A 130,152-nucleotide genomic window follows, 5' to 3' on the forward strand; every position below is an offset into this window, starting at 1 on the left:
CATTTCAGCTTCTCATACTCTCTCAGTGAACAGACATTGTGTGTTCTTCAAGGTGATAGTTATTAACCAGTTGCCTGTTGAATCCCACCAGGATTGGCATATTTTTTCGCTTTCTGAAGGACTGTGAGATAGAAGTACCAATATTTTCTAGTAGTCCCAGAGCAATCTTGAACCTTTGTTGCCTTAAAGTGAGTGCTTCTTTCTTTCTCAAAAGAAATAAGGCTAAACCATAATACGAATCTCTTTGCAGTCTCTTACCAATCTTTTGGTCGGGTTGCCCATATCAAAATATTAGCCTACATATAGGTAAAAATTCCATTTGCTGGAAGCTGGCTATCTACTCCTGCAGCAGTATGGAGATCACTGGATGCTCAGAGCAAGCACCTCATGATGTACATGACCGCTCTGTGTAGACAAAAAGGCAAATTAGCTTGGCCCAAGCTATCATGGCTATGAACCTAGTGTACCCTAGGAGAAGTATCACAGGGAGTGCCATCCCCCCTGAAAAATCCTTGCAGGGCTACAAGAATGATGTGCTAGTGGTCCTGGGGAATACTTCACCCTTGAGTCACAAGAGAAGGAGGACAAGAAAAGTGGGATGCATCAGTATCATAATGATAACCACCCTTGCTTTGACCTATTGGCACAAGATCAGAGGCGCAAATGGTGGAAGACGAGGGATTTCTATTTTCAGTCCAACAGAGTGAGTCTGTTTTCTGATGTCCAAAGTGGTTGGTTTGATGTTTTTTAAAAAAAACAGTTTCAACATCACAAGGCATTTTCTCTGGCTTGTAGATTCAAAGGAAAAATGTGACTGGTCATGATCAAAAGCCTTATTCAGTCATGGCTGATAAGCATGTGCTTTATGGCACCTGTCCTGTAAATAAGGTCCTTCGCCTTCCAGAGCACATTGTATCTGTGGGACCACCTACAACAGAGAGACATGGGACAGGCCACTTCCCTGTTTACTATGGAAAAAAAAGAATAACGGGCATCTGTAACTGCAGGTACCTAAAATTGTATTTTAGCCCAAACTTTGTGTTCTTTCAATAGGCCAAGGAAGCCTTGTCAGGTTAGTTGTATCAAGTTTACAAACCCCTTAGAATGGGCTAGTTATTATAGCAATAGAAATAACAGTTATTTTACTTTTTTACTGATATTTCCTTCTTCCCTTCCCTTAACGTTTCATTTTCTGGTCCTTCTTTCCCCCATTACATCAAATTATGGTTTAGTAAAACATTTAAAGTTATTTACATTTCAAAAAAAAAATGCAGATTGTTATATTCTTTTTTCAGCTAAATTAGAGTTTAAATGCTTCTCACACAATACTTGACCTCCTCATTCCCAAGAAAAGAAAATCCTTCCAGTTTTAATGAAGAAGAACCATTGTGCACAAAGCAGATGACTAGTACTGAGAATACTTGATTGTTTTCCAGCTTCTGCCATGTGCTTCTTGGGTGTTTTCCAGGAATTCGTTTCACTTCCCTGTGCCTCAGTTCCCCACGTATGAAATGGAAATGGCATTATCCAACAGCATGATATAGGAACCAGATATTGTCATTATTGCTAAACCAAAGAAAACATTCACAATTTGGTTTTGTGGTTCTAACACACTAAAAATAAACAAGGAATATATACCTCTTCCGTCAGAAAATAAAACATGTAAATGCACTTCATCCACTGCACCATTTTTACCCGTGGCAGTAAGAGCTGCATTTATAAACTGAAAGGAGCGAGACACGTTATTTATCACAATGTAAGAAATGCCAGCGGAGATGGCTTGATCACAGCGATCCTTAGCACCGTGAGCAATCTTTACATACACAAATGAAGTCTGTAAGTAATCGCTGTGCTTTGTTACATGAATAGCGGCTCGGGGAATCTGCTTCCCCGGGCAACTCTAGAGAAAGAAAGCATCAGCAGTAGCTAAGAGAAAATAATTGTTTCGCAGTGACACAAACTGAAGTCACTAACAAAAAAATCCAGTGATGGAAACAACAGATAAGTCACTTAACTAATCTGGCAATTAAAAACCAGAGAAATAGGAAGACACTTCCTGAAGAATTTGAGCCTCCTCAGAGCCAGAAAAAAGCTGGATGCCATATACAGTTTTATAGACCATATCTACCATTGTTTACTATCCTCTTGCCCCAGGGCAGCTAAAAGATTTGTGTTAGGAGCAACATTCAATAAATATTTAGCTTTTTTTAGAATGGACGTTCAGTGATCAAGAATTTCCTTTATATGGGATACTTCTCTTGTCACATTGGCTAATACTTCACATACTCAGAGAAGAGCCATAAGTTTCAAGTTACTTTGAATTCATAGGAAAAATATCAGCATATGGGAAAAAAAGTAATGTTTCCATGAGAAAGCATAATGTGCCACTTCCTGTAATAGACTGCTCTTTGAAATGCGGCAGAAGATAGTGGCTCTCTCCAGCATTCACTAGGCTGCTAGAAATGTAAAGATGAAGTGTGCAGAAGCACAAAATTAATCACTGTATTATTACATACTTCCTATAGAGAACTGGGCATAAGCAATACTTGTGCCACCTGAGGCAACCGAACCAATCCCCTGACTTTTCCTTTTTTGCGGTGCGTGTGCGCTCCGCACACTCCAGGCCTTCTAGGGAACCTGAGGCACTCAACCGCTGTGCCTGCACCGGTCCCGTCATCTTCTGGCAGAGGCATAACTCTGCAAAAACGGACTGTGGGGACTGTTCAGCACATTAACTGCTCAGAGCCCAGTCCAGAGCTTGCGAGCTCCCTCCCCTCCTCCAACAGGTTAAAGTGCGCGAGGGATGCCAAAGGAAAACAGAATTTCTCATTTAAGAAAAAGAAAGGGGTGAGGCGTGCAAGGCATCCGTCCAGGGCTGCGTTTGCCTGCTCTTCAGCTGCAGGGAGCCCCTTAGAGCACTGTTAGCATTCTCAAACTTCAAGTGTTTTCTCAGCGCTGAAGGTGCCCGCCGGGCGGCGGCGGGTTGCGGGCCAGCGCTGCCCCCCAGCGCTGGGCGCCCGCCTGTGCACGGCCCCCCGCCCGGCCGGCAGCCCCCGTCTGCCTGCCTGCCTCCTCTCAGCTAAAGGCAGCTCTGAAATCGTACCACGTCTTTCTCGGGATCACCTCTCTCTCTATATGTATGTCTATATGCTCATACGTATCTATATTTATTCTATGAATGTATCTATAGAAATACGTATTTTATTTCTATTTTTATAGATGTGTGCATGTATATATAAAAAGACTCAGCTGCTCAAGTGAATATCTACAGTTGTCCCGTAGAAAAGCACCTTTTCACACACACGGTCCATTGGTACTTGATTCTTGTTTGTATTGATACCAGCACAGGGGACAGACAATACAACAGTAAATATGAGGGCAAAGTGTCAGACTTGATGAAGAAACACTAATAACGCAAACAATTCTTGTAGATATGACAAACGAAGCTCCCTAAGCAATGAAGATGGTGCTTTATATCCTCATTTCACTTTCACAGCTGAATTCCAGATCAACGGGGAACATCCTGCTCTGTAAATGCATGCGCTCTCTCCCTCTCTTCTCCCCATCCCCTGGTGCTCTTCCCCTAAGGTTTTATGAATATTTTTATTCCCAACTTTCCATAACATAGGAATTGACCTTTTACGCACAACAAGAAAGCCATAATTAAAGCTTGACATTCCCTTCAGCTAGGGATTTGTGTTCCTGAGTCATATTTTCCTCTATAAAATGTTTGGAAGACTTCTGAAATGGTCCTGCAATGCTTCCCAAATAATTGTGCAACTTCTGCTGGGAGCAGCAAAAGTGCACTGCTAGGAAGTGCCTCATGCCTTCCGGGTCTATAGCCACCCTCCAGAAAAATCCCACTGATGATCACAACTGCATGTCATGCTGCTGGAAACACAGTCACTTTGGAGTATATGGATGAAGTTTTCACTTGCAGGTTAACACCAGTTTAACACTTTATTCCATATCAACCCTACCAAAATTTACAGAGACTGCCACCTTGTTAAGGCCACAGAAGAAAATGTGTGAGTGACTACTACTGTTTTCCAAAGATACGGCCTAAAGTTGGGACTTAACTTCATTAGTTTAAAAATAATCATCTTACGCTCTCCCCAGACAGGATTAACCTGAGATTTGCCATGCCTTGACTGGGCTCCAGTGCCTCCAACACAATACTACACCCCTGCCAGCTCTGCAGAAAACTTAGTCTGCCAAAGTTTTCCCTGGGCTTTCAGAAAGCTCTCACACCAGATTTTAACGATGATTCAGCGAACAATCCTTACCTCTCCTACACCCCCCCACGAAAAGGAAACTGATCCTGAATTAAAAAGACAAAAACCCCAGAAACTATGCAGCAATATGGCATCACAGAAAACACAGACACTTCAAAAAAATAGGAGCTGGAAGAGAAGGAGTAGCACAAGGAGTTACTCAAGGCATAATGTGGAAAAGCTAAGCTGCTTCAGAAAGGACAGCGTTCTCTGAACAGGCAGAGCAAGTGGTACTTTCTTTTTGATTTAATTAAGGCAAAGAACACAACTTCAGGGGTATCTCAGACTTTTTTTAACTAGGAGATGAAATGACAACATATATGGATAACTGCTTTGATTTCATATGGTAATTTGTACATTCCTACATTATGAACTGCATTAAACCAAGGATATGTAACCTTTATGTTGTGCTACATATTTTAAAATAAACATATCAGAGTTAGACAGCTGTTACTGTTTATGCACTTCCTAGCATATTTATTATTTTTTACTGTGTTCCAATATCTGTACCAGAACATTTGATGTTTTGAGCTCATCCAGATAAGTATAAAAACGCCCTGGTGTATGTGTTGCCCAAATACAGCAAAAGAATTTTCCTAGTCATGCTAAGCATGCTGGCACACACTGTACTCTCACAAGAAGCGTGGATCAACAGAAAGACTGGCTATACTGCTTTCTTTCCTAAATAAAATTATTTCCTAATATTTTCTTAGCTGCTTAAGCATATTGGGTATTGCAATACAAAGCAAAAGCATTTTGAACTTTGAATAGTGCCTCTTTATTGCAGTAACAAACCGAAAACAACTTATCTAAAGCAGGATTTGGGATTTTGCTGTTAAAGAGCTGCAGCGGAGTCACCCTAGAGACAGTAATGGTGTGCCACAGTTTGGTAAGACAATACCCTAATCTCTTGGACTTTAAGCTAATTTTGGAAATTGCCCTGCCATTCATAATGCAGCACTTTGTCTTTGCATATCCATTTTCTGCTGCAGCTAGCAGTAAATATTTTTTAACACTCCATCACCCTAGCAGTTGCTTTATTTTGGTTTTGATACTGCCTGTGGAAAATGTGACATTTTAGAGTAAAAAGAAAGAAGAAAAAAGAGAAGAACCAAGTACTGAAAATAAGAGACTTTGCCCTCATGTGAAGACGGCTCAGCCGGCATGGAAAAAGATGGACTAGCAGATGTGAAATCAAGGGAGGCTTTCCAGTGATTGCTGAATCATTTCGTCCTTTGTTATCGCTGCAGGGCTTCCTGTCAGCAAGTCAACAGTGCATTCAGGACACCACTAAAAGGCCAGATCCTATTCACTGAGGAACCCCAATTAGCCATGTGATGTCAGGGGACCTTTTCACATCTAACACAGTAACATTGTACCAGAATAAAGGTTATCCACTTCTAAAGGTGAAGGAGTGAAAGCAAACTGGAGCACACCCATGTACCACTTTTCAGGGTTATGATACATTTTTACAGAGTGCATATCAAGATTTGTTCTGTTCTTCCCTTTTCCTCCATCAGATAAGCATTATTCAACAGGATTTTCTTGTTTTTATTTTGAAGGAGCAGAACATGAATTACATCCAGGCCCTCTAAGGGAATGAATGCACAAGTTTTACTGAGAGCAAAACGGACTGAATTCAGAAGCCACCCTGGTTTTGGGGTTATTGGATGAGGAGCTGAAAACCCATTCTGACCTATTCTCTGTAAGCTGCCTGAATTCGCCCCCAGCTGCACAGGCAGAGGAGGAGATGGGTAGGCGCTCTGGGTTTAGGGCTACAGAGAAATTTAGGCAGGCATTACATGCAGTTCTCACTGGTAGCTGGACTTGGGCAGAAAGACTCAGTTACACAGGGCTTACTAAACAGAGGAGCCACCTCTGCCTCTTACCTGAGCACAGGCCCCTGCCCCAGGGCAGCCTGAAACCTATGGCAGCAGAGGTCTGACACCTGCACCCCACGCTGTCCTTGGGGGCAGCCTGGTCCCCATCAGAGACAGCCACACACCAAAGGAAAAGTGCAGATTTGTAGCTAAACGTCCAACTCTTACTGTTCCTACAATGACTCTTGGTGACAGCTTACTCATTTTTTTTTTCTATGAGAAAAAGAAACCAGCTCCAAGACGACAAACCTCCAGCATAACTGTGTGTTAAAAATGTAGAATGAAGACAGCAAAAGCACTTACCATCCTTAAAACAAGGGCCTCAAGCAAAAGATATCCATCCACACCACACCCAGTAGTCCCAGAGAAATACTGGAAAGCAAGAGAGAGTTGGGGTTTTTTAAGGGAAAAAGAATTAAAGGAAGATACACATGGGATTTGTTCTGCAGGGAACCCTTTCAACTTCAGAGAAGACATCATAACATGACAGGTTAAGGCTCTGACAGGTTTTTACTGCAGATTACTACTTGCAAGGTGACCTATTATTTTATTGGGAGGTTGCATAGCTATTGCCTATAATACTCCAATTTCTTCATTGTGCTGGGCTACATACTCTTCTGTACAAACTATGTACCACCCAGCAATAAACCCTGCCAGGCTGTAATAAATCTCCAGGGCTTACTTACTCTGCTACATTAGAAGACCAGATGATAGCAAATAGAATACACATTTTATTAATCTCTCTCTGCCTGTTCCAAAGCATGCATTTTATTTCAAATGATGCATCCAGGAACAGAGGACTTCCATTCTCAGTTAATAACAACACAGAAAACCAACCTGTGCTGGCAAAAATCTTTCAGTGATTTTATGAACTACTGAGTCTGCATAAACTAGAACTGAACAATAAAATGCACAAAAGAAAATATTAGCAATATTTTAGATAAAGCTGTATATATAAAATTTGCAGTGAAAAGGGAGTAACACTGCTTTTGCAAATGCCTGTTCCAAAGCTCAAACTCTATATTACAGTTGTAGTTGTATTCTAAAAGGAGGTAACTGAAATAAGGATTATATAGCTTCATTTTTTTATTACTAAGATTACATTTGTTATCTGTTTAAATACAGTTCTAGTTCAGTTATCAGGTTTTGCTTGAATTAAGCTATTTTCTCTAAACTTCTCCTGTGATCTAATGAGCTAAATATCTTTGTGGGAGTATTAATTATGTCCTACATCACACTTCCAGTATTTTCATTGAAATTTGGACGAAAAAGGGAAAAAACAACCCAAGACTCCCAGCAAGTATAATCTCCCAGGTAATGGAGTTCAGGAGTATGCAATTAGGTTAAAGATAGTACTGCCTTCAAAGTAAGTCAATACTTTCATGTGAAATACTGTATTTTACATCAGGGAGGGATAGGTTTTTTGAGTTAATCTGTATTCCTCTTAACACATAGGTTACCATAAACTTCAAGGTTTAAACTTTCATTACTTGCAACTTCAGACAGTCCTATCTCAGCTTATAGAGATGATGGAACATGGCAAGTACACAGTGTGCACAGACAGCTTGAACAAAGCAAAGTAATAAGAAACCCTGAATGTTACAATAAAGGTCTGCTATGCCATATCAAATCACTATAGGGATCTAAACTGATATTATTAACTAATTTTTTTTTACTTACTACACAAGCCACAGACTGATTAAACTACACAATAAAAAAGTCAGCTAACTAAATAGCACAAGTTTTTATCTTTTTATACCTTCATATCAACTCTTTCCCCAGATAATCTTAGTACTTCCCTTTCTTTGCTCATTTTTCTAGCATAGCTCTATTTTCATAAGGCATTAAGACACTTTCTTAATTTATGTGAGTCTTTGAGACAGGGCATTCATCTTGATCAGTAATAAACACAAAAGCTACCTAGCAGCACAGTATGGAAGACTACCAATAATGCATTAGCTGCAAGCATTACTGTCTGTTTTTCTACACAAGACTTGCAGGCTAACATATTCTTAAGTACAACCACAGCATAATTTCCTCTGTCCTCAGAGCTAACTACACCTTTCAGGTAGAAGTAGACAAGCTATCTTTTATTAACAGGAGCACACATATCAGAATCCCTCAGCTGCAAAACTTCAGAATCAGGCTTTTGATTTTCAGCATCCAAGAGAAAAGAGCAAGTATACAAACAAACAAACAAACCAACCCCCTGTACTGAAATAAACAAAACCCTCTAGCCTCCTTACATTAAGTAACAATACCTTTTTCTAATAGCTTGCCCTTTGAAATCAGTAACAACCTTCTCTTAATAAACCATCCCACCCCTAAGTAGGCACAGCAGAAATTCAGGCCCTTGGCTTCTGTCACCTGTCTGTTTTATTCTCATCAAGCAGATTAAGTTATCTATTTAAGGTAGGTTTTTTCACAATGCTACTTAGAAGATAAGAGAAGCAACCAAACAAGGTAGCTGTTGTATTTACCTGCTGTTCAGCTATCTCTATACTAAATGGGAAATGTAGATTAGAATATACCTATAAAACATATGGTATGTGTTTTGGTTGTGATGAAAAAAGAGTTTCTATTTTCATTGCTGTAATATTGCTGCATAGGTATGTTAATGGTATAAAGTACTTCAATTTTAAAGAACTTTTAAAACCCTGATATTTTTATTATGAGCTTTATTGCTATTACAGAATTCATATTGCACTTTGCTAGTTTACTGCCCAATGGTGCTCAAGAATGCAAGTAGAAATGAAATGGAAGAACAATCTAATTCTGCTCTTTGTCCTCTCCGAGTGGTTGCTACCCCATAGCAAGGAAAACTGTGTAAAGCCAATCTACAAGAGCTGTAGCCTACAGCCTGCCATACTAAGGTCAACCAGCACTTAATATACAGTGTTACAAACTGTATTAAGCCAGAAGATGCTTATTTGTGGCTCAGTAATACATCCCCAAGGCTGGGACAAATAATCAGGGTGGAATTACTTTTGCTGAATGAGGTCTACCCATGGTCATGAGTCAATGAGGTGGTTGATTGACATCACTGAAGTGATTAAAGTATCTCAGGTGCTTTCAGTGAAGCAGGTGCTGTTAATAATCCATGTGCCTGAGGTGAGGAAAGTGCTTCATCTGCTCTGGGTGTCAAGGTGGTGACCCAGGCATTTTTTTAGTTCTCTTCTGAAAAATAACAGGATACAAACTTTTGTATTCCATAGACACTGTTGTGTACATAAATTATGTAGAGTGAAAGAAGAAAGGATTTTTTCTCATGGGAACTCAGAGTGCAAGCTCCCCTTTTGTTCCTTGTAGATAAGGGGGCTGTGATTCACTACTTTTCCCTATTCTATCTTCTACTAAGGAAGCTATTTTACCACTGTGATAGTCTGGGAGGAGAAAGTTGTATGTGAAACTGTACTCAAAAGGGCAGGAAAAGAAAAAGGCCCTTATTACAGGTATCAAAATGAAAGCATTTGAATAGAAAAATAGTTCTGGGACAGTTTTTTACATGTTATTTTTCTTTTTAATGTAAGCTGTATTTATGGTTATGTGGCTATGTTGCAATTTTTCTGCTGTCTACCTTTCTAGCACCAGGGTGCTACAGTTCATCTACTCTGGATCAACCAGAGCACCCTCCCCTGGTTTCACCTACTTCATGGTAAAGACTGCTGTGTTTATGGCAGAGCAAAATGCTGTGTGAGAGGATAAATACCACTCCTTGTAGAGTGGCATTCATCTGCTAGTATTGGGTATTAATTGCCTTACCTATTCTAGGAGAGACTTTTCTTTCAGGTAAGTGCCCAGACTTTTCAGGGTACTGCTAGAAAATAGAATAGGAAAAAGGATAAATACCTTGCAGGAACACAATGATCATCCTGTAGTGTGTTCTTAACATCTTAGGTGTAGCTTTCAATTAAGGCTTTTGTTAAAACAACAATACTTTATTTAAAAACAATATGTACTGTATACCTCAATTTTAAGTCAGGCTTCATGCTCAGGAGGAAGAAATCTTTATTATGTTCCTTGCATATTAACATATTAAATCCATCTCTTTTTTTAATTACCATATGTACCTCCATGGAAAAACTGATGTTGTATTTCTCTTCTCCTCAAAACTACATTCAAAACCTAGCATTAACAGTATAGTTTGAAGTGCAGTTAAGGGTTTTACTAGCCTGGAAATGTAAGGTTTTACATTGTGGTTTTGGGAGAGGAACTGTAATAGCTAGTAATGAGGCTTAAAACAGATGTGCAGACTCTTTTAAGATTATGCAATTTAGCCATGTTAATAATAATTGTAAAACAAATGCAAGCCATCTTTATTCCCTTACTTGGTGCAGTTTAGATAGAAGGGGTCTTTGGAGGGAAACAATGCAGAATTAGTGATCTGAATACTATGATTTTTGTATAGGTTTGGCTTGTTTATTTTTAAGTATAGTCTAATTAGTATTGACCTGCTTTCTGAAGTTCTACTGTAGCATTTTCTTCTTTCCACTCTTCTCCAGGTCTCCCTCAAATCTGAAAGTCCACATCTAGTTCAGGTATTACAGAAAGAACAGTATGTAATAAGTCACAGCAGATGAAAACTCAGTCCTAATTTCTTGGTAGGTAAACTCTTTGTGAAGGATTGCGCTGGCAACTTGCCAAAATTTTAAGGCCTACATCTAACTTGTGATAAAGAAACTGTGTACAATAGCACTTATTGTACCTTGCTTATTAGAGGAACAGTCATTACTTGTTTTAGTCTTGCTAGCAACAGAAGCATGAAATTAGCTTTGCCTGTGACTGATTCCTTGTGTTCCAAGTCCAGTCAATCTTTTCTCAAACAGATTTGAAGAGAAGTCCTGGGGAACTGCCAATACCAGTTACAGTCATGTGGAGTGTGATCCTATAATTGGATGCCACTTCGTTCCTTTATGTAAAACTTCAGAGAATTGCTCAGGTCCATGAACTCAAGCAGACAATTTGATGTTAGATTTGAGAAGAATTACTGCACTGACTTATTAGAACCAAATTTTGTATTAAATGCTTTTAAAAATTCTTTTCTTTATCCAGAGAGCATTCTGGGAAATGGGAAGCATGTTGAATTAGAGACATACTGTACTTCCTTTTCTCTTTCAGAAGTTTATGCAACTAAAGATTCAGAAATGAGCTTGACAGTAATTATGACTTACAGGTAATACAGCATGCCTAGCAGATCTGATTGCCATATATTACCTCTTTACTAGCTGATAAATATGCAACTGTGAATTTAATTATTTTGAGAGGATTTTTGGACAGTAGCATAGGCTTGTTTCCTTTTTATGGTTGCCTACCATAGCATTTGTTATTAATGATTCTCCTTTTGTTATTTCTATTACTGTTGGTAGTTTTCCAGCACCAACTAAAACTTGTTGGGTTTTTAACATACACAGAACTTGGGTTTTTCTTTTTTGTTGTACTCAGATCATCATTTGCCACACTGCCATGAGATACCATCAGGCAGAAATAACTAGTGCCTGGGTTCCCTTTATTAGAATTAGTGCTTTAATTACAGGATTGTCAGACCTTATTAAGCAAATACAGGTGCTACAGCTGACAGACCTTATGCCTGTGGTTATCATGCACTTTATCCATGTATAGACTCAGCTTGGTTATATTACAGGTTCAGCCCTACCTGTTGCTAAATCAAGGGGTTCAGAGTTCTATAAAGAAACCTGAAAATTCACCAGTGGTAAGGACTAGGAGCTTTGAGAGGCCAAAATTAAGACTGGAGTCCTGTCTCTCTATGCTGAGAGAGAAGCAGTCATTACCCTAGTCCTTAGGTAGCCTGTGACTGAACCAGAGAGCTCAGAATGTGAGAAAAATTAAAGAGGAGGAAACCAAGGCATTAAAATTAAGAGCGAGAATGGGTTTATAAAGGCACTAATAGACTGTTAGGTTCCCATTTTGTATCTACTTATACTTTGTATCATTTCTCCATAAACGACTAGGAGAAGATAATGCAGGATATCCCTAGCAGAGGTGATTCACTACTTGCATTTATTTCAGCAGAGCTCTGTTTAAACAGTGATTGATGGACAAAAGCTGAGTTCACAAGTTCTGGTTCTTCACATGCAAAGAACACCAGGTGTAATCTTGTTATTAAACCAAAGCAAATGCATGTAGACTTCAGCTGAGTTAGGATACATAAACTGAATAAAAATAAGTAAAAACTGCAGCTGGAGTGCAAATCTCTTGCTAATAATCTGGCTTGTGTTTTGATATGGCATACACAATTAGCACAGCAGAGCAGTATACAATTAAAGGCAATCCTTTATTAGCCTAATAGATCTCTAGAAGAATAGTGATTTTTTTTTTTTCTTCTTTTAAATCACTGCCATCTGTGGGGAATAGAAGGGGGAGATAGGAGGGCTTTCTGAAAAATAAATGTGCTTAGCTGGCCTGCTAATGTTGAACTACCTCTTTTCAGCTGCATTGTTGAAGCCATGCTATTGGAGAGGATGTACTGGTTTGGGGAGAGTCGAGGTGAAGGGTGGTCGACACCTGTGGACGAGCAGGTAGGTACAGTCTCCCAGGGTTTTTTTTGCAAAGTACTTCGGGCAAGCATGGCAAGAAGCTACTGGTTCCTGATTGCAGTGCCCTTAGGGTGGTACAGGGAGAGGTATTTGTCCGGGATTTATTTGGACGGGGGAGCGAAGGAGCACCAGGGACAGGTAGGCGGAGAGGCAGGGAACCTCATTTCTCTCCAGAAAAAAGAAGTGTGAAGACACTGGCTGCCCGGGGGAAGGCCCTTTCCCTTTTCCTCCCCCCGCGCCAGAGGCGGCGCTTCCCCAGGAAAAGCTTCGATCCTCGGGGCCGGAGCGCTCCTGGCCTGCCAGCCGCCCGCAGGGCCTGCTCCCCCGCGCGGCCGCCAGGTGGCGCCATTGCGCCGCGCCAGAGCCGGTCCGGGAGCGGCGCGTCCGGGCCGGGGCCCCCCGCAGGGGCGAAGCGCAGCCGGCACCTCTGGGGTTGGAGGCGGGGACAGTCCCCTGATGAAGGTGTGGAAAAATGCTGTGTCTCCGTGGGAAAGGGACGGGGTTAAGCAGCCCATTGCAAGCACCGTCTTGAACGATGAGCAACGGGACGGCCTGGCGTTTGCTGCTTTTGGGGACGCGAAGTGCTGAGCTTTCTCTTGGGGGCCATAGGGCTGCCTCCACGGACAACCGGGGCTGACTCCTAGCCTCAGAAAAAAAAAAGCCTGCAGGGCTCTAAATGCAGGCTAAGCCCAGAGCTAAAACACAACAATGCCTTCTACCAGCAGCTTTTCCACTTTCAAAACTGTCATCAGTGTTACTCAGCTCTGGGTTTGTGGCTGGACGTCCAAGGCTGGGTGCGGGCTGAGTTATCTGCTACGCTGGCTTACAGGTAGCTCACAACGGCTTGATCAAGCTCTGCAGAACTCTATCTCCTTCATGAGGCTTTTGGAAAACAGTTTTGATGGCAAAAAAACATGACACAAATTTGAGAACAGACTATGGGCTGTGGCCCAAAAAAGTCAGGAGCCAGGAGTGTAGGGTTTTGTAAGCCATTTAACCTGTGAGGTGGCAACTGCTGGTGCGAATTTTCCTTCGGGGATGCTGTTGTAACGCGTTTTGTAAACATTGTCAGCATGCAGGAAAACTGAGGCTCAGGAAAGCTTTTCTCAAACAACTCTCAGTATCTCTTATCTGAAGGATGTAAGGATAAATCTCATACTTCTCTGAATATGGATTTTAATACAACAAAACCAAGGCAAGATTGCATTTGGAAACTTGAGCATTTAAACTGGGGCAGGAGTTATTAATACATGATGCTTTTTAAATTCTTTATGCTGTTTGTCAACTTTTTTGCACTTTACTTATCTCTGTACCATCACCAGAGTGGTTTTAGATCAGACATTCAAGAGATTGATATTTTTGCAGATTGTAGGTTAGCTTCTTGTCAGTTTAATTTATACCTGAATAGATGCATATGAAGCTGCAGTGCTGAATTTGGTCATGATTGGATGCAGTTTTTTGGCCAGTAGGGTACATATCATATTTCTGGTTGTGTCATAGTTTTAAAAATTATATAATATTATTTTTTGTGAATTTTGCAAGGTAAGCATAAGACTGAGAAGGATCACCTGCTCATAACAGTTCATTCCACCAGTGGCTGGGGTCTTGTCTGAAGAGTAAGCTTTATTTTTCCTTTTTACATCTTGTTCCAGGGGGAATGGGGAGAGGTGTGTCTCTAAAGCATTATTGTAACATTGCTTTGCCATTAAGCTGAAAAGCTCCGTGAGCATATCCAAACCTTGCCACTGCTGTGCCCTACTGTGCTGCTGAATGTATCAGGTTTAGCAACTTCTGAGTGATTTGGGCTTGCTCTGTTACTGCTTAATGACAGCAACTCTGACTAATGCATTCATATCAAGAACAGATCTGATGACGCAAAATGTTCTTGAATGTTCACGTTCTTGTAGTAGTACTATTACCTAGGCAAAAATAATCTTTCAGTTAAGACACGAAGAGTATATTAGTGCGAGTTCCTCAAGGCTTGCCCTTAAAGAGAGTGACCACTATAAAATACATGAAGCTTGACAAGATGATTTCTGCTGTGTTGCTTTTCAAAAACCTTTGAGTGTCAACAGTCCAGGTCTTACAGCTACAAAGGCTTAAAGCTGACAAAGAGCTTTTGAATACCTTATTCCATAAGTTCTGACCAATGTAAGATCTACTTGTTATTACTTAGTAAGAAAAAACACAATTATTTGATTACACCAAGAACAAGTCTTATAATAAGTGAGTATAAAGTTTCTCAATGTTTACATCCTTGTAGCAGTAATATTTTTCACCTGTGCATCTGTAGGTTTATATGGAATTGAAAGGCTATATAGGCCCTGGACCTCTCATTATCTTACATTAAGGCTATAAATACCCTTCAGAAGTCTAAGTTTTAAGAGCCTGAGAGTTGAAGGTAGAGCATACTTAGGGATATCAAGCATGGCAAAGCACACCTTGTTAGAAAAAGGTATTTACTTAAAAAGGCTAGGTGGATTACAAGTTGTGCTGTATCAAAGCTAAAGCAAACAGAGGTTCGGACTGTATTGTGAAGCAGATATCAGTGTTCCTACAAAGGCAGTATGAACTTTTGCTTTCTATCCCCAGCAATGTACTTGATTCCACTACTTCAGGTACCAGCTGGCAATGTGCTGTTCCTAATATTTTATGCAGTCCTAGGTTTAATGCTTGCAAGAGGATGGTTGCCAGGGTTAACCTGAAGGGTTGTTTCTGGGCAAGCACAGCCTCGGACTGGGAAACTGTAGCAACTGCAAAAGGCTTTTTGTTTGTTTTTTGGTTTTTTGAAGTGAGTTGTTTTCAAAATGAGTTACATATTTAATACATTGGAGGGTTTTTTCTCCAAGTGATAGATAGATTATCATGGGAAAATGCAACTTTGTACCCGTTCAATGTATCAACAAAAAAAGGTTGCTCCTGTATTTTGGCTTTAAAACTAAAGAATAAAAGCTTCCTTGAACTTCACAGAATACTTTACACATATTTTCTGGTAACAGCCTCTTTCCTGGTCTGAGATCAGAGCTTCAAGTGAGCCAGAGAAGGAAATGAACTGAAGTATCATGCTGGTTTAACTAGAGTGTTTCGGGGACCACTCAGATCTAGAAGGTATCTTCTTGCTTTTGTGCTTGACAAACTTAAAGACACACCTGGGAATGTTACTGCTAAGCTCTGCTGGACCTAGGCCAGCCAGGTCCCAAATCTGTCATCCTCCTGAGCTGAATTCTGAATGCAGAGATCTGCATCTGGAAATTTGAGTAGTTTGGATCCATGGGAGGAGCTAATTTCCCCCTGGAAGCTGCAAGAGTTTGGGAAGTGTGGTGCTGGCACACCTGTATAACTGCCTGTGTGTCAGCTCAACCCAGCTGAGTTTAGTAGCTCTGACTGAGTGCTGCCTGTTTAGACACTGTTTTGCAGAGCCACACAGTAATTGTACTTTGCCCAGTTTCTCATTATCCTTCCTAATGAAAAGCTATAACTATATTGACATATATGTAGTTAATGACAGTCAAATAAGCATCAAGTTCAGTGTTAAAAGTAACTATATTCAAGTGGCAAGCATTTCCTTCCCTGGATGGAGTTTACAAATAACTAGTTATTGACCAAGAGATAACAAAGATCTGTAAGGTGTGTGTCTGTGGACTCTTGAATCTTTTGGATACATGAAGGATTAAGGGGTATTTCTAGACATTATTAACCACTTGACTTTAGTGGACAAAGGATTCTGCACACACTGGAGGTGTCTGTACTTCTTTCTGTCAAGCTCCATGTGTGCCACATTATCATCTCCTGCTACTTCAGGGGTTCTGCTTACTCTCTTCTGCATACGCTTTCAGAAGACGAGGGAGGATACCTGGTTGACCTACATACCCTGTGATTTTTTTTTTAAATATCTGCTATGCAATTTTCTTTATTAAATGTTTGTATTGTCTTTGTGAGCTTGGATAGGTAAGTCTTATCCTTGGAGGAAGAAAGGGATTTGACAACATTCCTTTGGTTTAGTTCTGATCTACCAGTCTAACAGATGGTCTAACTAATGGCGAAAACTAGTATGCATGTGCTCATGCCTTGCTTGAAGCATACTGATAGTGTTGTCGAAAAACATTCAAGAATGATGGTTTCCTCATGCAGAACTTGAGCATTACACTCAAGGGGTGACATCTTTTTTCCTTGTTTTCTCCCAATCATATATGCTTTAATTGAATTAAGTAATTTTTATTAGGGCATCTGGAGAGAAATCTGAATGACACAAAAGACTAACTGCCATGCCAGGAGCATATACTATTTCAAAACAGTGTTAATAGTGTAAACAGCAAATATTGTCATTCTAGTATGTGTTTTCAGTAAGCAGATTGGCATGGGAATATAAAAGGATAAAGAAAGCATAGCTATGTAAGCTGCTTCTGCAGAAGTTGTAAGTACCAAGTGATTTTTTTTTTCCCCCAGGATTTTCCTTATCACCCCAGGTAAGGCAGTGGCTATTTAAAATTCCTTGGACTTTTATGCTGGCCAACACCTTGCGTGTATATATGTAATCATCTCTGTTCTGCTTGTTTCCATTTAACTTTTTCAGTGCAAAGTTTTCATTCAGACTAACCTGTTCTTTTGTAAAGCACACATGTTTTTGGGAAGAAAACAGATTTTCTGTATAATCTGTGCCACTATGGACTTCTGGTGTCTCTCCTACTGCTGTGTGAATTGCTAATGAGCTGACCCTTGCTGTCTGAGATCTAACAAAGGAAGTAAGTGAAAGGAAATAATTTACTTTGCTAACTGGAATTACTGTTGACTGAAAGGTAATGAAAGAGAAGAATTCCATCTTTTTAGATGAAAAAGTGCAATTGATATGACTGTAATGAGTTCATAACTTGCCAGAAAAAGTTCTGAAACTGGAGAAAATCATGCTTAACAGCTGAACATGATGAGAAAACTGTCACTGTGATAAGAAGGCACATTTCATATCTGGGGACTTTCTTCCTCAAATGTGTTTTGTCAGCAGTCGGTTAGGCATTGCAGACAGTCAGGTTTAATCAGTATGAAATAAACCTTGGCTATTCCTTCATTTCTGGTCTTCTACAGATTGTGACTTTGGTACGTATCAGAATACAGATGCATGTGGTGAGCCTGGACCAACCACTGCATAAGAACTTGTCCACTTCCATACATACCTGTGGCAAAGACCTATGCCTAGATCTGCCTACTGAGTTTATTCTCTTCATTGTGGTATTTAGCATTCTTACTTTTGATAGAAAAAGTAATCTTAAATGTTGGCTAAAATTTTTATTTCATGTCTATGTAGAATTTTTTTAAAATAATGAATATGATTGTCTGGGTCGCATTTGTTAAGCTTGAAGCAAATAAGAAAAAGCTTGAACCAAAATTTATAGTTTTCCTACATTATTTGCTTGAGATAGTAAAGAGAGAAAGGATGGAAATGACTCTTAGTGTATTGTGCTCACTTTTGTTATCCTCTGTAATGAGAGTGTTTTAGCAGACTGGGAGAAAGAACTCTGGTTTTGCAGCCTTATCGTTGCAAGTTGGAGATTGGGTATATTTGGGCAGGATAGAAAGTAAGAGAGTGTGAAGGAGTGATCCAAATTGCTGGTCAAGGTCTGCTCTCCTTGCTGTCAGCCTGTATGTCAAAAGGAACATAAGTCAGCTAGTAAACACTTTTTTCCTTTTTTTATTAAAAAGTATTCTCAGTCCATCATCTAATGTTCTCACTTCAGGCTTTTTGACCCTAGGTTTGCACGTTGCTCTACAAACAGCACCACCCCAAATAGGCAATCTTTTGCTGTTTATAATGTCTGAATTTATAATGTCTGAAATTTATCTGTGAATCCTCCTTGAATTTTCCTTGAAATACTTAAGTATATTTTTGAAAGTTTTATTTTTAGTTCTGGAATTGGATTCTTCAAGAAGATTTCAGTGCATATATTTTTTACATATATCTACTGTAAAACTATTTATAATTTTGTTTTAGTTTGAGCTTCCCTCAAACAAAAAATGGATACGCATGTAGTTGGAATTGGCTATAAAACATTAGTTATGTCTTTTACGGTATTTGCAAGCTGAGATCATAAGGATGTTCTATCCTTGTAGTTTTGCTGTTACATTAAAATGAGATAAGCATGCTATAATTGCTGCTGCAAAACCACTGTCTGACCTTTACTTTAAAAGAACTGTCTTGTTAGGATCAGAACTAAATGGTGACTATGCAGCTATAGGAAACAATGATCACTACCTTGTAATTGTACACTATAATCAGAAACAGGACAGCACAAAGTTCAAACTTCAAGACTAGAACCCTGTACAGAATAAGTAAGCATTAGGAAATGCTTCCTGTCTGAGCTTATTTTAGCAATGTTGGAAATGCCACAGTAGGTGTGACTTGTATTGCCAGCACACTTGCAACAGGTTATCCAAACCTCCTACAAGCAAGTCTGAGAAATGTTACTTGAAGGTAATTTCTAAGTCTGTCTTCTGCTTTTCTGATAAAAGCAGTCCCCCTTGAAATCAACACAGACCGAGTATGCATCTGAGAGCAGAAGCTGGCCTGTAAATTAAAGCTTCAATTGCCTTTGAATGTTTTTTCAAATAAGTAGTCTTTAGGTGATTTCTGTGGTGGTGTGCTGAGAGAGTCTGACACCATCATGCTAGACAAGCACAAGATATTCACAGTAAGTCAAGCTTGACCAGAGGAAACTGCATAGTAAACTAACTAGTGTTGCCAATTATCAGGCTACCATGAGCAACACATGGTTACTAATATAATGGTTCAAAATTTCTCTTACAATCTCTGAAATTCATAAGTACTTGTAAAAAAGAGCTCCTTCTGTGAACATATGTCTGTAACAAATTCAGGAAAAGTTCAATAGAAAATTTATTTCTATACTTCTAGTTACAGTTTAAAGAGCTTTTATAATTATTATAGTGAAGGAGGAATGGCAACTGAAAATGCAAATGAGAGAGGAAGATGAGGTAGATTTAGTGAAGAAGGACAGAGGAGAGATGTGCTAAAGTTCAGCCAAAAATCTAAGCAACTCTTTGAAAACGCACTAAAAAATTAGGTAGAGACTGGCAGTGGGCATGGAGGATGACTTGTAACTGTGCATTCAAAAAAAAGCGTGGAGAGTTATTGTGAAGAAAACTTAGTGACATCCTCTTACCTGAAGCTACAAGTGGCTAATAACATATCTAGTTTTTTCTGTTCTCTGTGCCTACTGGAACACCAGCTCTGCCTCCTGACACTTGCGTGTGGTTTCTTCAGCTGAGAGGAAACAGGGAATTCCTCACTTAGGTGGAGGATTTCTTAAGGGCATTTGCCATTATGACACTTGTTTGATCTACTGAGTCTATATTTGGACTTGTCAGAAGTAGGAAAAAGGCAGGCAATACCTATTTTACCTTCTCTTACGGAAAAGCCTCACTAAATAGCAGATTAAAGATCTATTCAGCCTTCCTGTTCTCCCAGAATACCAAAGCTAGATGTTTGCATCTACACAGGAAATGTGCCCCATCATTGCAAATCCCACATATAATTCATTGACGTGTTGGAAAGCAAGTGGGATCTTATTTGCAAAACTGAAGTTTCTGGTATGAGTTTCAGCAGTTGTGCAGAGCATTGGAATCATAGAAAGCTTGTGTGGCAGCAAGCTGTCACTCATTCTACTCCACAACACAATGAGAAATCTCCCAGCTTTGGAATGTTATGAATAATAGTGCAAGTCATTGAATTAGACAGTCTTGTGGGGCAAGGTGGCCTTGCCCCAGAATAAGCCAGTGTTTCTGCACTAATACTGTTTTGATATTTCTTCATTTGTATGCTTGCTTAATTTAGAACATTTAGTTATAATCAGAGATGTATTACCGTATTTATTCTGAGCCTATTTCTTATTCTTGGATGATAGATAGCTCCTTATAAGATAAGAGATGTACTCTGCTCCTATGCTTTTTTCTACTGCTGGAATTAAATAGGGTTGTTAAAAGGCTTTGTTACCTAAGCTCTTTAAGTGGTAAACATATTTATTTAAATGTTTATTACAGACCTACCAGGCTAAATATGGGGGGAGTAGAACCACTTAATTTCAAATTCAGGCTCTGCACTTTTGAGGTCAAGGCTTTGTGCCTGTATCGCTAAGCATAAATCCTATTCCTCCTTCTCTGGTTTCTCCTTTATTCACTCTTCCCCTTTCTTCACTGGAATAACTTATACTTCTGGAATAAATATTCTGGAAAAGCAACTGTGTGGGAGTTTTTGGTCACTTCAAGGCCAATTTCAAAACGGTTTTTGCAAGGTTTTTTCTTGTGCAGTGTGGTATTCCATCCATTTTAATAAGGACTACTAGACTTGCTTCTATTTAGCCTAAAAGGAAAGCTACTAGATCCTGGATGATTGTTTGTAACTAGTATTTCAGTAAGTTTTTCAAAGGAGTACCAAGCCAATAGTTTTACCAGTTACTCTTGTAATACCATGAATCCCATGTAAACACTCCATGATAATTTGAACAGAGTTGTCTATTCACATTTTATTTACACTTAATTCCCATAGGAAAAGAAGGAACAAAAGAGGAACAGAGACCTTATCCCTCCTGGTAAGCATAGTGTGCTTCTCTTAAATCATCTGTGATGGGGACTGGTTCTAGTAGAAGACTACCAGAAGGTTGCACTGAGCTATGCAGTTCATGCAGTAACAGTGTTACTGAGCTTGGAAGGGATCTCAGGAGCTCTCTAGCCCAACCTCAGTCTCAAATCAGGGTCAGCTGTGAGCTCTGAGTGGGTTACTAAGGTCTTTATCCCGTGGGACCTTGGAAAAGGGTGGAGACTGCACAGCTTCTCTCGGGAACCTGCTACACTGCTTGGCCATCTTCATGACGGAAAAGGTTTTCCTTTGGTTGTGTCTGAACCTCCCTTGCTTTAATATAAGACCCTTGCCTCTTGACTTCCTGCTGTGTACCTCTGTTAAAGTGCTTTATTCAATTGTTTCAGAATGATCAAAAATGTTAAGAAGCCATTTTACTTCGCAGATATTGGCTACTACTGTGTGCTCTCCCTACCCCATGGCCATCTTTTTTTTCAGTCTGAACAGACCCCATCCTCTCACCCTCTCCTAACAGGGCATTTGCTTTAGCCTCCTGAAGCTCTTGGTGGCCTGATACCGCAACAACAGTGATTGCTAGAGATGGGCTTTTTCTCTAAGTAAGCCTGTTGGGGGGGATGGGGACGGACTTCCAATTCCATTTGTAACAAGACTTGATAATCTCTCTTGTGTTTCTGTAAGAATGGAGCTGTAGGATTCCAGGTCTTCCTCAAATGCTGGGCTTCTCTTAAATTATGAGTTACCTTGTTTGTCAAGTAAAGCATGCTTCAGTTTGAGAGTCCCTGGTTCTGGCCTGTAGTAGGAGACTGTCCATAAGGAGCCCTCGTGGGTCAGGCCTGAGGGGTGCTTGTGAGAGCAGGAGGATACAGTCTATCCAGAGCATGGCCTAGAGTCTTGGCTGGAAAATAATGAAACGCAATCCAGGTCAGAGCCTAATTCACATGGTCATATCTCTGCTGTGTTGGTAGAGTCCAAAGAACATGACTGAGCTCTGGAAAAACAGCAGCTGAAGACAAATCTAAGGTTTCATCCTCAGTGCTCTGAGCTTGTTGAGGCTCTCCTTGATGAAGGTGAGTCATGTGGAGCCTTTGTGTTTGAGGGAACAAAAATCTATGCCCTGGAAGCAAATCCTCCTGTTGGATACAGCTGCTGCTGCTGGGATTTCTCAGCTGAGTGAGTTGTTCGTGCTTCAGGGAGAGGCAGGTGCTCTGCCAGGCTGGCATGGCGGTGGGGAATATGGGTAGCACTGCTCTTCACAGGGAAGCACACCCTGTCAGAAACTTAACTGGGAATATGCCCTGGGTAATGAAACAGTAATGCCTTAATGCCTGGTGCTGGATTTGGAGCCGTCTTCTCATCAGACTGTCGAGTTACAATATTCACGTAGTAAGTGCACTGGGACTTGTGATTGATTAGCACTACAGTTTTGCTGGTATTCCTCTTGATAAACAATACTCCCTAATTGCTTGTGATTTTTTTTATTATGATTTTTGCCTTTCTATGTCTTGCTGATTCTTCTTCCTGTTGTTGTTCTTCAAATCTGCATGCTGTTCCCGGTTTCCCAGGCGGGCCTTGCTGGGAGGTGAGGCTCTGTGGGAAAGGTGTGAGGAGACAAACGGTCGCCTCCTTCCGGGGATCAGGCCTTCAGCTGGGAACAGCGAAAACGGTGTCCCCAGAACGCCTAGATTGGCCCCGCTGGCGAAACAGCGCGGCGTTTAACACCTTGTTCACGCAACCCTTGACTTTACGCCTGCTCGCCGGCCCGGGGCCGCTGCGCCGGGGCGGGCGCGGCGGAAGGCGGGCGGGGCGGGCCGCCATCCCGGCAGCACCTCTGTGGCGTGGCGCGGCGGGCGGGCGGGCTCTGTCCGGCAGGCGGCGCTGTAGCCGCCTGCGCCGCTCTCCGCTCCTTTCGGAGCTGCGCTGCGAGGAGCCCCCGTGTGTCCGCCATATTGGAGCCCGCGCCGCAGCCGCTGCGCGTTGTTCCTCCATCTCCTGCCGGCGCGGCTGAGCGGGGGAGGGGACGTCGGCGCCGCCGGGCGGGAAGCGGGGCGAGGAGGCCGCGCGCTGCCGGGAGGAGACGGAAACGAGCGGGCACCGCGTCCCTCCGCGCCCGCCCCCTGCGCCACCCGCCATGGCGAGGAGGCCCGGCGGCCTCTGAGCGAGGCGCACACGCACACACAGAGCGAGACTACCCCCCTCCTGGCCGCGGCCCGGCCCAGCCCGGCCGCCATCAGTGGAGAGAAGCCGCCCGGCTCCCGCCTCCGCCGCGACATGGAGGCCGTGAAAGCCTTTAACAGCGAGGTGTGTAACCCCCTCCCCGCTCCTTCCCCTCGGGGTCGGGGAGCGGGCGGGGCCCCGGGGCCCGGTGCCTTCACTGCCCCCTCCCGCTGCGCGCGCCTCGCTGCGGGGAGGGGGCGGGAACCGGGGGGGGGGAAGCACTCCCCCAGGCAGCCCCGGGGCCCGGGGCTTCCCCGCCGTGTCGGGCGGGAGCGGGCCGTTGTCACCGTCCCTGGGAAGCGGGAGGGGGAGAGAGTAATGGAGACACCCCCCGCTCCTCCTTCCGCCGTGAGGCTAGGGGAGACTGAACGGAGACTAGATCTGGCGGTGGGCTGAGAGGAGAGGAGGGAGCGGGAGGAGCCCGAGGCGGAGGAGGCCTCTTCTGCGCCTGGCGTGCGGTGGGGCGGGTGATGCCCGGCCAACTTCACGCCGCGGCCGGAGGAGGCTGCGCGGGGCGGCAGCGGGGTCCCTGGGATCGCCAGGCGCGGGGTCTGTGCTCTTCCCCGCGTTCCTCACCTCTTCTGCCACCCTCTTCCTCCTCACTTGTTAAATGTGTGCCCGCACACCGCCAATGCGCACTTTAACACTTCGTGGAGGTATTTTTTAAATCTGGGGATGGCAATACAAAGGCCTGGAAGCTTGTGTCCGTGTTTGAGACTAGTATGTTCGCTGTGGTCAGGATGGAAGCAGACATTCCCTACGTGCTGCACAGAGCTCAGGTACTGCACCCAAAGCACTGTGCTGAGAGTGGGCTATGGCACCCACAAACACACGCTTACAGGCTCTGGTATTGGTATGGTATCTGTTTTGTCTTTTGTGCCAGTTGTTAATCTTTAGTTTATTGCAAGATAGTTCTTGTGGCAACTCTGCTTTTTTCCTCTTCATTGAAAGAGTTTGTATCATTTGTATTTTGAAGTTCATGTGAGAGCAAGGGAAATAAATGTGTTTTCTTTATAGGAAATCTTAAAAATGGATTATTTACTTATGTTAACCATGGAAAGTATCAGTTCTGGTTACAATGTATACTTCTATAGACTGCTCACATATTGGTGCTCCAGGTTGCCCTCTCGCTACCTCCCATGGGGAGGTAGTATGGTTTTCATCATTTTCAGTAATACCGTGCTGGTTTGGGTATTTAAAATGTTAATTTGATTTGTAGTGGAACAATGTGCCAACCATGTTGTTTCTACACTGGAAGATAGGTTTCTAAAATGAGCAGGTACTTACTAGAAACTTAGGAGCAGTTGAACAGCTGTAACTGATGTGCAATTCTAGGTGTTGCACTTTATGCAGTTTGAATTCTTAAGTGGAAGAGATCCCATTGTGGCCACTAGAAGAAAAGTAAATACTAGAAACCTTTTTTTTCCCCCTATTTTATTTTTTGGTTGGCTTATGTGCTATTATTGTTAAATGGGAAAAAGTCTAGTCACAAGAACAGAAAAGCGTAAGTAGATTAGAACTTCTTTCTCGTCTATATCTACTAGTGTGAGCAAAGATATCTTCACTTTCATATTGAAAAACAACTTCTGGCTGAGTTGCTGAGCACTCAAGTACTGTAAAAGTAATTAACTGAAGACCGAAGGCGAGAACTGTACTGAAGAGGAGAGCTTTAGAATATGCCTTAAATCTTCTAAATGCTTGAAAAACAGTAAACTTTGGGTTGTCGGAAAAGCAAATGCAGAATATCAGGCAATGACATTTTAATGAACTTATCTCCTATGGTATAAATAGACAGCACCTATGAATAGACTTGTTTTTATGACTTCTCTTTCAGTTTTGTTTTAACCTATGTCTCTGTATTTGAATGCTGGACTACACTGATAGGAAGGTTTTAAAGATGCTACGACTAAACCCCTGATCCTGGAGGTAAATGGTACAAAACTGGCTACATTTGGGGAACCCTGAATGTCATTGCTAGCCACTCTTAACACCTCTGTACCCAGTGCAGAACTTGACTTTAAGTTAACTTTCCATCATTGTCTCTGGTCTAACTGACCTACACGCATTTTGCGTTTTAGAACTGTGAAATGATTAATAAGTATTTAAAGTAGCTGAGGTGTGTGAATCTGTAGATTGTAGTTTGTGCTGTATCTAAATGCTTTTGATTAACTTACAAAGTATTTGTACTTCACTTCTAAAAATCCTTTTCTTTGTTTATATTATGTTTTAAGGTCATGTTATACTCCAGAACTGATGTCAGAGTTCTGTTCTAGAGATTTTTGGCTTAAAATAGATGTAAATTAAATTTAGCAGCAGATGGGATAGACTAAATTGTAGAAACACTTTTACCATACTTTCTCTTACACAGTTTGCGCTCAGGTAATAATTTTACAACATTTTATGTAATTTACTGGTGAAATCCAGGATGACATTTTAGAAAGAACATTCCAAATACATTTAAACACTTAAATCTGCAGTTGGGTACTTCTGGGGTTGGGGTCGGTTTTTTTGTTTGTTTGTTTTTTAAAGGAAGCAGTTGTGTTTGGATTCTGCAGTGAAGTTAAAATAAAGGCAGCTGTCCGTCTAGGTAGTATAGCTTACTCCAAATGTGTGTGTGAACTGAGCAATATCCTGTATTATAGCTATCCTATATGACAGTCAGAATTGAAGTGATTAACATAGGCTTGTCATTAATTTGATTAGAAAGAAATAACTCAAGTTTATTTGATTCTGACTACTGGAAATAATGCCGGCTATTGCAGAAAGCTGTTCCATGTCTAGCAATGATATGTGGCATTGTCAGTGCTGTACCTAATTGTATGTATAAAATTAGCCCTAACATTTAAAGTCTTGGGAAAGATAAATTTAAAGATGAGAAATAATCACGCTCCTGAATAAAACATGCTCAGTATTGTTTCCTGTAATAGTTGATGCTTTACTACTTAATTAAAACTGCTTGGCAACTGAAAAATACGGTATCATACAACTGACTTAGTATACCATTGAGGTAATTGGCAATGTTTTATACCACACAGTTTATCATTTGCTACATTGACATCATGAAGGCTAACCATTGCAGAATAATTTTCCTCCAGGTCTCAGTTCAGGCCCTGAGTTTTTTTCTGGAAAGCACAAGATCAAAGTCAAGAACAGGTCTTGACAGAAGCAAATGACTGAAATGTTTCAAATTCTTTATATGTTCTGTAAAATGTATTTTGTTAAAAAGGAATTGAAATGAACTGGAGGCAAGCATGCGTACCGTCACAGTTTCCAGCTCTCAGATGGTAATGTTTTAATTGCAGACTTATATAAGTAAAACTCAGTATTTGTTATATAGTCAGTTCAGTATCTTGCTGTCAGCTTCAAATCTAGTCATTCTCACATTGGTTTCAGGTGCTGTACCTGAAGTTGCTTTTGGATGCTATACTCCCCAGAGTTTTCTTGCAATACTTGTCCTTTTTGCAGTGGCGAGTTTGTGTTTCCAAATTATTTTTCACTTTATGATGTGAAGAATGTATGCAGACAAATGTGAAAGGAGACCAATGGATACTTTAATTCTGAAACACGTTTAATTCTTTTTTATTTTATTTTTATATGAATCTGTAGAATAAATGTAAATAGTTTTACAGAAATGTAAATAGTTGTAGGACTAGAATTTATTTTAGGGGAAATGGAGATCACAAATTAGTTTTGAATACAACATAAACTGGATATTTGAAGTAATACTTTGTTTAGCCATGTTAACTGCATCTTTAAATATTGAATAACAGGAATCTTGAAAGGACTTTTAAGTTTTAAAGGGCAAATTCAGCTTAGATGCTTATTTCTTTAAAAACTTCAATAGTAATTCACTGATCTAGTTCAATTAAACATAGCATGTGAGCTTTGTTAAGTCTTGCTGTCCATGATGCTGCCTTACTGGTTTTTTTGCATGCTCTTTATTTATAAACAAACCAAAATATCTCGTGCATAAGTTGTGCACACTTTGGTCAAATCAGTTAAAATTACTTGTACTTTATAAGTTGCTGAAACTGGCACCTGCAGTTTTGAACTACAGCCATTTAGAAGGTTAGCAAAGGTAAAACTTACTTAGGGCAGTTTGATAGCTTAAAAAATTCTGAAAACATGCCTAATTGTAGAATTTACATTGTTGAATCCAGTGAACAATAGTTGTTAGCATCCAGTGCTACAAATTTGAGCTGAAATGCAGTGGAAAAATTACAGTTTTTGTCTTTGTCAGGCAACACAATATATTATGATATTGGAGAAGCAATTGTGAAAACAGGAATTGTATATTTAAAAAAAGAGAAAAAAGAATAAGGTAAAGCTTCTCCCTTGAAGCCCAGGAATGAGAAAGTTATGTGTCTTCTGATTCCTTTCAGAAATGCCGTGTTCATTTGATTATGTTTTGTGTAAAAAGTTTAATTCCTCTTCTCTGTACAATTGGGTGCTGATCTTTTAATATACAAGGGAATGGAATGGAAAACTCAGTGTCATCACGGGGATGTGGAATATGCTCTATCTTTAAGTGTTTCAAGATGAGGATGCACATAAAGTGCTATAAGATTAAGATAGCAATTAGAGTTTGCTGAAAGAGTGATGTGGGTTCCTATGCCTTTTCTCTTGTTAATCTAAATGACTTCTAGGGTGCAAGAGTCACAATTAAAACTTCCACAGCATTGCTAGGCTGAGGTTCAGCTGTTACTAGCAATGAAAATGGTTGTCCTTGCATAGCTCATCATAATAAGGAGTCACAGTGAGCTTTTCATGTGCAGCATGATTGTGAGAGCCACTTAAGATGATAAGAAGTGATACATAAAGTGATCATTGCTACTTTTGGGTTAACTGGTTCTTCTGAAATTTTTCAGTGGTAGACACATAACAGTCATTGATCGTTTGCTGGCAATGCCGTTGTCTATATACTCTATGTGCGCTTCATTGTCTGTTGGTCACCTCTATCATGATGTTTCTTTGGAAGGTATGTTTTAAGTGGCAGTGGGGAACAGTTCAGTTGACTACAGTTTCAGAAATGGGACCCTTGGAAATAACCCACATTTTAATTACTGAGCATTGCAGTACAGGTGCACAAAAGTACACAAGTGTAAATCAAATATTCTGGTTTAGACTACTGTATTTAAATGGCATATTCTAAGTCACTGAGGCGTCTTTTTCATGAAAGAATGACAGTTGATGCTAAAAAAGCTAAATGGTATGCCTTATGAAGATGCTAAATAGGGATCGATGCTGAATAGCTGGGGAGAGTGGAAAAAAAAGGATGCTCTTTGAAAGGAGGAGCCAGGGCTTTGATTCGTGCAAGTAGTGATACTAGCAGTTACATAGGAGGAACAGTGAAAGGGCGTGTAAGCTACTCCCTGGCAAGATATTTTTCTTAGATTCTGTTGCACGTTTCACACTGGCTGAAGCACCTGAAACATCTGCAGAGCTTTTTTCCTAGCTGCTGAGAAAATGAGGAAACTTGTATCTGTTTCCTCTTCTCTCTCACTAATATTTTTACCTGTCATAAAAAAGTGCAGCCTTATTTCATATCCTCTGCTGTTTTGAAGGGTTCTAGAAGTATGATGTGTTTAAAGCTTTCTTCTTTTTGTTTATCTGATACCGCATTTATGGTCTGATACTCATAAATTTTATTGTAGCAAGTTGGGATGAAAGCTTTTGGTTTACCTCTATTCTTGTTTTTCAGAAGAAAAAGTTAACTCAGTGATACTTGCATGTGCATGTGGACACACATCTGAGAAGGCTGTCTCTCCTTTTCATTCTTAACCTCTGGGGTGGATGTGAAAAAGCTCTTCAGTTTTATTTTGCTTTGTAATCCTATAGTGCTCCTCAGAGGAAAAACAATGAATGTTTATAAACTGTATGACTTCCCTTAAGATACAGCAAAATATGTAAGAATTTGTTAATTTCCCTTTTGCTGTCAGGAACATTAAGAGCAGTATCAGTGAAATGTAAATACTTCCCTCTGCTGCATCCCAGCAAGAGTTGAACTTTGCTGGCTCTCAACTATTTGCTTTTTGTTAAAAGGGCATAGGGAAATAAAGCCCTTTGCTCTTCAAGATACAGTAAATACTAAATTGATGTTCACCTGATTAAATGTCTCCATGTGTGCTGAATAAATATTTACAGTTTTAATATCACATTTTCAAAGACTGATCTAACTTTAGACTTTCACCAGCCACAGAATCTTGACTTCTGGCCTTGTAAAGACATGACCATGCAAGGCTGTGTTAAAGGCCCAAAATGTTGGGGTGGGGGTTTTTTGTGCATATCTTGCTCAAGGGCCTCATTTCTTCAGTGAAGTAGTATAGGACAGGCATTGATTATTCTTCTGCCTTCAATACGTACACTTTAAATTTCTTCTTAAACTGTGGTCTAGATTAGATCCCTGTGAGCCTAGGAGGGTAATGTAGATCTCCAGATTCTGCTAACACTCTTGAGTTGTAACTGCATAGCTACAGGGATGAGTATCGATCCTGCTTGCCACTCATTTAGAGAGCAGTGAACCACTTTGTAGTTTAAAACAAATGCAATTCTGAACCCTCATGACTTCAGATCCTTTGATTTTTTTACCTACTCACTAAGACCATGCCTGGGGCTACAATCTTTGGCAAAGTACTTGAAATTATCTTAACAGGTCTTATTTGAGTTTGCCATCAGCAGTCTGTTTTCCTGCGGCAGCTGTAAAAGTGGACTCCAGTAATCCAAATGGCTTTCTTAAGGAAAAAAAAAAAAAATCAGAACAAAAGTATGTGATAAAGCAGGTCTTAAAATACAGTCTAGACACTTAATTACTTTCATGAGGATTTTTTTCACTTAGCAAGAGGCCCACTTTTTTTCTTGTCTGTAAAATTGGTCTGTCATTCTACCTCTGGATAGCCACGAAGAAATTTATCCTGAGTGGCTGGTTCAGCCTTGGTTAGAGCCTGTGTTCCTGGCCTCAGCAGCAGCTGGTGTAACTCCATTGTGATGCCTGGGACAGTGGTGCATAATTGTCTGTTCATGTGTGTATCTAGAGTTCAGCGAGCTTGGCTTTGAACTCAGTAAACAATATTGTTCCTGTATCAGAACTTTTAATGAATTGCATGTGCATTTCTTTCCTTCCATTTCTTTGCTTCCTTGGAGCTACTTTTCTGCAGTAATTCTCTGGGAACACTGACAGCAGCAGCAGTCAGCTAGGTAATTTTATTAACCTTATTCAGTAGTTGCTTCTACACTGTAGGGTACGTGTTCTTTAAGAAAAAAAGAGGGTCTTCAGCTACTGCTGTACTAGTTCTTGTTTTTACCTGTCCTTGACAGTTGTACTGACCAAAAGGAGACATTTTTTTAAATAGAATTTAAAAAGGAATTGTTAAAATTTGGAGGAAGTAAGAGGAAACGAGTGCATTGCCACCATGACCCTCTTTCAGATTTATCCCCACCGTAAATGTGTATTTCTTGTAATAGCCTGTTCTTTGTGCTGTTACGCTTTTGGCAAGTGAGCTACCATTTGTACAAAAATGGCATTTATGGTTCTACAACAATTTATCATTTTCTTCCCACTTTTTTCAAGAGTTTGCCTGCAGAGCTTACCTGGTTTTGCTGGGTACAGTTTTAATTGTATGAGGTTTTTTTTTTTGAAAGTTCCGAACAAGTAATACTGGATTGCTATCCTTTCCCCTAGCTTTGTGATTATATAAGCAGGTAGCTGATGGGCATTTTTTTGATGCTTTGACATTCAGAAATATAATGCATGTGTTTAATATAATAAAATACATATGTGGAAGGTAAGGCTTGGCATCTTTGTTATTGTGTTTGCTGTTGATGGTTTTTGAGGGTTGGCAGGGAGAGAAGTACAGAAGTACAAAATTTAAAGAAGTACAAAATACTGTAAATTGAATGCTGCTTGCTATAAAACTTGATCTAAAAAATCTTGGCCTCATGGCATGACTTTATGGAGCTCTTGTGACAGATAATGTAGAAATTAGTAAATAGATAAAAATATAATTCTAATATTTTGATATTGATGTGATTGCAGTTTTAAAAAGAGAAATAATCATACTTATAAATGTCTTTGGATTTTCCAGAGGTTAAGTCCAAAGAGGTTATAATGTATTAACCAGATTGTTGGAAGCCTATGGAAAGATCTGATCAGACTGACTTTTTCAGAATACCGAATCTTCTATACATATTAACAAAACAAAACTGGTTCACATGAAAAGGAATAGGTTATTCTCTGAATCTGCTCCACGTTACAGCTTCAGATAACATATTGATCTTCATAACTTGGTTACCAGATATGCAGCAGTAGCCACTGCTTCCTAATTTTCAGAAATGTCAAGTGGAACACTTAATAGGAAAGGAGAAACATTTATATAACAAATATATTGGTTGGAGAAATCCAACCCACTATAAACGATGATTTTTAAAAAAAATTTAAATCATGAAGTTTCATTGTGAGCGCAGGGGATTTTAAACCATATCTAAGGAGAAAACATTTTGAAATCGGAAAGACAGGACAGCTTTTGTTGTGAGCCCTAAAAACAGCTGGCAGGGAAGATGTGCGAGTCTTTGATTTTCATAGTGTTTACGTTCTGTCCCTATATTTCATATCTCAGAATTGTAGAGGTGTGATTGTATTTAGACTTTTCTAAGGCGTATAACTCAATGCTGTGCTACACTTTACCAAACCAGTGCGTTGCAACAACAACAACAAAGGGCGCTTGTCCAGTGCGGGCAGCCCACAAGCTCACCTCTGGAAATCTACAGAGCCTGACATTGTACCTAAAGCTGATTGATTTTCCTGTTGGTGATCTAGAATTAGCTATAAAATGGTAAAATGTTAATGATGGAAATTAGTCATATGGCAGGAACAATGAGAAAATTGCAGAAAGTGAAATACCCCTGTTACATTCCTTGTTTTCCTATGTGATACGCTTTCAGAGATCGTCTGGACTTCTTGATCAATCTTTCTGTTGTTGGGAGTTTGGGCTTTGATAAAGCGCTCAGTATTGCCTAGCTATTTTATGTGGTCCATTTAGTTTTTTCTAAGCTTTTTGCTCCCATGCAGTAAATAAACATCCTAAGTTACTATGAAGATAAAAAGGGGAATTGTATTTTATGGCTTGTAAAGGGCTAGGAGCAAATGAAATACGTTCTAGAGGCTATTCTGAACTAAACATCTGTTTCTTAGTTGCATGCAATTCAGGAGATTAGAGTTGAATCCAGGTGGTTTCTTTAAATTCCAGTTTTACGTTCATAGTCTATTTGTACAAAGCAGGCTGTACCAACAGAACTTAGAAGCTTTATTTGAAAGTAGTAATGAGGAGGATTTAGATTAAATTGAAATAGGCTGTAATATGCCTTTTGGCTCAAATATATGAAAACTAAAATGGAATCTTGTCGTTACATCTCAAAATGTTCAGGTTCAGTAAATTTGAGTCATAATTGTGCTTCCTCAAAATGAAAGGCATAGGAGAAGGACTGAGTGAAGGCAGTGGTGGTAACACCTGATTTCTTCATGTGCTGAAATGTGATGGGCTGGGGGGACTGCTGTATTACCATTGCATCTTATTTCACATAATTGCTTATACACTCAGTTATGATAAATATTCAGATGTCCTCTTTAAACATAAACATATGTGAAGAATGGTGTATAATACAACTGACATGTAGGGAGTAAGCTTTTTGTGTGAGTGTTCTCAGTTGCTTTTAAATATTTTATAAATCAAGTGCAACAGTAAAAGGAAGACATACACTGGAATATCAAGCATATTGACTGTTTTTTTAATGTTTGTTAATTTAAACCACATGTCATGTACTTTAAGTGTTTGAAAACGGTTGTATTAAGATAGTTGCTGTTGAGTTACAACCCTCTCTTGTTCTGTGCTTTTTTTAATGTTGGATTTTGGTAACTCATATTGTCTTGGTTGATTACGGGATGAAAAGAACTTTACCTTATTTTCTCTCCAAAGTGAAATACCTTATGCAGAATGGAGCGTCTGCCATTCTGGTCATCCTACATACACATCCTTGGTATATATTTTAACATTTCTGTGTGGTGCAGAGAGCAACAAGGTGCTGATTGGGTTTAAATAACAGTACACACTGGTAGGTCCTAGTCAGCAACAAGGAAAAATCCTATTCACTGAGGGGTGGGCTCATGTAATTTAAGTAACTTTTCGTAGAGATTAAATTTCAGTAGAGCGCGTAAAATGCAACATAATAGAAATTTGTTGATTCTGTCCTTTTTTTAAAGCAATGACTGACAGTACTCTTTTCTTGTTCTTTGCAGTGTGGTGATATAAATATTTGGTAAGCAATTCAGTGACTATTTCTGTATATACAATTGGATTTTGTTTATTTTAATGCTATTGGAATGTGAAAGAACTTGACCTAGTCTGTTAAGGTAATATGTATTAGGCTTGACTTCTAAATTTTTGTTTTGTCTTTTGCACACGGACATTACAGACATCTATTATTATATACAATGTCTGGTTAGTGTTGTGTAGCAGCCAAAGAAAACTGAAAAAAATATTTTGTTAGAGATATGTGTAATTGAAATCCCTGACAGTGCTTCTGGTCATAATCTCGTACTTAGAGATTGGTCTGAGTCCTAGGGTATCAGTGTCAAAATGTTTATTCCCTTAGTTGCTGTAACAGTGTAACAGATACTCATCTGTATGAATATCTGTTCCTTTGGATCCCATGACACCAGAGGTGTTCATAGCTTTCAAGCCTTCCAGTAGCAAAATTCGTCTTACATGAAAAATTATTTCCTAGCCACTTTTCTCTTGCCTTTGTAAGATGTGGCCAGAGGTATGAAAAAAGATGTATTACTTATGAAGCTGTATTTTAATAAAGTTAGTACTTTGTTCTAATTTTTATTCAAAATTTTGGTAGGGAAACAGCTGTTTGGCTCTCTTGGCTGTTGAATAAAAGTGGTGAAAGATCTCGGAATTAAGTGCTGGGCTTTGTAGAAGCGTAGTATGCCATTGCCTTCCATGGAGATGCAGTAGCTTGCTCTGTAAGTGAGTGACCATCCACAGAGAATGCAGTTCATGTGCATGCTGCCTGATCTTCGCTTGAGAAACTTTAGATCATAGCTTAGCATTGTGTAGTATATTGCCTTATAAATTACAGCTGTTTACGATAGAATTAACTTTTTAAGCACTTCTTGAATTACAGTTATAATGGTAAAAATATTGTTTACATTACTGAACAATCAAAATTTGAAATATGCTGATGAATTCCCAGACTTTCAGCAATCCTTCTGCTGAAGACCGCTTTTCTTAACAGAATTAAAGAAAAAATACAGAGCAGAAATTCAGTGCTTTATCTATAGCATCAACCTGACCTTTGCCTATTCCCAATGTATAATATATATAGCTCATTAAAGCCCATGTTTTTTTCCCCAAAGTTAGGAAATAAGATTTAGTTTATTTAAAATGATGTTTGGGAGAGGGAGTATAAATAATGCTGTTAAGCCTAACTTTTATATACACTGGAATATTGCCTTTTACCTAGTTTCTTAGCTCTCAACACCATTGCTTTTTGCTGCACAAATCATGACAGTATTATATCAGATAGAAGAAAATACAAAATTGTGACTATAATTGGCTTTATTTGCCAGCCTGGTCCTTTCATGGATATGGTACTTAAATGTACATTTATGTAGTAAGTTTATGTAACTTGTTGTATTTGGAACCTGTTACTTCTGAAGGATATGCATGAGGAAATGACACTTTTTCCATTGTCCAACAAATGCATACAAAATCACTGTGAGGACCATTTCCCATCTATTTCCAGATAATATTGGTTGACTGCAATGGAGAGGGTGGTATGAAAGAAAAGCTTGTTTAAGGATATGATACTAAAACCTGAGTCTTAAGGCACTTTATTTTTACTGAATGTAAGAGCAGAAAAGATATCTCAATTGGAAGTGATGAGAAGTAGCAGAATTTGAATTTGTTTTAAACAATACGGAGGTGAATATCATAAAATGAGGAAGAATTGGTGTGACTTTCATGGAAGTAGTATGTCATGTATGTATGAGAGTTCTTTGAGAGAACATGGACAGGGAAGAACCAGGTAATGTTACTTGGATTTCCAAAAAGTAGTTGAGAAGATCCGTCACCAGAAGTTTGAAAAGAAGTTGAATTGCCATGGAGAGTGCATCCTTACATTGATAGATGACTGCTAAAAGGGGAGATGGGGGAAAAGTTCACGTGTAAAAATTGTCTCTTTTCATGATGGAATCTTATGTGGGTTTGTGCTGGGAATCCATGCATTTCAATGTATTCATAAATGCTGTGGAAAAGGGGTAGAATAATGAGGCAAAAAAGTTTGTTGACAGTATTAAGTTACTCAGGATGTTGATGCTGAAGGGCTAGCCATGAAGGATTGCAAAAGGACATCGCTGTACTGACTGCTAGATGGCACCCTGCAATTTCATCAAGTCAAATGTGGTAATGCAGGCTGGGGAGACAGTATGAAAAAGGCAACCCTTGCTATGTACACAGTGATGGTCACTGAAGTGATGTAATTTGGTAATTAATAAGATTTCGCAACGGAAATGAAAGTGCTTGTTCAAAGTTCAGCAGTAGTCAAAATAGCAATCAGAATCCTGGAAATTAGGAAGGAAATGGAGACTCCATTATACTGCCATTACATCTTTATCTTATGCCACGTGCAGTCTACTTTGCACCTCACAGGACCGTGTTGGCAGAACTGCATATACAGAGAAGGGCAGAAGAGACAGTCAAAGGAATGGAACAGGTCTGTATGAGAAATTAATAAATATTAATACTCTTTTTGAGCTAGAACAAAAATGACTGGAAGATGATGATATAGGGGTCTATAGTACTGGTGATACAGAATAGGTAAATCACTGTTTTTTCCAATGCAGAAATGAGGTAAACCCAGTGTCACTGCTTAACACGGGTTCAAATCAAGAAAAGGGAGTTTCTTTGCACAGGTTTTTATTAAACTATATGCCTTTGCCAAAAGGTGTTGGGCATGCTAAAGATTTGCATGTATTAAAAAATAAATGAATTTTAATACCCTATATGATGGGAATTCAGAGATTTTATGAAAAAGATAATTTGGTGCTGGCTCAGGAATCACTGAACTGTGGGTTGCTGGTGGCTAAAATAATATGCAGAGAAAGTATCACTAAAAGGGCAACTGTATATTACCTTCCGCAAACATCAACTATTGAGTGCTGTTTCTATTAGTTTTCTCTGAGCTAGTGGTTTGCGTCAGTAAATACACATTTTTCTACCATGCTGTAGCTCAAAGAAAAGGAGGAGAGGTAAGGAGGGGAAAAAAAAGAACAGAAAAAAAGAGGAGGTAGAACTAAATTATTACGAGAAGGTAGAAAGGTGTTAAGAATAAAACAATATAAAAAGAGGGAACCAGCGAGGGACAGAGAATAGCAGTTCTGATAGCAACCATCACTTCTTGGTGGGGTCCAAGTAGGAGCGGGTGCTCCTTGGTGATGCTCAGCCCAGAGGCGTGATTAGACAGGCAGCTTGAAACAGTTGCCAGGTCTCTGTCAAACTTAGTGGTCTTCCTGGCACTTGAAATGGCCAAGCTGACTAGGAATGGGTAAAGTTTGACAAGAACATACCAAGACTTGGTGAGGCTTTGGATGTGGAAGGTAAATAAAAAAGTGAGTGTATGTGCAATTTCAGGAGATTCTGGAGGAACTGGAGAAGGAGCGTGGCATATTTGATATCTATATGGTGAGAGAGTCTTCCTCTCATCATGGAATGGGCATGAGTCAGGATCCCATGAGCGCACCTGAGTTTCTGTGTCTAAAGTCCTCCACTGAGAATTTTCCAATTTATATTCCTGTTAAGCAATAGACTTGGTTAACAACATAAGCCATCACACTGGGATTTTTCATCTTCCTATGGCAGTCATGCTACTGAATGTTCTGGTGTGACACAAAGCTAATGATTTGGAGGAGTGAAGCATGGTTGGGTAGGGAAGTTTTTTGAGGCCTGATTTCAAGGTGAATTGGTTAGCTGTTACACACCGTACTAAAGAGATGTGGGGAGGAATTACTGATAGTTTTGGAGACGTGATGCAGGTTTGACCCTCTGTGTGTCTCTCTTACATTTCTGTACAGTTGTGTTAGGATAAGAACTTAGAGCAAAATTTATTTTTATGATTCAGACAGTAACAAAACAGGTTTAGAGACAGTCTTATAAAACCAGAACAAAAATCCACTCTTAAAACTACCTATTACTTTGATCATCTTGAAGACTATCTGTCTAATAAACTGTTTCATGCTTACATGGCCATTTGGCTGGCATCTGATTCTTACTTTGCAAGATCATTATCCTGGGAATTGCTTTCATTGAAACAGATTAGGATTTGGTGATAAGTGTATCTTTGTGGACTCTTTTTGTCCCTGAAGTGCCATTCAGATTCAAGCTTTCCCTCTAAGGATTTCCTATGATTTATATTCAGTGTTTAATCAAACGTGCATACTTCTATCAAAGGTTTATTGATTGTCCCCCACCTAATTATCAAAATGGTGATGTGCATAGGGCATGGCTGGATGGAATCATCGTACAGCAGAGCAGTAAAACAACTTCCCCCCACACAAACTCACTGCAAATTTATCTGGTGTTTTCTTTAGCTATGAATGGGTTGGGAAGATTAATGTTCATTTGTATTTTGTAGTTTCCAGTATTGTTTGCAATGTGTTTGGAGCTGAGCATGTTCAGTCATCTGGAATACTTGAGATAGGCAGTTCAAAGTCTTGTCCACAGCTTTCTAGAATAAACTGGTAGAACATTAAATTTCCATTGACATTGCAAACAAATGTATACGACTATTAAGTGCACTGAGTTGAAAAATCACTGGAACTTTCAACAGTGACTTGAAAGTATTCTCTTTACTCTTGCTATGCTTTTTCTCACAGAGGAGAATAAAATTACTCCCAAAAGGTCATATGGGAAGCCTGTATTTAACGTTCTTTCTAACTTGATTATTTAACACTTGTTTTTTCAAAACCTGAGCCAACAGTTTGGAAATGGTTTCTCTTACCAGTACAGTCAGACTCCGCGTGACTGGTCTCTGATTGTGTTAGATTCCACCCCCCCAACCCCCCGCATCAAATTCTGTAGAAGTTTAGTCTTTGTTCCTTCTTAACATTTGTGTTCTTTGGAAGTCATTAATTTTTTTTTCTTCAGCATCAGACATGCAGTTTCTTTCTGTTGCTCAGTTAATTTTGTGTTTGATAATGCCATCTACCTTTGGAGAGGGAATGTCTCACCTTTAGTTTTCTGAGTGATGTGCTATAGTTCAAGAATGGACAATACAAAACAAAGCTTTGTATAATTTTGTAATGCATTTTTACAGTATTGTATGAGGGTTTAACTTTTCAATTTATTCAAGTCAGTTGGTCTTACTGAAGCAGCAATTCTCCCAGATGTTGTATTTGTGTTGTGGTGACTTTGCTCAGGAGAGCCTTTGTGTCAGAATGACTGTTGGGTGAATGCACAGCTCTTTGCAGCAGCGCTTTTTTCTGGGAAAATATCAGGAGACTGGTTTTCCCCCTTAGATACTAGGATAGGTTTTGTTTAGGTTAGCATATTCTTTTTGGTTTCTGTTGCAAAATCAATTACTAAATGAATGGGAAAAATAAATTGATCCAACAACATGTGAGGTGGTTTTCGAATTGAATTTTTATATTTATGTATATCATCAACTGGTGATCGATGTGCAGTGTTTGGAGAGAAATTTTTATTCTTAGAGTACATTTTAAAAAGAGACTCCAAACTGTGGTGTTTATTATAGCAGTGCCTCACATTTCAGCAGCGAATTTCTGTACTTACTGGTTTTTCACATAGGAAATTATGCAAATAATTACTTTCACTATGCTAATCCTTCCAACTGTGAACTTATAAAAATAACTAGAGAAGACAGGTTTCGTTGGTGGTCAGATACCTATCAATAGTGATCAGATGCTTGAAGAAATACTGATCAGGTTTTGGGCAAGTGCTTTGTATGAGTTGATGCTTATCCAGAAAAGCAGGTAAATGGCTAGTGAATGGAATTAGGCAGATTTTCTTAATAATTCATGGACTCATATGGGAGCTCAGCTGTAAAGCATGTTTTTTGAAGTTTGCATAATGGTTTGTGTGTCTGCTCCTTTGCTTTTTTTTCTTCTAGTTTGTATTGTAAATGTGACTAGCGTGCTTCAAAACCTCTGAAACATCTCCTGGTTTTGACTGCCACTTGAAGATCAGCGTGTTTCACTTTTGACCCTCTTAAATGAACTGTATTTCTATTGTGGAACTAATGCAGCTGCCTGATGAGATAAGGCTCAAACTTCATTTGAATAAGTTATTTTAAACTGAGAGCTGCATTTTCTACTAGCATACAGTTAGCTAACTATTTTATATAGTTACTTAAGAGTGGGTGTGGTTCATTATGGTATCTGGGCACAGACTTAGCAGGTTGGTGCTAACAGTTCAGGAGTGAGTCAGATCCTTCCAAGGCACACCAGAGCTGCCCTCCCCGGCTGAAGAAAACTACGTCCTGCAGTTTGGAGCCACATCCACTAGTCTGGCTTTCAGTCACTCCCTGCTCATCTCATTTGGTGCACTCTTCCAGTCCCATCCTTCCCAGCTGATCTCCACTACTCAGATTGTATTGACATCTGCCATCCCCTTAGTAATCCTGTTTGCAGGCTGAAAAGTCCTAGCCAGTTTTGTTCTTCACTTAAAAGCTTCTCCATAGTTTTTGTTATCCCTAATGATTTCATGCCAGCCTTGGAGATTAGAGGGGGAGGGCAGAAATTCCACAAGTATTGAGAGGTTGAGAGTGCCCTGTAGGTTAGTACAGTTGCTTAAATAATGTTGTGGTTCTAAAAGTCCATTTGCTGCATTTACGACTGAGATTCTTCTGGTTTACTGTTGAGTTGATGCTTTCAAAGAAGTGTTTCATGTATCAGCAGATCCCATTCATGAATGGCAATAGTCAGCTTCAAAGCCAGCGTCCACTACTTCATGTGTACTCATGCTTAATTTGTCTGCCTTTTTATTACTTGTTAGTGTCACTGATGTTCCTCTGTGCAGACGGCACAGGCACAGTCCCCAGCGTAAGTGGGACTCTATTGGGACTTCCCTCTACTATAAACAAAATGACTGTTTATTCAAGTTGTTAGCTGACTGTCTTTAAGGTCAGGTCATTTGTCATGCAAGAGCCTGTTTAGGAGAGCTTAGTTTCTTTGGAGCCGTTTGTGAGAGATCTTTGGTAAATGTCTTTTGGTAGTCCAGGTGGACTATATCAGTGATTTCGCAGTGTGCTCATTGAGTCCTTCAGAGAAGGACACTAGACTGAGATGTGGCTTTTCCTTACAATGGCTGCATTACCTTCTTATAAACACATTTGAGGAGGATTCTGGTATGGGAAGTCTCCACAGTTTTTCCTCAGTGTGTAGATCTAAAAAAAGAAGGGGAGTTTTTTTTTCTGTAGTGCTTTATCTCCTAGGAATCCTTCTTGGCATCCTGATTGTCTTCTGGCCCTGGAGGAGCACTTTAATATTCCTTCTCTCATCTGGAAAGGGCTTATTTTTAGGCTTTTTCCTGTTTGTTTCTCAGACTTGATTGCTGTATTTCTTAACTTAAACTTAACTTCTTAATTTAAATGTATTTCTTAACATTACCTGTTAGAGCTTATGGTCACTTCCCCTCCCCCCCGCCCCGCTTCCCCTTTTGAATACCACTTCTGATTTTCTGCAATATATCATTTTACTTCACATAGTTTCCCTGACTTTACTATTTAGCCATGTTGTTATTTTTTTCTAGTTTGTTTAAAAGCTTCTTTTATGTGAGGGCAAGCAGTTATCTTCTGCCAATGAGCATGAATGCCTTGCAAAAGCATGATCAGGAAATAATTACAGCAAACTGTTTTGACTAAGCATTTGTATAGAAGGGCATACAGGAAAAAATGAGCCAGAATATAAGCAAGTTCTAAAAGTGAAAATAATATATATTTTTTTAACTCTTTATTTTCATATTTTGTAATCCTGAATAAATTGCAGTTATTTTGCTTTAACTAAATTTGAAGAATACCTGATTTCTTTAAATGCCTACTGTCTTAAAAAATATCTATGCTAGATGAAAAACCAAAGTTTTCATTACTAGAGAGGCAACCAATTCTTGCAAGGCTAGCCAGCCTAGCAGTAGAGCAAATGGGTTTGATGGATGGACTATTTGATGGATAAGGAGTAGGCTGGATGGCAGCATCCAAAGAGTTGTAGTTAATGGCCCAGTATCCAAATGGAGATCAGTAACAACTGGTGTCCCTCAGGGGTCCATATTGGGACCGATACTATTTAATACCTTTATTAATGACCTAGACAGTGGGATTGAGTGTGCCCTCAACAAGTTTGCAGATGACACCAAACTGAGTGGTGTGGTTCATGTGCTTGAGGGAAGGAATGCCAGCCAGAGGGACCTTGACAGGCTTGAGGAGAGGGTCCACATGAACTACATGAAGTTCAACAAGGCCGAGCACAAAGTCCTCCTGCACCTGGGTCAGGACAATCACTAGTATTAGTACATGCTAGGGGATGAATGGATTGAGAGCAGCCCTGAGGAGAAGGACTTGGGGATGTTGGTAGATGAAAAATTGGACATGAGCTGGCAATATTTGCTTGCAGCCCAGAAAGCCACTCATATCCTGAGCTGCATAAAAAGAAGTGTGGCCTGTAGGTTGAGGGAGATGATTCTTCTCCTCTGTTCTACTCTTGTGAGACCCCACCTGGATACCACATCCAGTTCTGGGGTCCCCAGCACAAGACAGACATGGATCTGTTGGAGCAGGTTCAGAGGAGGGCCAGGAAAATTATCAGATGGCTGGAGTGTCTCTCTTATGAAGAAAGGCTGAGAGAGTTAGGGTTTTTAAGCCTGGAGAAGAGAAGGCTTCAGGGACATCTTATTGAGGCCTTTTAATACTTAAAGGAGGCTTATAAGAAAGCTGGAGGGAGACTTTTTACCAGGGCCTGTAGTGATAGGACAAGGGGTAACAATTTTAAACTAAAAAAAAGTTTTAGTAGGTTTAGATTACATATAAGGAAGAAATTCTTTACAATGAGGGTGGTGAGACACTGGAACAGGTTGGCGGAGACATTGTGGATGTCCCCTCCCTGCAGGTGTTCAAGATCAGGTTGTATGGGGCTTTGAGCAACCTGATCTGGTGAAAGATGTCCCTGCCCATGGCAGGAGGGTTGGAATGAGGTGATCTTTAAAGGTCCCTTCTGACCCAAACGATTTTATGATTCTAAGTGGAGAGGGATTCCTGGTTGACTATTAATAAATGTAATGTACGAATTTGCTGAAGATAGAGCAAAGAACCAGTGTGCTGTCTGTAGGTATTCAGGAAGATGTGCATGTTAGGATATCTGTATTCAGAAAAGTGGAGGGGTTTTTTGGCCCTCTTTAATTTGGATTAAACTATGCTGGGCATGTCTATGTTTTATGTAGTAAAATTCCTTTTAATACTAAAAGATTGAGTTAAGAAATTTTAAGGAATGTCAGATTTCTTAATTTTGTAAGTGAAACTTAATTTTTTTCAAAAGCAAAAAGGAAGTGTTGTATTAAATGTTGCAAAATTGCAAGTAGGTATTCCACACTGGGCCCTCACTTTGTCCCTAGTACAAATGCTGCTGCTTCAGACTTATGCCATGCACTGACAGACCTAAATCACCAGTTTTCCAAGTGAATGTACTTTTCAAAACAAAATGTATTTATAGGAAATTAAAAGCTTCTAAAAGATAATTCAGGAAAAATTATTCAGAAGAATGATTTTTTTTTTTTCCTTGGCTTCTTCCAGGTACTAAATTTGAGATTTGTGTTTTTCTTTAAACGGCTGTTAAAACCTGGAACAGGTGTATCCATTGTCCAAAAAGCCTATCTCTACAGAAGTATGTTCTTAATTTTGCTGTTTCTTTTGGTTCATTTTTTCTTTTTCTAGCTTGAATTATCTATCCTTAAACTTAATGCTAAATTTGGCTCTCTGCTACCTGGAATAAAGTAGTGGAATGCTATATTCCCATATTACCCTGTTGGGTTTTGCCATGTTGCGGATGTGTGGTACTAAGATACCTGACTGCACACAGCTGATGCTTCAGAGTCATTTGTGTGCAACTCTTCTGTGTTTCCCAGCACTGTGGTGTAGCTTTCTTGATGCTTTGAACCACCCTGTCCCCTTTTTTTCCTGATCATTTCAAAGCTGATGAACTGGTCAAGTGTAGTCCCAGCATATCTATGTGAGTCAGCAGTTCTGCCTCCTCATAGCTGTGTATGTCATAGGTGAAGGAGCTACTGTTCCTGTCTCTTCTGGGACTGTTTTCAGATTGGCAAGGTAGCTTCTTGAATCTAGGCTGATTTCACATTTGCTCACATATCTGTGAATTGCTTTTACTAGTATTTTGGGCTTTGAGAGTACTGACCAGGAATACCCAAACTGACTCTGCTAAGGTACTGCCTGAATATAAGCAAAATGTTTCTGGCACTGTAGTGGCCCCAGAAGTAGTTTAGCTGTAGTTGCACATAATCCAGCCAAGCCAGTAGCCATGAGTGACCCACAGTCTGGTAAATCACCTGTGAGTAACTGGAAATTGACCACTGAAGAACTAGGAGTATAAAACAGAGAAGAAACTGATTGGAGACTCTTATTTTCTGCCTCTTCTCCCTTTCCACTGTGGTGGTGAAAAGCATTTATTTATTTGAATTCCAGAAGCGTATTGCTTTTTATTGTATAAGAATCATGTAAGTAATTCAGAATATTTTGCAACAGCAATTAGCATTAGTAAGAATTAGTAGCAGTTGTTTTAAAAGTGGAAATCATTTCAAGCTGAGAAGACTGGTACTTATGCTTGGACAAACCAATTTTTTTTTTTTTCAGTTTGTCTTTTGACAGCTATGCAAAGTATTAGTTAAAACTGGTTTTGACAGGAAAGGATAGAAAAAAACATCTCATGTTTGCCAGGAGAAGAAATCCTTGTCTCTTGGAAACTCAAATACAACTGAAGGATATCTACATGTTAGCTTCAGAGCAATAAATTATTATAAGCAACTTGAGGAGCATGACCTATACTTAAGATTGTCTAATCCTTTCTACTGTGTGATTCTGCTTACTGTTGCGTTTTTACTTTGTTAAATGTAAATAATTATGAATTATGTTTTCTGAGCTAGCGGTTTGCTGAAAGTTGAATGAATCTTAGGAAGTTAAAGATACTGTTAGTATCTTTATCGATATTAATCTAGTTCAATATATTGCATTGCTCAGGGTGTGTAGTAGAAGAGGAGCGGGGTCTTTTGGCTTTATTTCTGTTTCAGTGACCTTTTTTATGGAAAAACTACAGTCCTTCCTGTCTTTAGGAAGGAAATAAAGAATTGTCTATGGATGGTCATTGCCATTATCAGGGCTCTATTTTTGAGGTAACGTGCTTCTAAACGTGCGTTGTAAAACAAAAATACAATGTAAGTTAAGAATATCCTTAAAACTAGTTTGGCATTTTGTATCTGGTCTTTTTATGTGTGAAAGCAACAAATACTAGACTGTCTTTTGTCTGTTAACACCTAGGGTTGAAGGAGAAAAGACCAGCATTTTGTTCAAAGCCATATATTGTGAATAATCAGAGGTTTTCACAGCAAGTAAATAGCCTTGAATGATGGAGTCCTGACTCGGTGTGAAGGAAAGAATTATTTCCAATTACCACTTACCAGTCATAGCTATGAAGTTCATTAATGTACAGTACTCACTATGTAGCAGACTTCTGATGAATATCTGTCATGTTGGATTGCTTCTGCTAGGACATGTATGTACAAGTAAAAAGAATAGAGTTATTACTGCATTCTGGGATAAAATTGTTGCAAAACTCCACTACACATGTACTGTGGCTGTTTTGGTGGTTAGATATTGATGAAGTTACAAAGCTGTGTTAAAATTGAGAACCCAGCTGGATTTTTGCTTAAGCATTTGTAATAATTCTGAGATATTATTTCTCTGAGTTAATGCAGTGAATGAAAGAAGTCTATACTTCTTCCAAATCTGCTGGTTTAAGTGGCAAAATTGTTACATGCTCTTTCTCACTGGGCTAGATTTTTCTGTTTAATGGAAAATAAAAAGATTTGATTCAGCAGGCATATGATGATGAATGTAGTATTTGGTTAAGCATCTGTTATGCTCCTATAAAGGTAGTCAAGTATATTAAATTTTTTGCCCTAGAAAGAAAAACTTAATGAGAGCTACTGTATTTACATATTGTATGTATTTCCTTTGTAACTTCACCTGCAGGTGTCTGCTGTATTTAGTGCTAGTAGCACTAGGTATATAGTGACCATTGCAAAGAAAAACCTGTTATCTTTTAAGCATTTTGGATCTTACATTATATTTTATTGGGCCTTTTTGTTTTTTCTTAAATGGGGATGCCTTTTTGGAAATGGCATTTTCTTGTGGAAAAATACTGCATTTTTTATACTGCTTAAAACTGCAGAATGTAGTTCTGATAACTTTTGTTTTTGCAGTTGTACTCGCTGAATGATTACAAGCCACCCATTTCTAAAGCTAAAATGACACAGATCACCAAGGCAGCAATCAAGGCTATAAAGGTAAGAAGTTAGCTAACTCCGTTTGACTCCTTTCCATTTCTCATCTGTGTCAAAATAACTGAATAGCTTAAAGAATTTGCTGCAGAACTTTCTACCTCCCTTGTTCTGTGTACAATTTCCAAGTTATGATCAAATGTGATAGTGGTGGGATTTTGTGCAACAGAAGGCTTAATTTGTTGTGTGACTTTCATTTGTTGGTTGTTATATGTGAGAATGAAGAGTCAAATTGGTATAATTCTACCGAATCTGAAAGACAGGGTTTTTTTCCTCAGTTTAAAAAGGAAACACTGACGTTGCCTGAGAACAGATGAATAAATATAAAACTACAATTCTGCCCCGCCCCCCCCCAATTATAAGATATTTGTGCCTTTGGATCAATACAATTGTTTAAGTTTTACTTCATTTTTATAAATTCCTAGCATACCTTTTCATGGGTTTTGTTCATAGATTTTATTTTTGATGCTGCTTGCCAAACAGCAATGGAGCAGCAGAAAACAGCACTGAAAAATGACGAAGGAAAGAAGTATGCCATTAGTGTTAAGCATTAAAACAAATGGAAACTCAGTGAAAGCTGGAGAGGTGAAAAAGAGGCTAGGATAAAAGCTAAAAATCCACGAAATTATGCTTTTCCTATCTACATTCCTCTGCTGAGAATGCAGATACATTTTCAGATAATTAAATCCATATTGGGATTTTCTGTAATTTGGAGAGAGAGCAGTTGATGACATAAGAGTGAAATTCACTGGCTTTCTTAAATACAAGAAGTCTATGTAAATTAGAGTCTGTGTGCTGCAGTATAATGAAAATGCTAAATACTTGTTTTGAACATAAACAAGTAGTAAATGGTAGTAAATGTTTCTATAAATTAAACAGTTAAATTATACCAAAATGTTTTATCATGTATTTAACTTGGAAATCCTACTTCCACTCTTATAATTTCAAAAACAACATTTAATTATGTAGAGCAGTTATTGAGATGATGTAGAGCCATTGTAGTGATATCTGAGATTTAAAAAAAAACAAACAGTCCAATTTTAAAGAAAAAGTATTCAGTAGCTGTTATAAGGCCTTGCTATACTCATGTTTTTAGGTTATTAAAGTGAACACTTGGAAAATAAATGAAATACAGAGAAGTGCTATGCTTAGTAACCTTAGGCTAACATCTTAGTTGTGTACAATGAAATAATGATACGTTTTTGAAGGAACAGTTATATTACTCTCTTAGCTCTTACTAAATAAGTGCACGGTGTTTAAAAAAATCCAGTGTAAAAAACCTTCAGAAGGCAAGAAAAAGTGAGATAAGTGCTTTAATATGCTGTTAAATTTTCTAAGGAAGACAGCATGCTCAGTTGTAGGTATTGGATTGCTGATTAGTCAACCTAAGTGTCTAATTCTGGTTTTACTATCAATATTGCGTGACTTGAACAAGCATATGTATCTTCAGATTTTCTCTTCTATTGAAATATTGTTTTATTTTCCAGTTCTACAAGCATGTTGTACAGAGTGTTGAGAAATTCATTCAAAAGGTAAGTCAGTCACAGGTATTTTGTGTTAGCACTGAGAAAAATTTCCTCATTTTGGATTACAGAGTTTTAGGTACACATATGGATTAATATTTTTATCACACGTTAGTTTATTTCAGTTTTTAGTCACATTCCGTTTCTGCTAGTAATCAGTAGCTGATCATAACCTATGATGCAGGAAGACAAATACTTTGTCCCCATTTTGTAGTTATGATATACTTTGATCTGAATGACTGTGGATACTGTCTTAGGACTACTTCTCTGTATGTATTCATTTAATGTTGAAAGAGGCTGTCGGTGTAGCCTATGTGAACGGCTAACTGCAAAAGAATTGGCAGTGGTTTGGCGAGTGACAGTTGCTTTTGCTTTTCTGCCAGGTTTTCACATAGATTTTAAAGCTGAAGGGAAGATGACCATTCAGCCTCATCTTTTGTGTAGCATGAGATGTAGCATTTCAGTCAGTAGTTCCTGCTAGTAATTTAAAACAAAAAATATTTATATGGCTTGACTGGAATTACTTTTTGGGAAGATACAGTACTAACTTAAAGATTCTGAATAACAAAGAATTCTATTGCATTTTGTTTTCTTGCAACAGTTAATTATTCTTGGGTAAAACTGCATTTTATCTCCAGTTGGAAATGCATAGATTCCGATTTGCGAGTCTTTCCTCCTTGTCTGCATTGTACTTGATTGTTCAGTTGATCATTTTGGTACTGAATTTCTTTTGCTTTTGTAAACAGGAGTAAATTATGATCAAATTGCCTTTTTGACAAAAAAGCCAGAGAAGTTAGTCTGTTAAGAAAAATTGCATCCAACATTGCAATATTCTGTTGTCCATTTTACGAAGCAGTCTAGATTGCTCTGTGTCAGTAACCTGTCTTCCTCATTATCTTTTATTCCTTGGTGCCCAGTGTATGCTGCAGTGCCTTTTGGCAGTGGTTGGACAGTGTAGACATGGTTCAGCTTCAGCCTGGTGTTTTTAACTGTCTCGGAACAGTTAATGATTGAATTATTTCAGTACTAGAACATCAGTCCTATGTGGAAAAGGTGTCATATGTATGTTTCATGGTACTAGTAAAGACTAGTAGTATACTTTACCATCACTGCTAGTGTTTTGTCAAGTAGTTGTCTTTTGGGGCATCGCCTTTGACTTCTTTCTACCTCTAAGAAAAGGGATCAATATCCTCTGATCCCTGTTTAATACTACAGGTGGACATAGGAGGATGAGAGCAGGTGTACATCATCTCCATCTCTGGTCAGTAGCACTTTGCAGTTTCATGTCCTGAAATTAATCCTGAAATGCCCAAGTTCCAAATACTGCTTTTTAGTTGCAGTGGCAATCCTGTATTCAGAGCCATGAGAGGAGATTTATCCTCTGAATGAAAGAGTGGTAGTTTGTCAGGAATTGGACTGGTTGTTTGTGACCCTTCCACAAGCTACTAAGAGTGTGGGTTATCTTCACACATTTGTGTTTGGTGTCCAGTACTACTTGATAAGGGATTTCTGCACTGTTCATTGCTGGTTAGAGAAGGCAGATGTATGTTGTTATTGATAACCATGTTAATGATCACTCTGGATTAGATGGTCCCCATTGGTGGGCTCGATGTGTTTTTTTAGTACTTCGTGAATGATTTAGTGAAACACGCGAATTATTACTAACATCAAATAGTAAGTTCTTATTTTAGTAGAATCAGAGATAAGCAGATGAAAGCTCTTTTCCACCCATTTGATATATATGGGCTTAAGTTGTATGTTTGGAAGATAATTGGATTATTTTTCTGGAAGCAATCACTTTTAAGTTAAAGCTTAAAACTGCTGAATCTTCCATTAAAATCTGCCATAGACTTGTCCAGAGTGATGTCAGTGCCATCTCAATTAGTTCACTGATGATTCTTTCCTACTCCAATATTTTCTTTCTTCAAAATTCATCTCATGAGATTACTGAAACTTCAGGTGAAATAATTGTCCATGACATTCTTTGTTTTGTGACACTTAACTCACTGGTCCATTGTCATTTTGGTTTACTGTTTTATTCTCTGGCAAAACATCACTGCAGGGGTCAGATGACCACATTCCATATATGTAAGGATATTCCACTGTGAGAGCAAGACTTGAATGATTTCTTTGAGTAATCAAATTGTCTTATGGCTTAGACTCACTAGGAAAATCAGTGAACATTTGTTGTGTAAAAACTTGTCTCATCTCAGATAGGGGATACACACTCTGACTGCCCCAGCTGTCATTCTTTTTTATTCAATTTTTGATTTGTATTTTATTGTCTTTTCCCTTTTTGTCATCATTATTATTATATTAATTATAATCTTTTCTTGCTTTCTGTATGTGCCATGCTTTTAAATACTCCACCTAGCATGTTTGCTGAGTTTTCTTTAGATATTTGTGGGTTTTTATTAATTTGAATATTGTGAAAAATCGTATACCTGTCTGTTCTGTATGCAGAATGCTCTTATTTTTGGTAATAATTTAGCTAAAATCTGAGTAGCTACAATACATGGAAATGATTCTCTGAAGACAGTGTATTACATGCAATTAGATTTTAATTTCATAATTTTAATAATGCACGTTTATTCTTAAAAGAATGCCACACACATTCTTGAAAATAAAGAATACTGTACTTAAAAACACTGGACCGTGTTTAGAGCCTAAATAAATGCTTTATTGAGGTTGCAAATGTTAGCAAATCAGCACTTTTCAAAACAGGAAGTTTGTATCTAGGCTATGATAAAATTAGTAGTCTCAAGAGTTTGTTTGGCACTGTATTAGAGATGATGAATTTAGGGTATTACGTAGTATGTTTATAGACTATCTGGACCAGAGAGCGAATGCGTGTACTTTCCCATGTTTTCCGTAGTACCTTGTGCGATAAGTGTGTACAACCAATATTCATGAAATTAATCCACGTCATAGTATATTCCAATGATGAATTCATTACATTTTTGTACCACTTTTCATTCTGTCTTAAAACTGATTGCACTACTCTGGTGCAATTACTTTGCAGCTAAAAGGCAAAAACATTAGCTGTAATTGTTAAGTAAGTAAAATCACCTAAGTAATTAGTATTGTAGTTAGCAGACATGCTTTATAAACACAATGCTGTTTGTAAATTATGCAAGTTTTTCACAGTTCTAAAATAAGTATCACTGGTATATTGTCAGCCAAACGGATGTCTGTATAAATATGTACTTGTTCTGGCTGGAGCAGGATATACCACATGCTACTTAAAACAATGTAAAATAAAGTAAACGAATGTTAACTTTAATGTTGACTTTGATCATAAAGAAGGACAAAAATATTTTGAACTATATTTACAGCTGATCCCAATATACTATTAACAATTTGGTCATGCTTTATGCTGTTTCTTAAAACGGGTGTGTGCATTTAAAATGATATGTGGTTCATGTGCTCATTGTTAATAGCTATATTCTGAAAAGTTTTTTTAGTGGTCATGAATTGATTTTAAACCTTTTACATATTTGCAGAATACATGTACATGTGATAATTCGAACGTTACAGGTTAGCTGGTTTTGAGAGAGTTTAATTTTTCAGGACAATTTGTTAAATAGAGAACATTTTGGTAATACTTTGACTCATTTAAAAATTAGAGAGGACTGTTCATACTTACTCTGCCATTAATGGTTTTTGGTATTTTTTACATACGCACATTTTAAATTATTTTTTGTAGTGCAAACCAGAATACAAGGTACCTGGTCTGTATGTCATTGACTCCATTGTAAGACAGTCCCGGCATCAGTTTGGGCAAGAAAAGGATGTATTTGCTCCAAGATTCAGCAATAACATCATCAGCACTTTCCAGAACTTATACCGTTGTCCTGGGGATGACAAGGTAAACCACTTATTAGACGTTTTCTGATTAAAACAAACTCTAGGATGTTACCTATAAAGAATAAAGATTTTGATGTCACTTTTTGCTTGCTGGAGTAGGTCTAATTATAGACTTACACATTTATATGTATTTTTTTTTTAAATTTTTCTTGTCTGAGTGTAGGGATAGGGGAAGATACATCCAATTAGATTAATTAGGATTTCAAAAATGTTTTCAGGAAGATTGGATGGATTTGAGTCAATGTATTTTGATGGGGAAAAAAATTTAGCGGGCATTTGGTAGGACAGAGTTGTCAGTTTTTTTATTGTCTTCTTCCCCTCTTCAGTGAGAAAATGAATGAGCAGGTTTTGTATAGTGTCAAGGAATAAATAATCTTTCTTGGCAGCAGTAACTTCAGTGCAAACTAGTGTGTTTTGGATGGAAGGAGCCATAGAAAAACAGCGAAGTGACTTAAAAGTTACTTTTAGTTTGATACTGAATCGACCAACAGCTGACTAAGGCCTAACTTGAACAGTTTGACCCAATAGTTCCCTTGGTAGCGATGCTGATTACTGTGGTCCAAATTATCTTCATAATGGGTTGGCTGGAAACAGCAGAGGGTGCAGGCAGTTTAATTTCCTTAATGTATTGGGATCTGCAAATTTTAAGTGATTGAAAAACTCTGCTATAGATGTCTCTCTTTTCTTCTGCAACTGAGTTCCGAGGTGCCTGCTGAACAGGTTATTTAAGTTAAATGACGTTTTTTCCAGTCTGGTTTTAGATTATCTGCATGATCAACTTATGCTGCTTCACAGTGTTTTAGACATGTATAGGCATGATAGTTAACTTATATTTTTCTTCATTTAGCTGCATTCCTTAAGCAGTATTAGTTTGTTTTGTATAATCATTTAGCTTTCTACTCTGGGAAATATATTAACATGGAAATAGTCTGACTTGTTGAAGAAGGAAAGCTTGTGCAAGGATGGGCGCAAGTACTTAGTTTGTGCCTGGCTTTAAAAAATATAGTAAATTTATTGTAGGGTAAGAAATAGTGCCACTTACTCTGTGATATTTCAATGCATGGCAACTAATGTATCACATTAGAGGTGTTTGATGTGAAGAGGGATAGTAAAACATAGTCTGTTTATGGTCTGTAAAGCTCCTATCAGGTTCATTTCTAGGATATTTTTCACCTCAGTTAGGGAAAATGTATTTTGCAGTCTGAAGTCTTGCTACTATGTTGCATATGGATTCAGTATTATAGGAAAGTCTTTGTGCTGTGAAAGTAGTTACCATATATCTGACCCAGCAAAAAATTGTGCTGTTAAAGATACCAAGATTATGTACCTGTTATCTAGCATTTTGATGTTTAATCTGATTAAAAGACATAATGGAGAAACACAATAGTTTGTTTGTTGGTTTGTTTTTTTAAATCAAGCAGAAGTATAGTAGCATTTCATTTAAAGTAGCAAAAAACCCCCCACTGATTCCTTTGTCTGGCTGAGCCGTGGAAAATGCAAGGGGGAGATAGATACCGAGGCACAGAAATAGTTTTATATTCCTGTTCTGGGTAGAAGAGGAAAGTTAGAGCCTCTGATGAACTTGTTGGGGACTGCCTTACAAAACAAACTTTCAGAGAGGAAAGGCTTGCATACTGTAATGCTGAATGGAAGCCTTCAGAGATTTCTTTGAAGGAACACTAAATTATATCTTCCATGAAGTGAATATTCAGCACTTCTGCCTATTAAATTTAAGTATCCTCTTGGAATTCTGGGCAAACAGACATTTTTTTTCTTTGGTTTAAACACTGTGTGGTTAAGTACTCTATGCTCATGTTTTATAGAATTTAAATAATTAAACCATCTTTATGATAGAAAACACAAGATCCTGTGAAGAAATTTCTGTTCTTTATAATACAGCTAACTTTTTTTTTTTTTCCCAAATAAGCAAGGTGTCTTTTTCTGTCACATACATTACTATCCAACTTTTCAAGATCAAGCAAGATCTTGCCTCTGGGTAGAAGTGAAGCCCAGAAAAAGAAAAGATTTGGGAGCAGATTAAAACAGTGGAATAGAAATGTATTTGCAAGCTGAACAATGCGTTACATCTGATGGAATTGTATGAAGTCTTAATTTTGGTATTTTCCTTTCCCTGTGATCCACATTTTAATATTACTATGTAATTTCAATAGGCATGGAATTGTGTTCCAGTTTAAATTGCTCACTTCAAGAGAGCTTGCAAAATACTGAGCTACTTTCCTAAGAAAAGTATTTAGCAGTCTTATTAGTATATGCCCATTTTCCAGTGGACGTAATTGATTTTGGTCCATAGGTAGATCAGAATTGTGTTCATATATGTTGACTATAAAAGTTTAGGAGATGCTTTATTTATTAGTAATGCTTTAAAATGTTTCCTTAAAATAGTTTTCCTTCCATACAGTCTTCCAAGAGTAAAGATATAAAAGTGTCAGATATATTTGTTTAATTTTGTTTTGTTTTACTATATTTCATTTGCTGTTGAGAGAAGATTGTCACAATGTGCATAGTGTGTCTTTACTGTTGCCTAGGCATCTTCTATAGATCAGCCTCATGTTCATAGGCTAGACATCTTTGATGTGACCCAGTATAACTGTTCTTATGGTTCTTACTGTTTGTAAACCTAAAGGTGCTTCAATCTAGACAGATTGACATTGCTTGTTAAGAATTCCATAATTGAAAATAACAAAAAAGTTAAGCATGACTCAGGTCTTTTGTTATCCTTTCTTCATTTTAGAGTAAAATTGTTAGAGTGCTAAATTTATGGCAGAAGAATAATGTGTTCAAGAGTGAAATTATTCAGCCTCTCTTGGACATGGCAGCAGGAATTCCTCCTCCAGTTGTGACCCCTGTCTTGCCCAGCACTACAGCTGCTATGAGCAACAATACACCAGGTAAATAAAAATAGGTTAAAATCATACTTTGAATCAAAACACTTATGTCAGCTTCAGTATGTTGTCTGTTAACATGCTGAAAAATCTCACTGGTTTCTTTTAGACAAATCAAATGAACGCTAGGAAGAAGTACATTATAGCCAGTATCCAAATCAGGGAAATAACAAAACCAAGAGGCAGCCTGTTGTGTTTACTTTCCACCTGTGTATTATAAATATATTTAGATGGGGTAACAGTGCAATAAGACCTGGTTTTCACTCAAAAGTCAAAACAGTAGATCACTGACAGACTTAAAAACCCACGCAGCACTCAACGCAATCGATGTTAATTAGCGGTGCCCCAGTTGAGAGAAACGATACATCAGTATCTTTTAGCTATCCATAGCATTGAGCTTGCTGGATCATGTCAGACAGCGGTCCTTTGCTTTTGCTGGCTGACAGGCAATGATTTTGAGGGGAAAAAAACATTGACAATATAACCTGTAGCCAGTGACATACTTCCCTCTCCCTCAAATGTGAAGTATCTGGGTCAGAAATCATGGTGAAGAATCATGTGGGCAAAAAATTGCTCATGGAGTGTGTCCCAAATTAACAAACACTAACATTATTATACATGCAGACTTGATCATTTTGTGCTCTAAAGCATCTTCCATACTTATGTGTACCTACACATACCTACGCAGATGATGGGGAACTGGCTTTTCAACTTTTTTCATTTTGTGGAGATCTTTTCATTCAAGATTGGGATGTATGGGAAATTTTACATATAGAAATTGGGTTTTGGCACATACAGACCTGCTTTTGTCACCCACCTTTTGCTGAAAAGCAGTGAGGTGGACAAATCCACTTTACTTTTCATTGGTAAAAGTTCCAGCTCTTGGATTGGACTTACTGCATCTTCTAGCTCAGTATTTTTTATTTTCATTAGTTTGATAACTTCCAGTTGTTGACATCATAGCTTTACTCTAATGCTTTTTTGAATTCTGATGCAGGTTGTCTTTTAAAACAGTAATCTAGTAATTTACATTTCGTGTTCATCAGCATATATCTACTTCTGAGCTAAAAGTAGGAGTTTTTTCAGGGTTGGAGGATTCTTTTGGATTATGGCATGAAACTAATTATCAGATAGCTGATATAGTCTCAATGTTCCTCTTGGAAAAAAAAAAACTATAAAACAGGCAATCCTCATGACTAGCTGCTGCAGGTTGAAAATTTCTAGTGGAATCCTTAAGGCTCCTCCTCGGGATGAAAAGCCTGTCCAGTAAGTTCTGGACTAGCAGACATTTCGGAGTAGATTGCTAACAATTATCATTTGGTATGTATTATTTCCACTAAATGGTTTGGATTACTGTGTGGAACCTGGTTATTTTGCATTTGTCAGTGTTTTTGTTAGTAGTTCCCATAGGTCAGTAGCAGAAAGAGCTGTGAACTACACTTACACGAAGTAATCCTGCTACTTGAGGAATGTTGATGTGAGTCTGTGTTATTTCTGTGTGCTCTATGTGTGTGTCAGAAAAATAGTTTAAATTGATGTTAATACAGTGCTTTCTCAGTATTTAATAAATGTTTTTGATGTCCTAGGAAGATTATGGTATCTTTATAATTTGACTTCTTGCAATCCAGAATTTTTTTCCTGTAGAAAATAAACAGGAATTAACATTGTCTGGTTTGTAATTTCTTTTTACAGCATGTTTTTTTTCCTTCTTTAACACTATTTCTAAGTCTGTATGTTAATATTTTGGCCTATTGGATTTTGGTTTTTTTAGGAACACCTGTGACTCCAGTTACTCCAGCCAATGTGGTGCAGAGTTTACCTGATCCTTGGGTATCTCAGATTGCTAATACAGATACCCTTGCTGCTGTTGCACAGATTTTACAGAGTCCTCAAGGCCAACAGGTAAATATTTTGTAAACAGTTATGCTGTACGCTGTTTGATACTTTGTGTCTTTAAGGTACCCTTAAGGAATACTGCTTTCATGAGTATCTCTTAGTTTTGTGTCCAGTATCCATGTTAACTCTCACATGAGGTTGTTCATCACAAGCAAGTTCCAGGTAAACTAAAACTTCCTGTTACCTTTTGTAACCAACCCTGTTTGTTCCTTAAAAGTATCGCAGAATGTGACTTCAGATAAGATGGTATGTAATAAATACTTTTCTATATAGTATTGCAGATGACTAAATCAAGAGCAGCATTAAGATTTCATGGATATAGGTGTAAAATAGAATGCCAGTTTAAGCATATTTCTCTGCTGGATGCCCCAAGAAGCTAAACATTGTACAGAATTAGATAATGGGAATGTACTCATTCTGGAAGTGAATTGTGTGTTGATTCTTTTCTTTATCTTTCCATCAGCTAAATATAGTTTTTATTTTGCAGCATTCAAAAATGGGGTCTTAGAAGTGACTTGTGTTCCTCAGCTTCTAAATGCTCAACTCCAGAAAAAGTGGCTCGGTGTGCAGCATGCATTGAACTGCTTGTCCTCTTAACCCGCAGCCACATAAGTTGAGCGCACACAATCAGCTTTCTGTAAAAATGTAGATCATCATTTTTCAGTTTATGCTAGAACTCTGGCACCAGCATAACTTTGGCATTATGATTTTTATTTGGGCTGCGGAATAGGATGCTTTACCTGCTCGGGTACTAAACAAAAATCCCACGCGTATGAATGAGAAGCAGTCACAAGTGAGCTGTTACGAAGCACTGATGCTGACAATAACAACAACTTTACTTAGTGAGATTGCTTAGCTGAACACTGTAAAACAGAGTCATCTGTAAGTGTTCATAAGCGAAGGGAGTATTTTCATCTCATTACACTGAAATAAATTGATGGGTCATTGAAAAGCAGAGCAAAATGAGTTTGTGGGATACTTTGTGAAATGCGGAGGAAAGATAGTGGAATAGCTCTTAAAACAAGGAAGGGACGTGAAGTGATAATGGGAGATACATGGGAAGTCAGTAAAGTACTTTTAAAGATTATTACCTAGAGAGTGTTCTAAATAAAAAAAAAAAGGGTGAAGCAAAAGAAAAAGATTCTGAAGATGAGAAGGGAATTAGCGTTTCAAAGACAGCAGATCACAAAGTAATAACATTTGGATATTTAGCTCTAAAGCGGTAAAATGAGGAAGAGAATGGATTTTGAGAGAGGGAAAAGATGGTCTTAAGCAGAAATGTGGAAACAGACTAGGTACGCAATAAATATGTACATGCAGATCTCTAGGATTGGTAGATGAGCTGCAACATTTGCTTCCATCCTGTCCATCTCTTTTTTTTTTTCCCTGTTTTCCAAGCCACTCCACCCCCCACTGCCCCCAAGCTCCAAAGTCCTTGATTTCATCTTAAGATTGTGTTTTATGGTTGAGAATGCATGCAGGTAAATTGAGAGTCTAGACATAGGAGAGGGCAGTGTAAGAAAGATGTGACCAACAAGAATGTGAAAACAACCAGAATGGTGACCACCCAGGATTTTCGCACTCTAGGGCTTCCATCTCTGCTTCTTTGGTTTGATTCCTTCCTACTCAGAGCAATACACAAGGTGGACCAGCCATATTTGCTCATCTTTTGTGGATTGCTCAATGTGGGGGCAGGGGGCCTCTTCAGCTTTGCCTATTGCAGAATCAGTGAAAGCTCTTGGTGAAGTAGAACAATAATTGAAACATTTTCAGAGTCACTGATGTATAAGGAGTCTGTATAACTGTTTTTAAAGAACAGGAAGAGTTGCTTCACATTATCAGAAGGTAACTCTAAAATAGTCTTGAAAAAGGATCACACATTTTTGATGCACTGTGGAAAGAAGATCAACCTAATCAGTTTATGCAGAGTTTCTAGTGAGCCCTAGTAAAAAGGGAGGGATTGAACCCTGTAAGAGTGCAGTGGTGAACCCCATGAGGAGGTCGAATATGAATGTGAAGATAATCAGGGACTTATGTCAGCATAGTTTGAACTACCTGGATTTGCTCAACCTTTTTTCCAGAAATACCCAAAGGTAAGGCTCCAGGGGTTTACCTCATAGAAGATCAAAGAACTGGCTTCCTCTAATTCCATGGTACTTTAGGAGGGCTTCTTTCCATAGGGATAGTATTTTTTCTTTTTGTGTTAAGGTAAATCCGTACAATTTTATGGGAGCATCTCTATTCAACATGTGAATAGATCTGCACATGAAAAAGCCTTTTAGTTCCTCACTGGGACAGCTCCTTTTAAAAAATTATATACAAATAGGAAGTTGGGAGTAAGGAAATCAAGATACACCAGGTGATTGGATTGTACATTTGTTCTAAAAAAACTATGGAAAATATTATATTTTTCTTTATTTTCCTCCTCTGGACTTGAAGGAACAGACTCACAGGGTATCCTGATATATGCTGATGAAATGTCTTAGGTCCATTCATTATACTTTTGAAAGTTCTTTCTCTGATAATATTTAGTACTCATTCCAGTATAATTCTAGACCTCTCCTGGGTTGTGAGTGGAGTTGTTTAAACAAACAAACCACCTCAACCACCACACCACCCCCCAAAACTATTTTAAAATAATATTTGAAACACCCAACACTATTTTTAAATAGTATTTTTTAACATCTGTTTTCTGACATTGCCCATACTTTGTTTTTACTGCAACATACTTTGTTGTTACTGTATGTTTGTTGCCCTAGAGCTGCTGCTTCTGGTTCAACATTGCACCTAAGCAGTTTTTGTCCTAAGATAGTTCTATATAGAGCCCAGAGTCTGTGCCATTGCAGGAAGTAAAATTATATTCCCAGTCCCTGGTTAATTTGCTTTTTATGTTTTGTTAACATAGCAAGGGAATTGCATCCTATCAGTGCAAACCTGAGTTTCAGCATGAGATTTTCCGTGTGACTAATCCAGAGACACTAGTGCAAGCTCTTCGTATAGACATGTTGCATCAGCTTAAAGTGGAGCTTGCAACAGTGCAGTTATTTTCCCTACATGAATGTCTTAAAGCATACAGATTTTCCTAATATAGCTGGGCCCTTAGGAAGCTGGAGTAGGCTAACAGATTTTTTTCAGGTCAGAAGGAATCAAACTGGAGAAACAGAAGAGGGGGAACCCTAGAAAGCAGGAAATCCTGAGTGGTGACTGGTCATCATGCAACTTGTCAGAGCAAGTTAGGAGGAAGAAGCATCTGCATGTCTTATCAGCCACAGAAAACAAATTAGCCAGTAAGTGGGAACAAAATTTGCCGTAACTGAAAACAAATTAAGATGAAATAATAGCCATAGGTTAGATGATACTGCATTCCTGAGGTGGTTTTTTTCCTAATTGGAAGGGGAAAAGACTAGTTTGTTTTTCAGTTTTTTGCTTTTTAAAATAATTTTCTTGTTTAATGCGTTTGTTATATTTTCTCTTTTAGCTTCAGCAGTTGATACAGACACTGCAGATACAGCAGCAGAAACCTCAGCCTTCACTACTTCAAGCCCTGGATGCTGGTCTTGTTGTTCAGTTACAGGCCCTCACAGCGCAACTTACAGCTGCAGCTGCTGCTGCTAACACACTTAATCCACTGGAACAGAGTGTCTCTTTTAATAAGGTAGAAGTAGAATAGTAGAAGTTTGAAGAAATATTTATTATTAAAATATATGTAAGTGAAAGAGTCGTCTTTTGGATTTTGTGGTTTGACTTTAGATATGTTAAAAAAATAGATGAATATAGTCTAAAGTGCTCTATCTTGAAAATGTTAAAAAAATGTCTAGAGATAGTAGTATAAATGAAAATACTAGTTTTATGAGGTTGGGGCTAAATGGCATTTCATAGAATATCTTGAGTTGGAAAGGAACCATAAGGGTCATCGAGTATGAAGATGGATTTGATTTAGCAAAGTTAAGCCATTGTTATGTTTTTCTTCACCCTTTGTAACACAGCGGTGAGAATTGAGCGTGTCTTGTATTTCCTCTTCCTGTGTTAATGATCTGGGGTAGGAAATGATTTCTTACAAGGTAATGAAAGGGAAACATGCAGAAATGTATATACGCTGTTTTCCCACAAGAGTAAAACGGGATTGGGCTTGTAATTTTCTTACCTTATAAATGCCAAGAAAACTTATAATTTTAGCCACAGAGTGATAGTAAGTGAGGAAGTAAGTTTATGACTGTAGTTAAAACTAGTCATGTGACACTTTTTAAAGGATGTCAAAATGTAAAAAAAAAAAACCCCGTAGGTAAAGAAACTCTGTGTGTGTTGCAGCATATATGCCTATCTTAAAAAAGAAATAAAAAATACAGAATGCAGGAATTTAAGACGACTAATATAGTTGCATGCCAGGTAGCAATAACCTGGTAGCAATTACAGTAGTAGTAGTATAGTATCAGTAGAATAAAAAAGGAAGAACTTCTATGCAAAGATGAATACATAAATGAATTTTGTTCCATTATCTTTGGAAGAAACAGCTTGTGAGTAGATAATCTCTGTAGGATTGTCCTGGAGTGAATAAATAATAATAAGGACGTCAGAGAAGCAAAAACCTTTTTTTCCTAACCTAGATAATCTCTTTTTCAGGCAGTTAGCTGCTTAGAACTTGAAAAATGCTGAGTTTAAAGTTTTAGGACAATTTATCTTATATTTCTAGAATTTGTTCAGCTAAACTCAAATCTCTGAAATAATAGAGAATTTCATTACTAATGAAAGTAATGCAGCTGTAAAAAAAAGTCAGGAAGAAAATGGCCTGTACTGATGCTGTATCACAGCTGTAGCCTTCAACTCAAGTAGGGTATAATCACAGGGAATGAATGCATCAGTTAATAGGGACTGCCTTAATATTTAGATACAAGAAGTAATTAAGAATACAGCATTGTATTGTGGTTTCTTCTGCAGACTTCAATTCCAGCATTTATATGGATATGTGTACTCATAGGTGTGGCTGTCTTTAATGTTGGACAACTTAACTGGAGCAAATTGAAGGAATTGGCATTCTGATGAGATGTTTATATACCTTGAGGGAGTTCAGCCTGACATTCTTTAGTTAGTTTATGCCAGTAATAGTATGAGGGAGGCTTGTTGTCCTGAAAGCTGTCAGCAGAGTGAATGTACATGATTGCGATTTCTGGGACTTTGAAGGTAAGTGTAGTGGAGGGAATTGTTGTGGTAGTGTGGTAATTTACAAGCTTTCAGTAGGTATATAGTGTTCTTCTAAGCTGTGGAAGAGTTGTGTTTATAGCATGTGATTCATACCTCAGTTCTGCATTATACAAGTAGTGTTAGGTTATAATACATCTCAAATTCCTTGTTCAGTGTTCTATAACATCTCTGTGAATGAACTCATAATGTATGTCTTGTTAGTCCTTTGAGGCTTTTACTCAAAGGTTATTTAGGCTGCTTTGCAGAAATAGCATGTCGTTTTAGAATTTCCTCTTTTTTTTTTTACTAGAACGTTGGCGCTACCATACCTATTTTGTCCTTTTTCTGAGGTTTAAGGATTTCTGAGTCTAGGTATTATAGAAAAGTACATATTAATATATATCTATTAATGGGCAATCTTATTTTTGCAATGATAAGTTTTGGGGATGATAATTTTCCTTGCTTATTTTAATGGTTTCTCAGCGTCAATATCACTGCCACCCGAATCCCACTTCTCAAAAGCTGAATACCATGAGTCATAATGATATAATTCTATTTATTAGACTCTTTACTTCCATTTTATTATATAATTAATTGTATACTTTTTTTTTACTAGACATGGCAGCCTCAATGAACAAAGCATTAAAAAGATTATTTACTTTTATAGAAATCATCGACATCAGTGTTTTAGTTTGAATCAGGAGCGTGCTTTTGAGGTTAAACTTTTGATTGTTTACACGTACTGCACATTGTTTCACATTGCAAAGCAATCTTGAATGCATAAAGTAGATTAATTTGGATTAAGCTAAAGCAAAAGATACGCTCCAACTGCTAATGAACACAATCTACAGGGCCAGACTGGAGTTGCTTCAAAGTAACTAGTAACGAAGCCCAAATAGCATGTCCAAATAAAATAAAATAAAAACTATAAACCAGATTTTTTAAAAGGAAAAAATTGGGGAATGTTTTGCTGCCTGACAACAAATGATCTTTGTTAGTGATCTTCCGTGATGCTCTGAAGTTCTAGAGTTTTTGTATGCATTTTAGAGAGCTTGCAATAGTTTTATATCCTACACAAAATGCCTCAGTTGCAGGTGACGACACTGTTAGAGATACAAGTATCAAAAACCAAGGTGTCAGAACAGTACAATGAACAGCAACACTAGACTGTTAACAGTCTTTGTTTGAGTACCAGACATACAGTTGCTTAATCTCTGGGGTTCTAGTTAACAACTTATTTTTTTTATGAAGACAAGTATATTTATAACAACAGAGCATGAGCCGGCAGAGCGCTCTGGCAGCAACGAGGGCCAACAACATCCTGGGCTGTGTGAACAGGAGTATAGCCAGGTGATTGATGGAAATGATTGTCCCATCTAGACATCCCATCTACTCTAGACTGCATCTGGAGTATCACATCCAGTTTTGCCACCCCCATATGGGAAAGACGTTCACAAACTGGAGTGAGTTTAGTGGAGGACCACCGAAATCGAATCCTGTGTTCAGTTTTAGGCCCCTCACTACAAGAAGGACATTGAGGTGCTGGAGCGTGTCCAGAGAAGGGCGACGAAGCTGGTGAAGGGTCTGGAGCACAAGTCTTATGAGGAGCGGCTGAGGGAACTGGGGTTGTTTAGTCTGGAGAAGAGGAGGCTGAGGGGAGACCTCATCGCTCCCTACAATTACCTGAAAGGGGGTTACAGAGAAGTGGCTGTAACTAGCAATAGAATGAGAGGAAATGGCCACAAGTTGCGCCAGGGGAGGTTTAGGCTGGATATTGGGAAAAACTTCTTTACTGAGAGAGTGATCAAGCATTGGAACAGGCTGCCCAGGAAGGTGGTGGAGTCACCATCATTGGAGGTGTTCAAAAAAACATGTAGATGTGGCACTTCGGGGCATGGTTTTGGTGGGCACGGTGGTGTTGGGTTGATGGTTGGACTTGATGATCTTAAAGGTCTTTTCCAACCTTAATGATTCTGTGATTCTGTGTGAATCTCAGTGACAAATAACACTTGTATTTCTTCATGCTTGTTCTTTAGTTTTGTCTTCAAGAATGCTGCTGAAATGCTTCTGGGCTGTTTAAAAATTAATAAACAAAGCAAACTTTTTTGTTTAGCAGAAGTACAGCATAGACATTTATAGATAAAACAGGACGTTTATCCAAGTTTTTCTTTTTCCCTGTCAGATACCTTTCTTTTTATCCCTCTGGAGGCTTACTCCTCTTACACGATAACTGCTTGCTTCAATTTTTTGCAGACTATGTGAGAAGTTGTTTTCAAGGAGCAGTGTATTTGAAGGAATTCAGGTTGTCTGAATGACACGTGTGTGTGAACATACAGTAATTCTTTGCGAAGTAATCAAGCTGTAGGTCTTCTCTTGATATGAGCAGAGCAGTTAGCTGATTGCCAAAGGATTGAATAGTTGACCTCTTTGTAGTAATTTCTTCTAACTAAAGGTACCATTATGTAAAATTAATCTTTATTTAAGCCTTCCTTCAAACTAGCTGTTACTTACTATGGAAAGAACATGTGTTTGTACTTGTAACAGCAGCGAGCGCTCAAGAAAGCCAGGGACAAAATTTGGTATTTGATGCATTCAAGAGTTTGGCAGCAATAGCAGTATGACATTTAAATTTCTAGTCAGGTTATTTGCCAAACTTTGGGTTTTTTTAAGTTGAGAAACAAGAGCATTTTTCTTTTCAAAAGTAAATACAGTTTTGGGATATATGGGGAGTACTCAGTAATACTTATTTTGTTTTCTCCTAGAAGCTGATGGACAGATTTGACTTTGGGGAAGAATCTGAACAAAATGAAGAGACTAAAAAGGAAACTCCCACTTCCCAACTGTAAGATCAAGCTATGTTTCTTATGGAAAATGCTAAAATTTTCCTGACACTAGTTGAACATTAGGATTAAATAGTAAGGAAAATGTTGTTTCTTTCAGAGCGTAAGCATATGAAAACAGTAGGAAGACAAAAAGACAGTTTACTAAATTAATGAAACATACAAATTTTTAATATTTAATATAAGTCTGTGTGCCAGAAGTTTTGCTGTCTTCATCTTAAAGTTGGCACGTTCTTTGCTTTTGTTAGTTATATTCATAACATTAATGGGATAATGATGGTAACAGAAGGTGGAACTAGCTACATCGTCTTCGTTATGTTATGTTTTTAGTTAAACTTGAAACTCAATTGTGAAGACCTGTTTACCAGCTGTTTAAAGCAAGAGAAAAACTGGTTTAAATTATTTAATTTTAGGCCTTTAGTACCAGAATCTGTGAACAACTCACTTTTTCACCAACTAGCTGAGCAGCTACAGCAACAAAATTTAGAACATCTCAGACAACAGCTTCTGGAGCAACAGCAGCCTCAAAAGGTAAGAACTCCATCTTGTGGCTGTCGTAATAATTATGTTCTCCACTGATAAAAAATTCACACTCCAGGAGAAAAAAATTGCCTTGTTACTGACACTTCTGTTATAATGAAAGTCTTTGTCACTAGCTGATCATCTAACAGAAGCTTGCAGAGTAAGTGAAATAAGTGAAAGTGTGTAAAGCAGGAAAAAAAACAAACAACCAAATGTGTGGGGTGTACATTTTGCTTCTCTTAGGAAAGAGTACCCTTTAGCTGAGTTACAGACTGACTGTGCTTTGGTTGTTCAGCTCTTTACACAGGGGACAAAAAGCTTTTTCCCTGCTGTCAGAAAGAAGGTGAGCACTGAAGTGATTACGTTCCTGTCTGTGAAGGGAGAGCAGCATGCAAGCTGCTGCTGCAGAACCATCAAGGGGACAGAATAGAGATGGCAGATAACTTTAATTTCCCCTACCAGGCTTTAAGTCTTGGCTATTAAATGTCTCATTCTGTTGAAGAATCTGAGCTAAAGAATAGACTCATATATTTCCTGAGGAATGATTAATTAAGAACTGATGCTTGAGACAGCCCAAGATTCTATCTTAGCTATGTGAATTGGGTCCTCTACTCTACATTGAAGTAAATTGGTTTATTTTTTCTGAGGTTAGTCCTCAGTATTTAGCTGTTCTTTTTCCCTCCTGATCCCATTAGAAAAAACCTAAAAGTTTATTCTGTCTTGATACTGACCAGATGTAGAGTGGACTTTCTGTGAAGTATTTGGATCTAGTTTCACAGGAAAATAGAAATGTCAGATTGAAAGAAAATCTAAGGGTCCACAAACTTAACAAACAACTGTTGGAGATTTTAGTTGCACCTGTTCAAAGGTGCAGTCACTCAGCTTTCAATCAAGAATGTCATTTGGGTTTTGAATTTGTGACTTTGCGTTTTTAATTGTTTAGAAAAATAGTAATTTAATTTTTACTAGATATTATTTTCTTATTCTACTTCTTAATTTTACTGTTTTATTTTCATTTCTCATTTAAGTGCACTAACTGAGAAAATTTGTACAACATAGCTACAGACTAAATAGTTTTTGTTGGTGGTGGATATCTAGCAATTTCTGGTTTAAACACTGAAAAATGTTGTGAAGGAATATAACTTTGAAGAGTGCATCTGTTTTAGGAGCTTTTGATGTGATGTATCTAAAAGTAACTCTCTGATTTGAAAATAAAAATGCTGAATGCCCACCTTATTGTAAAATAAGCAGAATTCGAGTTTAAATTAATTTTATCTATCAAATTATGTTACAGTACATTTATGGGTAGGGTGTTCATATGACTCACCCCTTATTATTTGATCTTCTATTCCAAGTGCTTTTCCAGAAGTTGTTTCCCTTCAGGTCTGCTCAGCTTCTTGTCTGGTCAGTACAGAGAGGAAGTTTTATTTTCACCTTGATAGCAGCTAAAAGATACAAACTTCTGCTGGAATTACTCTGTAACGTCTGCAGCGCGTTATGAGGAAGATTTTCTTTAATTCCATGTTTAAGCATCAGTGAGAACGATTAAGGGAAAGAGAAGGAAAGATAAAACACAAAACAAAATTATTAAACATCTGATTAGAGCAGAGGGAGAGGAGGAGAGGATAGAAGACAAGAGACAGAAGGAGCAACAAGAAATGTAGGAATTGATATCAAGAAACAGACTGAAGAATAATTAAATAAAAGGAAAATGAGATGAAACAGATAATGTTAGATGGAAAATGCATAAACTGAATTATAGTAAAATTTTTTCTTTTTCTGCGAATTGTCATTATAAGCTGTTTAAAAATATGAAGATAAAACAAAAAAAACCTTGGTACTGCATGTCATTCTGCTAACTTTCTACTATTCTTCTGGCAGATCAGATATCTAGCATTTGTTTAATTGAAGTGAAAATGTAATGAGAATCACTGAAATGTTTACCTGCAGCATTGGATTATAGGTTTAAAATTACTTTTCAAAATTGTCCTGATAGCATTTCTGAGTATTTTCATTGTAATTCCTGTATTTCTTGAATTTCTTTCATATCTTACAGATATTTATTCCAAATCTGTGCATACAATCCAATGTACAGGCCATTATAATTTTTTCTCTAGCAAATCAACAATGCATTTAGTATTTTACATTTTTTAAATTTTGGTTTTTTTTTCAGAACTGCTTGTTTTGTTAGGTCTCATAATTGACATGCTGACATAAATGACTCAACAGCCTCCCTTATTTTGTAGTAATTACTTGTCTTAAATCACACACTGTAAGAAAGTTTGGAGTTAAATGTAAATTTTTTAACTAGTTCAATTGGTATTGCAAACATTTTCATTATATTAATAACCAAATATAATTTATTAATGCACATGCATGGGTGACCAATTGGTATCTTTCAATGTCACTGTACATATGGTTGCCATCACTATTGTTTGTCCTGTGCGTTTTTGTTTTCAAGCCAGCAAAATTAAGCGACAAATAATGTACTTTGTTTTTTTGATTCAGCAAATAGTGGAGGGTTTTTTATGGCCAGGAATATTAATTATTTCAAAGTTTTGTATTTAAGGAAGATACCAAAAAAGGAATGGAACGGAGTGACATCTAGTTCAGCTTTCATATTAATGGGAAGTGGGAAAATAAGAAATACTTGATAAATAGTTTCTCAGGGATATTTGAACAATTGTTTCATGTAGTACTACATTTTGACACGGTAAGCATTTTGAATTATGAGACTTTTTATGATATATTATTATTTGCTATTTAGGCAAGCCCTGAGGAGAATCAAGAAGGAAATTTTGGTTCGGAGCACTCTGCCTCACCATCACAAGGGAGCAGTCAGCAGCAGTTTTTAGAAGTGGAAACAAATGTAGATGATTCAATGGATATTCAGCAACAGGTAAAACTATTTTAATTTTGATTACAGAACTTGAAAGGAAAACACATACTGAGATGATTTCAAAATGGGTAATATGGATGTATGCTCTCATATAGTCACATATATTGGGAGTATGTTTATTAAATGTTACTGAACATCTGTTATGTCTGACCTCAGGACATGGATATAGATGAAGGACAGGATGTTGCTGAAGAAGAGATTTTTGAACAAGAAGAAAAGAAATCAGCTGTTCGTTCAAGATCAAGAACTCGTTCAAGATCTCGTTCAAGGTTTCCTAATTAACTTGCATTAAGTAAATGAAGGTTTTCTGAAACAAAGTTGCAATTTGTGATTATCATTCTCAATTCTGCATTTTCCAAAATTGTCATGGGCAGTTTTTGGCAATGAAAAAAACAGTATTCATTTAATATTTGTGTGTTAGATGCAGACTTTTTGCATGACGGTTCATTTTGCATATCTGTGGTCTACTTTAAATTTTTTTAAGACCTGTTCAGGTAACACAGAAATAACTAACACTAGCAGCTGGTCAGGTTTTCTATGCCAGAAGAATAGATACTGTTAGGGAACTTTTTGAATGAGTTTTGTTTTAAGCTCAAGGTGTATGTTCTCTTCCTCACACTAATGGCATCAAGTTTATTTCCTGAAGCGGTTTGAGTGACTGCAGTGGAAATTTCTGTATCATGCTTGAAGTTTGTAGTTAAAAGATGACTAAATTAGATTTTTTTTTTTTTTTTTTAACTCAGCATACTGAAATTAAGTATTTTGTAGGTCACCAAGAAAACGAAGGTCTAGATCACGGTCTGGTTCTCGTAAGCGTAAACACAGAAAACGTTCACGCTCAAGATCAAGAGAAAGGAAGAGAAAGTCCTCTCGGTCATATTCCAGTGAAAGAAGGGCTAGGGAAAGGGAAAAAGAACGTCAGAAAAAGGGATTGCCTCCTATACGGTCAAAAACACTAAGTGGTAAGTGACAGCTGCTTACTGTTTTAGTAATGTAGTATTAAAGGGAAAAAAGGTTTTGTTTTTCATTGAAAGAGCAAGACTTAGCTTGAGTACTGTTACAAAATACAGTAACAATACTCTTTTTTTATAGGTTTCATTTCTGGTGTTTCTTACAACTTAGATAGGTGCATCATTTCATCTCCAAGGAAAGCAAGTATCATAGTGTTGCACCAATGATTTTGCTTCTGAACAGAGAGTACTAAGGCCGTCCCTAAGTTACAATCTGCTTTCTCTTTAATGCTGTCTTCTGTGGGGCATTTGAAGATGATCAGTGCTTGATCTGAAAATCGGTACGCTGATAAGACATTTAAGTATGTGGTACACCCTTTGGACACTTCGCTGAATATCTTAAATAGAGGCCAGTTTTGTTAAACTTTCAGAGATGTGAAACAAGTAATTTGCTATCATAAGACAGACCATAATGGTCGTATCTTAAAGTATCCAAAAATCAACAGGATTTCAGCTGCTGCAGAGTGCTGCAGTGCACTGCTGTCGTTTCTACAGAGAATTTACATACTAAAAAGAAGGAGGGTAGCAGGGAGAAGGAGAACTTTCTCCCCACAGTTGCTTAAATCAAAGGGAATGTATTTTGAGATGAGCACTAGAAGCAGTGAAATTGGGTGTAGTCATCTGCTACTGTATCAGTATATCCCATTGCTGCTGTTAGCAGGACTCTGGATTCTTGGGTTGCATAATTGTACTTATTTATTTTTGTAATGAACTTGTGTTCCTGAACTTAACTTTGCTTAGATAGTTTATACATGGTTTCTGACGTAGTTTTGCATTTATTTTGTAGTTTAAAACTATCGTTTATCTGAGAAGTTAAGCAGTTCAAAATTCATTTTTGCAGAAGGAGGAGTGTTCTGTTCTCTTCACATTAATTTTTTACATCATTCCAAGGTGGCTTTAAACTCAGGACTTTACTACAGTTTAGATGTATATATTTTTTTTTCTCCTCTGGCTTTTCACATAAAAAGAGGCAAAACAGTTTTATGGTGTAGATTTCTCTGTAGTCCACAAAGCAGGGAACTATAATGAAAATGGATGGGAACTGGGAGGCAGGGATGTTAAGTAACCTCATGAACAACAGCAGCAATTGAGGTCCTGTGAAGTAACCCAGCTCGTGGAAAGGAGATATTAAGAAGGCTAAGTGAAGTGTGGAAACTTTGGGAGGTGTAAATAAATAAATAGGTAATTCACCTGACAAGCGTTTTACTTAATGAAATTTGTGTAGTGACAGCCACTGTTATCACTTGCTGAGGTCTGAAGAATTGTTTCATAGAGCTTAACATCAAGAGAAACAAAAGGGCTGTCTACAAGCATGTGAGGAACAAGTTTGGTCCAAGAGAAATCTAAAGGCTAGTCATTCTCAGTACTGCTAACTACTGCTGTCAGTTGAAAATGTCAGTTGACAGAGGAACGCACGACACTGGTTTCCAGTTTGATGCGCCAAGATTGATACAGGAAGGATGTGTGATATATCAAGATGGTGATGAAGAAAGAATGTTTCCTTAGTTCAGAATGGGGCAGGCCCAAGAGATTCAGGTTGTCTGGTTTTGTTCTACCTTAGATCCTTTAAGAACCTGAGTGGATTACTCAGGGTAGTAAGATATTTGAGGAAAACTACCCATACTGGCCTCATCTTTCCTAATTTACATCAGCTTGTGTTAAGTGGAAATAACTGCTATGAGCTTGTCAAGGCTTGCACACATAGATGGTGTAATATTTGGAAGACAAAAGAATTGGAACCATGTACATATGGGAGAAGGAAGTTCAAGCTCACATGTCACTGAGTGTTTATATTTGGCAAGGGGGACAGGGGTAGGCATTTGGGAGACATTGCAGGGATCTGTACTCATGGTGGAATTGACAAGAGTCAGAAGTATCATGGACATCTTCAGCGCAGTGGTGGGCTTCAGCCAAGTTTGTCTTTCTGGGATGTTCCCCAGGGTAAAGTCAAAATATAGTTTCCATTTCTTTCAGATGAGAATGCAGTACATAATACTGCAGCTAAGTTCCTTCTGTTATATGCTTCTAGCCAGTTAGAACTTAATCTTACTTTGTTAAAACTGACTTTAAATCCTACAGGCATGGTTTTTATGGAACATGGAACAGAAATTATTATTAGTAATTTCTACTGCAGTTTACCTTAGCTAATAATTTACTGAATTTTATTTTTTCATTTGTTTTAAAACAACTGCCTTATTTAAAAGAAAATGAAACAAGAAGAATGAACAATTGTACTGAGTATCTGTTTGGTGTCTTGTAACATTTTTGATAATGTACTTAATCTCTATATAGTAAGTAATAGATTTACTAGTCTTGCTTTTTGATCAGTGATTTCTGTGCAATTGTAAAGCCTTTTATATCCACGCTATAGAGTATTTTATAAGCTAACATTGTAGTATTTTGATTGACATGAATGTGTCTCTTGACAGTTTGCAGTACTACTCTTTGGGTGGGTCAAGTAGACAAGAAGGCTACACAGCAAGATTTAACTAACTTGTTTGAAGAATTTGGACAAATAGAGTCTATTAATGTAAGTAAGTGTGTTATCACACATTTTCAGGGATTACACACTAGCAACTTAAAGATGCTTATGCCTCTGAATTCCTTTTAGTAGCTTAAGCTTGTATTTAGGAGACTTTTTTTTTTAATCACTGTTCAAAAACTGTGGCTGTGATATTTGCATGTTGGTTTCCATATACTGTCTCTTGAAGCACCAAAGGCAGTGAACTTCACGGTAAAATGACTTCCCAAACACAGACAATTTACACAATTTTTTAAACGAGGGTCTTGACAAAAAAAATGGTATTCTCTTTTTGTGATGTGGCACAGGGCAGATAGTGTTTTTCCTTGGACTAATGGACAAAAACTGATGTCTGTCCACATTGCTCTTGGTTGTGTTCCATACAGAGGGTTTCTTAAGTAGAATCAATGTGGATAAAATGTTTAGAAGAAAAGAAGTTGTACTGTAAACAAGTGTTTATTCTAAAATGTGACAATTAAAAAGATGGTTATAATTAGGAGATATGTTTCTCATGATTTAGTCATTTAGATGTAGATGTTTAGAGTCGTATTTCAGGGTTGCCTATAATTCAGCTTTAAAAGAAAGTATTTTTCTCCTTAAATAACATATCTACATGAGAGAAATTTGGATTTTTTTTCTTTGCTCCAGCAGTTTTAAAGTGCTTCTCATGCACTTTCATTCATTTCGGATAATATTTTTACTATTTTTCCTATCACGTTAATATATTCAGATATATAATTAATAAGGAACAGTTTTTGTGGCATTACAGAATCTTTTAAAAAACTTCACAAGTCAAAAAACCCCATAGCCTGACATTTAAGCCTCATTTTGATTTGCAGGGACTAGCAATTAAGGAAGTTCAAAGGAAAGTAATGTAACAACCATAATGTCCTAGTTCCTGTTAGATTTCAGAGGCAAACTATATTGTAAATATTTCATCCTACACATTCCACAAAGCTTTAAGTACTTGGGATAACGTTGTTGTATACCTTAAACATATTTTTCTAACAACTGCATTAAAATCTGTCATCTTAAATATTTTTGTTCGTTATGTTACTGTATGTTCCTAAATGACATAAAAGCACACTTATGTTTTATAACTTTCGGCTAAAACTAAAATAAGCAGTTGTCATACATGATTTGCAAACTTTTAAAGATTACATGCCACATCATACTTTTTCTTTCCTAAATGAAACATTAAAGCTAGTGGAAATCATGCTTCAGGAATGAGGACTCTACCCTTCAAAAACGCAAGATACTTTTAATCACTAGTTTGCATCTCTGGGAAAGGTGGTTGCTTATGGTGAATTTGGAGTTTAATAAGAGGTAGCAACCTCTGCTTTTCTGAAGCTGTCATAGTATAGCTCCCAGTTCTTGCCTGCTCCATGTTGTTCAAATCTTTCATGTCATTTTTAGCACCCATTCTTCAGCTTGCTGCTGCTTCTTGAAAATATTGTAACTGAAGTACCCTGACAATATCACTCTTAAGTTTTGCTGATGCTCAAAATTGTTAATATTGCTGATTAAGGTAACGATTGTTTACAGTGTAAGCCTTTCCTTTTTTAGTATTAGTATTCACTTAGTGTATTTATGTAAACTGAAGTACTGGTTTTCCTACATTTTAAGACCATTGCTTTTTTTTCTATAGATGATTCCCCCAAGAGGTTGTGCTTATGTCTGTATGGTTCATAGACAAGATGCGTATCGTGCTCTTCAGAAACTTAGTTCTGGATCCTATAAAATTGGGTCTAAAATTATTAAGGTAAGTTGATTTTAATCTAAAGATGCTGTCCAATTCAAATATGGTACAGTTTTAATACGATGATTTGTCATTTAGCAGCTGTTTGTTCAAGCATACAATTTGGAAAAGAATGAAGCAATAAGGTGTAAATTGTATTCTTTCCTCTCTAAGTAAAATGTAGCTTTTAACAGGTGATGTGAAAGATAGTAAAATGAAATTGTGACTTGATATTTAGGAAATACTTGGAGAACATTTTATGTACACGCTAGCAATAAGAGCACAAGACTGTAAACAACCTGAGTCCTGTCCTGTACCTGACCATGTGGATCACTTTAATATTAAATTTGATAGTATTCTTATGGAGTTAAGTATATGATTAAATGCTATGGGTTTTTTCTACTTTCTTTGATGCTTTAGATGAGTCCTTGAAGTATTGTATTTTTAATTTCCCCATATATATGTTAGAATTAATGTAGAACAAATTTAAGCTTTTTAATGTAATTAATCTTCCACATATCTGTTGTTGCAGAACTTCCTACAGGTTCTTTTAAAGTTAAAAACTTGTTAAAACTTTAATAAATAGATACTGAAGATTGATCTGCAGTGACAGAAACATGAAGGAAATGATCTGAAATGTTCTGTTCACAGGTTATATGATTTAACCAGATTCTCTGTTTGGGTTTTATTTTTAGATTGCCTGGGCTTTGAATAAAGGTGTGAAAACGGAATACAAGCAATTCTGGGATGTGGATCTGGGAGTTTCATATATTCCTTGGGAGAAAGTAAAATTGGATGATTTGGATGGCTTTGCTGAAGGTGGCATGATTGACCAGGAGACAGTAAATACAGGTACGGCCATTAACAATGATTCTCCTAGTGAGAAAATGTGTTTATTTTGGTAATTGCAAATCGTCAGAAAGTTTATGGTTTTAGGTAAGACATACTCTTTTTCAATTTACATAAATTTTGCTAGCTACTTGTTTACAGTATAAATGGCACTGTAGTCATGAAATGTAGATTGTCTTTGTAGATGAGTAACTAATTCATTGTCATGACAATGAGGAATTAGTCAGAAAAGGGAATTAATTTAAGCAAGTTAATAAAAGTTCGTGTTTTTTAAAACAGTTATGAATTTGCTGTGTACTCATTTCCGAGTATGTGAAATAATAATTTGTGTAGAAATTACGATCTTGCTATTGTGAAGAGTATTATATTCAGGTACAAGACTTAAGTTGGAGTTGGAACTTGTCCAAATAAGCACAGATTAGCTGAATCTTAAGGTATTTCCTCCATAAAATTGAAGAGACAGGAAAGCAAGTAATGTTAGATCTTGCTCTGAAACTCAGTTAATTGAGGGTTTTGTTAGATTTTTAAAAGATTCACGAGTACTGTGTTTTCTTGAAATGGATCTAGCACCAAATGACTGGACTATACTGAAGTAAGCAGTAGATTAAGACTTTTATAATAGTGACAGTAATTTTTCAGGTCAAAATGCAGTCTTGCTTTGAGTAAAAATTGAATATAAATGACAGAAATATTAAAGCATGGAACATTACTGAAATATATTCACTATGTTATACTTGAAATACAGAACTTTTTGAGGAAGTAGCAGAAGGAAGAAATGGGTGTTGGGGTGAGGTTTGTATAACATGAGGTTTCTCTGTCATTGTACAGTTGCCAGGTGATAACACAGATATGTTGACAGCAGCAGTTTTTAGAAAACTGGAGCATACTCTATATTACAAATTATTAACAGAATCATTGGTGAAAAAACTTGGCAAGTTTTGAAAAATCAGTTTGTATATAGGCATAATTAAACAGTATTGCAGGTGATTAAAGATATTTTACATTCTTTAAACTATATAATAAATAATTGCAGTTGCATCTTTTCATAAGTTTGGGTGTTATTTGTAATTACTCTCTACAGAGACCAGATTAAAATATATTGTTTAAGAAGGAAGAGGACTTTTTAGTATTTAAACAACAATAACAAATTAATTTTCTTTTTACTTTAAAAATATACCTTTTTTAAAGAATGGGAAACAGCCAGAAGCTCAGAAGCTGCTAAAGAAAATATTCAAACTACACAGAGTGCTGCAGTTGATAAGAGTACAGTTATTACAACGCAGACAGAAGCTTACACGCAACCAGTCACTATGCTGCAGGTTTGTATTGGTCTGAGTTTGCAAAAAACCCCACAGAACTGGAGGGCAAACTTTATATTCAATACAGATAAAGTTGAAGTACTTAAATCAAAAATACTTAAGTCCTGTGTCCATGTGTGCTTATCTCTGAAATATTTTAGAGTAGAATCAGTTGCCGTGGTTGAGCAAATTCTTTAGTTTCATGCACAACATATCCCAATCCCAACGTACAATCTCAAATGAAGGCTTGAATGTTGAAAACAGAGCAATTGTTAAAAACAATTAAAAAATAAAAAAAATACTGTCACATTAGTTTTTTAGGGAGAAATTAAAATGAGCTTACAGAAATTATTTTGCTTATAGTGCAAAGCATCTTTCTGTAAGCTAAGCAATGCAAAAATCTTTTTTCACTTGTGCTTATTTCTTCTCTACCTATGTGTTTTTCCCCATATCAGCTTTGAATATAAGTTTTATTATTTTCTCAGTAGTTTTGGGTAGGATTTCATAGGGACAGTCTCATCTTTAAAAGATCTAATTATTCAGGTAGTGTGCACTCTATATGCAGTAATTCATGAGAGTCTTTGATTCTCTGCTGTACTTTTTTTCCTTCTGCTAAAACAGAGAATTTTTATTAACATCCAATCAGTAACAAGGTATTGGGGAATGCTAGAAGAGTACAGTGTAATTTTTCTTAAGTATACTACACTACACATGTTTATCAAGTATAAATACAAATGCTTTTTGTCAGACTCTTTAAATCCTCTTTATAATGACCGTATGAAATTGTAAAATGAGAAGCAGTTACTTAATACAAAATTTCCTGTATTCATATGATTACTCTTTTATCTTTCCTAACGTGTATAGACATTTCCAATACTTGAGCTGACATAAAATTACTATGAAAGTTAACATATTTGTATTTACTTGCATTGAATTTTGAGCTTCTTTCTTTTCACAAAAGCTGTTTTCAGTCTTATTTCAAATGTCTCCTAGTGTACACTGTGATCAGTATATATTTAAATATACATATATATTGCTTTTATTCTGCTGCTAGTTACTTGTAATTATGCTGCACTGTATCAAAACAGGAGTTTGAGAAATATTAAGTAATTTTCAGGATTTCATCAGTGTTGTTAGCCTTACAATTACGTACACTAAACTCAACTTTCCAGTGCTGTTCTAAAATATGTAAATTTTTGTAATGAGAATAGAATCACTGTTTTCTAAGCGCTCTCAAATTGCCACACTACATACATTTTCCTTCCTTTTCTCTCTCTCACTTTCTGCATTCACCTCTCTCCCATAGGTAGACTTTTATTCTTGGATAAGTATAGTATTTAACTGTGTATTTTTCTGTTGTTCTTAGAATAAAGAAAAGATAGCATAGGATTCATCTAGTGTCCTTGTTTACCTGTAGTGTTGGTACCATTTCAGAATGCAATCTAATTCTTCAGGGTGTTCAGAATATATACAAAGCCTTTGGTACATTTAGTGCTTAACATGAATTGTAGTCAGAATCAGTTTATCCCTCTTTTAATGTCATTGAATACTGTTAGGTGTTGAAGTTGCTTGTTTTTTCTTTCCATGAAAAAAGATTCCGGTAGCTCCAGCTGTGCCTGCTGTTAGCTTGGTTCCACCTGCATTTCCTGTCACAATGTCTGTCCCTCCTCCTGGTTATAGCGCAATTCCTCCTCCACCCTTCTTGCGAGCGAGTTTCAACCCTTCACAGCCGCCTCCAGGTAAGGTAGTAAAAATGAAGTTGAGTATGTAATGAGTATATTCATTTTGTGTGCTTCTATGTACATCATGCTTCATATAGTTTTCCATCAGCTGCTGGTTACTGTTTGAGCCAGCTGACCTTTGAATCTTTAATTTTAATCTAGTATGAAATTTCTTATGTCTAACTTAATATTATTTTTGCTAGTGTATTCTGTCAAAAATAGGAATTTCAGTAGGTTTTTTTGAACTTTGTTAAAAATGAAGATTTAAAAATCCTTCATATTAATCTCCTTTCTTTGGAAAATATTGAAACTCTTATTTTTCTTCTTTGGATATTGCTAGCAGAAATCACTTTTAAAGATGCGTATGCAGATCATCTACAGTAAAGATGAGGTTGTTTTTGAAAACAATAACCACTGTTGCCTCTTCTTACACATTTGTTGTTTGCTAGTCTTCAGTGATGCAGCTTTTCAGGATGAATAATGTGGTCAAGTTTTTACTGCAAAACTTTATTTGGTTCCCTTGTAATAATTTGTCATTTTTTTCCATATAGGTTATATGCCTCCCCCAGTTCCACCTGTGGTCCCACCACCTGTGGTCCCGCCACCTGTTGTCCCACCAGTTGTTCCAACACGTAAGTTTTTCTTCTAATAGTTGTTTTAGTGTTACGAAAAGCTTAATTGTTTGATATACTACTTGTTAATCAAAAGCAAGTTAATGCTGTGTAATGGAAAATAGCAACACAGAAGTTATTGTTTAACTGGTTTAAGCAGGTATTGAGAAAAAGATTTACAGAGCTTTTCAAGTTGACTGAAAATGATACTTACTGTGGAGTTACTGGGAAAAAAAAAGCAAATTAATTATTATTTGTACGCATAGTTCAATATTTGAAACTCTGTAACAGATGTGTCTGTTACTTGAGCTATTTGGTATTAGTTACTGAATAATTTATAATAATCTATTTTTGTTTAGCCTTTTAACTGTATTCATTTAATGTTTAAAAATATCTGTTAAAGAGTACTGATTGCTTAGGTTGCCTGCAGTTCATGGTCTCTTACAAAAAAAATTAAATATTACAGTGCTGACTGAGGATAAGAAATTATTATAGAAAATGTAACACTTAAGGTAATTAATTTCATTTATTTTGAGTTATCAGCCTGACTTCTGCCAAACTACTCTTGAAGGTTTGAATATATAGTTACTGTGATACACTTCTGTTATTTCTCTACAGCTTTAGTACAGCCTCCATTACCAATTGCACAAGAGACGATGAAAGATGTTCCTTTTACTAGCCTTGTTCTACCAGTTGGCACAGTTACTAGCAATCTAGCTACTCCAACGTTATCTGCTGGAAGCGTTTTTAATCCTCTGCCAATCAACAAACCAGAATCAGATGAAAAGGGATCACATCTTACAGACCTTCAGATTTCTTCCAGTGAAAACAATAGATCTGGTAAGAAATGTGTTTATTGTCTGATACGATCACATACAGGAAACATCATGCTTCTGAGGGTCTTTTTGCAGGTTGTAGTCCACTGCACTAATAACTACAGAGTAGGAAGTTTTAGGCTGGGTATCATTTTCAATTTAAGTTGGAGGAGTGGTGGGAACCATCTTTGTCATCATCTGATCATTGATTTCTAGTAGCTTACGCTCAGGGATGTCTTCTTCGTAGGCTCGAGAAGTGAAGCTGAGACTGGGAGCCCTTTAGAAAACTTGTTAAAAGTGCATTCTTACTACACAAGTGACAACAGAAAGGAGCAGGAGAGGGTAGGATAGTATAATGTTTATAGAATTACATCAAAGATTTTAATATTTCCCTTGCATAAATTGGGTGATGGCTGTGGGATTTGTCAATTTTAAGCTGCTGTACATTCTTTACTATGTAGAGACATTAATTTCTGTGGCATAATGTCTATCACCAATGTGATTAAAATAGTGTATGTTCATTATAGAAACTGAGACAGACCTTGTCAGCAGTATCATCACTGAATGCATTAACTAAATATGGATTAAGCTGCATTTTGTTTTGAATGCTATGTGTTACACTGGCATTTTCTGTTAACCATTCTTCTTGTTGCTGCATTTTAGTGCAAAGTGATGTCTCAAGTAGCTCTGGACTTGTTGGAGGAGTGCAGCCACCCAGCGTCTCAAGCAGTTCTGGGCTTACTGGAGAGGGGCAACCACCCAGTGTCTCAAGTAGCTCTGGACTTGCAGGGGGAGTACAGCCACCCAGTGTTTCAAGTAGCTCTGGACTTGTAGGAGGAGTGCAACCACCAACTGTTTCAAGCAATTCTGGTCTTGCAGGAGGAGTGCAGCTACCTACTGTCTCCAGTAGCTCTTCTCTTGCTGGCGGAGTTCAGCCAACCAGCGTCTCAAGTAACTCTGGACTTATGGCTGGAGTACAACCGCCAAATGTCTCAAGTAGCTCAGGGCTCCTAGCTGGAGTGCATCCACCCAATGTCTCAAGCAGCCCTGGCCTTCTGGCAGGAATGCAGCCACCCAGTGTCTCAAGTAGCTCAGGAGTTCTGGCAGGAGTACAGCCGCCAAGTGTCTCGAGCAACTCTGGGCTTCTCATAATGCCACCACCCAATGTTTCAAGTAGTTCTGGACTTATGGGAGTGCCACCACCCAGTATTTCAAGTAGTTCTGGACTTCTGGCAATGCAGCACCCAGCTGCGGTTCAAAACATGCCTCATTTAAATATTAGTAGTCAAAGGATGCCGGGAATGCCTCTTATAGATATCCGTCCAGGCCTAATTCCCCATTCGCCTGGACCAAGGTTTCCATTAATGCAGCCAGGAATGCCACCACAGCGTAGTATTCCTCCTCCAGCAATCCTTGATCCATCTCTTCACCCACCACCTCGAGGTCCTTTTCCTCCAGGAGATATTTTTAATCAAACAGAAAGACCTTTTGGAACACCAGGAAGACAAAGTATCGATAGCATTTCTAATCCAGAGAAAAGACTACCACTTGGTGGCGATAACATTCAGCAGGAAGGAGACAGAGATTATCGCTTTCCTCCAGTGGAAAACCGAGATAATCTTAACAGACCATCTCCAGTGGATGTCAGAGATACTGTTGGACGACCACCAGTTGATCCAAGAGAGGGTATAGGAAGGCCTCCAGTAGATGGAAGAGAACACTTTGCAAGACCACATGTAGACATGAGAGAAAATTTTGGAAGACCAGGTATAGATAACCTTGGCCGAAGAGAGCATTTTGGTTTCAATTCAGACAAGCACTGGGGACAGAGAGGAGATTATGATGAAAGAGAGCACCATGCCTTCCCTATTTATGGTGGCCCTAAAGGCTTCCATGAAGACAGAGAGAGGTTTCGGCATGTAAACTATAGGTTTGATAGTAGAAGTGGTCCCAATTGGAACAGAGGATTTGAACAAGATGCTCACAGAGATTTTGATGACCGCAGAAGACCGTGGGAAAGACAGAGGGATAGGGATGACAGAGATTTTAATTTTTGCAGAGAAATTAATGGGAACAGGTTTGGAAGAGACAGAATGTCAAACAACTGGATCCCCCCTCCACATCCACGGGTTTTTGAATATTTTGATGGGGCCACTTCCCAACGCAAAGCCGATAATATGCCCCAGGTAAACGGTGAAAATACAGAGACAGAAAGTCAGCCACCAACTGCACAGGTGCAGGATGATCCAGAACTTTATGAAAAACTGACATCTTCCGTCGAGATAAACAAAGAGAAGAGTGACACAGAAGCTGATATAGAAAGTGAACCAGTGGTAGAAAGCACAGAAACTGAGGGGACATAATCATCACTCAGTAGGTAAAAGATACCTTTTGTAAAGTTGTCATCTCTCTGTAATAGATAAATGGCTGACTGGACCGTAGCAGTTCACTTTTGTCTGCCAGAATTAAGTTAATCTGATGTTCATGTTCATCTTTCACTTAAATAACTGTACAACTGACTTGTATAGAACACTGTTCTTAATTTGAACATGGTAGGTAACCATTTTTTTATTTCTCTGGTAAAGCATAAACTTGCCCCCACTTGCTTTTAATTTCACAAAGATAAAACAACAGCTTGTCAAACAAAGACTTCCTATGGAAGAAAATGGAATTTTTTAGATACTACCCTTAGGTTGGCTATCAAAATTGTTATACTTGAAAACAGGTGCTGGTGTATCTTGTCCGTGTTTTTAGGCTGCTGCAGAATTTTAAAGTATAGACAAAGCTGTGATATTTTATGTTCCTTTAATTCGGCAGAAAAAGAAATGGCCCATGTTACTTAAGGAGCATAACGCAGAGATTAAAAGTGATTTTGTAAAATCTACACTATAGTCTCTGTTTTCTCTAAAGTAAGTGTTTGTGATTTGTTCCTCGTACTGCAGTGGGTTTAAAAAATGAAAAAGTACGTTTTAATGTTGGGTGCATTTTGTTTTTAGATGCCAATAAAGCATATTTGTTTGATAACAGTGTTCTAGGTATTGTATTTTTTTAAAAACCTGCAAGCTCTAAAAACTTGGAATCAGCTATGATATGTGCTTAGCTAGTTGTTGCAAAAGGTTTATATTACTTTTGTAAGACCAATGCAACAGTTATATGTGCAAGAAGCATATGTTTTTTACATCTAAAATCATGCATAGTAGTTTATGTAAATAACATATGTATGTAAATATTTGTGTAAACTGTTTGTAGATACCACTTTTTCTGTGTGTGCCTGTGTATGTGCACGCACTCACAGAATATTGTAGACAGTTCAATAAAATTGAAATGAAACTAGGTTGTAAAAATTTGCCTTTCACCTTCTTCAGGTAGTAAGATAACAAGACTTGCTTCACTGCAATACTGCCAAGCTTGTATTTACCTTCTCATGCTCATTGTTACGATGTTCTTACTACTTCTAGAAGGTGGAACATGATATACTGTAAGAATATACAGTAGGATTTTAGCTTACTTTTTAAAATGCAGATATGCATGAAGCCAAAACTTAAGCAAGTATTTGCATTGTCTTATTTTGTAATATATTTGGTATTCTGGATAGGTAGTGGTAGTGATCAAGTACTTTGTGGTTATTTGTTTTTACTGACTCATAGTCCAGAAATGTTGCACGAGAAGTAAAAAGCTGTTGGTCTTAAAAACCCTACATGTTTTTAACAGAAATAAGGGTGGCTTTGTGTTTTGATGGCTTAATACTGAAGTAGAACGTCTTGTTAAACTGTTGAGATGAATTGGCTGATTAGGTAAATTAGTAGCACTATTCTCTCCTGTTTCACCTACTTTGCTGCTTGTGTATCCTTTAAATTGGTGGTGGAAGATTTGGCTCTACGGTAATGTCAGATTTTCAATTTGTTCCACTGAAGTACATATTCAACATAACTTTTGTTAGAATTCTGTGTCTGAAATCATCCTTTCACTCAGTTTTGCGAAAGTTGTTTTTCTTTTGCATAACAGGATCGAAGGGTAGATTCTGTTACGTGAATGCCCCTTTGGTAGAAGAAACATTTTTAGTTCAGATTAGAATTTTGACCTTTAACATTAAAGTGTTAACATGCAAGTTTTAATTCCCCTTCTGCTTCCCCCAAAGGGATGAAAGTATGAGAATGTCACATGAGTGTAAAGCATAAGCATGCCTTTGAACGTAGATGCAAGTTATGCATGTGTGTGTTGCCCTCTCCCTCTGGGAGGTGGGGTATTTTTTCATGCTGTGTCATAGTTCAGTTTTTCAATTACAGGGGCTTTATTCTGGATAGTAAACAAACTGTCAGCTTAATGAAGGTAGCCCTTTGAAAGCCTGGAGTTGAATGAATGATTCTTTATCTACTGTGCAAATAGTAGTCATTAGGATGTAGTGAGGTATGCATTAAATAACTATTGCTTTGTAATAGACCTTGGTGATGTGTTTATTACCAGAACGTGTCTCGGGAGTTGAGATGAACAATGTTTAAGGTAAAAGTACCTTCGTGGGCAGACTGTGGCTCAAAGAACTTGACTGATGCTGCTGCACCACCTACTAGTATTATTCTGGTCAGGCAGATATGGTTGTATGAAAGTCCAAATGCACAAAATAGCTATAAGGATACTTCATGAACTTAAGGGAATTTTTTTTGTTTAATTTTAATATGTGCAGTTTGAAAAGGCTTCAGTCACAGACCGCATAAATACTCAGAATCAAACACATATTGGCAGTAGCTTTACTTTTCAAATATTTTGTTAAATGCCTCTTTAAAACTGAAAGTTGATCTGTTTTTCTAAACTGGGACTGGCAGTATGCTAAATTGCTCATAGTATGATGGTTTAAGTAAATTACCAGGTGAGAGATGGTAAACAATTTGGTTGGTAGTGGTATAAAACGATGTATTATTTAATGATTTTTCATCTTTGTTAATATCTTTCAAGCATTAATAAATTGGCTACTGTACATATGTGTTACACCATCAATTTCTAACTACTACTTTATTTTTTTCTAGAATAAAAGTTTGTTTTACAGTCTTCAGTTTCATCATGTTTACAGCTAGAACTGTTCCATTTCTTATTTTATTAATGTAGCACACAGACAAATATCGCCAAAATAGCCATATTCAGAAGCTCAGAAGGGACTTAAGAAACCATACTGTTTTGGTAATATTTATCTTGCCAGTAGGAATTTTTAAATCTTTTGGAGTTTGAGTGAAGACTTTGCTTTCTCACTGTAGATTAAGCCATCGTAAGCCCACATGTGCACTGAAAGGAGCTGTCCTGAGATCCAGACCAGTTCTTTGATGTGGTTTATGGTAGTGACATGTAATTTTTGCTGATGCAAAGGGAAGAGTGAGAATGGAACAGAAAGAAGATGGAGGCCAGGCATTTGGGCAGCAGTTCTGGCTTATGCCTGTTTAAAGCTTGCTCTAGTGATGAAAGGTGTCAATTCTAGCAACTGAAGAAGCAGATCTACTATTTACATAAGTAATATACATATTGAAAAATATTTCGGGTAGCTTTGCAGGCAACACAATATATTTAGGCATGCACGTCTACTTGAAAACCTTATGCATTAGTAAGTTGTTTGATGTATTTATTACCTTTTTAAACAGCCTGTGATTCTGATTTTTTCAGTGCAGTGTATTTGAGCAGAATGCTACGTCCATAAAGATTACAAAGATGAAACATAGCCTTCATTTGCTATAAGGACATGATTTCTTTGCTGAAGCCTTTTTCTGTGAAATACTGGTACACTTTCATTTTTATATGTAGTGCTTCATGTTGTTATTACAAACTCAAGGGAATGGATTCTGTTAGATTCCTTCGCTTCAGTAGAGCACTGTACCATTCTTAAAGTCATTTCAGTGATTTAAATGGCTTTATTTATGAAGTTAAGGTACTTATACCCTGAATAAGGCAAGATGGGAATACTGTAATCAAGCCTGTAATGTGGTATGCACGGGCATTACTTAAGTACAGTTTGAAAATTGTCAAATAAACTGTATATAGAAGGTATTTATAAAATAAGCCAATTTATTGCAGAATTCTCTCAAAATACAGTGTCAGCAGTTCTGAACATGTTCAAGGATACGTTATGCTGGTCAACACTTAGAAGTGCACGTTTTCTTGATTCAGGTTCCCCTAACTCAAATCTTTGGGTGATTTGACTTGAAACTGGTAAAAATGGATCCCAAATTTCATTCTTTGTGTTTTCAGTAATGTATTTAAAAATAACATGAGTGACTCTTTTTGTCTCTTGATAATGGGAGCTGAACAGATAGAATTTTAAAACCTATTCAGAGTATCAGGAGTCATCAGGAGTAACTAGGACAATTCTTTTGTTACTGTTAATTCAGGTAATGAAAGGATCTTCCTTTCCCTGTTGACAGCTATTGCTGATTCTTTGAATTTTACATTAGTCACATTTTCCTTTCAAGTGCTGAGCTTTCACAAGTAAGCATGTACTGTGAAGCCATCTACTTGCGTAGATGAGAGATTGATTTAAAAGGCATAAAGGCAGGATATTCTTTTTCAATTCAAAACTGTGTTTTTTGAACAAGAATGGCAAAAGCATCTTTCTGCCGTGTTGCTTTACTATATTCATTAGCATCAGGAGAAACTTTGCAGTAGCAAAGAGAATATCATATTGCAAGACTTTCCTAATTGTAACTAGTCTTACGTTTCTCCTTGAAGGCTCATCTTAGTGATGTTATTCACTCCACTTAGTCTGTACAATTTCTTTGGGTACTCAGTAAACATTTTGAATTTTACTAATGTATGTACATGATATTTCATAGTCAAGAAAAGTCAAGTAGAATTACTAAAAAGAAAATTCATTACATCTCTTTAAAAGTAATAACTTACAGCAAAGATGTATAGGATGTGAAAAGTGATTCTTGTCAGTCTTGTCTTGGGACGATATGAAAGTCTGTTAATAGGGTTTTTGTTGAAGTTGGTAGGCTGTAAAATTCTACTTGCCATAATTCTTGTATTCCATTCTATCTTGCACAAACTTGATGAAGAAGGGTAGTCTCATTGAATATCCTACTCTTAGTATCTTTTAGATGCTTTGCTACCAAAGATTAGAGGAGAGGACGGACTCATGGTCTTTGCAGTCTTAAAAATCAAGAGCTTGTTAAGATACGTTGTGCAGTTGAAGATGAATGTGTTTGTCTTTTTAAGAAGTTTAAAATGCATGTTTCAGCACTTGCATAGTAATATTGCACAGTGATACTGGTGGTGTCACTGGTTTACTAGTCTTATTCTGTACTTTGTCATTTTTCTTTTAAAGTTAACTCAGTAATGTTAATTTTAATTTTTCCTCTTATTTCTATCATGAAATCATACTAATGGCCTCAGACAAGGGACTATTTTGTGCTTTACAAAAAGGATCTGATCAGAGAGTATTTTAACCTGTAGACAAGTTAGTTGAACACTTTCCTTCCTGATTTAATGCTGCAATATTTCTCTTGAATGATTTTCTGTATGCATATCTGTGTTACAACGGGTATGTGTTCACATTAGCATGTATCAAGCTTTCTCTTGAAATGCAGAAAAATGGTGAGATTCTTTAAGTTAGATGACTTGATGTGTTTCTAAAACTAGGGTAACGTTCACAGCCATATTTGTATACTGGAGCATTATAATTGCGTTGGAGCGGTATAATTGTGTGCAAGCCAGTGCAAAAAATTCTTAATAGGTGAAGAGTATTAAACAGATATAGAATTGTTAACTCAGATGTAGTTTGGTAGGATTCACCTAGGCCAGAGATGCAGGGACTTTGGATCTGAATGTCAGTTCCATTCAAAAGGAGAGATCATATTATAATTACATCTGGGAAAATAAATGTAGCTTTTTCTTGATAACAGCAGGAATTAAGTAGAAATAATCTTAGTGTTTAAAGCCATTTCTAAAAATCCATCCACCTTCGTCTAGTCAAAGGAAGAGGTATCATTGTCACTTTAGTTGATCAAAGGAGAAAATTACTTCAGATTTATGCTGTTTCTGGGGTAATCAGATCTCATTCAGCAATGCAGTGAAATGCTGTTTTAAGTGTGCCTTAAGCTTTTCCCTCTGTAAAGGAGCATATATTTCAAACTTTAGACAAAAATCTGGACAAAACCAATAAATTTTTGTCTGTAAAATTCTGAATTAAATTCTGATTAAGTATTCACTAATTAAAAAGCAAGCATCCAAAGATTTTAAGTAGTCCTGAGCATTTTTCTTAATGTTGCTCGTACCTTAATTAAAAACAAACAAAAAAACCCCAACAAAACTAAAAAAACCCAGGGAGGTGTAAATATTAGTAAGATTACAAGGTTCTTGGAGAAATAACTATACCTATTTGGGTATTTTTAAGTAGTGGATACTGCAGAACCCAGGTTTAAGGCATGATAAAGAACTATCTCACTTGCAAGGAATGTGCTGAACTCAGGTGTTGGTGATTTTTTTTTTTTTTTTTTTTTGTTCCTCATTCCTGTTATCTGCCAGTCCAAATACTGACTGTTTGGGGTTCCTCTCTGAACGCTGATTAGAGGATATTCTGATTAATGCATATGTATTCTGACTAATAGGTAATACACCGTATGTATTGCATCACTGTAATACAGACACAGCTAGTGGGAAGTTGGGAGTGATGTTGTTCGGGGCAAAACCATCAGAGAAATCAAAAGAGGAGATTACTGAATTGTGTCTGAAACATGTCTACTTAGTACAGAGATAATTACTGATTACTTTTAAGTATCTCAGTACTTAAAAGGATGCATTTCACAGTAGTATCCCAGTTTGGAAAGTCCTAGCTACAGTATCATTTGCTTTCTGCTATCTGTAGAAAATACAATTTTCTCGATGAAAATTACTGCGTTACCTTTCATGTTATTTCTAGAGACTTTAAAATAATGCTGCTTCAGTCTTAGTACTAAACCAGTATGTGATATATGGCCTCACTTGTTTACCAGTGGGACATTGCTATTGGCTTCATTGGATCCAGAATTTCAATCGCTTTGTCTTGTGTGTCTCAGTTTCTTCTTCATTGGCCTTTAGAAAAGCAGGTGGTAGAAGATTAGCTGGTTCTAGTTTCATTGATTTTTCTACTGCTTTTAAGCCCAAAGCCTTCCAGGGGATAACTTTTTTTTTTCTTTCAAATCCTGTTCCCCTATGTAAGTATTTATGAGCAGGCAGCCCTAATAAAGTTTGTTTCAAGATTTTGAGACTGTGGTGGAATAGATTGTACAAAATGACTGAAAAAAATTGCAAGTACTATGCTTGTCTAGTCCTGTGCTAGGAAATTCACGGAGTGAAAGAAAGCAAGCAAATTGAAGCTAGTAAAACGCATTGGTCTTATCTTCTGTCTCTCCCAAAATGATCATACTTTCTAAGTAGATCGTTTCACTGCAGCACGTAGAGCAGCCCTGTAATATGTGGTCACTGTTATTTGTTTAGAATCCATTATGTCCTCTAACTTTCTTTTCCCCATGTGCTTAGTGCTTTTTTGAAAGGTTGTGTTTTATTTAAATAGCAGGGGTTTTTTTTTCAAATGATTTAAAGAAAAATGAATGCATGAGGTTAATAAAGTTTTCTTATTTCATTTTAGAACACACTGCCTAACTCTCTTCAATAAATTTCCTTCTTCAACTAAAGTTCTTACATTTCTGTATTAACTAGAATAGAAATAAGAATGGATGACGTGTAAAAAAAGAAATAAAATTTTTATCCAAAATTACATATTTTTGTCATGATAGTCTGGTTCCAGCATGTTCAAGAACATAACTAAAATGACATTTTTCACACCACCTAGCGGTTTATGTTGTCTCTGATATGCAACTTGATAAGTTATGCACAAGTTAGAGCGATCTCAGGAGCTGTCCCATGCAACACTTGCAAACTGTAGTGAATGCCAAGGTCTTGCATTTCCCTTCTCCATTCTTTACCTTGTCACCAGATATTTTAGTCTTTCTTATTCACAGTGAAGAAATTTAACCAACAAATCATCTGAAAATTACGAAGAATTTCATTTTTCCTAACTCTGAGAATTTGTTCTAAGTGTGTCTCATCTTGATACAGAAAAGCAAGCAAACATAAGTTCAAAAGGAACAAATAGGTGAAAGCAATTTTCTAAACACTTCTAGCATTTTATGGGTAAGAAAATAAGACCCAAGGAAAGTCTGCTAGAGAACTGGAAAGGTTTTAATTCGTCATTTGTTTTATGATTGGCTTTTTTTGAAAGCCATCTATTTGAAAATTGTATGTTCTTAGAGGTCCTTCCCAAGAAATTTCACTGTTCTTTTGTTTCATTATTTTTTTTCAAAACTGGGACCTATTAAACATTTAATACAGTTTTGAAGTTATACATCTTGTCTTACAGTAATTGTCTAACATTGACTTGAGCTACATACTGCAAGATACACAATACATGAGAATTTATTACTGTTGAACTATTGATGTGTGTGTATATATCCATTTTATAGATGCTTCTGGAAAGCTTAGCCAGAGTATTTACAGTCTACACCATATGAAAGGAAAACACAAAGTACAGGATGAACTCTTGCTGCACATGTTACACTCATGGTGTTCCTGCAGCTGACACATCTTTGCTTTGTCTTCCACTCTTGCTGTGTCAAAGGAGTCAAAGTTAGACATGGGTGTGTTCATGTATAGATTTGAGTGTGTATCATCTCTGAAAATGAGATGAATATTTAAAAATCTAAATATTAAGTTAGGGTTCTAAATTTAGCATGCTATGAAACATCTGGTTGGTTACACCAGATTTTTACGCCATTTAGTGGTTAGGTTCTTATTTTTTAAGTAAAATGAAACAAAATATTGCTGCATATGTAGCAAAGGTTCAGTCTTGTTGGTGATTGATTTTGTTATGTGAGAGTATAAAGTTCCCAGCCTTATTCTATAGAAAATGGTGCTCTGGTAGACTGTGATAGACAAAGCCTTAATTACTCTGGCACTTGGCTGGAAAAACCACCTACCACAACTTTTCATCTCGGGCTGTGAGGTAACGCAGGGACTACAAAGAGGTCCAGGCAAACTGCTGTGCCTTATGGGTGCACAGGCGGATGCCTCGAGGGTGGGCTGGTCTTGAGCCATATAGACACAAGGCTCCCACTCACCTGGGGATGAAGGTTTCCTTTTTTACCTGAGCCACAATAACAGTATTACTACAGCAGGCAGCAGAATAGTCTTTTTATACTGAACTTTGTCACATGGTTAATATTTATAAATAGGAGAAGTATTTAAAGTTAACTAATACGGTTTTCTAGTTAATTATTGCTGGCTAGTCAGATTTCTACTTTTAGGTCTCACTTTCTGGGAAAAGGCCAAGAGTTAAGTTCTGAAACTTTTCAGGGTTCTGACCTTCTGAAACACTAGCAATTGGTGTAGTTGAGGTATCCACCTTTCACATGTATCTGCTTTCCCATTCCTTCTGTGGTCTTGACCACACTTAGTAACAGCTGGCACAGAAGTGCTACATCCCATTGTTATCACTGTTCCTCACCAAGGTGTTCTTAAGTCTCCTCCCGTGGCCTTTTGAATCCTTCTGATGCCATTGTTCTCCATTTCTAAAGAGATTGAAATAGGAAATTTGATGTGTTTTCTTTTGGCACAGAATCTCTACTGGAGTCACAAAATAGTTCCCAATTTGTATTTTCACTCTCATTTCTTTTCTTTGGCAAAAGCTCTTTGCAGTGAGCATTTCAAAGCTGATTTATTATAGCGTGGTTTCCAGTGTCTGCAGTTTGAAAGTGAAGTTTTGATGGGTTTTGAAGAAACAGTTTCCACATAGTCTTGCCATTCCCTTTATGCTTTCTTCACCTACATAAAGCAGTGGTGTCCAGCCAGCCAGTGCAGCGTACTTTTTCACCTTCTTAAGAGGGAAGGTCCAGTGTGTCTCCAAAAGATATTGCAACTTCTGCAAAGACCAGATCCTCAGGGTATGTGCAGGGAGAGGAGCATGCAAAAAGAGTGAACCTGCCTTGCCAGGACCCTTATCCAGTTTTTGAACCCTTCTTTGCAGCAAGCCCCTGGATATAGGAAGACGAGAATGGCGGCTGTATGAGTTGGTCTCCTAGTTAACTATCATCTGTACTGGGGCTCAGGGACCTTTTATGAATTACAAGGCCAGCAGCTGGCTATCCCTTTCGTGAAGTGTGGCCAGTTCTGACATACTTACTCCGAACACTTGAAATACCAAGCAAAGCCCTAAACCCTAGTATTATCCATGAAGTACGCAGATACTGGGTATTGCTTGGTCTGTTCTGTGACATGAGGCAAACACTCCCTTCCACATGCACCTTTTTCTCTCTCTCCTTTAAAAACAAAATACTATTGATCCTTCAGTAGTTAATTCTCTCCAGCATAAAACAGAGGTAGTCAAATACAATTGTGGTGAGAGGAGTTGCATATCCCCTGCTCACAGAAGTAATTGATGTGGTGTGGTTCCTATACTCTACGCCAGTGCCATTAAATTTGTTTTTTTCAGGTAGTGGTTAAATCATTCTTGGATCATAGTATTTCTATAAACAAACATGTATGTTCTGGCTGTACAGACTGCAGTATAAGAAATTTGAATTCGTTTCTTTTTATTCTTTTACCTTTTATCCTTTATTCTTTGTATCCTGTATCCCTGTACATTAGTTCTATGTACAGTGTGCTCCTTGAAAAAATTTATTAGTAGTTTATTAAATTTCTTCTCTCAAAAATGATGATTTCTGCATTTATTTCCATCTGAGTGTATCATAACATAATGGAGTGAGAGACATGGTTGTGGGACATGGTTTAGTGGGCATGGTGGTGTTGGGTTGATGGTTGGACTTGATGACCTTACAGGTCTTTTCCAACCTTAGTGATTCTGTGAGAGGAGCATGCAAAAATGAGCAGCCAAGCAACAGCAGAATAGCACAGGAACTGAGAAATCTGTTCTAGCAGGACTGAGGAATGACTTGGGTGCAGGAACAGGAGAGATCTTTGAAGCTTAATCACCTCCAGTAGTTAACGATATAGTATTTTATTCTACACTCTAAAATGATGAACACTTTTGTAAGCAGATCCATAGGCAGTAATAAGCTGTCACATGACAGAATATCATGGGATTTTTCTTTCAAGAGATCCTGGTTTTGTGAAAATGAAAATTAAATGTTATAGAAGCTCCTCTCACAAAGATGCTAAATGCTGCATGTTCTAAAACATTTTCTAAGCACTTGCTGATTTTGTTAGTGATGCAATGAACTTGAGATTTGAAATTCCTTTCTTTAGTGTTTTAGTACTGATTAAATACATTTTTAGAAGTGTCAGAAGTGACCAAAGGGAGATTACTGTGGTTTTGAAGAATTGTGAGGGTTATTACGTTAAGTTAATGGGTTTTATATGTGTTTTCACTCGGTTATAAAGTAGAATTGGTGCCTAACTAGCTGGCTTCTGTTGAGGCTTAACACTGTTATACTTTGGTATTTTGTTTTGCTTTAGGTTTCGGTAATTTCAAACATGCAAGAGTTTGGGTTATGTCAGCTTTACAGGCCGTGTATAACCCTGTGAACTGTCAAGAGAAGTCTTGTAAACTAAGGAGAAATTATCATTGCAAGCCATGATGTTTGTAAAAGCTATGTTAAAGGGAAAAAAGTGATTCTGAAAACAAGAAATGCTGAATCCTATGTTTATGAGAGTAGAGTGTCTTTCTTAGTTTAACAGAAACCGTAATAAAAACCAGCTGAAATAGCTGGTAGGAAAATATCTGGCTTATTTAAAAAAAAAAAAGTAATCACTGACTTCAGTTCCTTTGCTAAGATCTTTAAGATTAGTTTATTTGACTTGTTCTCTTGAAAAAGAATGGAATACTGAAATCTAACCAAATGCTTGTTTTAAAGTCTTCTTGAAAAATGCAAGTAGACTTAAGCAACTATTAAGAAACTACAGTAGAAACATAGGGCCAGTAATTTGCCACCTGTAACAAATATCTTTGAGCAAGGGACCGCTACCCAGTAATTAACTTTCTTTTTGTAATTTCAAAATAAGAAGGTTTTGCAAATATTTCTTTTAATTTTCGAAAGTAATTTTGGTACCTCTTTTTACTATTGCTTGCAGTTAAGATGGCTTTTCTTCCCTGGATTCTGCTTCTACTTTATTAAATTTATTTCCTGAGCCGTGGTTGCTTGCTGCTGTGAACCCAGCAGAGGGTGCACAGAACATACTTAGTCGTGGCTCTTTCTTCACAGTCCACTGTATTGTTGATATATGGAAACCAGATAGTTGCCCTCTTAAGCCCTATTCAGGTGAGGTACCGTATGACTTGAATACGATTCTCAAAATAATTCACTGTTGGGCTTCAGTGCACTGTTTTCCATCCGATTCGTGTGTGTACATGCTAACTGGGGGTAATTTTTCCCTTCTGTTGTATGCCAGGCTAAGGGTAATGTACAAGTTCCTACACACCTGGCCTTTAAACACCTGCTATTATTAACAGGGATTACACAGTCATCATTTTCACAGTTCAAAGCCTACTTTAAAATATGTTGGTGAATCTTAGTTGTTTATCACCATGATATTTTATGAGAAAGGTCTATGAAGGTGGATGGTTAGATATTTCTCTGCTTTTTTTGATTGACCATAACAAAACCAGTCCTGACCCTAACCTGCATTGTCATGGAGTCTCTGCTGATGGCTACCGCCCTCCCTCCCCACTCCCACCAGCTAGCATTGCCTACTAACTCCCAGTTTCTCTCTGATCTGGCCCATTACAAAATAGTTCAAGGACCTAGATAACTTCTGAAAGTTTGTTTCCTTTTACAAGTCCTGGGCTCCTTTTTGTCAGAGTGCTTCTGCTCTGCTTGATCCTGAAACACTTTTTATTTTATTCATGAGAGAAACATGGCCAGGAGAGCTCAGTTAAGAAATGTAGCTGAGGGAATCTGCTTTTCATTATCTTTAGAATATTTTTTTTTTTGCATGTAGAAATGCTCTATTTACTCCTTAGTAAAGTTTTATTATGTTGAGTATTCTTTTTGAGTACTTTTGAGTACTGGGTAAAGAGCTTTTACCTAAAACAGTCTGCTCTAGTGCTGGGGGTTAGGATTTGAGGTGCTTTGTAGATTTGTCACAGCTTTTAGTAGGATGATTTTGATCCTATCATCTTTTATATATTATTCCCCTATATTTACATAGACCCTCAATGACATCCATTTTCTTTGCAGAGTAATGTTCGTGGGCTTGCATGTATTTAGATTAATATATCTGATCCGTCTCTGGACACAATTATAGGAGTGTTCTAACCCAGTAAAATACTGATAAAACTTGTTTCCAGACTAGGAATGTTGTAAATATGTTCATATGTTTTTGATATTTCTGGATAATGTGATTCTGGTGAGTGATACGTTTCAGCAGAGAGGTACTTCCATTGTTTTTAGACTGCTTGTGTTGTTTTATTATCAGCTGTGTAGGAAGTCCGTGTGCTGACAGGTAACCAAGTACTACTCTGGAGGAGATCAGCAGTTCTCAGTAACAGCCCCCCTTCAAATCTTGCCTCTCGGACAGGGTTTCCCCTTCCCCTGGCAGCCGTCTCCTGCCTCCTGGCAGGGCTGTGGGTGTCTCGCCATTCCTCAAGAGTTGTTGCAGCGCTTGTCTGTGCAGTCCCATTTATGTCCCTGTTTTGATGTCCATCCACATATCCTACCAATTGCAACAGTTCAGAAATGGGAAAATAGCTGTAATCTCCCATTTTCAGCTATAAATGAGTCTCTAACATCAGTCCTGTGAGAAATACTATGAATGCTTCAAAAATTATTTTTGCATAGTGTTTGGTCATTTATGTCATAGAATCATAGAATGGTTTGGGTTGGAAGGCACCTTAAAGATCATCTAGTTCCAACCCCCCTGCCGTGGGCAGGGACACCTTCCACTAGACCAGCTTGCTCAAAGCCCCATCCAGCCTGGCCTTGAATACTTCCAGGGATGGGGCATCCACAACTTCTCTGGGCAACCTGTTCCAGTGATGAAGTCTAATAAATAAGACAGTCCTTTGGCTTTCATCACTTACAAATTTGCTCAAAATAGTACTTATTTTACTACACTCATCTGAAAGATTTTTTAATGAAATCATTGCCTTTATGTACTCTGTTTTAACAATGCATTGCAATAGTGAATAAATCATACAACATGAAAATTATTTTTATCTATATGTGTATTAGTATTTAATAGTAACATATTCAATACTTGGAGTATATTGAATACATGAGCACATTTTATATATAGTTTCAGTAGCTTAATGTAAAATACATCACAGGTACTATTTTCTAAGACATAAAAGGAGTCTTCGTAAGTTTAATGTGTAAGACCATACAGCTGTGGCACCTAAGCGGCCCTAATTTAATTTCTGTAAGAATTATCTTAAGAAAAATAGGGAAAAAACAACTGTTTAGTTTCACAATGTAAACATCAATATACATTTATCATCAGTTGATAAAAGAGTTGCATAATACCACTTTGAAGGATTTTTTTTTTTGTCCCACAGTGAAGCACTTTTATCCTGTGTTTAATTTTACCCTTATGTTTGGCTATCTGAGTTTCTCATGCTTGGTTGTTAGAATAAGTGCCTAATTCTGTGAATTAGCATGCCATAAATCACTGAAATACACTCGTTAGCTCAATTTCCTGTTTCTGCTTTGTAATTTCTCCTGTTTGTAACTTTTTTCAAAAATGTATTGTTTTTCCAGCATCTTGTTGGAATCAAGATCATTGTATCAAATACAACTTGATTTTTGCTTATTTCTAGCAGGCCAAGCTCATTTCTAGCTGAGTTACACTGTAATTAAATGTCTTTAAATTTGGATCCCAAAGCTTTAAAAAAAATTTCTTTTTATTTTTGCTTGTAAAAAAAAATCTTTCATCATTCCAATTGAGTCTTATTTTTGTAGCTCTTAGGTGAAAACAGAGACCCAAACCTGCAGTTGCCCTAAAAACCTTTTCTTGTGGATTTACAGCCATCATCATATGCTCTAACCCCCCAGCTGATTGTCCTGGTAGAGGTAGGAAAATGTCAAACCAGCCCTAGAAAGCATTGATGTAGATAACTGGTGGAGACTCAAGTTTTGAAGCTTCTTCAGCCTGTTAAGATCCCTCAAAATGTTTTAAAGTTAATTGGTCACTTTAATGTCAAACAGCAGATTTCAGCCTACTTGTGGTGGGGTTTGCTTTCCTTAGGTACTACTTTCCTCACTCTAAACCATAGTCCATTGGTGTCTGGAGTGCACAAGCTGGAACCAATGACTTGGGCAACTCATTTGTATATAATACAGGCAGTTTTTTCTTTTCCGGATAAACGTGGTTTCTGCCTCAAAGAATGCTTAGATGCTAAGTAAGGTAGCTAAAGCCTGTGATGTCTCTGATTCTGGGGGCTGTTCTTACAGAACAACACGGGTTCTGCAGGGAAATGCACTGTCTAGTTGCTAGTACAATAGGTTTGAAGTGCAGCGTTATTTGTACCGACTTATCGTTAGTCTCATTTTTACCGACTTGCGATGGTTGGGAGGAGGGGGGATGAAATGAGGTTTGCAGGTGAAGGAGCAAGTGATTTGAGGTCTACTCTGCTTTACTAAAATCTTAATCTCATTTGTAATAAAATTAGTTTGAGTACAGTTTGTGTCAGTTGAGATTTGCCTTCATGAGTGTGTTATATCTACATTGGTTTCCTTAATCCAGTGTTACCTTTAATACATTGGAAGGCTAGTTGGATTTGTATTTCAGTTTTTTCACAGTGCTTTGTACTCGGAGCATCAAGAGCAACCCACGGGTTTACTCTTACAATATTGAAATGTGAAAGGAGATGCCAGAAAACTAGAGATTTTCATGTGATAACCTTTGTTGTGAGTGACTAATTTCTTATTCATCTCTTTATTAAGACTTTTCACAGTTTTTCTCTGAAGTTCTAATTATTTCTGTTTGGTTTTTTTTTATCCCCCACACTACGATGAATATCATCTCACTCTGTTCAAGAACAATGTGATTGTAGTATTCTCTGCAGCTACACAGAGCATGGATTACATTACGTTCTTTACTGTGTATTAAAGGAAGGAAGTAAAGGAGAGTCTGTTTTTACACCTCTTTGGGCTTTTAGAGTATAAATACACTTTCTGTTACATGGGCATGAAGTTTTGTCAAATACAGATTCAATAAGGTGTTTTTCAAAACGGTTGCTTAAAAAAACCAAGATAGTAGATTTTTTTTTTCATTGAGTCTATTAACAGAAATCTTAATTTGTCCCAAACAGTAGGAAAGAGACATTTTTGTGGTTTTATTTATATCAGCAAAGAAAGAAACTTCTGTAAGTCCTTTTCCTCTTGTTAGAATTGGTTGTGTGAAGGAAGTGCAAAGAGTACTTTCCACACAGCAATACCCAGATTTGATTCAGCAGAAGTTACGCTATTTGGTTGCTGCTGGAATTACCTTTATCAGGGTAGCGCAGTAGGTCCAACACGCGCATCTGGACAGGTCTCCCTGTGTGTGGAGCCAAGGATAGCAGCTGTGTCATTCATAACCCCATATTGTTGCTTGTCCGTCTTGGATTCTTCTACTCCTTTACCACCTGGCCGCCATGTTACTGAGGGCGTGTCAGTATGGTAAAAATCTCACGTGGTCCCTTCCTCCTGTCAAGAGCTCCGCTTCTGCACTCCTCTTGTAGCAGAGAGAAGGAAAAGTCTCCCAGCTTCCAGATTTTCTAGATCAGGCTATCCAACTCCTGTTGAGAAGAGAAGCAGCATTTGAATGTTTAGTGAATAGTAACTGGAGAGGTGGCAAGTGGGATGGCTTCCAAGACAGCTTGGATGGAGAAACACAGCAGCAACATGCGTAATGGGAGAGCATAAAGGCCGTTCTCCACAGCGAAGTCAGGGCAGTAAGAAGATGGATGGGCTTTTGTACAGTCACTTTGTTCACGTGGCAGATGAAGGAATACTTACGGATGTACCAAAGAAAACTGTGTTGCCTGTGTAAAGCAAAAGACAAACTTCATTGCATAGGTGACTACAAAGCGAATGGAAATTTGATTAGGTCTTCAAATATTGTTTACAAATAATGACTGTATATAGATTCAAAGGGTGAGAATTGAAGTTGACTAAAAATTATCACCTTGAAAATAAGATACATAATATTTATAATTCTCTTAGATATAAGAAATCAAGATCTGAATATGCATTAAGCTATATCACTGCTAAACAAATTTACGTTGACATACTATATCCTCTCAGCAAAAAGTATAATGGTTCTATTTAATTCCAAATCTGTATGTTTAGGTGGTTATTTTAGTAAGAGTAAATGCAGCTACAGAAAAAAAACCCCACAAAAATACAAACGGAAAACTAGATTAAATAAATAATCAAAAAACTCTTCTTTTTTGCTGATTTAAATAACTTAAAAACAAAAATTAAAATAATCTCAATGTAAACAGTCTTTCTAAAGGTAATTTTACTTTTCCATGTTTTGCACTGCCACTGTAAATGCTAGACCTGAGGTTTCCTGGCCTCCATGCCAGGCCACAGCACCAGGAGGGGCACCCGCAGCCTGGTGGCTGCTTTCCTGCTCCATGTGCCCGTGCTGTGGATATGGCTGCTCAGCAGCTGTCACCCGTGTTTGATATGTGGGCTGTCCTGGGAAAGTACAAGTTGCCAGAGCGGTGGGGTGGGAAGGAACAAGGAAGTCATCTGTCCACCTCTCTGCTGGCCAAGTAGATGCGGGTGCAGAAAGTTCTTGTTCCTGTCAGAGCAAAGTGCAAGCTTTCCCTGGGGTTTTCCAGGGAAGGGTGTACTGCTCAGTGAATAGTATCAGTTTCCAAAGGTCAGCTTTCTTAAAGATACTTCAAGTATCAAGAAAATACTTCTTTTACACATGCTCACATCATTAGGTTGGCTCATCTGCCAGTGGGCATGCCTGTAACAAAGCTGCAGCAAGGTGATGTTTCCCAAAGGAGTTTCTTTGAAACACAAAATCTCAGACTCGTCCTGAGAAACAGCTCTCCTGGCAACTTGACAAACCTTGAAAAAACTGCTGCTTCTCATTTTATTTTACAGCCCTCCTGTCTTTCTTTTGAGACGCTTACAAAAATCTGAGAGACCCAGGAGAAATCATAGTAACATTTGGAAGGAGTCAACAAAATTACTTATTGTTATATCCAATTCTCAATGTCCAACATGTCAGACTTTTTACTGCCTAGAAAAGGGATGAGATTTTGAGAGCAGGAGCTATGTACATCTTCTATAATATGTTCGTATTTGACACTGTTATTCTGCAAATTTGAGCTTGCGTGTGAAAAGTATGGAAGGAACTGACACAGAAAAGGGTCTGCATTTCTGGCATTTTCATGGTTATCAGGGCATTGCAGTTCCCCGTTGTTGCTCCAGGCATGTTCTATATCCCTAACAAAAATTTGTTTTTCTAAAACATATCTTAAGTATTCAATGCCGACACAACTAGAGACGCTAACTTACTCAGAGATCACTATGGAGAGCAAGGCTTAGTTATGACAGAAATTGTTCCCAGACTGACGAGATGTCTACCTCACCTGTTCCCCAAATTCCTGCCTGATGTCAAATGAAGCACTTAGTAATTTCCTGTGACGCACGGGGCCGTCAGCTCTGGTGTCAGGAGCAGAAGCTCGTCCTGCTCGGCCAGCCCCCGAGAGGGTGAGGAAGGCACTCCTCAAACCGGCTGGGGAGTTGAGTCCAAGCTATCGCCTCTGCCTCACGATCAGTACCTATCCATACTCATTTCAAGAGAGTATAAAGTTAGTTTTAATAATAGGAAAAAAATTATACTGTCCAAGTATGTAAACAGGTAGATAGGAAAATAACCTTGTGGTAGAATTTAATCAAAATGAAGTATTTATGGTTAGATTAGATTCTTCTGTAGTAAAGATGGTTTGAAAATTATTAGACCATTCCTGGTCAGGGGGCAGGTTGATGAATTTAAGAAAAAATTATGACCAGTTCCTGCCAGTTCAAATTATGCTACTGTTACAGAGCGGATAACATGTTTTTCCATCTTATCTTATGTGTAAGCTGATGGCGGATGGGATGGATGTTGTTTTGGTAGCTATTGATTGCACAGTTGCTTTGTGCATCTAAGATTTCAATAGTGACCATCTGAAAGCAATAATTGAACATTACTTAAATATGGTATGTACTTTAAAGCTTTCCTGCCTTCTTTTATGCACTTTTATTTAATTCTTGACAGTTTTCAGTATGAAACCACATTTGAAGAGGTTGAAGGGCAACGCTGACAAAAAGAGATAGCCTAAAAATAGTCCATTGGAATATGTCCATTGGAGACCTGATCAGCTGTCAGAGTGCTCATTTAAACACTCGGCACTGCTTGAACTGTTATAATGATAAATGCCTTTGATTTCTCATGAATACTTTGAAAAGTGGATTGAACTGTTTCCCCCATTGATTGTGCTGTTTGTTTTAACCACTCCTTTTCATGATTAATATGAAATTTAAGAATCTGGATACTAATCCAGCAAAGCACATAAAACGTAACTAGTCTGATTAGAGTAACTGGAATTTCTTATGTGCTTAAATTTAAGCACATGTGAGTACATAGTTGCAGCAGTGCCTACATGAAAAGGGATAAATAAGGCAAATATAGAGAAACAGAAAATAATGTAAACAACACTTGTAAAAAATGAAAGTTGAGTTTAAAAACAATACTTATGTAAACTTGATCATTTGGTTACTTGGTGTAAGCATGATTGATAAAGCAGTGACAAGTTTTAAAGTCTAATGTATTAAAACACACAAGTAGTTTGTTCTGTTTTTCAGTTCATCTTTCTGTTTCCCAGGTTTCTGGTTTTCTGCAGTCGTGGTTCAAGGTAGATGAGCTTGTGAAATTTTTGTTTTGTTTTTCTAATGAAACCATTTTTTCTGTGCTAGAATGTGCAATGCTATTCAAATTTTTTAAAAAACCACTATTTCATGAAACTGAGTTGATTTCCCTAAGTTTCGTATTAAAAGTTAGGAAAATGTTATACAGACACTACCCTCCCACCAGCGAGCTCTTACTTGATGGAGTTACCTTTGGCGAATTTCAAAATATTTCACATAAAGGAGTTTAATCCTCTGAAATACTCTGTGCGTTATCATTCACGAATCATTCCTTGAGATTCTCCTTCCTCCCATCTGCTTTCAGCGGCACTTCACATTTTTATTAGAAACAGAAGGCAGATTTTTCATTAGCACTGTGAGATATGATCCCTTCCTTGTCTTTTAATTAGGTTTTCATGAAGCAAGTATGTTTTCCAGGCTGCAAGATTTTTGACTGAGACAGATTTTAGTGGTGTTTTACTTATGTGTATTAAACCATATTTTAATACCTACAAATGAGTGTCCACAAGCCTGGGTATTGTCTGAGTAAATATCTTGTCACCAAGATCCTTGAAGTTTTAGTTAACGGTCTTCCTGGTGTCTGACTGCTTTTAGTCCAGTAGGATATTTAGCTTGACTCTTTTAAACAGATTAAAATTTACAGCACTTTTAAGTCCCTATTGGACAGTCAGGATATAGATGTAAATAGCTACGCTTCCTTAATTTGTCTCCTTATCTGCTTTTATTTTATATGGACTTTGAAACTGTATTATTGAATTACTGTACTGTTTAAACAAAAGAAGACTCAAACAAAGACATGATTTGTATGGAAGTTGCTATACAAAATAAAGCTGCATTGTAGTTGCCTCAAAAAATCAATGTGTCATCACATTAAAAAAGGACTCTTCTGCCATAATAGATTATTTTTGTTTTGCAGGATATGAAAATGCCATTTTATTCTTTGCTCTTGAAAAGTCTTTTTTTAGCACAGGAAATGAATGCTCCTACCTTTATCAGGTTTCTTTAGCTTATAATTGTATAACTATGAAAAGTAATCAATTACAAGACACAGCAATCTGGCCTTCAGTACTAAAGATAAAATAATTATTTCAGTCTCGGAGGTTACACAAGTCCATCGTTCCCTTCCTTTCAGGCATCTGTTCATCCTGAGTGTGATACAGAGCACAGTATAAAAGCGCAAGTTTTCAAAGACACAATTCTTGTTCTCCAGCAGGTGGGTGTAAATCCCGATGGAATTGCACCTGCAAAGTAAAGCAGATTTTGAATCAAAATGTTTGATAGTTCCTGGTAGTTGTGCTGAAATCAGTTTATCTAGGATTAGATTATCACAGAATAAGCATTCTGTGCATGCTTATGAATATGCACTTACATAGTCTTTCATGTTGCATTTTCCTGTCTCTTCCCACAAAGGGTAATGTCTCTTATGTTCAAGCTTCCCTTTATTCTAGAACCGCCCAGCTCTTGCACACACCATCACCTCCTTTCTCAAGAGATTTAAGCCAGTACTTAACTTTGTGTCTAAAGATTTTAACTTGAAATAGGTGAAATACAATGCTGAGAAGGCTGTATTCTTTTTGAATTGTGGCCAGTTATACAAATGTGCTATTTTATCTTTCAAGCTGTCATGCTAAGGTATTTGTGAAATAAACCAGTAAAGTCACAAAATAGGGAATTTTGTGGTGATGGTTGAGAGTATTGTGCCTGCTGATTTTCTTTAAATTCCTTCTTCCTTCTCCTTGTTTTGCAGAGATCAGAGGAGAATACAATATTAACTTCCATAAACCTTGATCACTCATTGCGTCTTTATTTTTCTCCTTCTTATTTTATGTCATCATCTGAGCATTTTGACTAACATGCTCCTGTTGCCATGCTATGCACTCCCCATTTCAGATGAGAAGCGTTCCTACTTTATTTCTTGTTGGAAGGAATCTGGGGCTCTCATTTAAACACATCAATTACACGGTTTCAGAAAAGTCAGAGGAGCCAGGCGTGTCTATCTGTGTTGACACCCTGTCTTATATATATTGCAGATTCATAGGAATATTATCCATTATATGAATTATAGTTTAATGGGAGCTGGACTGAGTGCTCTAAAGTTAAGATCTCACGTGGCTTACTGTAGGATTTCAGTGTCATACTGAACTAATTGCTTCATGTCTCAGTGTCTTGGTTTTTCATTCATGGTAAAGGGATGACGGCAGTATTTCTTTCTTTCAGTTCTTTCTCTTATCTGTTTTGAGGGTGGTCTTTTAGCTGAGGAACTTTTTTGCATTTGTGTGTTGGGTTTCATGAAAGAAGTGCTAGGAACACACTTGGGCCCTACTGCCACTACTGGTAATGGGAAGTTTTGTGATGCCTTCTCATTTAACATCCTGTATGCTTTCAGGGAGATTTTGAGTGAACTGTTTAAGAAAGACAAAGACGCTTTCATGTAATTTGGGAAGTTACGGGCAGCTTTTCTGTCCTTGGAAGCTCATGTTTCTTTTCTGTATCCTCAGTCCCTAGTTAGCATAGTTTCTTCAGTGTTCATGCCACCATAAATGTCTGTAATAATTGTTCAACTTGCAGCAATCTAAAGATGACATGATACACAGCAGAAAGAGGAATATTTACTACATTCACAGCATTTAGCTGGTGCCGGCATTCAGTGGAGAGACTAAAGTAGATGCCCAGTAGGGCAATCTTACAAAATGAAGAAAAGCAGGCATTTTCTGGCAATTGATGATGTCCCACTTAGCTACATCATTTTATAGAGAACTCACCTTCAGAATTATTCTTCATGAGTCATCATTACCCATGTAAACACGGTCTGCAGAGGCTCTAGAGTGACTGAGGAATCAAAGGAGGAAATAATTCTTATGAGTGTTGTTTTGTTGGTAATTTCTAGAATGGCGTACCCCCCAGAAGTGGTTAAGGGTGAAAACAACTGTTAAATTAATTTTAAAGGGCGTTAGGCAATCAAATGTTAATGTTACCTCAGTACATTTGAAAAGGAATAGATGGTAATCAGGATGTTGCATTACAAACATTTCTGTGTCAGTATTGTACTGTTTCTTTTATATTGTTTTTTTTTCCCTGCAGGGACCAGTAAAACATTCAAATCTGAATTTCTGTTAACTGTACAGTCTTCTTAGTTGTCTACTTTTTTAAGTAAAAGCTAATGTAATTACAGTAATTCTGACATCACACCAGGAAAATCATGTAAATCATCATTAAAAATAGTTGAAGTATGAACTACTACTTTTATTCTAACCTGAGGAAGTTTTTCAGAGAGCTGTTAGGCTTAACAGAAAAGTAGAAAGAACAACTGAGTAATTGACGAGATCCGTTTAATCTCATTTATGCGTAATTTGATGTTCCCAGGGCAAGAGCTATAGTCTGCATTGTCATGTGAGGAGAAAGTTTCAGTGTACGCAGTATGTTCTCCAGTCTTTACAAGTGATCAAGCGTAGGAGCAGACTTTCCGCTATATTTGCATTGCTCTCCATTTTTTTTTTTAATGGAGAATAGTTTGTTTTTATAGCTAATTTTGTTTATGTTAAAATACTGACAAAAAAAGTGGAAAAGTTTCGTTCTGTACTCTGATTGTGCACGCTGTAGTTTGGAAAATGGATTTGCTCCACTGGGAAGGCTTCAAATGGAGGCAGGGCACTTTATGCCAGACGCGCTGTAGTCAGGCACAGGATGTGCGACTGTAGTATAGGGAAAAAGCTGTGGAGGGGCCTGGCAGCGCCACGCAAGACCTCAGCACACGTACCCCAACAGCACCTTCTGGCCACGCAGCCTCTTCCTCTGAATCGATGAGCCCCGTTCACCAGTTTACGCACGGATTTGTTTTGGAAAATCCCTGTTAACTTCCTTTGAATTCTATGGTTCTTAACAAAAAAAGTTAATAATAGTAGTAAGAGACCTGTTGTGAATCCAAGGTGTACAGCGCGAAGCCGCTCCGAGGGTCTGCACGCTCGGGCTCGCCTTTCTGTGAGTGGATAGGACCTTTGACGCCCTTTTTCCCTGATCTTTACTTTTCAGACTCTTCTAAAGGGGGCAAAACTCAAGGGCCTCACCCCCGATGTTCCCCCGATGAAGGCTGTCCTCCTCTCTCTTTTGTCGTACTGGGGTTTCTGATCCTATTTTCCCAACCAGCCGTGAACAACAGCAGTGCTGGTGGCTGGGGCGGCCAGCCACGGCAGCGTGCTGGCCTTGAGTGGCAGAGCAGCTCGCCCACCCCGGCAGAGGTTCAGCACCAGCGGCCGCCAGCTGTGCCCTCGTAGTGGGAATCTCCATGGCGCAAGTTCTTGGCGCATCGCCCCTTTTCCTCTGCATGCCATTTGCCTTCTCTAGGCTACCACCTTCATGGCCAGACTGGTCCTTGCCAGGCATCGCTACAGCCTCGACCCTGCCTATTTCTTTTAAGGCCTGTTCAACTCAGTTTTCCAATGACCATAGCGGTGTATACCTAACTACTTTCTGTCAGTCCCTGTAAACCAGTGAAAAGGGCTATTGGCAGCAAAGGTGGAGTAAATAAAGGTACGACTGGGCATGAGAAGGTTAAACAAGTAAAAGACCATGCAGCAGTGACTGAGTAGGTGCTCTTTGCTACTTCCAGCCAATTGAATTAACGATCTAAATGGATTTGGGCGATCCATCCCTTGTCCTGCAGGCTCCGTCCTTCCTGGCAAGCATCTCGAGACAAACGACAGTTGTGCGCATCATGGTGTTTAGTCTCTTTGATGGAAAGCTCTGATCTGTGCCTGTTTCTGTGGCTGAGCATGAGGTGTAAGGCTGGATGGGATCTCACACAGGATCACCTGGGCTTTTCACCTGCTTTCAGGGAGGATCAAGCATATCTGTCATCATCTTGACAGGTGTTTGTCTCAACTGCTCCCATTGCTTCCTGTGACAGCATAATACCTGTAGGTAATCTGCTGCTGGGTCGATCGTCCTTGTGTTAGAAAGTTTTTATCTGCAACTGCATAGTAAGTCTTGTCTTCCCCATGATGGACATGGAGAACAATTAGTCACCGTCCTCATAACAAACTTTTACATATTTAAAATATGTTATGTCTTCTCTTAGTTTTCTTTTTCTCTAGACTAAACAATCTAATTCTTTCAACCTTCCCTTCTTCTACATCTATTATCATTTTTTGTGGCTTTTACCTGGACTTCCTCCAACTGTCTGCTTCCTCCGACAGCCTGGTAGGCAGAGCTGGGCACGGTAATGCAGTCAGGGCCTTCCCACTGCTGGTAGGGGAAGAATAATTACTTGTTCTGCTTACATTATTACTATGAATATATATCAGGCTGCCTTTTTCTGCAACTGGATATCATCCTGATTTATAATTTGCTTATAGAGCACTCTAACTCCCTTGCAGATCTTTTTTGCAGTACAGTTGCCTAACAAGTCTCCTTTCTATACTTGTGCACTTGAGTTATCCTTCTATGGTAATTTGCACTTCTCTTTGTGGATCTAATGCATTAATTTCAGAACATTTATCCAAATTACTGCGACCATGGTGAATTCTAATCCAATCTTGTAAACTGCTTGCAAACTCACCCAGTTTGATATCACATCAGATTTTACAAATCTCTTTTATCACCAAAGTATCAGATCATCAAATACATAAGGCATCAGAATTACAACTAGCTTGCTTTGAGAAACCTGATGAAAGGTCTTTGTCTGGTTGTGCCCACCTCTCTGGTGAGCAAGCAGCAGTTACATTGCAGGATGTAGTCAAACTTCTCTCTGACTTCTCTGTCACAGCTTACAACGACCTGAGGTAACTGACATTTCATCCACCAAAGGCACCGCTCAGATGTTGAATTAGCATGTGTGGAGCTCCAGGTGACAGCAGCAGTATTCTCTCAGGCAGAGCTTATCTTGAACTAGCAAGGTTGTTCTATGCTGCGTTTCTTTTTCTAACACATTTGCACGTTTTTTTCTTATATTTTGTATTCTTTCTTTTGCCTGTGTCTGTGCATGGTAAATTCCTTGCAGTTCTCCCAACATGCTAAGCAGCGTGTACATACTGATACCTTTTTAAATTACTCCTTTGGGGCTTTAAGGTAATTAAATATCTCCTGGTATAGCATACTGCTTGCTTACTCTGCACTGGGTTAATTTGCTGCTGTGCCTTTAGCACTGCCCTTCTGTAAAACTGTCATCTGAAACACCCACACCCCCACACCCCTGCACCCCCGCCCTCTTTGATCGCCTTTGCCTGGGGGTGTCCTGGATTAGTCCCTGGAGCTGGCTGCATCTGCATTCCCTGCACTCCCCTAGCATTTGTCTGCTCTTCCTTTCCTAGGAACCATGAAATCTTTCATTTTATAATCACTTTCATTTGATTTTCTTTTCAACACTAAATTCTTAACAGTTCTTCTACAAAACTAAAGTTAAAGCTAGAACACCACCACCGATGTCTTTTACCACTTTATGGCCTGCCAAATTACTTCTTCAGCAAACACCTGAATAGCTTTTTCTCCAGGAGAAATAAGAGAGGTGTTTAATACCAAGCTTTGTCCGTATTTTAATTTTGAAAGCATTTTGAGGTTTTTTGTGCTTTCATGGAGGAGTTCTTCCATCCAGGAAGCCAACAGAAGACTGTTTTGGAGGTTGTCTTCAATCCTTGAAGTATCCAGGGGAATATTTTTATGAGCTAGTAATCTAATCGTTTCTGCAAAGCAACTGCAACTAAAAAACACAGCCTGCTCTGATCTCAGAAGCCTAACGTTGTTTTAAAGCGTATTCTGCAGCTTTTTAAAATACAACTGGAAGAAACTTCCTGAAGAAACTAAAAGGGGTTCTGTGCCTCAACAGTATAATGGCAACCATAGAGATGAAGTATAACCAGCTACAACCTTATTTGTGACAGGTAGTCAACATGCAGTGTAATAAATATAATCTTCCCTGAGCAGTGAACAAAGCAGAGCTAAGTCTGACAGGGACTTCTACAACCTATATGAATGTTAAAAAAGAGTTGAAGAAGATAAAGCCTATATTGGTAGAAGACCCAATCAGAGCATTAGTCTCAGAGTGAAAACTTCATGGTTGATCTGTCTGTTATGGGCCAAACTGCAACCTTACATCTGCAGCCTTTTTTTGCTTTAGGAAAGGATATATGTGGTTCAGCTATTTGAGCATGTTTCTTGTTTTCTTTGTTTAAAAAATGTTCTGTAATAGTTATTTCAGACCTCTGTAAATGGATGACAAATAGCCACATTTTAGTTAAACCAGAACTTACTTTATAGCCATTTCTTACCCTGCTATCAGTGCTATTTCAGTAGCTCTGTGGGTAATAACAGCATTTTTCTTTCTTGAGAAGTTCCAAATATTGGAATTATTTTAGGGGAGTGGTTTTGGATTCAGTTTGTATTTGCACTGATAGGTTATATATCATGGGTATTATATAATGCCTGTAATTTAAAAGTCCACAAAGAAAACAAAACATTTATTATATTCTGAGGCATTTCCAGGGAGTGAATAACTATGATTAACTGAATAGGCCATTAGCTACCACTATTACTCTGCTCAAATGCAGCTGAAATAGCATTTCTCTAGTGGTAAAAATATTTGGCAGCATTGCACTCGCAAAAAAACCCACGTTACAAATGACATTTTTGGAAAGCCCTCTACATTCTTAGGAATCTCAAAAGAAGTTGTATTTAAAGGCACCAGACTCAATTTTCCTAGGCTGAAACTGTTCAAGAAATACAATAAGTATATATTTTAGGTTAGGATCATATTTCACCAATCTTATGCCCACATATGTAGGAATTCAATAATTAAAGTAGCTATGGGGATAAAGTTTTCTTTGAATTGATTAAGCCTTCTCACTCAATTATCTCCATTACATTGTACATATTTACTTCTGGTCAGATGTGTTTGTTCTCTGCAATACATGTGTTTTTCCAACTATTCATATCACTGCAGAGACACGTTCTACAGGTAGAGAAAGGATAGATACTGGTTCATTTTATAATAGCAGAATTACTAATGAAATACTGATAGCAAGTTTTTTCTATTAGTGGTATGAGCCAAAGAGCACATCCTAACAGTTAATAAGTTAATTACCTTCTTTTTTACTTCTGGGTTTTTATTTTTTTTAATGCTATTTTGGCATTAAGATAGATTGTTCTTTTTAGTAAATCTTAAACACCTATTGCAATGCCTTGTTTTATTTACTAAAAGCTTTGCTTACAATGAAGGAATTTTCCTTTGTGATGAATTTTTGTTCAAAAGAAGAAACAGAGTATGTCTTCAAGGTAAAATTAAGGGCCTTTAGATTATTTTTGAATTTAATATTCTTGATAGCTTAATCTGATTAGAAACCAAGTATCCTCTGAAGTTTCTTTATCTTCCTCTTCCTCAAACAACTTGCTAATATATTTTTATGCTTTGCATAATGTCAGATCTCTTCAGAAACGCTGGTGGTAGTTACAGTAAGAAAAGATTATAGTAATTAGCAAGAATATTTCTGGTTTAAATCCTTTGGTGAACAGGAATTACATGAATTGGGCTATGTTGCTCTCTGGAGATCCTTGGCATCCAGAGCAGGCTGCATTCCTCTGCTGACTGGAGCTGATGGGTAACTTTCTGTAGATTGGGTGGTCTGTGATGGAGCTGAGGATCAAAGACTCTAGCTCTAGTGATTGTCTTTTTAGAAAAGAAAAAAAAAAAAGTTGTCTCTGCACAACTGAAGTTCTATTTTACTTTAATTTTTCCATTTCTTGAAAAAATAGTGTCTACTGACAATAGCATGTTTGAAAATGCTGGAGATTTTTAAGGACCTAATATTGAATGCCCAACAACTTTGGAACTTTACAAGATTTTAGAAGTGGGCATGTGCAAAAGGGATCATTTTAAAAGCAGTGGTATCAAGCAAATGCAACTACCATTGTTTAAAAACAGATCGCAGTCCTTGTCAGAGTTAATGAGGAAGAATAGTGGTGATGGAGATGTTTCTGTGTTGACACGAAGAGCACCTGGGTCTGTATTTTAGGAGAGAAAGGTGGGCTCAATAGATGGTAAAATAATAAATTGTCTTCTCCATTAAGATTTCTTTTGGTTCTTGCAGTTGTGTGAATAATACTGCTTACTTACGTATTTTGCTAATTATCATAATTATTTATACAGAACTATTTCAGTTGTTTTTTTTATTAAGAAGGATAGTAAAGATTTTTTTTTTTAAAGACCTAGATTTAGGCATTCTAAATTGTCTAAAATGTAATATGAGTGAATGCAGAAACAAAATCTATTGAACCGTTCATCCAGTTAAACCTCCAGCATGGATTTAATAGTAAGTCACTGAGAGACCATAGCAGCCAATAGTCTTCAACAGGTGCAAGAGCTTTGCCTATGCCCTGAAGCTCTCTCATCCCATAATAATTATCTGAGGAAGTTTTTATATGTTGTGGTATTTGATTAGAATAACTGAAATGGATGCGAGGTAACAGCAATATAGATTCAATCAATGTTTTTGGAATTTGCAGAGAGGCAGCTGACTAGAAAATGGAGTTATTGATCTGAAGGAAAATGACCTACGGGAAGAGTATCTTCTGCTTATTTAATGCTGGGCACATCTACCATCAATATAGAGATATTTAGAGTATAATAAGAGTATGGGAGTAAGAGGTATTCTGTTTACATAATTTATAGATTTTAATTAAAGGTGCCAAAATATTTTTAGTGCCAGGCCCGACAAGACAGAATCAGCACTGGAATCATTGGCTTTCTGATCAATAGCAGCTAAGGTCACAGAGAAACCACAAGTAATGACAGATCATAACTTGTACCTAAAATAAAGTTATTTAAGGCATTAATTAAAGCTAACTATAAATAATTACATTTAAATATAGACTGACATTTTCAAGCAATTTTCAGGATTTGTAAGAGAAGCTCTAGGTTGCAAGGTTCACCTTTCATGGCTATTCATACATTTCTAATTCAACAGGGAGGCAATTCCTGCACTGCAGCTATTGAAAATGGTATTTCCACTGCAGAGTGGGAACTACAAAGGGCACATGGGAAGGAAGCTGATGGTCCCCACTGCTTGGCTAAAGCCTGGCAGAAGACATGATTCTTAGACAGCAGAGGGGCTTGTAGACACAGCAAACACATTGATCCTGCATATTGGTAAAACCCTAGCGGGCAACTGCAGATGGGTACCTTTCATCCAAAGGAGATGCTGAAAGACAGGGATGAAATTTAGTAGTATAAAAATAAAGTCAGGTATTTAAAGAAATAAACACAGTTTCTGCAATTACCTTTTGGAGACAGTAAAATGAGGGAAAAACAAAGTATGATTATTAGTTGTGAGATGTCTCTAAGCCATTGGTGTAATACAGCTGTATAAAAAAAAGGTAAAACGCTATCTTAGGACATATCAAGCCAGGTATCTCCAGTAGAGATAGTGAAGTTATCAGTGCCTTTATCATAGAATCATAGAATCGTTTAGATTGGAAAAAGACCTTTAAGATCATTGAGTCCGACTGTTAACCTAACACTGCCAAGTCCACCACTAAACCATGTCCCTAAGCGCTACATCTACATGCCTTTTAAATACCTCCAGGGATGGTGACAGCATCACTTTTCTGAGCAGTCTGCTCTGGTGCTTGACAACGCTTTTGGTGAAGAAATGTTTCCTAATATCCAATTTGAACCTCCCCTGGTGCAACTTGAGGCCGTTTCCTCTTGTCCTATCACTTGTCACTTGGGAGGAGAGACCGACACCCACCTCGCTACAACCTCCTTTCAGGTAATTGTAAAAAGCGATAAGGTCTCCCCTCAGCCTCCTCTTCTCCAGACTGAACAACCCCAGTTCCCTCAGCCGCTCCTCATAAGACTTGTGCTCCAGACCCCTCACCAGCTTCGTTGCCCTTCTCTGGACACGCTCCAGCACCTCAATGTCTTTCTTGTAGTGAGGGGCCCAAAACTGAACACAATATTCAAAGTGGGGCCTCACCAGTGCTGAGCACAAGGGGACAATCGCTTCCCAGGTCCTTTTCCACCAGGCAGCTTTCCAGCGACGCATCCCCAAGCCTGTAGCATTGCATGGGGTTGTTGTGACCCAAGTGCAGGACCCGGCACTTGGCCTTGTTGAACCTCATACAATTGGCCTTGGCCCATCAATCCAGCCTGTCCAGATCCCTCTACAGAGCCTTCCTACCCTCAAGCAGATCAACACTCCTGCCCAACTTGGTGTCGTCTGCAAACTTGCTGAGGGAGCACTCGATCCCTTCCTCACCCCTCACTTGGTGAGCACTTCCGCCAGCTCCCTCAGTACCCTTGGGTGGATCCCATCCGGCCCCGTAGACTTCTGCGCATCCAAGTGGTGTAGCAGATCACTAACCATTTCCCCTTGGATTATGGGGCATTCATTCTGCTCCCCATCCCTGTCTTCCAGCTCGAGGGGCTGGGTATCTGGAGAACAACTGGTGTTAATATTAAGACTGAGGCAAAGAAGGCATAAACTCTCCTTTTTCTGAGTTCCGGCCGAAGCCTTCTGTTCAGCCAGGCTGGTCTTCTTCCCTGCCGGCTTGTCTTTCGGCATATGGGGATGGCCTGCTCCTGCACCTTTAAGACTTCCTTCTTGAAGAATGTCCAGCTGTCTTGGACTCCTTTGTCCTTCAGGACTGCCTCCCAAGGGTCTCTGTCAACCAGTCTCCTAAACAGGCCTTTGTAGGATAAAGTATGTAAGTCTCATCATCCATGTTCAAGAAAGGTTAAATCAAACTGGAAGAGACTCAGAGGCAAGTGAGGGAAAGAATAGGAAAACTAAGAGGCAAGAGGATGCTAACAGATGTTGACTTAACCTAGTGAAAGGAAGCCAGGGAAAGAGACTGCAATCACGGTCTCTCTTAACTGCCTTCAAGTAGTGTACACCCGAAAAAAGAGAAAATCTGCTTATTGTAGATGCAAACCTCAAGGATGTAAATTGTTCATGAGTAAATTTAAGGTGCAAATCAGAAAAAAGAATTCTAGCCATCAGAGCAATGAATTTCTGGAACAGTAAGCAAAAAGATGTTAAAGAAAAAAAAAAAACCCCAACTTTTAGGATAGAGATTGGGCAGTTAATGGAAGGGAGTAGGAGGAGCCTGCGCGCTGAGACCTTTCTGTCTCCTGTTCCTTTGTACCCCTCCTATTCCACATAGCAAATTACTATCAACAGTTTTGTATGCTCCTGAGATTGCCTTCGGGAACCAGATGCTCGTAGGTATTCAGTGAAGTGGGACTCGAGTAAAAAAGCAAGACTACACTTCAGCTCAGAGAGAGAAGAAAAATCTAGGTTTGTTGGTTGTCTCGGGATCTCCACAAGCCATCAATGTGATACAGCCCTCACACTCAGAGAGGTGTAAGAGCTTCAAGTCCGTTTCAGGGTAGGGATGCTGATTTGGGTTTCAGCTTGCTTCCTCCATGTTGTTGGAAGCCTAACCATCAGTTAGTGCTTTGAGACAGTACAGGGAGCTGCTCTGTCCTTGCAAACCATTTGTTAGCTGGCTCCAGCTGATACTCAGTGACTGTGCAATGATTTTTTATCTACTTTGTCCCAGTGCAACCAGTTACGGGAACGCACCATCCCCACAACTGGGAGGCAGTGGCACCCTACCTGCCTGTGGGGTGAGAGAGGTGCTGGCGGTGAGTGCTCCCCCTCCCTGCTGGCTCATGCTGGGGGAAAACAGCAGTTTGGGACAAATCACGTTCACCTAGACCCTGGCAGCAAACAGCTCCCTGAATCAGTCACAGCACCCATAGGCTGCCCCGGCTCCTGCAAGGCGAAGAGGTCCAGGTTAGTTTAAGGCTTATCCCACAGGACTGATGAAGCACGGAATGGCTGTTGGCTCCCAGCTCTCCTATGGGACATGTGGCTGTGTGGTGGGGATGCTTTTGCCATGCATACCAGCTCTCGCCAGCCCATACTCACTGCCTCAGTGCAGCGCAAAAGGGTTCGTTTGAACTGCCTCTGCTGCATTTAGGGATATGCCTTTGCCTTGAAGCAAACCAGAAGCATTCCCGCAGTCAAGCCCAGTTGAGGAGAGATTAAGGCTGCTCTTCATTAACACCTTGAAGTGTTATTTGCAGTTTCCAGCTCACAGCCTCTGCCATGCTGTAGCCACCCCGGTGAGCACTGTTTGGCTTGAATGTAGGTGAAGCATCCTAGCCAGTACGTCAAGAGTTGGCTCGTGGTCAAGATTCAGTCATGTAACTCTGAGGACATACCTCAAAACGAACATAAATCTTTGTCTCCCTCATGGCAAGGCAGAGCAGGATAACTGCTTCAGCCTGCAAAGCTGGAAGACAGCAGATTTGGATGTTTATTGTCTTGCAAATGTCAAACATTCAAGAATTGTGGCTTCAAAAATTATGAGACTGGCTTTAAATCTTGAAATCTTAAAATTAAGGCTCTGGAAATCCCTTTTATTTTGCCTTCTGTTTTTCTCAGCCTCTTCTGAGCCTATCAGCACCTAAAATCACATTTTGCACCTTTTCTTTGCATCTATGAGCATACAAAAATAAACTAAAAGGGGAAAACTTAGATTCTCATGTCAGCAGCTCTCTTCAGAAGGAGAAGCTTTACAGAAAAACATCACGTCATGGAGCTCACGAGAAACTGTCCAGAGTTGACAACGCTGGATTTGATAAAGCCAAGGACTGAGTTTGGCCGGAGTTTGCACAGCTGCAATGAGGATATAGTTTGGATTACAGCATTCTTGCTGAAGGAAGATATGTATGGAGTGAAAAAAAACAGGCATAGATTACCTGAAAAGAGGGGAAGAAAGTGAAGAGGTTAGACGTGGCTACAGTTGTTGGCTTGTGCAGTGCAGTACATGCATTTTCAGTCACAGACCAGGGAAACTGCTGCCAGGCTGTGAAATTCCCCCTCCAGCACCGAACTCACCCAATCCCATAAAAAGTTGCTGGGTCCCAGCCCATATTTTGCAGGGCTGGCAACTGGATTATCACTTGGTACCCTAATCGGGTCTTAACTACAGAATGCAGTGTGCCACTGGACTGCACACAGATTTATGACTGATATCAAATACACCACCATATTCAATGCAGAAAAGCTTTTAAAGTTAAGCAGGTTTTTAAATGGTGTTATATAGGTTTTTTCCTAATGATTTTAAATTGTTTTAAAGAATAGTATATACTACTATTTCTGTCTAGTCTAGCCTTCTGTCATATTTTAAACTGTTTCATGTGATTGTTAAACTGCCAGATCATTGTTAGTTTTAAAATATATTTCTAAATAAATTTTTTAAAAGTTTAGAGATTTTGTTATCCATTGTAATTAAGTGTAATTTGGATTTAACACATTGTAGCTTCCCTTTATCCTTATATCCCTGATATCTTTATGATATCAAGACTCCTAGATATATTCTAATACTTCTGCTTAATGTTTGCCTGTTAATTTGTTTTAAAAAAATAACTATAAAAATCTTTTTGTATACAGGTACAGAAATAATGCAGCAATTCACATATTGAACATCACTACTCATTTTTCCCCAAAGAACCCTTTAGATTGAGTCATGTAAAATACCATCATAATTTTCAGATATCCTACTGTCTCTTAAATATGACACCAAAATATATAACATCACATCATATTCCAAATATTATTATTACTTTGGTAGATTCTTCTCAAACAACAGGGAGAGGGTCTTCATAACTTAATTCAAGTATATTCGATCATCAGCATTTCCTTACTGTAAAGGCTAAGACATTTGATGTCAAGGAACAAACAGATCAAGGTATTTCATTATCACTAGTCTACTCTCTACCCATAAACTTCCACTGAAATTTAAAGTCAGTTAAGTTATGTAGGTTTTATGCTACTTGCTAACATCAAGAAAAGTTTTGCATTTGCTATTAATCTCTATTTGGTAACTTCAGTCTTAATTACAGTGTTACTAGTTTTCCCTCTGTCAATCAACATGCTAACATTACACTGTTTTACATACAGACTCCTACTTCTGCTTTTGAAAAGAATGTGTGGGACTCGTCTCACTTAACTTCACCCTTGCAAAACATTTACACTGCAAAGCTGACTGTTTTGTCTCTGTAGTATAGAGCGAGTGCTAAATAGTGGGGGTGGGACACCCACACACCTCTCATCGCTGCTCCTGCTGCTTGTGTTTGACACTTAGGCAAGCATGGGACAAATTCTTCTCCCATCATTGACTGGCTGTAGATAACTGGCTGGATACATGACATTTATCATGGGTTTGCTTGCCTAAACAGTAGTGTCTAGTACCATTAAAGATGTCCTGATGGTTCCCATGCTAATGAGGCAGGAAACCTTTAGGGCATCTCAAAAGGCACTGGATACCTGAGCATAAATAACTGAGTCCCATCCTTGGGTACCCAACCCAGATGAGGTGAGTAGCCCCCCACACCATTCCACATGACTGGAGCAGCTCCCCTACACATTGTTTCAGGCAGAAGAAGAGATTTTGTGCTCATCGGAACTGCCTCTCTGTGTGCAACTTCAGCCACCGCAGAAAAGCAGCAGTCACTCAGGAAAAAAATGCACTGGATGTTTCAAAGCATGCAGCAGTGTTATACAAGGGTTTTGGACCACTGTAGAATTACTGCAGAGGAATTGTCTTTATTTCCAGCCTAGATGGTTTCAGGTCACAGTAATATCAACCCATCCGCTTTGTCTCTTTTGCCCGCAGATGGGGTGCACCTCTGACATCACGTGCCCAGCTTTGCCTCACACGTCGCAGGCTTTGGCTGCCCTCAGCCTGGCCTACCCTTGGGCCTGTGAGATGCATCTCACTGTGGTGGCAGGACCCAGCTGGTGCCAACAGGCCAATGCCTCTCCTCTTCCTCCCTTTTCCCCGGAGGGATATCGTCAGATCCGTGTTTCTGGGTTGGGAAACTCCGGTGACCTTGTATGCAGGTTTCAGTGGTCTTGAAGGAACAAAGCAGTATACTATCCATGTGTTAGAGCTCAGGGCTCTTCAAAGCACATGCAGCCCATGCCCATATCATAGGCAAGATCTGCATATCCACACAGAGACAGGACAGTTCAACCACCAAGCAGGATGGTGCAGTCTCCCTCATCCCCCTTTCTCTGCCAGGAGATAACTGTGTCGTGATGCCAGTGCACAGAAAGCAGGGTTCACTCCTTAGCAGTTTACCTTTCCTTGCCTGCAAATTAGACAGGTTGAGCAGATTTCTTTTCTGGATCGCAAAGAGGACAATGATGATCTTTTAAGAGAGAAGTTGCCGTGATGTGTACATCCTTCCATGTCAACAGGGTATCAGCTCTTCTGCTCCTGAGCAAGCTGCTGCCTGGGTTTTCTCTTAGCTGTGTTTCTGACTGAGCACTTTGTCTGTCTTTCCCTTTCATTGTAAGCAAAAGTCTTGATCCCAGGAAAGGTCAGAAGTCCTAGCCCTGACCCTGACAAAAAGACAAAGGTAATTTTGGTATCTGGATGTCTACGATTTTTGGTGAAGTCTCTTAAATCTTTGTAATTTAAAATCCCTAGAGCTGTTCTCAGAGAGGCGCAGACATCTGGTTTATCTCAGCCTCAGGACTTTTGACTTCCTGTAACAAGCAAGTTTTTTGTGGGAATCATTTTCTGCCTCAGCAGTCAGACAGCGAGCTGTATGTCACGAGTGGTCCTGGGTCAGGCTGGCTTGCCTGTCCTTCCTTCTCTTATTTCCTTCTTTTCCACTGGAGAAAGTCGAAAGTATTTGTGTATACTCTTTATGCTGCTGTCTGTCTGTAACCACGTATTTTTCAGAGGAAAGTCAGTCTCTCTCTTCTTTTCACTGGAAATCCAATGGGATATATGCCTAAATATCAAATGACATCAAATTTCTTGTTAATTGAAGGTGGGCTTTGTGTTGTATTTACTGACTAGTTTGTATTTCAACTTTTGCTGGCCTCCAATTCTTCCAGTCTAGAACTGGAAATACAATATTCTACATCACTGGGAAGGAACTGGGGGCTCTCTCTCCACCTCAGGAAACAAGTTATTTCACTTTTCTGAGTAGCTCAGATAGCATAAACAGAATATATCATAGAGTGAGAAATAGAAGAGGTCTGCCAAATAACCCAGATTAGGTAAGAAGAGTGATCTGTGCCTCCTGTGTTTGTGGAATTGGCTTGTATCTCCATAAAGATTAAGGTAAATGGTAATCCTGTCTTTGAAAGGCTCAGTATGACCAGTCCTGTTGGTGTTAGCAATCGTTGTTCAGTGTGTTTCTGATCAAGAACTTATGCAAGATAAATAGTAAACTGCAATTTTGCAGCTTGGAGTTTTGTGAAGCTGTGCAACTGATTTATTTCCAGAGGAGGTATTGTAGTGGTATGTCCTTGTTGCTTTCTCAGTGGAGGTTTCCATTGAACAAAACTCAATTTTAAGAGACTATGAAAGACTTCCATTAAGCCTAAATTGAACAATATTCCAGTAGAGCATATAGTTCATAAAGGTAGCTATATGGATGTAAAATCAGTTGTCAGCAAGACTGTATTCTCACTTGAAATCTTTTCCCCATAACGCTTTCATTTTCCAAGTGTATACAATACTTGATTTTAAAAGATATTTACTAGTATTATCCGCTTTATTTGAACAAGACTGTATGGCAAAATATTTCAGTTATTATTCTCATGTGTGCTAGGGAAACTGGGCTAGAATAAATTATTATTATGTGAGTGCATAAATGATTTGGAAACCTTACGCGGAGAGTAGTTCTCAATGATGCGCCATTAAGTGCAGTTCTGCAAGTGTTTTTCCTTGTTCTGATACTATTCAGTATTCTCTCTGACAGCTTGGATGAAAGGTTAGAAAGTACGCTTAATAAATTCATTGAGCAGAACAAGCACATTGGAAGCAAGGCAATTGAAAATTACCTTGATAAAGTAGTGGAGTAGCCTAGAAAATATCAACTTTCCAGCAGTTAAATTAGAGCAAATGCAGAACTGTACATAGAGCTCGACATAATCAGCTGCACATAAATACAGATGGGGAACAACTGGCCAAGCAGCAGTTCTGCAGAAAAGACCTGGTGTCATAATGATTGCAAGCTGAGCATGCACCAGTGATGTTGTGCTACTGCAAACAAGGCCAGGGCACTGTGGGCTATAGGAAGGGGAGTAATAAAGCATAAAGTGTAATTATTTTGCTCTACTCAGCACTAATAAGGCCTCAGTGGCAGCGCTTTACCCGCTTGCGGGAACTGCAGCTCAGGTAGGATCCAACAAGAGAGCAAACTGGGCTCAGAGATCTCGAACACATGGGCCTTCAAGGAAAGGTTGAAGGGTTGTTTGGTCTAGAGATGAGAGGAGGAAAGGAAGACATGATAGCAGCCTTCGTATAGCAATGGGTGACTCTAAAGAGAAAGGGGTTTAGCTGCCATATATGCTGTCGGTACAGGAAAGCAGTAGTAGGCTTAGATCTCAACAAGGATGATTTAGTATAAGCATCAGGAAAAAAATGTAAGTGGCAAGGGAAAGTGAAGCCCTGGAACAGGTTGTTTAGGGGAAACTCAGGGAAACTTCAGCCTTGCAGGTGTTTAAAAATAGGTTAGACAGACATCAGCAGGCATGGCATAGGTCAGGGATGGGCGAAACGACCTCTCAAATTACCTGCTAACCCTATTCCTTCAGTGATTTCTATCTGTGTAATAATGATAAGGATAATAATTATACATGCAAAAAGTACTTTGGATATCTCCAAAAATTTCAGGGTACTTAACAAAAAACTTAATATTAGTTCTGGAATTTATTGCATGGCTTCTCCATTTACATTCGATTGAAGCAGTTAGACTTTATCTAATTTTGCCCATGTCAGTATTGATTGAAAATTACGAGGGTCTGATGGCTTTATGAATGGTTTTTGTGAAATAAATAGGTGAACATAGTCAGATACCTGTGGTAGGATACAAAGCACTCAATTTGAGCCATAAGAAAGTTCAGTCTTTAGTCTACTTACAGTCAATGGAAAAAAGATGGACACCTTTTAGAGATTACCTAAGGAGTGGGTGAATCACCCTCCAGAGGTACCTCTGCCTCTCCTTCTACCTGTTCTGCAGCAAATATATATTGGAGGTGTATTCTTGGTCTTCCCTTTTCTCAGTCCGTGATACTAAAAGTTTGGTTTTCTGAGAACCAAAGTGCCTGGACTTCACAGAGGACTATGGAAAAATTGTAATCGGCAGGAAGTCAGAGTAGATAATCTAGTGGTCTTTTCTGACCCTCGGTTCTGTGAAGCGCATTGAATGAGTCATTTATGAAGGATTTATAGTTGTTATGATTAATAGTTGTTATCAATACATAATGGACATGACCAATATGTGTTAGAGAGAGTTCTATGCCAAACTTACATAAGCCACTTATTAATCTGTTGGATTCTTACTTGTTAATTGTTTATTAATCCTCTAAACTGTTTACACTATGTCTTGTGTACTGTGTGCGTGAGAGACAATACAGCACTTTTAGCCAGAAAATCTGCTATAAAAATTATTCTTTAAAGAGATAACATTTTAATAAAGATTTTAAAGTACTAAGCTACTGGACACTGAAAGGGAAAATTAATAATATTTTTAAAATAATGGTATGTTTAATCCTGGATAACATTTTAGGAACCATGCAGTGTAAGACACCTTTCTCCCTCATAAGCATCCTGTGGCTAACAGAGAGACTTCAAACTTTATCCCAAATCTGTTATTTATGAAACATTTGCTATTGCCTGGTTAAAAAAAAACCAAAAGTCTCATTTATAGGGCTTTTTAAAAATTGGAATTATGCTCCAGCAACCAGTGATGACTAGTTATTGTTCCTTTTGTCTACAGGCAAGATGAAGGAGGTTCTGGCAGCTTACCATGTCCCAGGCTCTGCAGAGTTAAGTGAGAAGTGCGCCCATGTTCTAGCGTGCATCACATCGCATCTTGGGTCTGAAGTGCCAGAAGGATCCCAGCGCTGCAGACTGAGACGGCTCTGAGCACCTCAGTACCCCGTTTCTGACAGAACCCAGGGATGGCAAACTTACATACCAGTATTACCTGTCTGGGGCAGGTTTAATTTTATAAATTAAAACCATAAACTCTATGAGTTTCTAGACCATATTTGTGCTGTTGAGGATGATCTGCTCAGATGAACAGTTTTGCGTCCATCGGAGAGACAGGTTCTTCTGCTGGACCAGAAGATGACAGTGGACTATATTGTAACAAATACCATTTGTAGCATCTCCTAGTGCAAATAATTGAAGAACAGGTTGCAAGAAAATCCTGTAGGGAATAAGACATGCTTTGTTTTGATCTACAACTTTTAAAAAACGTTTTGGTTTTTTTTAAAGATAACCACTTTTACATAACACTATGTGTGCAGTCTATGTGCAGCTCTTCACTGTGGCTATCTATATTCCAGAGATGATGAATTCCTTGTGAGACACCTGAACGTTTTTAGATTTGTGATGAATCCTTAAATTATGAGAGTATCATGAAAAACTAGAAGGGAAAAGTTCCAGGGCTTTTATTTGACTAGATGTCTCAAATTACTTCCTGTTAGTGTCCTGAAAGGAGGAGGAAAGGGCAGGAAGTAGAAATGAAATACAAAAAAATACATTGCATTTCTTTTTTGGCATATGCACCTATCCGAATGTGTGTTTGATCTAATAGGCAAGGGGAGAGAAACAGCTCAGTTAGCTGAGCCCTCACATGAAAGGTCTGCGTTTTTGGGCAGCATTTGCTCATCTTGTCTCTTGAATAGCTATAGAAAAGAAGGAACATGTATATGCCCCACCATATGTGAAAAGGACATGCTTGCCATTCCTTTATTTATTTTTGTTCTTTCAAAAATTAAAGTGCCAGTTATTTGGAATGCTGTAGTCTGTGGTCTCTTTACATTTGTTTAGTGAGATCCTTTCAGCAAGATCATTCCCATTACGGTGTAACTGCATGGTGACCACAGCTTTGGGCCTGTATAATAAAGATCTAAATTCAAAATTTTGTTTCTCATCATTTTCTCTACTTTTGTGTTGTATCTGCAAGTCTTTGATTGGAATCCTGCTTATTGCTGATTATTGTTTAGAAGTTAAATGTTAGAGGGGAAGGTATTTGTATATTTGGACCTTGTTCTCCTTCGTATCATTATTTACAGCAGATTGAAGGGCAGAGGGATACAAAATGTTAGCAAATCAATAGTAATGCTTAAATTCAATTTGCATATGAGGCCGCAGGGCAATAAGGAGATCAGGTTCTTTGCATCCTGGATTTAAGGCCATACTAAACTATTTGACATCTGGTCTCTATTCATTAGTAATCCTGGAAAGGTATGGGAGGAAAAAGCTGCAGAAAAGCTGAGTCTAAGCTGGCTTTGATTTGCTGTGTGTGTGATATATTGTGCTGAACATATGTACATCGGAGTTTAAAAGCCAATTAGACTTTTCTCCCTTCCTCCGTCTTATTTTCTTCTTCGAAGACAAAGTTTTAAACTATAAAAATGTTCTTCATGTAGCAATTAAGTTTGTATGCGCAAAGACTGCACATTGCATTTCAAAAATTAATGTGGTCCTGACAAGGCTACCATAGCCATGCTGCATTATAGACAAGGTTTTGTCCTGCTGACGCTATGGTTAGCTTATAGCAGACATCTGAGTTCATGTCAACAGAGCATCCCTGACCTTGGAAACCTCTTAGTCGGGCGTCACTGTTACCCTGCATCTTATGTAGTTGCATACAGATGGCAGAGTGCTCACCGCTGTGAAGTCCACACCGGTGCATTTAAGCATGAGTGGGGTCAGGCAACAAGGTCTCAGTGCAGTTTCCTGATCAGTTTAAGCTAATCTAAGGCTGTGCTTCTGCCCACAAGGGGCAGTCCTGTCTTCCCCTTCTGCCCCGCTCACACCTTCCCACTACCTCCCTCGAAGAGCTGCACACCTCTGAGGCTTCCTGGTCTCACTGAAAAAGTCCCCGTGTAAGAGTTTAGTTCTTGTGCTGGCTCGGACACCAGGGAGAGGGTGGAAACAAACTCCTTTTTATCAGCAGTTTAGTTTTACGTCAGCTTACACTGATGGAGGAAGCATGCATTCAGGTCCCTCTAGCTGTCAGTTAACTAATCTTATTACCTAAACTTCCTGTTTAAGCACATTTCTTTCTTATGGTTAAGAAGTATTCCTTGATTCAGTAACACTGTAAAGAAAGTAAAGCACTGGGAATGAATTAAATCCATAGAAAAAAATAATAATAGCACCTTTAAAATGACCTATGCAGTGGCAGTGTTTGAGGTACAAGAAAAATACATTGCCATGAAAGGAATACATTCTTGCTATTCAAATTACTCTGAAGAGTAAAACTTTTTTAGAAAAACAGAAGTGAAAGCTGTGTGCCGTAGCAGTACCAGGGCAGTGTAAGTCTCCTGTGTTAGCAGACCTTTAGCTATTAATGAGGTATATGCTCAGCATGTGGCCGGCTGGACCCACCAGAACTGTAGACGCTTGAGCCTGACCATGGCACCGTTTGAATCTGAATGTCAAAACGACTTGCCCCAAGAGCAGGGCCTGTTTTGGAGAAACGGCTTTTTGTCTGTGCTGTACCGGGGCTGCGGGAAGCTTGACCGTCCTGTGGGTGAACTTTTCTGACGAGATGTGTGACTGTTGCCCATCTGTTGAAGGAGTGATTAAAACACAAAACACGACAAAATCGGCAAACCTCCCAGCACTCCGGTAAGGGCAAAGGTTGGAGCTTTTTGTTCTTTGGATGAATCCCCCTTTAAGAAGCCTCTCCCTGCTTTCCCTTGGCATCTGGACAAGTCTTTCTTTGTGAAGGGACATGAATATGGAGAGACCTGCAGTGCACCCGTCTCTTCAGTCAGCTTCAGAGGAAAGTTTCAAAAGTCATTATTTTCTGGCAACTTTAAACATCTGAATTGGGGCAGTGCTGACTTTACAAACAGTATTAGCTTGCTTTGATGGCTTGGAGCAGTTCAATATTTGCACAATTGGACTATGTGGCTTAGCAGGCAAGAGTGTTGGTTTTGCTGACTGAATGTAATATGTGAATATGTAGTTCACGTTCAAATAAGACGGTCTTAAGTAATTTCCTTAGCAGACAATAATCCATTCCAAGAATAAGAACATCTGTTCAGGGCCCAGACCTGAAATAAATAGTAGGTTTAGAGGCAGGTCTTTTGTCCAGCGTTGTTTGGATATTAGACATCTAAGAAACAGTTGACTCTTCAGGTCACAGCTGGGATTTTGGTGACAAAGTATGAGCATGTCTGCTATGGCTGACCACACCAAATCTTACCTGCGACTGCAGTTCTGTTCCTGCTGCCACTCTGCATTGCTGTGATAGCACGGGCTTTTACAAGCATCAGCTTGCTTTGGATTCCTCACAGTTACATTCCCTTGTTTCTGAACTATGTGTGTGTGTGTGCCTGCTGCTGTTGATTCATACTATTCATACAAGGGAAACCCCAATAGTTGGCTATCAAATTGTCATTTATTTGTTAGTTTTTACTCAAAAAAGCCCAAGTTTTTGAGAAACTACAACCATATTTCATAAGCAATTATCTATCTTACTTTTTAAATTCTCTGTTGCAACCTTCATCTACAAATCTCCAAATACTTGTCAAATACTAAATAACGGAGTCTCACAGAAGTTTCCAGGCAACATACGTTTTATTCTAATGTATAAATAGATAAGCCAAGTCACCGGAGAGCTAAGTAACTTCGCTGATATTTCACAAGAAGTTGCTGCACTGCCATCAACAATAAACAAAACTAATGATAACCTTGTAAGGAAGCCAACATCTTAAAAAGTAATTAGCATGATTTTTCTCACTCCCTGTTGTGTTTTCCTTCTATGCAAAGAGAGCTCCTCTGTCAGCAGCTTCACTTCATCTCAGGTTCTCCAGGAGCTCTGTACCTGTCCCCTCTCCATCTTGCAAGAAAAGATTAGTTTGTGTTACTCCATATGACACCCTTAACTGCCTCCCGGGAATCACTGTGAAGGGTCATCTTCGTACTTTGTGTTGGGTCAGTTCTTGGCCAATTTGAAGGCTGTCTTCTTCTCTGGCTTGGCTGGCACCTTTCCCGCCTAACGATAAATGATGCTCTTGAGGTCATGTCTGGTTTTGAAGTTAGTCTTTGCTGATGAAGTCAGAGGGAGACAGCACGCTCCTGGCTACACTATAAAGAAGGAGAGTTTCTGTGGTGTGTCACTGGGCTCTGCACAAGGCTCTCCATAGGTGGTGATGTGCAGTGGCCCCGAGTGTCACATATGAGGTGCAGAGTTAATGAAATACTCACCGTCAGTTATGAGTTTATTTCCCAGATGTTGTCACTGTTTTCTTAAACCCCAGGGCAGAACTGGAAGTTGAAGTGATGGGCAGAATTAACAGGGCGCTCATAAAGGCCGATAGGGAACCTGAATGGGAAAACCCCGTCTGTAAGAAGAAATTCCGATGCGATCACTTAGGTTAAAAGAGGAAAGGTAGCCAGGCACTCTTTCAAAAACAATGAACTCGTGAAGTCAGAAAACTGCAAAGCAGCACTGAAAATGGGGAATGTGCTGTTCACGCCAGTTCTGCTTTTCCCCAAGGCTCCCTGTTGCCAGCACAGAGTTTTAAAAGACTTTCTACCTTTTTATTACTACTAAAAATAAGTAGAAAATGGTTTGATCAACCTGAAAAGAAAAAACAGTGTAAAAACAGTTGCCACCTTCCAGCTTACAGGGAAACAGGTAGATTCAGTATTAAATAGGTAGATTCAGTATTAACTCAAATGAAATGTCCCTGAATTTAGAAGCAGGAGGCAGCAGTTGCTGCTGGCTGCAGGAGCCGTGCCCTGCCTGATCGTCCTGTAGGGAGCTGCAGCCAGAGCTGCTGCAAGGCAAAAGGCACTGCCTACCCATGGCCCCCGCAAGGCACATTTCATGGCAGATGCACTTCAATAGGAGAGGGAAAGCTTCTCCTAGCTGCTCGTTACTCCTGGGGAGAGCACCGCCATCATGGTGATAGCAGGCAATGAATGGGAACTGAACTGAAGCTAGATGTATCGGCAATATGCTGACATTTTTAGAGCGATAATTAATTACTGTACTGAATTCCCACGGAGTGTGGTGGATTCACTGTCAGTGGGAATACTTAAGTCAAGCTTCATAACCATTCAAAGGGTGGTGATGTCCCAGTGCAGGCAGAAGCGTTGTGCTTGACGTGGGGACTGTTGCTGACGTGTGCTCTGTGGAGGATCAGAAAGACCTCAGACCTGGTGACCAGAATGATCCCAAGCTCCCTATTACCTAATCCCAGACACCTTTCACAGCTACCACCCTCAATTTACTCCAGTATCAATTTAGTGTGTATGCACTAGAGAGTTTACGCTCCATCTCCAGGGAAAGCTGGAAGTGCAGCGCTCTACCCATCAGCGGATATCAGAGAAATAGCAATTTCAGTTGTACCTGTGGTAGTCAGCCAAACAACGTTGTTTTCCTTAAAATCCCAAATATGTAAGTTCAGACTGGACAAAATAAAGCCCCTGACTCATATTTAGGCACAAAGCTTCCTATTAAATCCAGTTGAACTGGAAAATTATTCAAAACTGCGTTACCTATTGCCTTCAGTAAAATTCTGGAAGCTAGCCAAAACCAGAGAGTGTTTACTTGTTTGTGTACAAGATGATTTGTTTTGAAAAATAGCCTAAAATATATGTGAGATCCAGATCAGATTCTTATCACAAACGTGCTCTGAAACATTTCTGTTAGTCTTGCTTTTGCTGCGACACTGAAGTGTCCAGTGCAATACAGATTTGGACAGTTTCAGGATTTATCCTCCCAACACCCTCATTTATAGCAGTTTTTATCAGATGGATTTCTAATCAATAACACTCATGAGACCCAGAATAGGATCTGCTGTTCAGTTTATTTTGGTTTTGTTTCTATTGTTTGTTAACAAAAGAACTGCAAAATAAAAGTCAGAACGTAAAAGTGAGCCTCCAGGTAAGCTAAGGCAGAGACCTTCATGGTTTCCAGCTGGGAGACCCTGTCTGATGCCATACGTACCCGCCACTCCCCAGCAGTGGGCCTATTAAGCAACTGATCAGTGCTGCAATGAAGTTTCTGTGATGACAGCCTTGCCCTGCACAAAATCGTGCTTGGTGCTACATGGCTGATGTGAGGTGCTAAGCAACTTGGCTTTCTTCAGCTTGGGTAAGAACTGAAGCACTTGCAGACCTGGAGGAATAGGCTCTCTGAAGAAGTCAAGCCATAAGTTGGCGGAGATGCGACCTGTCGCTGATGTTTGGTGAAAAAGCTCCTCTGCGCAGCAGGGGAAGGAGGAATGGCCTCTAGCATAAGTAAAACCATCTCCGCAGAGTTTGAACAATTACTGTCGTCTGTATCTGGATGACACTCAAAGGAAATAAAACATCTTTTTTTTTCTTTTTTAGACTGCATATTCTGTACATCAGCCAGTGCTTTTTCCATCAGCATTCTCACAGCCTCCCTGTGTTTACCACAGTGACAGAGTAAGAGAAAGACTTGTTAGCATAGCTTTGAAATTATCATCAGTTCTTTACTCAGGTTTGTCTTAACTTCTTCACATAACTGATTACAAGTACTGTTACAATAAGAAGAGCGTGGAATTTACTTGGCTGTTACGGTAATCTTCAAAGAGAAGGATATTCATTCCTATTCCAGCTCCACTTCTCAGGCAGTTTTACAATCAGTTTCTGCAGGGAACACTGGAGCAGTCATTTATCGTTAAGGGCAGCCCAACCCATCCCATCTCCAGGCCAAAACATTAGATTTCCCAAATGTCACAGTTTATAAGATATAGTCAGTGATGGGGCTCCATTTTTTGTGCTGTCATTGTTCTTTTCTGTGGTTTTTTTTAAGATTTTCCAATCCAGAGACAGTGATTTTTTATTTTTTTTCTCTTTATTCATAGGCATAAATTCAAGAGCTCCAGGAGCACTAAGCAACATATATTAGGTGATGAATCAAAGCAGTCTTGGAAAGCATCATGTGCCATGGCAGAGGCAATCAATAGGAGAACGTATACATAGAAAATTAGTTCTGTAATGAATTGCTTCCCAGGTCCTGGGCCCTTCTTGTATGTAATCACTTCGTTATCTCTTCCCATAACAGTACAGAGTATGTGCCTACACCATTTCGTAGGATATATTTGTGCTAAGAATTACAGACTGAATTCTTGTAATTCAATTGCCTCTTAAAGTCCATGGTAAAACTTGTACAAACTTCTGTGGGACCAAGGCTTGGTTCAGGATGGTAAATATGTGCCGGTGCACAGCAGAGATGCAAACTGTTATGCAGAAAATCATGGTTCTTTGCCACATATGGAAGCTCTTGTCTACATCACGATGACAACCCTGTGTAACTGAACTTGCTGTGAGACAGTGTAGACATCATAGAAATTCAAGGGAGAAAAGAGTGTCCGAGATGATGAAGATATCCATGTCATGTGAGCCTGTTCAGTAACGTAGTGGGTTCTTTCTCCAGTTAAGTCAATGGCAACCTATTAGTCCTAAATATTCAAGGCTAGCAACAACTGAACCCAAAAGAAAGAAGTAGCAAGCATAGAAACACAGAATAACACAATGCATTTTTCTGACATAATTGTATTTCTAATCTTTCAAAAACCCAAAAGGAAAATTCAGTTACCTTCTTAAATGTTTCCAGCGGTTCCAGAAGCACACTAGGCTTCGAGACCAAACAAGGGCTCTCTTGTCTGTAAGATTCCTGGTCTTCAGTCAAGAACAACGGAAAATAATAGAAACACACGAAGACCAGTTGAAAGATGAAGCCTCTTCAGCAGTGGTAGCACTTCAAATGATAAATACTGCCATTCAGGTTTGGAAAGGCAACTTCAAAGTCAGTGACACTTTTACCTGGCTTGGTCCTCTGTAAGTCCTTCCTCCATCCTTGCTGTGTTTCTGTTTGTGCCCAGGGAAGGTAAAACCATGCTCTGAGTCATGGTCATGCAATGAAGTTGAAGCCAACAACCAGTTTTGCTTCACTAAAACTATAATGAGTGTTGCTGATCCCAGAAATTTTGGTCACTGCTTTGTCCTTTCAGGGCGATTGGCCACAGCAGAGCTAGCATGAGTGTGTGGCCAACTTTGATCTTTTGATGCACACTCCTAGCAAAACAGCTGCCATGTTCCAGGGTAAATCAAGGAGGAACATCTGAGGTCAGAGCCCCAGCAGCACAGCAAAGCAATCTGATGTAGACAGCTACTGACCTGCTACAGCTGGGAAGTGTGGGTCATACAACTTTCAGATGCAGATGAATAGAGGCTTGTAATAAAGCTTAACTTCAGTCTTAGGCTTTTTGGATTATTAAACCATGTAAAAAATACAGATTCTTTGTCGTTCCCTTTGCTGCCACATGCCCTGTTATGTGTAATTCCAGTCAGCCTAACTCTTTTTGTCTGTCTTCTTAAGAAGTCCAGGTTGTTAGGACCTATTTCATATTTATTTCAGAACACCAGTATCACACATGCTCTGAGTATGCTTTTCAATGCCAGCTTGGTGTTCTTACGGGTGAGGACTGTTGCTTAGGTGGGTTCAAGAGCAGTACTCTGCTACGTTTGGCACTTTGTATCCGCAAGGCCTTTCCAGGGCAGCTTGTGCCCCCCCTCCACGGTGAGGGGCAGGGTGGTGGAGGGTGTCTTCCTTTCCCAGCTGCAGCGCTTGCCACGCTTTCTGCTGCAGCCCATGGTCCGGGGTGGCAGGTCCCCCTGGCTGGGCCCAGGAGCAGGCGGCAGGTCCTGATGGGCTTGCCAAGAGTTAAAGGGCTGAAGCAGAACCCGAGAGCTGGGTTGTTGCCACTGCAGACTCCAGACAGGAGGGATCTTTGGCAGCATTCCTGGGTCTCCTCATGAAAGCGAAGGGAGCCAATTACTAGCTGAATGAAATAATATATTCAGTCGCAGTTTAGACAAGGCAGAGTAACTGATGGCGTTCTTTGGGAGAGTTGAATAAAAACACCTCTCAAAAGAGCGCTCACTCAAAAGCAAGGGCTCTTTGCCCAAGTACATTTTCCTTCTGGCCGATGTAAATCTAGTGCATTTTTTCCCCCGTGCACTGTTAAATCTTTTTATCCTTTCAGAACCAAAGTGACTTCGGACTTGTTTGCTTTCCCTTCTTTTTTTTCCTGGCTCACTTTCCCGCATTTGCAGAGCGGCCCGGGGTGTCCAGCGCCGCTTACGAGCGCGTCCTTTCCCAAATCACGAGCCGCGCTCCCGCACTCCTCCGGCCCCTGCCGCGGGTGGCCCACGCACCGGCGGGGACCGGGCGGGCAGCGGGGCTGGGGAAAGGCTCCGGCAGCTGGCGGCAGTTTTTCCCCGCAGCTGCCACGGGAGGGAGCCCTTGGCCAGCCCGCCGCCGCCGCAGCTGCCGCCGCCGCCCGGGGCCGGGGCCGGGGCCGCCCGGGTAACCGGGGGATGCCCGGGGGGCTTGCGGGCCGAAGCCGTTGTTCTCGGTCATTTGTCCGTCCTCGCAGGGCTATGGTTTCCTACTCGAAGCTACTTGAAATAAAAGAAAACTACAATCGGGGGTGGGGGAGTTCCTAACCACTCTGCGCTTCGGAGGGCTGGGGTAGCACAGGCAGGTTTACTGCTTTCATGCTCCGGTCCGATCACCCACTTCCCCCGGTTATTTGAGGAAGCCTTTCACGCAGCAACAGGGAGGGGAAAAAAAAAAACCAACCCGAAGAAATAAACAGGAAAATGTCATTTTGAGTCTGGCCCTGTATTTTACAGCCCATTCTATCATTACTTCCATGGGAAATTACATACTCTCCTGCAACGGCCATTATCAGTTTTATTGCAGAAATTTTCTACATTCCTCAGGCTTCAGCTGCAGTTGAGCCCATCTGCAGGCTGCCCAGTGGAAAGCAAACACCCACACGTCTCTGCACACTGAAGCTGGGTCTAGGGATTAGCAGCTATCTA

The 130,152-nt window shown here is 38.6% G+C and overlaps 1 protein-coding gene across 1 annotated transcript; it reads left to right on the top strand.

The window, feature by feature from the left end:
- The first annotated feature begins 23,578 nt into the window (after positions 1 to 23,578).
- SCAF8 (SR-related CTD associated factor 8) lies at positions 23,579 to 120,110 on the top strand. The gene is made up of 21 exons (XM_059828200.1): positions 23,579 to 23,608; positions 46,075 to 46,158; positions 47,640 to 47,684; positions 51,382 to 51,543; positions 54,295 to 54,451; positions 56,217 to 56,347; positions 59,820 to 59,996; positions 64,282 to 64,361; positions 64,773 to 64,890; positions 67,649 to 67,780; positions 67,937 to 68,049; positions 68,549 to 68,742; positions 71,220 to 71,320; positions 72,960 to 73,073; positions 73,745 to 73,901; positions 75,087 to 75,217; positions 76,791 to 76,935; positions 77,469 to 77,549; positions 78,147 to 78,368; positions 79,007 to 80,720; positions 120,032 to 120,110. Exons 1-20 carry the CDS (start codon positions 23,579 to 23,581, stop codon positions 80,704 to 80,706), a joined length of 4,074 nt encoding a protein of 1,357 aa, XP_059684183.1. The 3' UTR covers positions 80,707 to 80,720; positions 120,032 to 120,110.
- The last annotated feature ends 10,042 nt before the right edge of the window (positions 120,111 to 130,152 follow it).

This window comes from Gavia stellata, chromosome 2 (genome assembly GCF_030936135.1).
Source record: "Gavia stellata isolate bGavSte3 chromosome 2, bGavSte3.hap2, whole genome shotgun sequence".
In the NCBI taxonomy this organism is placed as follows: domain Eukaryota; kingdom Metazoa; phylum Chordata; class Aves; order Gaviiformes; family Gaviidae; genus Gavia; species Gavia stellata.

Excerpts from the sequence above, each read along its gene's own strand:
- SCAF8 (XM_059828200.1), top strand. The coding sequence starts at position 23,579 with ATGGAGGCCGTGAAAGCCTTTAACAGCGAG. Across the intron at positions 51,544-54,294 it reads GTTGTCCTGGGGATGACAAG|AGTAAAATTGTTAGAGTGCT; the intron begins GTAAACCACTTA and ends TCTTCATTTTAG. Across the intron at positions 71,321-72,959 it reads GACAAATAGAGTCTATTAAT|ATGATTCCCCCAAGAGGTTG; the intron begins GTAAGTAAGTGT and ends TTTTTTCTATAG.